The sequence below is a fragment of the Balaenoptera ricei genome, chromosome 1, assembly GCF_028023285.1.
Source record: "Balaenoptera ricei isolate mBalRic1 chromosome 1, mBalRic1.hap2, whole genome shotgun sequence".
In the NCBI taxonomy this organism is placed as follows: Eukaryota; Metazoa; Chordata; class Mammalia; order Artiodactyla; family Balaenopteridae; genus Balaenoptera; species Balaenoptera ricei.
Window position 1 is genome coordinate 157493360 of NC_082639.1, and position 144179 is coordinate 157637538.

The following is a 144179-nucleotide window of genomic DNA, read 5'->3' on the forward strand; positions in this document are numbered from 1 at the left end:
TGCAAGTGTGGCAAGAACTCTCCTGTATAGTGAAGTATGTTGATACTGAAACTTGTTTCTTGAGTGTGTATCCAAGAGAAAGCCTCAAGAAATTTTCTCTTTGTTTCTTTGTCGCTCCAGTTTTTCAATCTCCAAAGACAATTTATGTAACTCCAGGGTTGCTTTTGAGTCCTGGGGACTTGAAAGACACTGTAAGAGTTTTTGGCCTTTCAAGACTATCTCACAATCTTCAGTGCCTACCTGAAAGAAGAAACCAATAGTGTGATTTCAGAAAGTTTCCCCATCCTTGTAAAGGGTGTGCTTCTTCAGGAAGTCTTGTGGCAGAAGGAAGACTGGAAGATGAAGGATAACCCCAGGACTTATTGATGGGCAGGAAACTCCAGAAAAATACTTTGGATCCTAGCAAAATATTTCCCTGAGACGTGAATCCATATCTGTACTTAAGTAATAATCAATATCAGTGTCAAGCATAGAGAGAGTGTAAGCAGCAAGGGAATCCCAAAAAAACATCCAAAAGAACAACAAGTATGTTAGTTCAGCTGACCAACCAGAAATGGAGCAAAAGCACATCATTTATTGGAGAAAAAAACCAAAGGCTAGATATCTGGTGAATAAGACTTTCATGTTCACATACCTGGAAAGACCTGTTATAAGGTGGAAAGAGCCAGTAAACACTTTATAAATTAACCCCACAACTGAGATAGTTCTTTAGGACATATTATTTCTTTCCTATTTTATGAGCCATCCCATTTTCCTATCATTTATTTTGAAGTGTCATACAACATAAAATTCATTGAATATTATTCACCTTCTCACACTTGGGCACATCCAGACTCCAAGATTTTTTCTCTGAGCAAGAGATATTCTGGGAACCAACCATCTTATAGCCAGGGTCACACTTGATGGTGACAGTTTCAGGACTGATCCTTCTCCACAGACAGCTTTCCATTTATTATTTCTGGTTTTAGGCACAGAGCTGTAATCAAGACATATTTTCTTAGCATCTTGAGTGTCTCAGAGAGAACACATTTTAACACTGATAATATCATTAAAAAGGGATAAAAAAATATTGTTGAATTCTATCTTTTCTTTCTACACTATTGATCCACTACTACTACTACTTCTACCAACGCTGGCAACTATTTGAGCTCTGGCTGCAGTCGCCTACATGCTGAACACATTACACACATTATTTCATGTAAGCTTTCAGCAACTCTGTGAGGGAGGCACTATCTCCATCTTAGAGATGAGGCAACTGAGACACAGAGAAGCTTAATGCTTTGCCCCAAGTCGCACAGCAGCTTTTAAGTGGCAGAGCCAGAGTGAAAACCCAGGGGTTGTTCTGAGCTCTTTATTTCTGCACTAAAGGACCCCTCTTCTGGCCTCAGTTTTCCCCTTTGTAAAATGAAAACAGTGACAGCAACTCAGCTCCTAGAGTTATTATGAGTGAAATGATGTAACTAACCTTTAGGAACACTTTCCTTATTCTGCTATAATAGCTGCTCTCCCAATAAAGAGGTCAACCCCATCGGTCAACTTTCTCATGAAAGGTTCCAGGCTGTATAAGAATCTGAGGGGGCTATTTCTTGGATATTTGGAATTAAACCCCAGTGGACCTCACTCAGGCTCAAGCACATGCTCATGACAACTCTGCCTCTGCCTGGGAGGATGCTTTCTCTCAGAATCACTTCTGAACCGCTCCACAGTTGTTCTATCAGCTTAGTGCTATTCTGTCCCAGGGAACTGGGATTACCTTTACACTGAGGAGCCAGTGATGACCATTGTAAAAGAGTGCAGGAGATTTTAGCCTCTCCAACCAGAATATATCCTTTCTGACATTCATACTCGACCACAGCATTGAACAATTTTTGTTCACTAGTATATCTAAAGTGTCCATGTTTAATTCCACATGATGAACTGCAATCTTCGATGGTAAAAGAGAGAGAGAGAAGAAGAGAGAGTGTTTTTCTGACTCATTAAACAAAACAGCATTGAACTAAGGTAATCTATTGGAAGACTTTCATCCTTCCCAATCAATTTCATTGACCATAAGATAACTTGGAATAATTCACAAAGTAGGAGTGTGCCCCTCTATCACCATGTGGCTGGAAATTAAGGAAAGTGGGTATATGTATGGGTATCTGGGGGAAAGAGAATTGACTCCTCACCTTGTATAGAACTATTTTTTTTCAATAAATTTAAATATTTAATGGAATGTGTGTATAAGCATTTACTATAGTGTCAGGCAATACTTTAACTCATTTAATTCTCCTAAACAAACTTATGAGGTAGGCATTATTATTATACGCATTTTATAGATGAGGAAACACAAAGAGGTGAAGTAGCTTGACCAAGGTCACACAATGAGGGAGGGGTTGAGTCAGTGCAGTTCTACGCAGACACACACTTGCTAAAATGCAGACACACAAGTATTCATGATGCCTGTGTCCAATTATTTCTCCTGCCATTGCCTACTTCACTTCTGGATTATATGAACAATTCACTGTCTTCATTTTCCCTCCTCCAAGAATTCCTTTCTCCCTAAGGGGCACCTGGGAAACCCACTTCATTTTTCAAAACTCAGTTTACATATTATGTCTTCTGTGCAGTCTTCTTTTTAGTGTTGTGATCACACGCTCCTTTTTGCTACCCTTGCACTTCTGCATGCCTGATTGTTGCACTCGCTACACTGTATTGTAATTGTATTTTTTACATATCTCTGTCGTCTCCTGGGCAACATTCCTTGGGGCCAGGGACTACGTTTTTCATCTATTGATGTTGCCTTAGCATGTTACTTGTTGTGAAGTAGTTAGTTATAAAAATGAGATTTGATTAAATTGAAAATTGTTTTGTACATATTACTTATTATCACTTTACAGATATAACAGGAAAAAATATTAATGTTGGTGCTGAAAGTTCACTTCTAGTAAATGGTGGTGGTACTTGACTTTACTTATATTATTTTCCCCACTATTTTATATCTTTCTACCTCATATCTCTTCTTTATTTCCAATCTATGTTTCTGTATTACTAAACCAAGAAAAACAGGTATGAGGGTAGGGCTAGGCCATACTTGGCTGGAATAGTAAAGAAATTGTGTGGGGTTTTGGTGAGAAAATCCTGAAGCATACAGGTCTGCATCTTCCCTTTGAGGCATGTGGAGGGGTCTGCTTCTAAAGAGTTTTATTAGCAACTAATCAAGATGCTTTTGCACAAGGCTCCTGATTAGCTGTTGGTATACTAAGAGTGAATCAGAGTTAGCATAGTTTCTGATTTCTTTTACAGTGTCAATGTGGATGATCATTTTTTACTGCTGGGAGTGGTGGTGGTGGGGAGTGAGGGAATATTCCTTTCCTGCTCCTGATGTTTCAGTCCTGTCAAGAGAGCTCTTAGGGTCATTTCAGCCCTGCTTCTTTACTGACTCTGCCCCAGGGTGATCAAGTGACTTATATAGAAAGCTTGAAAAGAATTAAGTGAGCATGCTTGCCTTGACTAATTCTGTTCTCTCCCTTGAGAGTGTGAGTGAGTGTCTTCTGTTTCTCTCATTCTGTGTATTACTAGTTAGTAAATCTGCCCAATTCTGAGGTTCCGTTATGTGATCATTTCATTGAAACTGGATTCTCAAGCCAGGGTTCTCAACAGTAACAGGAATATTCGGCCCTCCATCTTTTCTCTTTTATCTTATTTCCTAATTTATTCCAAACCAAATGGAATTAAGGCATTGTACTTGCTGGAAGGTAATTAAAAGACCCTAACATTTAGTGCATTACCTGGGAACACTGAGAAATAAAAAGAAAGGAGCAGACATTTTGGAGAGGAAAATGTCCATGTGGAAAATATTTTGGTACTGCCAAGGAAAGTAGTCTAGTGCCTCGGTCTTTAATGTATGGTGGGATGTTGAGACCTTTGACTGTTTGAAAATATTTAGCTTTGTGCAGTAAACTGCTGAAGCCTAGAAAAGGTTTAATGCATGCTGTATAAGTGTCCCGTGCTTGCTGGGAGACTAATAAACTTGGAGGCTTAACACAATAGAAATTTACTATCTCACAGTTGTAGAGGCCAGAAGTGTGATATCAAGGTGTCAGCAAGGCTGCTCTCCCTACAGATGCTCTAGGGGAGATTCTATCCCTTGCCTCTTTCAGCTTCTGGTGGTTGCCAGCTTCCTTGGCTTGAGGCCACATCACTCAGTTTTTGTCTCTGTCTTCACATCACCCCCTTTCTGTGTCTGTATCTTCTCTTTTGTCTGTCTCAAATGTCCCTCTGCCCTTCTTGTATAAAAAGGGCAATTGTCATTCTATTTAGGACCCATCCAGATAATATAGGATGGAAATCCCATCTTAAGATCCTTAATGACATTTGCAAAACCTTTTTTTTTCAAATGAGGTAACAGTCAAGGATTAGGACATGGATATATCCTTTGGGGGGCCACCATCCAAGCCACTACACCAGCCTTAAGATGTTTTGATTTTGGCTGATGGCTGCAGCTTATGGCGTGGGAGAGTGGCTGTTTCTTTAGAGCCACTTAAGTAAAGATCTGACATAAAGAAAAGGGGCATTAGGGAGTTGCAGGTGACTGAGCAATACCTGGAGTGTAATGAATAAGGCACCTGGAGGGTCTTTAGTATACAGAGACCTTTACCTGGCACTTGACTTGAGAGTGTGCAAGAGTTTACAGGGCAAGAAAGTCTCAGGCAGCCGTCCACCTTGCCTTACTCTTCAGGTACAGTTTTTCCCAAGCAGGCTTGACTGAGACAAAGACTCAATTGTAAGGAAAACGTGTTTTGTAGAACTTGTCGGCATTGACACATATGGTCTACCGTAGGCTCAAGTGACTCCCTTTACATGTGGACCCAAGCTGACACTGGATTTGTCAATTATGTTGGAGAAAGAAATGTTCTCTTAAAGGCAACCGCCTTTGGTCTATGCAGTTCCATAGCAGGAGGCAGTGAAAATGGCCATGGCGGCATAGGACTGTCATATCTACGCATCAGAACTGGAGGTGTAATGTCACTCGACAGAAGCCATAATCAGTTCAGTACTGCAGTGTGAACCACAAGGTCATCAAGGAGGAAAGGTAACTCAAGAGTCCATGTGTGACAGATGCTCAGGGCTGTGCACTGCACATGGCAAATTCATAGTGACAAATCAACGTCAGGCTAAAAGATTCCTCCTGGTTAGAAGTTCTCAGGTCAGAAATTTCAAATAAATGGCATAGACTAATGGACATCCTAGTGAGGCTAAAATGAAAGAGACTATCTTTCTCTCAAATGCCATTGAGTTTCTGCTATGTTCTTTGGTCAAATTCTGTACTGGATTCTGGGAACAAAAATGTGCCTAGTTTCACTCTTCTAGGAGTGGGGGATTGGCTTGCTTTTGAGATTGTTTTCAAATTTTGGGGATAGTGCTGTAAAATCAAAGTGTATCTTAGTAACTCTTTAGACTCTTTAAAAGCATGGTTGATGAGAGGCTTGATAAACTGATAAAACAGCCAAGGCCCTGAGAGACCCACACCCGTGTCAGTGACAGAAGTCCAAGCTACAGATACTGAAGGAGCCCTCAGTCCCATTCAGGCAATGAAAGCCCTGTCACTGAGAATGAACCAAATGTACATTTGGGAGGATGGTTTATGGACATTTAGGACTTTGGATTTTTAACCCACAGTACCAAGGACACTTGATTTCAAAATTGGGCTTTAATACTTTGGGACCTTAATTCATAAGAGCGTTTAATGTGTGCCCTTTTAATTTCTCTGTGAAGAATTTGATACTGGCAAAGGTGTACTTTTAAATTTGCAACATTTCTATGATTTCTGAATTGTATTACTGGATGCTTTTATGTATTTAATCTTAGTTTGTCATTTAACCTCATCAAATTTTTATGGTTAGCTGTGCTGTGGATGGCTGGTAGAACAAAAAGTTGTTTCTGATCTTTGGATGTGAGTTAATTTAAATTAATGCAATTTCTCACCCATATCAGAGACTTCTGGGATGAAACTCTAAGTCATCCACCAGCAGGTCCCGGAGGCCACTCAAATGAGTAGCCCCATAAAAGTGTGAGCAGGACTGTCCTGGTAAAGGTCTATTTTTCCTGAAGGGAGAGCCATATTCCATTAATTATAGGCTTAAAGGCATAGTTGAGTGGGTTAAGAGATTGAAAAAAACAGGGGAGCATTAGTGACAATTTCCCTTCTCATTCCTAATGGTACCAGCATGTGAAGGGAATTTGATTAGTATAACTTTTAACCTCCCTGCTCTTATATTCACTGACACTGGCTGGGTGAGGTGACCTACTTGACTGGCAAAGTTAGGAAGAATAACTGGCCATGCTTTGCTAAGCTCTTCTTTTCTTCATCTTGGGAGTGAGTCTGGCGATATAGAGAGTGAAGTTCTCTGCTCCACTGTGGACATGCCCCTTTCACATGGGTTTGCCTGAAACCAACTTGCTGCAACAAAGTGGGTAAGTCTGGATAATTCTAGAATTCAGTTGACAGACTCACTTGGCTATGTCATGAAGCCCCATTTTCCAACATGGGCTCTAACAGTAAAAAGTGACATAATGTGTGGGCTCCAGTGCAAAATGAAAATATAGTGCCTCTTGTTCAAACTGCAAAGAAAAAGTGTTGTTGAAAGTATTTGTACTGGGGTGCATAGTGTCCTCCCCAAATTCATGTTCACCTGGAACCTGTGAATGTGCCCAAGTAAATTCTTTTTCCAGATAGAATTGAGATAAGATGACATCATACTAGATTAGGGTGAGCCCTAAATGGGTTCTGTGGGTTGTTTTCTCTTCTCTTTTTCATATATGTCATCTTTTTCAGGAGAACTGTTTGGCTAATATTGGGAAGTAAAACGAGTAAGAAAGGATATGATAAGATTCCTTGGACGTTCTTGTTTCTTAAAAAACAACTACTTTCTTTCTATGTTAGAAGTAAGTTCAGATTCAAATGGAAAGCGTGGCCCCCCAGAGCTGTTAACACCTTCTCTTAGTCTTGGATGTGACCAGTAGCACAGAGTTCTGGTGGAACTCAGTAAGACTCCAAATGGGTACCAAAAAAGCGTGTCATGGAAAGCACTCCATAAGCAGGGTGAAAACTAGATGTGAATGGGGCAGCAGGAATGGTGGCAGACACACATTGCACATGTCTCCTCTGCTCATGCATATATTTTATTGTCCCATAAACTTTACTTACAAAACGTAAGTTCAGGAGTAGGAGCAAGATGGCGGAAGAGTAAGACGCGGAGATCACCTTCCTTCCCACAGATACAGTAGAAATACATCTACACGTGGAACTGCTCCTACAGAACACCCACTGAACGCTGGCAGAAGACGTCAGACCTCCCAAAAGGCAAGAAAATCCCCACGCACTTGGGTAGGGTAAAAGAAAAAAGAAATAACAGAGACAAAAGAATAGGGACGGGACCTGCGCCAGTGGGAGGGAGCCGTGAAGGAGGAAAGGTTTCCAGGCACTAGGAAGCCCCTTTGCGGGCAGAGACTGCGGGTGGCAGAGGGGGGAAGCTTCGGAGCCGCGGAGGAGAGCGCAGCCACAGGGGTGCGGAGGGCAAAGCGGAGAGACTCCCGCACAGAGGCTCGGCGCCGAGCAGCACTCACCAGCCCGAGAGGCTTGTCTGCTCACCCGCTGGGGAGGGCGGGGGCTGGGAGCTGAGGCTCGGGCTTTGGTGCTAGCCGGGAGGGAGTCCGGGAAAAAGTCTGCAGCTGCCGAAGAGGCAAGAGACTTTTTCTTGCCTCTTTGTTTCGTGACGCGCAAGGAGAGGGGATTCAGAGCGCTGCCTAAATGAAATCCAGAGACGGGTGCGAGCCGCGGCTATCAGCGCGGATCCCACAGCAACAGGGGAGCAGAGGGAAAAACGGAGAGATTCCCGCACAGAGGCTCAGCGCCGAGCAGCGCTCACCAGCCCGAGAGGCTTGTCTGCTCACCCGCCAGGGCGGGCGGGGCTGGGAGCTGAGGCGTGGGCTTCGGTCGGATCGCAGGGAGAGGACTGGGGTTGGCGGCGTGAACACAGCCTGAAGGGGTTGGCGTGCTGCGGCGAGCCGGGAGGGAGCCGAAGAGGAGGTCTGCAGCCGCCGAAGAGGCAAGAGACTTTTTCTTGCCTCTTTGTTTAGTGGCGTGCAAGGAGAGGGGATTCAGAGCGCCGCCTAGAGGAACTCCAGAGGCGGGCGCGAGCTGCGGCCATCAGCGCGGACCCCAGAGACTGGTAGGAGATGCTAAGGCTGCTGCTGCCGCCACCAAGAAGCCTGTGTGCGAGCACAGGTCACTCTCCACACCGACCCTCCCGGGAGAACACACGGTGCGCCTCAGGCTGCTGCAAAGTCACGATGCCTCTGACGCCGCAGACTCGCCCCGCCTCCTCCGTACCACTCCCTCCCCCGGCCTGAGTGAGCCAGAGCCCCCGAAGCAGCTGCTCCTTTAACCCTGTTCTGTCTGGGCAGGGAACGGACGCCCTCAGGCGACGTACATGCAGAGGCGGGTCCAAATCCAAAGCTGAACGCTGGGAGCTGTACGAACAAAGAAGAGAAAGGGAAATCTCTCCCAGCAGCCTCAGAAGCAGCAGATTAAAGCTCCACAAACAACTTGATGTGCCTGCATCTGTTGAATACCTGAATAGACAACGAATCATCCCAAATTCAAAAGGTGGACTTTAGGAGCAGGATATATTAATTTCCCCTTTTCCTTTTTTTTGTGAGTGTATATGTGTATGCTTCTGGGTGAGATTTTGTCTGTATAGCTTTGCTTTCACCATTAGACCTTGGGTTAGGTCCGTCCATTTTTTTTTTTTTTTTTTTTTTTTTACTTAAAAAAATTTTTTTTTCCTAATATATGTTTTCTTAATAATTTTTTCCATATTTTCTATTTTTAGAAATTAAAAAATTTTTTAATAAGTTTTTTCATATTTTTTATTTTAAAAAATTAAAATTTTTTTTTCTTAATAAATATTTTTCTTAAAAATTTTTTCTTATTTTTTACTATAAAAATTAATAAATCTATTTTTAAAAATTAAAAAAAATTTTTTCTGAATACATTTACTCTTAATAATTTTTTTTCTTATTTTTTATTATAATAGCTTTATTTTATTTTATTTTATCCTCTTTCTTTCTTTCTATTTTTTTCTCCCTTATATTCTGAGCTGTGTGGATGAAAGGCTCTTGGTGCTCCAGCCAGGCATCAGGGCTGTGCCTCTGAGGTGGGAGAGCCAACTTCAGGACACTGGTCCACAAGAGACCTCCCAGCTCCACGTAATACCAAACGGCAAAAATCTCTCAGAGATCTCCATCTCAACATCAAGACCCAGCTTCACTCAACGACCAGCAAGCTACAGGGCTGGACACCCTATGCCAAACAACTAGCAGGACAGGAACACAGCCCCATCCATTAGCAGGGAGGCTGCCTAAAATCATAAGGCCACAGACATCCCAAAACACACCACCAGACGTGGACGTGCCCACCAGAAAGACAAGATTCAACCTCATCCACCAGAACAGAGGCAATAGTCCCCTCCACCAGGAAGCCTACACAACCCACTGAACCAACCTTACCCACTGGGGACAGATACCAAAAACAATGGGAACTACGAACCTGCAGCCTGTGAAAAGGAGACCCCAAACACAGTAAGATAAGCAAAATGAGACGACAGAAAAACACACAGCAGATGAAGGAGCAGGGTCAAAACACACCAGACCTAACAAATAGGTAGTCTACCTGAAAAAGAATTCAGAATAATGATAGTAAGGATGATCCAAAATCTTGGAAATAGAATAGACAAAATGCAAGAAACATTTAACAAGGACGTAGAAGAACTAAAGAGGAACCAAGCAACGATGAAAAACACAATAAATGAAATTAAAAATACTCTAGATGGGATCAATAGCAGAATAACTGAGGCAGAAGAAAGGATAAGTGACCTGGAAGATAAAATGGTGGAAATAACTACTGCAGAGCAGGATAAAGAAAAAAGAATGAAAAGAACTGAGGACAGTCTCAGAGACCTCTGGGACAACATTAAACGCACCAACATTCGAATTATAGGGGTCCCAGAAGAAGAAGAGAAAAAGAAAGGGACTGAGAAATTATTTGAAGAGATTATAGTTGAAAACTTCCCTAATATAGGAAAGGAAATAGTTAATCAAGTCCAGGAAGCACAGAGAGTCCCATACAGGATAAACCCAAGGAGAAACACGCCAAGACACATATTAATCAAACTGTCAAAAATTAAATATAAAGAAAACATATTAAAAGCAGCAAGGGAAAAACAACAAATAACACACAAGGGAATCCCCATAAGGTTAACATCTGATCTTTCAGCAGAAACTCTGCAAGCCAGAAGGGAGTGGCAGGATATACTTACAGTGATGAAGGAGAAAAACCTACAACCAAGATTACTCTACCCAGCAAGGATCTTATTCAGATGTGATGGAGAAATTAAAACCTTTACAGACAAGCAAAAGCTGAGAGAGTTCAGCACCACCAAACCAGCTTTACAACAAATGCTAAAGGAACTTCTCTAGGCAAGAAACACAAGAGAAGGAAAACACCTACAATAACAAACCCAAAACATTTAAGAAAATGGGAATAGGAACATACATATCGATAATTACCTTGAATGTAAATGGATTAAATGCTCCCACCAAAAGACACAGACTGGCTGAATGGATACAAAAACAAGACCCATATATATGCTGTCTACAAGAGACCCACTTCAGACCTAGAGACACATACAGACTGAAAGTGAGGGGATGGAAAAAGATATTCCATGCAAACGGAAATCAAAAGAAAGCTGGAGTAGCAATTCTCATATCAGACAAAATAGACTTTAAAATAAAGAATATTATAAGAGACAAAGAAGGACACTATATAATGATCAAGGGATCGATCCAAGAGGAAGGTATAACAATTGTAAATATTTATGCACCCAACATAGGAGCACCTCAATACATAAGGCAAATACTAACAGCCATAAAAGGGGAAATCGACAGCAACACAATCATAGTAGGGGACTTTAACACCCCACTTTCACCAATGGACAGATCATCCAAAATGAAAATAAATAAGGAAACACAAGCTTTAAATGATACATTAAACAAGATGGACTTAATTGATATTTATAGGACATTCCACCCAAAAACAACAGAATACACATTTTTCTCAAGTGCTCATGGAACATTCTCCAGGATAGATCATATCTTGGGTCACAAATCAAGCCTTGGTAAATTTAAGAAAATTGAAATCGTATCAAGTATCTTTTCCGACCACAACACTATGAGACTAGATATCAATTACGGGAAAAGATGTGTAAAAAATACAAACACATGGAGGCTACACAATACACTACCTAATAACGAAGTGATCACTGAAGAAATCAAAAAATACCTAGAAACAAATGACAATGGAGATACGACGACCCAAAACCTATGGGACGCAGCAAAAGCAGTGCTAAGAGGGAAGTTTATAGCAATACAAGCCTACCTCAAGAAACAGGAAACATCTCGAATAAACAACCTAACCTTGCACCTAAAGCAATTAGAGAAAGAAGAACCAAAAAACCCCAAAGCTAGCAGAAGGAAAGAAATCATAAAGATCAGGTCAGAAATAAATGAAAAAGAAATGAAGGAAACAATAGCAAAGATCAATAAAACTAAAAGCTGGTTCTTTGAGAAGATAAACAAAATTGATAAACCATTAGCCAGACTCATCAAGAGAAAAAGGGAGAAGACTCAAATCAATAGAATTAGAAATGAAAAAGGAGAAGTAACCACTGACACTGCAGAAATACAAAAGATCATGAGAGATTACTACAAGCAACTCTACGCCAATAAAATGGACAACCTGGAAGAAATGGACAGATTCTTAGAAATGCACAAACTGCCGAGACTGAACCAGGAAGAAATAGAAAATATGAACAGACCAATCACAAGCACTGAAATTGAAACTGTGATTAAAAACCTTCCAACAAACAAAAGCCCAGGACCAGATGGCTTCACAGGTGAATTCTATCAAACATTTAGAGAAGAGCTAACACCTATCCTTCTCAAACTCTCCCAAAATATTGCAGAGGGAGGAACACTCCCCAACTCATTCTACGAGGCCACCATCACCCTGATACCAAAACCAGACAAAGATGTCACAAAGAAAGAAAACTACAGGCCAATATCACTGATGAACATAGATGCAAAAATCCTCAACAAAATACTCGCAAACAGAATCCAACAGCACATTAAAAGGATCATACACCATGATCAAGTGGGGTTTATCCCAGGAATGCAAGGATTCTTCAATATACGCAAATCAATCAATGGGATACACCATATTAACAAATTGAAGGAGAAAAACCATATGATCATCTCAATAGATGCAGAGAAAGCTTTCGACAAAATTCAACACCCATTTATGATAAAAGCCCTGCAGAAAGTAGGCATAGAGGGAACTTTCCTCAACATAATAAAGGCCATATATGACAAACCCACAGCCAACATTGTCCTCAATGGTGAAAAACTGAAACCATTTCCACTAAGATCAGGAACAAGACAAGGTTGCCCACTCTCACCACTATTATTCAACATAGTTTTGGAAGTGTTAGCCAAAGCAATCAGAGAAGACAAAGAAATAAAAGGAATCCAAATCGGAAAAGAAGAAGTAAAGCTGTCACTGTTTGCAGATGACATCATACTATATATAGAGAATCCTAAAGATGCTACCAGAAAACTCCTAGAGCTAATCAATGAATTTGGTAAAGTAGCAGGATACAAAATTAATGCACAGAAATCTCTTGCATTTCTATACACTAATGACGAAAAATCTGAAAGTGAAATTAAGAAAACACTCCCGTTTACCATTGCAACAAAAAGAATAAAATATCTAGGAATAAACCTACCTAAGGAGACAAAAGACCTGTATGCAGAAAATTATAAGACACTGATGAAAGAAATTAAAGATGATACAAAGAGATGGAAAGATATACCATATTCCTGGATTGGAAGAATCAACATTGTGAAAATGACTCTACTACCCAAAGCAATCTACAGATTCAATGCAATCCCTATCAAACTACCACTGGCATTTTTCACAGAACTAGAACAAAAAATTTCACAATTTGTATGGAAACACAAAAGACCCCGAATAGCCAAAGCAATCTTGAGAACGAAAAATGGAGCTGGAGGAATCAGGCTCCCTGACTTCAGACTATATTACAAAGCTACAGTAATCAAGACAGTTTGGTACTGGCACAAAAACAGAAATATAGATCAATGGAACAGGATAGAAAGCTCAGAGATAAACCCACGCACATATGGTCACCTTATCTTTGATAAAGGAGGCAAGCATATACAGTGGAGAAAAGACAGCCTCTTCAATAAGTGGTGCTCGGAAAATTGGACAGGTACATGTAAAAGTATGAAATTAGAACACTCCCTGACACCATGCACAAAAATAAACTCAAAATGGATTAAAGACCTAAGTGTAAGACCAGACACTGTCAAACTCTTAGAGGAAAACATAGGCAGAACACTCTATGACATACATCACAGCAAGATTCTTTTTGACCCAGCTCCCAGAGAAATGGAAATAAGAACACAAATAAACAAATGGGACCTAATGAAACTTAAAAGCTTTTGCACAGCAAAGGAAACCATAAACAAGACCAAAAGACAACCATCAGAATGGGAGAAAATATTTGCAAATGAAGCAACTGACAAAGGATTAATCTCCAAGATTTACAAGCAGCTCATGCAGCTCAATAACAAAAAAACGAACAACCCAATCCAAAAATGGGCAGAAGACCTAAATAGACATTTCTCCAAAGAAGATATACAGATGGCCTACAGACACATGAAAGAATGCTCAACATCATTAATCATTAGAGAAATGCAAATCAAAACTACAATGAGATATCATCTCACACCAGTCAGAATGGCCATCATCAAAAAATCTAGAAACAATAAATGCTGGAGAGGGTGTGGAGGAAAGGGAACTCTCTTGCACTGTTGGTGGGAATGTAAATTGATACAGCCACTATGGAGAACAGTATGGAGGTTCCTTAAAAAACTACAAATAGAACTACCATACGATCCAGCAATCTCATTACTGGGCATATACCCTGAGAAAACCATAGTTCAAAAAGAGTCATGTACCAAAATGTTCATTGCAGCTCTATTTACAATAGCCAGGACATGGAAGCAACCTAAATGTCCATCGACAGATGAATGGATAAAGAAGATGTGGCACATATATACAATGGAATATTACTCAGCCATAAAAAGACATGAAATGGAGGTATTTGTAAGGAGGTGGATGGAGTTAGAGTCTGTCATACAGAGTGAAGTAAGTCAGAAAGAGAAAAACAAATACAGTATGCTAACACATATATACGGAATCTAAGGGGGAAAAAAAAAAAAAAAAAGGCCATGAAGAACCTAGTGGCAAGACGGGAATAAAGACACAGACCTACTAGAGAATGGACTTGAGGATATGGGGAGGGGGTGGGGTGAGATGTGACCGGGTGAGAGAGTGTCATGGACATATATACACTACCAAATGTAAAATAGATAGCTAGTGGGAAGCAGCCGCATAGCACAGGGAGATCAGCTCGGTGCTTTGTGACCACCTAGAGGGGTGGGATGGGGAGGGTGGGAGGGAGAGAGATGCAAGAGGGAAGAGATATGGGAACATATTGTATATGTATAACTGATTAACTTTGTTATAAAGCAGAAGCTAACACACCATTGTAAGGCAATTATACTTCAATAAAGATGTTTAAAAAAAAACAAAAAAACAAAAAACAAAAAACAAAAAAACAAAAAAAAAACAAAAAAAAAACCGTAAGTTCAAAGATAAAATCAGTAAGAATTTCAAGACAGCAATAGCAGAGCATGACACCAAGCAAGCGTGGGGCCCTTCTGAGCATGGTTCATGCGGGACTTGATCACCAGGTGAAACAGCCAAGGCTCTGAGATACCCACACCATGTCAGTGACAGGAGTCCAAGCTAGAGATATTGAAGGAACCCCAATGCCACTCAGGTACTGAAAGCCCTGTCACTGAGAATGAACCAAAATATCAATTTAGGAGGATAATTTATGGACACTTAGGACTTTGGATTTTTAACCCACAATAACAAGAAAACTTCATTTCAAAAGAAAGTGTGAGGTCTTCAAGTTTGCTTTGATTATTGAGGGTCCTTTGTGGTTACATATCAATTTTAGAGTAGTTTCTTCTATTTCTGCAAAAATAGGGGATTTTTGATAGGCATTGCATTAAATCTGTAGATAGCTTTGTGTAACATGGACATTTTAACAATAGTTCATGAACATGAGATGTCTTTCCATTTATTTATGTCTTCCTTAATTTCTTTCAATAATGCTATAGTTTTCAGTGTACAAGTCTTTCATGTCTTTGGTTAAGCTTATATCCTAAGTATTTTATTCTTTTTGATGGTATTGTAAATGGAATGGTTCTCCTAATTTCTTTTTCAGATTGTTCATTGTTAATGTACAGAAATGCAAGTGATGCGTGTATATTGATTTCATATTCTGCAAATAAACTTTGCTAAGTTGGTTTATTCTAATAGATTTTTTGTTCTAATAATTTTTTTGTGAAATATTTAGCATTTTCTACATCTTTTTCAATAGTTTCCCTTTTAGCCTACGTGTATACTTCAATCTAGGGGACATTTTGACCTCCATCTTAGGCTTTCATCTTATTTCTAAACTTATTGAGAGCCTTAGTTGGTTAGTGTTCTCCTTATTGTTTGCCACTTTGGAGAATACAACAAAATGTTCTACTCAAGGTGAGACCTCTTTTCTCTTCCACCTCTGAACCTGAATATCACTTATTACTTACTTCATTCTCTTAGAACTTAGCATTCGAAGTTTCAATGGTGATCTTTCTTAAAGGAAGTCAATATGCTCACCGAATTCAAGACCTCTGGTGAGTTGTGTCAAGTGTGTAGGAATCATATTAACTTGATGGCTGTTAGCACCCCTGGAAACATTTCTAAAGTGGTGTTTGAGCTTGATATTCAGGTTTATTGGACACCGCATTAAAGAGTTTAACAGAATAAGAGTAGGCTGCTCTTTCCTAAAGCAGAGTTTATCCAAGGGTGACCTTGTAGCCACCTGCATCAGGCTCATCCCCGTTGAGTCATTGAGTGCCCTCAAGCCCTCTAAACTGTAAACTCCTTATAGACAAGAATTATGTTTTATAGCTCTTGTTCCCCTTCCCTATACCTAAACATGCCTGGAATAGAAGGTGCCTCTAAGAACAGGTGTTGCTTTATTTTAAACTACGTTAAGTACATGTATATGTTCATTTCTGTGTGGGAAAGGAGGCTACATTCCACAGGATTCAAATATCAAGCCTTTAAACTTCCTTGAACCCATAGATATATAAATAGTTGCATAACTATCCTCCCTCTATACAACTCTAAGATGATCATATCAAAGTATGGTCATTAATTGTTTTTCATTGCAAACAGATAATAAGCAAAGTGAAAGGAACTTCTTCCACCAAAGTAAAGGCCAAAGTTCAAAAAGTCAAATTAATATGGGATTTGTTACTATTCTAAATAGTAAAGAACACTGACAAGAAATATCACAGTGCTGGTTGCTATTATCATCTTTTCATTTTCCATTACAGTTGTTTATATTATCTTCATGGGATTTCACTGAAGTTATCAAGGTTTTTTAATAGTCAAATTAAAAAACGAAATCCCTTGAAATGCCAATACAAAGAAAAATGAGTCAGAACATGAAAAAATGTTTTAGACAAGTTGACAACATATATTCTTTGCTCATTTCTCTTTTTCAGACAAGTTCCAGCTTACTCACACCCACATGTACAATAGACTGAATAAAATACAACCCCATCACTCGATGGTGATAAAAAAAGGAAAGACAAGCTGGTTCCAGAAAATTCCTCTATTTATTCCTAGTGTCTTGTTGCATCTGGCAAAAAAGAGCATTTTGAAATATTCTCTAAAATTTTGTATTTTATTTTATAATAATTTGCTTATTTATCTCAATGTAAATATTTAAAACGCATGAGAAATATTTTAACATTTGGCATTTGACTATTCTTATCTATTTCCTTAATGTTTCCTTTGCCTTGTATGATGATCTTTTGGGATAGACAGCACATACCACTCTCATACTCCCCAGACTCTACAGCCCCATACACATGCAAAATAGCTCGTGGGGATGTGTTAACATACACTTGGTTGAGGCAGGAAGGCTGTAGAATACATCGTTTTTACACCTCAACATTTTAAGTGTTTTTGGAAAGTAACCCTAGTTTGAGTGCAAGTTCCATCGATTTATCAAATGCATTTCAGGTATACCTAGGTATGTCCAGTCAAATGGTAAGGCCATATTACTGGGAGACTATTTACATGAGCAAGTGAAAAGAAATCAGTGAAAGAATATATTATAACCAAGAGTCAGATATAGTACGTCAGTCAAATAGAATGTAGATCCCAGAAACATATCCACACATATAAGGACAATTGATTTTTCAACAGAGGTGCAAAGCCAATTTTGAGGAGAAAGGATAGTCTTCTTGACAAATGGTGCTAGAAGCACGTAGTACATGGATATTGTGCCTAGATAGCCATATGCAAAAGTATGAACTTTGATTCCTACTTCACACCATATAAAGAATTAACTAAATGTAGATCAAAACATAAATCTCTAAAACTTGGACAAAATCTTTTTGACCTTGGGTTAAGCAAAGATTTCCTAGAGATGACACCAAAAACAAGATCCATAAAAGAAAAAAAGTGATAAATTGGGTTTCATCTTTGGAAGCCGTTATTAATAAAAGAAAAGCCACAGGTTGGAAGAAAATACTTACAAATTATATACCTGAAAAGACTTGTGTCTCTAACACGTATAGAACTCTCAAAACTCAGTAATTAGAAAAAATTTTTAAATTAACAATATGGGTAACAATATTTAAAAAGAGATCCTTCCAAGGAAGTGTACGGATGCAAATAAGCACATGAAGTTGCTCAATGTAATCAATTATTAGCTAAATGAAAATGAAAGCCCCAGGAGTTACCACTACACACCTATTGAATGGCTAAAATTAGAAAAGTCCAAGCACACCAAGTATTGGTGAGGCAGTGTAGGAACTGGAAGTCTTTTACACTGCTAGTGGGAAGGAAAATAGTAAAGTCACTTCAGTCAACAGTTTGGCTGTTTCTTTATAAGTTGAACATACACCTACCGTATGATCCAGCCTTTCTGCACCTAGATATTTATGCAAGAAAAATGAAAGCATATGTTCATACAAAGACTTGTACGTGGATCGTCATAGCATCTTTATTTTTAATAGACAGAATTGTAACAACCTCGGGCACCCATCAACAGGCGAATGAATAAATATACTGTGGTATACTCATACAGTGAAACACTATCAGCAAAGCAAAGTGATAAACTATTGATACCCACAAAAATATGAATTACTCTCAAAATAATTACATTGAGTGAAAGAAGCCAGATAAAAGAGTCCTCACTGTGTGAATCCATTTATATAAATTTCTAGAAAAATGCAAACACATCTCTAACGATAGAAAGCATATCAGTGGTCACTTGGGGATGTGGAGGGGTGGAATGTGAGGGAAAAAAAGGAGCTTTATGAATGAGACATAAAAACACTTGCAAGTGATGGATATGTTCCCTTTCTTGATTGTGTTGACAGTTCCATGGGTATATGCATATTTCAGAACTTAAATTGTGTTCTTTAAGTATGTGCAGTGTACTGTGTGTCCGTTCTATTTAACAGAGCCATTACAAAAAGGCTAAGAACAGATGTTTGTCTCAACAAATAAATGTAGCAAAGAACAGAAAAGTCAAATACAGTATGATCTCTGTCAGTTGAATTTTCCTATAGTTTATTTCCCTCAAAAAATATATCCCAGTTCTTAAAAGAGATGGGACTCTTAATAAAAGGTAAAAAAAACCCGGAAAAGCCATCAGCAGAGTGAGCTCCAGCTACTTTTCAATTGTGAGACCCTAGGTGCACGGTGCAGACATGCTAGGATGTTTGTTCTTCCTGCCCAATATTTTAGAGAGGATATTAAACACCCCCGTCAAATGCCTGCTAGTGATGGCCAGAAGGGAGTTTGGAGGATGATGGCTGTGATCTTTAATATGGTTGTGCCTTTGTAAAGAGTCTCACTCAGAATTTCCAGGGTAATTTTGGAGTCAACTTTTTTTCGTTTTTTGGATGATATATATGTCTAACTCACCTCAAGAATATATCCACGTAGACTTGAAGTTAGGGACCAGCTGGTGTAAATTTGTGTGATTATCTCCTGACATAACCTTGTAGCTTCTTTTTGTTCCTCGATTGTAGTTAAGCTTCATCTTGCCTCAGGGCCCTTGTATTTGTTGTTCCCATGTTTTAGAAATATTATTTCCAGAAAAATTTTCCATAAATGATTCCTTTCTATTCTTTGACACTCATCGCTTAAAAATATTTTTTCCTTGATTGTCCTACTAGCCTAACTTAGTCCCAGTTTATCAGATTACCTTACATCTTTCACAGAATAATAATAAAAACAAATATTATCTTTGGTGTCTCTTTGTATTTAGATGAACTTCTTCCCAAAGAACTCAAGCCCCACAGTGACAGAGGTTGTTACCTTTCTTATCCCTTATTCTGTATCTTAGAACTGTGTCTGGCATGTAGTAATCACTCGAGGTCTGTTGACTGTGTAAAGAATATGTGAGTAGATGAACAGATTTGGAGTTATTTGAGGTTGCTCTTAATGATGGCTGGTGTTGGTGATTAAATTAAAATTGTAGGTTTTAGAGTTGGAAGTGATCTTGCTGAGTCTCACAGCTATGGCAAAACTCTCCCTACTGTAGCATCCCTGACAGATGATCAAGTCTGAGCTTGAATAACTGTATATGAAAGACCCTAGCCAGGGCAACCTCCTAGCTTTCTTCAAGCAGATCACAACCTTCCATGGGAGTTTGCTCCCTATTATTCAGCCGTAATTAGGAGAAAACGGTTTGATTTACCCAGAATCATCTTCTCTCCGTCTCCTTGTTCTAGTTCCTAGAGAATAGACAGGACAGAGTTTCCTCTAAATTACATCCTTTGGGTTTGCATTCCTGCTTGTAACAAAATAAGCACCGTGCTATGGCAAAATTCCCCTTGATTGTCTGCCACTTGTTGCTACATTGCTTGTTAGTGTTTAGAAATAATTTGTCTTAATGTTCCACATTATAATTGATGTAGTACAGAAATAAAAGAGATCTCGGGGTTATGTCAGAAGCAATCAGACAGATATTTTTACTTACCCTTTTAATGTACTTAATGCTGACACTGTGAGGAATTGAGCAGTATAGTCACCGCGTATTGTCATTGCTGAAAAAATGTATTTATGGTGAAATTTATGGTAATTTTGAAAGCATTAGCTGATGGGGGAATTGTCAGCTACATCTTAGAGCTCTGAGCATTTTTCAAAAAGTTGTGATACGAAACACCTCTGCCTTTTCTTGTATTTCTGTTATGTTCAACTACTTCACAAAAAGCATTCTTCATATTCCTGAAATAATGATGGGCTTAGTTGAGATTCTTTTGGGTCCTAAAGGACCAACATGTGTGCATAATAGTGTCAAGTTAAACAGAACCTGGATGTTTGGCTCCAGACTGAAAGCCCCATGGAGTCCTTTTTTTCACATCTGTTCACCAATGTGTATGAATGGGAGAAAACCAAAGTTCTGGTTTGTTCAATCAAGGGGAGCCACACTCCTTTTACTTTTGCTGTGACAAACAAGTAAAGAGGTGTAAAATATCTGAAAAGAGCCTTTTAGGGTTTGGTAGAACGCTTAAGTGGGATGTAGAGAATATACAACAAAAAGAAAAGCAAGTGAGTACTGCTGGCAAACTTTTTCAAGGACGGCTAACAAAATAATAATAGTAGCAACAACAATAGTAAGATTGATTTTAAAGACTTAAGAGTGGCATGGATTCCTAACCACTGTACGTGTATTAACTCCACGCCACAGCTCTGTAAAATGGGTGAGGTTATTAAGCCCTTGTTTTTCAACGAGGAAGTGAAACACAAAGAAGTAACGCTCCTGAAGTCCCACCACTAATAAATGGTGGAGCTGGGGAAAAAAGATCCAGGCAAATTAATTTCAGAGTTAGTGCTCTTAACCAGTAGGTTATGTACCACAGGTAATATTTGCACATTTTGAAATCACTTTACAAATACTATTTTTACCCCTAAACTACACAGGGAATACCCAGGGAAATTGGCATTATAATTATTTTTATTTCTTTGCCAATAATCTGTTAACTTTTGGCAGTTCAGTATCCTTCCCCAACTTCTTAAAAATTCAGCCTACAATGCAAAAAAATAAGGGCTAATGAAAATAAATGTCTTGTAAATCCAGTTCAAGAGAGCAACTTAAAACTAAGGTCCCCAAGGATGTAAAAGAGAAAGCAAAAGAAAAGAAGAGAGAAGAAGCCCAAACCCTATGATTAAGCTCCACGTTGTTAGGTAAAGGGGCATTTAATTAATGCTTCTTTAACACCTTGTGCACAGAGGCATGGCTCTACAGAAGCCAAGGAGTCTCCCTTTCATCACTGATTCATGGTATGCTTCTGGCAGGGTCACTTCCTTCTTTGAGCCTCAAAGCTTTTCATCAAGACAGTGAGGGAATTGGAACAAGGTTAGCTCTCACAAGCCAGCTCTCATGTTCTCTCATGTTACCTGTGAGTCTAGGTAAGTGCCGAATGTCTTTAACATGACAGATCATATTTTTTCTTAACCATTTCTCTTCTCCTGATTTTTACGTAATTTCTAATACATAGTAGAATAGTAGAAAAGAAAAAATACCACACTGAAAAGTAACTGATACACTAACTTTCCATTCTCATTTCACTGCCAATTCAGCCAAAAGCCTTCTGTAGAATTCTGATGCAGACCATGAAAACACACTGTAAGTGTTCCAAAGTCTTTTCCATATTTGGTAGTCCTGTGATTTCCATTGGCAGAACTATCTTGGACTGTCATCTGAAAATCTATCAAAAAGAAATTAAGTAATAGGAATTCATATCAATAGTATTGGAGAAAGAAATCCTTGAATTTATCTTACTGTGTGAACCTTCATCCATGTACAAAATCAACAAGAAAGGTTAAAAGTTAAAGGCAACATATTCCCATGAATAGAAGGGAGAACATAACACAAATAATATACAATGCTAACATTATGTATATACACATATATACACGTGGTCTTGAAATATATTCCCAGATATTAATTGGATTAAAGTTTGGGGCAATAAAGCATTTTTTCTCATAGAGAACATTATTCTTTAAGACACATACAGACACACATATCTGCCCTGCTGGCCTCTCACAGTTTCAGTTGATTCCAGTCACGTCCCCAGTTCATTTCCCCATATATTTATTCTCGAATTAGTGATTTTTGAACAGGTGTTCATCTCTTTAGAAATACCTGTGCCACAACCGCAGAGTACTCAGATTTCTTTTTGGCCTTTGGTGCCATATGATGGGGAAAGTGACAAGTTGTGTGACAAGAGAGGTACAAGGTGAACCTTAGAGTAAGTAAGACTTTATGCATAGTTCTTAATCCCAAAAAGAAAAGAGAAGGATAGCAGTGAAAGTCATTGGAATAAAGGACCTGTCAGATGAATCAGCATTAGGATAATTCATTGGTTACTGACTGTCCAGTCGGTTTAGGTTATAAAGTATTCCTGAGTGACTGCATCACTTTATGAAAGGATCTACCTAACTATAGCTTTCTTTGCTGGAATTAGTTTATATGGCAATAATATGAATAGAGAATGGCAATTGTGAATTCATGTCTTCCCCAAATTGAAGACACTCGTTAAGGTACAAGTTTCCCCAAGACTGCAAATGATTTATCCATACTATACTAACTGAGACTGTCTTAGCATTCTTGTTTGTTAAAGGAGATAACAAGGCTAACTTTGAGTAGAGTAATAGCAGGCTACTTAGAAAATACTTTCAGGTTAAGTTTTGTAAACAAAGTTCAGTGTTTACCCACCAAAAGCAAATCAGCTCATTTAGTATTGCAGGAAATGCCTTCATACTTTTTCACTGCCACTAAAGGAATTTAAAACACCTGTTGGATATCTTCCCTCCTAGAATGCCATTTGTACACTTATTCCTAATAGGACTTGTTATTTTAAATGCAAAGTCATATTAGAAAGCTCAGAATTGATACTCAGTATTTTTAGTGATCACATGGTTCAGGGTTCTCAGATTTGGGCTCAGACTTGCATTTCAAGCATTGCAATCTGGGCTTGTTAAATGATTTCCTTGCAACCAGGAAAAATTGTTTATCTGAATCTAAAGTCCAATTAAAGAAATGTGATAGTGGTGATAGTGGTTGATGAAGCAGACTAGCATAGCAGCTAGGGCAATTATGGACGTTACATTTAACCTCTCTGTGCCTCAGTGTCTTCCTGTTTCTTCATCAATGGTGATAAATACTGGTACCAATCTGACAGAGTTATTGTAAGAAATGAAGGAGTTCACAAATTTCCTAAAGGCTTAATGTTTGGCTTGTCATTACTAAATGCTGGTAATTATTAGTAAAACAATATCCCTCTATTATTTATTATATCAAAATAATAATGATAAGGGCCTGTTATTTTAGTAGTTCTATTTTTTGGTCATATAGTTTAGACTAACTCATATTGTTTAAATGTGAAACCAAGAAGAAAAACAGTTTTGTTTTTGTTTTTTTAACCTGGGCATGGAACCCAAATCACCTAATTCAGAAATGTTTCTAACTTGGCATCTGCTTTGAATCTGTCCCAGCCAGAGAAAGTTTATTGTCTCAGAAAGTGACAACCTTGTATTTGTGTAGCATAAAAAAGAAGATACATGCTAGATAAGATATAGACCCCTTATCATAGTCATGCCACATAGAGTGCAAAACTATTCCTGCTGGGTTCAAGCATTGTGATCCAGAACCTGCCATTGCCTATTATCAGGAGCAGGAAAGCATAAGAACCATATGTGTTTGCCCTTAAGTTGGTCTACAACACAGATACTGTCAATCAGCCTCTGATAGTACCCTCCCCGTGGACAACCTTCTGTGCCCTTTTGAGCATGCTCAGATGGAGTCTACCATCAGGGTGGTGGGAGTTCACTTCGCTTCAAGTGTGTCCACGTTGAAGGGTGAAATGAACAAATACTAACCAAATTTCTGGCTGTCCAATCTAGGAAAATAGTTAAAGAATCAGGACATGAAGAGTCAGGCAAATACTCATTTGGCATCAACCCAATAAAAAAGCTTCTTGGTGAGAAAAAAGTTGCCAAAGATGAAAGCCCAGAATAGTGCTACTTTAGCCTAACCACAGTGTCAAAGCAAATAACACACATACACACAAACGCAAAAGGAAAGCCTCTTCACACTAATGCCCCAAAGTCCTTTATGGGTCTTCAAATTGAGCAGATTAGGTAGGTTGATGGTTGTCCTTTACGGACTGGGTCCACCTAACAAGACTGCTTACTAACGGAATATCTCTGTTTTGTCATTTAATAGACATCCCAAACTTAATATACCTTGCCATCAAATACACACTTAGTCACTCATGCTTTCCCTGTATACTTTCCAAAACAGAAAAAGGCAGCTCCATTCTTCCTGGTGCTCAGTTACAAAATGTGATTCATCTTTGAATTTTCTTTCTCTCTCCTTTCACATCCAATACAGAAGCAAAATGTGTCAACCCTATCTTTGAGATAGAACCAGAATTTGACAATTTCTTGATTTTTCCACTGTTACCACTCAGGATTAAGATTTCATTGTCTGTCATCTTAATTATTATCCCTCTGAAATGTGTCCTTAACACAGTGGCCGGAGAACCCTTTGAGAATCTAAGTCAGAAGAATTATGTGACTTCAGTGTCTTCCCCTTCATCATAGTTGAAGCTGAAGTTCTTAAAATGCTGGAAAGTTGCTACATGATTACCCTCCACATTATATATTTGATCTCATCTCCTCCACCTCTACTCCTTGCTCACTCTTTTCCAAACACCTTATACTCTTTAGTCCTTGATGTTCAACAAGTATAGTAGGCAGACATTTTCACTTGCTCTTCCCTTTACCTGAATTGCTGTTCTCTTTACTATCTACAGTACTCATCCACTCACTTTTTTAGGTCTTTTCTGAAATATCACCGTCTCCATTATGAGGCCTTGCTTGGATTCCCTGTAACAACCTGCAGCCCCACTAATACACCCTATCTCCTTAGAAGCCTCCCTTCTGCTGTAGAATCTGTTGAATGAATGAATGGAGTGAGCTATGTCTAATTTCCAAAAAAGTAAACATCAGCCATAAACACTTGTTGAGAGACGGGATCAGGGTATAAAGAATAAAAGAAGTGTAAATTCAGGCCTTACCATTCACCATCCATTCCCTCAGGGTTCTGCTATGGTGTATCTTTGAATAAAAAGCACAATTTGATAAGACTAATTAATAGCTTAAATTCGTTAGAATCCCAAACCTTTTATAGTAGAAATGTGATAAAAATTGTGTCAGAGATTCTCAACAAAATGTTAGCAAATTGAAGCCAAAAAAGTATAAAAACAATTATATTGCATGACCAAACGGGATTTGTGTCAGGTATGTAAGGCTGGTTCAACATTTGAAAATTAATTAATATAATCCATCCAAGACAAAAAAGGAAAAAAACATATAAATACATGCAGAAGAAGCATTTGACAAAATCCAGCATGTACTCATGAGAAAAACTCTTGGTAAACTAGAAATAGAGAGGGACTTTCTTAACTTGATAAATACGATCTACAAAAAAACCAACAGGTAACATCATACTTACTGGAGAGAAACTCAATGCTTTCCCAGTAAGATTAAGCACAAGGCAAGGATGTCCTCCCTTATTATAACTTTTCAGTATTGTGCTGCAAGTCCTTGCTAATGCAATAAGGCAAGAAGAGAAAAGAAAACGAGGACAGATTGAGAAGGAAGACATAAAGCTGTCTTTGTTCACAGGTGACATGATCATCTATGTAGAAAATCTTAAAGAGTTGACACAAAACTCCTGTAACTAATAAGTGATTATAGGAAGGTTGCAGGATCCAAGGTTAATATACAAAAGGCAATTGCTTTCCTATATACCAATAATGAGCAAGTGGAATAGGTTTAAAAAAACCCCACACTATTTACATTAGCATTGCCAAAAATGTAATACTTCAGTATAAATCTAATAAAATAAGTACAACCTCTATAGGAGGAAAACTACAAAACCGTGATGAATGAAGTCAAAGAATAACTAAATAAGTGGAGAGATATTGCATGTTCATGAATAGGAAGACTCGGTATTATCAAAATGTCAGTTCTTTCCGACTTAATCTATAGAAATTCAGTGCGATCCCAATCAAAATCCCAGCAAGTTATTTTATGGATATTGGCAACCTGATTCTAAAGTCCATATGAAGAGGCAAGAGACCCAGATTAGCTGTGACCTCAATGAAGAAGGACAAAGTTGAAGGAATGACACTACCCAGCTTGAAGACTTATTATGAAGGTGCAGTAATCAAGACAGGGTTGTATTGGTGAAAGAACAAATAGATCAATGGAACAGAATAAAGAGCCCCAAAATAGACCCACATAAATACAGTCAACTGATCTTTGGCAAAAGAACAAAGGCAATACAATGGAGCAGAGATAGTCTTTTCATCAAATAGTGCTGAAACAACTGGATGCCCATAGTAAAAAAAAAAAAAAACCAAAAAAAACTAGACACAGACTTTATATCCTTCATAAAAATTAAGTCAAAATGAACCACAGACCTAAATGTAAAACACAAAACTGTAAAACTCCCAGAAGATAACATAGGAGAAAACCTAGATGACCTTGGGTATGGCAATGACTTTTAAAATATAACACCAAAGGCATAATCCATGAAAGAAAGAATTGATAAGCTAGACTTCATTAAAATAGAAAATTTCTGCTCTGTGAAAATCACTAAGAAGATAATGAAAAGACAAGCCACAGAGCAGGAGAAAATATTTGTAAAAGACACATCTTGTTAGGGTAAAATGGCAATTTGCAAGCTTCTTACATGTGCAACTGGTGTAATTTATTTTGGTATGTACTGTGAGGTACAGACTTTAGTTTTCAATGGGTGTGTACTTTTCTAGGCATCAGTTTTAAAGATTATAACTTGACTTTATCACAATCAAACTTCCCAGACATACTTAGAACTATTTGTGGATATTCTTTTCTGTTTAATTTGTATATGTGTTCATTCATGTAGTAATGCTACAATGTTTGAATTGTAGTGGCTTTATACTTAAGTTATATAGCTGCCTGCTAATTAACAGATACTCAACTTCTAATAAAATTTATGACTTGTGCCTGAATGCCTCCAGATTATGTTCTTCATTCAGACTCTTTACTATTCACTCAATATAAATTCAGAGCTGATATACATTAAAAACTGAACTAAGGTGGCTAACATTTTTTAGTTTTCATCTATATTCCTAGATTTAAAATTTGAGAAAGTAATAGAATGCAACATTTTTAAAAACCTCTAATGACTCACATTTTCTATCTCTAACTAAAACAGAATACCCTGTGGAATATCTTTGCATCATTTACACGGTTTCATTAATTCTGGCTGCTGAAGTTAATTTAAATTCACTCTGGTAAAATGAGAGCTCAGTATAAGCTTTTAGCACACTCAGTGAGACTTACAAATAGTCATCTGCTAGGTGGTAAACAGTAAACAGTCTTGTTTATTGCAAATAATCTTAGCCAATAAATGTTATTTATGCTCCATTTAAGAATAAAGATGTTAATCTGAGATCACAAAACGATCTTTTTGTTAAATCTAGAAGCAATTCTGCTTTGATTAGTTGCAAATGCAAATATTACCCAACTTCTTTCTCTTTCTTTGATAGTTGTATAGAAATAAAGCTAAATATAAGAATGTAAGCCAAACCCACTACAAATAAAACTGCACTACAGGCCCAGTATCTTCAGTGATTTCTAGATGATTTCTATGCTCAAACCTTCATTCTATCCTCTCTTCCTAAACAGAATTGGTTTTTTTTTTGTTTTTGTTTTGAGTAACTTTTATTACACAAGGGATTCATATTCTTTATAGAGAAATCATGTAATCAAATAATCCAAAAATAGATTAAAAAGCAGCCAAAATTCTACCTCTCAGATATATTATCACTGTATCTATTTTATAGTATAGCTTTCATATATATATATTTTTAACATGTTTATTGGAGTATAATTGCTTTACCATGTTGTGTTAGTCTCTGCTGTATACAGTGCATCAGCTATACGTATATATATATATATATATTCCCATATCCCCTCCTTTTTGCATCTCCCTCCCACCCTCCCTATCCCACCCCTCTAGGTGGTCACAAAGCCCCGAGCTGATCTCCCTGTGCTATTTGGCTGCTTCCCACTAGCTATCTAGTTTACATTGGTACTGTATATATGTCCATGCCACTCTCTCACTTCGTCCCAGCTTACCCTTCCCCCTCCCCATGTCCCTGAACAGAATTTTAAGAAGTTAGCCAAGATAAAATGAGAAACTGATTTAGACTTAGGTCCCAAATTTACAGCTTCAATGATTTAGGAAAATTTCTTGACAGCTATACTGAGCCTCAGTTTTCACATTTGTAAAAGGGTGAGGATTAAAAAAACTGATACTTCTGGAAATGCCTGTCATTCTGATTGGATATTTTTAAAATGTTAACTGAAATTTAAATGTATAAATTATAAAAAGAAGATAACAAAAAGGCCTATTATCATTTTATTACCCAGATAAACCCTGGTGGTCCACTGATAGGAGAAGGGGCTTCTCTAAGTAGTTTTCTTCATCCTGATTTCTGGACACTCCCTTCTTTAATCTGCTTTTGGAGGCAGCGGGTGACATTTTGGCAAGTTTTATTCAATTTCTTTATGCCTTGATTTTAGGAAAGAAGAATAGTAGCTGTGCTGAGCTCTGCCAGGTCAGATAGAATTTTGGAGTACTCTTTATCTCTCTTGTAGACAGCCACTGTCATTTGGTAAGCCATAAGCCTTTCTTTGCTTTGACTGTGGTTAGTGTGTTTGCTGGATTTCTAAAATATATTTTTAGTGTTTACTTGTTTAGATTGAAAAGATTGGGCTATATTTTTAAAAGTTTATCCCTTCATTTTGGAAGGGCTTTTAAGTTGTGATATTGCACGCAAGAGAGCTAACGGAATTCTGGACTCCATATTTTTGTTTCTACCTTTTTTTTTTCTCAGACTTTGAACCAACAATGGCTAAGAATGAAAGGAACTCAGACACAAATATTTTTTTTCCTTGTAAAGCACAGAGAATATGGGAAAAAATGAAATTGGGAAATTGTTTTGCTCGCTTCCTCCTCCTTTTTGGTCAGTTACCTTAGTCGTCCACCTCACTTTGTATTTCTAGCCTGGCTTCAGAAAGACCTGAATTTGATGAACTACACACTGTTGGAGTAGTGGATTGCTAGAAGGAACTAAGATCCAGACAACCTTCAATGGTGGCTTCATGGAATTATATTCAAGAAGGATGGTCCAGCCAATTTCCTCACTTCCATTGTGAAAGGAGTTCCCTATTCCTAAGAAAATGGACCTATGTCCGACTGACACAGAAGATGGAGATTTATCCCAGTGCATTTATACATGTATATATATTAAAATTATGTATATATATGTATATATACTTATATATATATAATGCCTAATGGAAATATCTCAGATGGTCTATTTTGTGTTTTTTCTTTAATTTTACTTATAAAATTGTGACCATTTTTTAACTCAAAAGAGGAGAACCTTAAAAATTAATTAAAAAAACATTCTCAGTAGTCTAAGGTTCAGAGTGACTTGGCAGAGAAAATTGCTGAATGGTTAGATAACAGTGCTGGTATGCTTGGCTATTGTAACACTTTACATTTGAGTTTCTCTTCCTTGAAATTACAGGAACTATATGACTCAAGAGAAAGATTGATAATTAGGAATATTCTGCTTGCTTTTTGTATAGCCGATTGAAGAACATTCTGATTAATTATTTGGAGGTCATAGGAAGGAACCTTCATGATCTAACTTTTGAACAAGCAGTGTTGCAACACAAAGCTATGACTTCAAATTAAAAAGGAAATTTGAAATGACCTATTTCTTTTGGCATCTCAATCCAGATATCTGTCAGTAAAATGAGTCACTTTTCAGTCAAATGGGTGGTCAGCAATATAATTCTTTATTGGGAAGCTGAAAGACACCATTGCCAAACAGAGCATCTGCAGTGTTAACATCTATATTTGAGCATCTTTCGTTTTCCCAAGGGGTGCAGATGAGAAGAAGGAAGGCAGAGAAATGCACTTGAATAAAGCTTTTCAAGATGGATAGAACAGAGAGCATTCCCAGAGGCAGGTCAAGTTCAACCCAAGAACAACTCTCTCAGTGCTTTCACACTATTTAAAATACAAGACCAGTAGTAATTCAGCTCTCAAATCAATGCTGAAATCAAGCAGAAGGTTGTTAACATTGATACGGTTAACATACATCAAATAGGATTACTGAATTTTCTGAATCCAAAAGTTCTCCACAGTGTTGACATTTCCTTACTGAACTCCCAGGATTGTTTGGTTTCAAAGGCTGTTGGGCTCAAGACGCATTTTGTTTTAAATAATCCTTCATAAAAAGTTCAGCTTTCAGTCTAATATGATTGAAACCCAGCTTGAGTGTGTTTTATAATGCACTGAACTGAAAAGACTATGGGCATTGAATTATTCAAAATATGGTAGGCGAAGGAGTGATATGTGGGGAGGAGGTGATCAAAGAAATCAGTGAGACTTGATATGTCTTGTTATCTCATTTTATTTACCTTTTAGAACTCTTCCAAATATCAGAGGAAAGAAATCAATATCAATTTTCACCTGTCACGTTCCACACTTCAATTATTAATGAATGTCAAATTTGACCACAGTTTTCTGTACCACCTGCTCTGCAATAATATTTCTGAGCCTTTATTAAAAATGTAAAATTGTCATTGAATTTCCAAATATGATTCTGCAGTGGCTAATTCAGCTTGTTTTATTAATAAGCAAGTTCTGATGAGTAATACTTATTTAATACGCCTGCATGTAAGGTTAAAGTGTAAATTATTCCTGCCAAAGGTGATGAGATATGACTGCGATGTGGTGGTAGGGCACTCACCTTCCTGAACAAACCCTGCGAGCACACAGTTCTTGGGAGAAACCAGTACTTCATATAGTAGCAAATCTGATATTATTTTGCATGTCTCCTGTAGCAGTGGAATGCATGCACACACACACACACACACACACACACACACACAAACATGATCATGGGTGAAAAAACACACATGCGCACCTTAGATGCTTGCATTAATTTCTGAATATAGTTCCCCGGAAAGAAAAAGCTTTACTGATTATTTGTATTTTTATAGTTTATTATTTTATCCATACTAAAACACTTCATGAATCACTTACTGTTTTGTTGTCCATGGAATCCTTTCAATTTTGAGATGCTAAATAGAAATCGAAATAATGATTATAGTCCTTGGTTACAGAGAACCTGGTGACTGGAGGTCAGAGCTGCCACGGAATTATTCCCTGCTCCAGAGACCATTAGAATATCACTGTGTACCCACTTAAGGATAGAATGCTGCTATTGAGAAACTAGCTCTCTTTTATTTATGTTAAAATGAGAGAACAGTAGGGGACCTTGGCTGTGTGAGTGTATGAGACTTTCTCTGTTTTGTACAATAAGCCAAAAACTATACATGAAATAGCCTCGGGCCTTTTGTCTTTTGTCCCCAGCTCTCTCCTGTATTGCTCCTGATCAATTACACTTAAATCAACAAGAGTTGCTTGAACATTTTGACAGTTATGTTCCCCATACCCTGAAGCATTTTTAAAGGGTTACTGAGATAAAGCTATTTCAAAAAATACTCCCTCCAAATGTTTTCAGGGTGGCATCAATGAAAGTAACTTAGAGGAAGAAAACTCCACCTTGAGTTCCTGGCCTACCACTCTAAGGCCAGGCAAGCATAAACCTTCATAGCAAAACCTAAGTTTGCTCCCAGTTGAGAATTTGGTTTCCATGGTCTTATATAAAAAGTATATGGAGACTTTAATTCCCTATAAGCCCTTTCCAAAGAGTAAATACAGTTCATCATTCGTAAGAGATGATGAAAATTACAATTTTGTTGAATAGGTGGAATATATATTATATATAATATATATATTTATTTTTAATATATATATAAAATATATAAAGTTACTATTCAGAGTCCTAAAACATGGATTTTTCTTACTTACTAAGAATGAACAGTAACTTGATCTCTAAACACAATGAAGCACCTGGTCATAGCAGAATCATAACAAATATTTGATATCAGAATGAATTCACTGTTCAGGTGTAAAGAGGGAATACCTTCAGTTTTCCTCTTTCTGGTACCCCATTATTGCATCCTGGACAGAGGGGATTTTCTTGATTTTAATCTAAAGGAGAAATGTTCACTTTTGTTAAGATGGAAATTGACAACCTCAGTAGGCAGAGGCACTGTTTTTATTTGGCTGAATTCATGTTTCTAGAGATAATTCAAGGTGTAATAGGGTTTTCTCTGCCACTCCAAAATCTGAAAATGATAAGCATCTCACCAGAGTTTCAGGATGGCCCTATTCTGTGGAAAGGATATTCAAAATACCATGCTTCATCTATGTCTTCTTTGACTTATTCATCAATGGACAACCACTGAGTTAAGACAGTGTCTTATCCTTGCTTCATAAAAATAAAAAAACCCTACAAACACAAAAAAACTGTTAACGATGAAAACTTATTATGCCAGGCCTTAGTATGGCCTGACGTGAAAATTTAGTTTCAGAGGCTTTTCTGAATATACCAAGGAAAGAGGACCTAGGTGTATCTTATTCCCACAGGCCGCCAATAAATATTTGCTAAATGGAGAAAAAATTAATATATAGTATAGGAGAGAACCTGACAGATCCTTAACATTATTGAGTGATAGCAATGCCCAAACTCATCTGTGATCAAACACTATGAAGTATCCTCCTAAGGATAAACTGATTACAAATAAGAAGTGAAAATTCAATTATGGAGATACTTTCAGTTTCAGCTCTGATATGCAAAAAGCTTGGAAGTTGTCACTGTATCTTGTCCTTACAAGATAATGCTGTACAAAATGAAAATCAAGGACTTTTCTCAGACATGATTAATAAAACATGTAACTATGAAAGAATTTTAAAACTGTAATTATGTATGTGTATATATGTGTCTCTGAAAAAACTGTGTCAAAGAAAACTGAGGCTATAAGTATAAACTCATTTAACTTCTATGTCTTCTTACCTTTATTTCCTCACAAACTTACCAGTATCCATCCAACTCAAAGGATACAAGTGAGTTTTATATACTGTGCAAGGTTTTTTTCTTATTCATATGTCCATGTTTCCCCAGTTCTCTAAATTATTATCTACATCTTCAGGATCTCCTTTATCGGTTCCTTCATTTCAACATATAAAATATAAGTCCTTCTCATTCTAAAAAATTCTTTTTTGCTAATTATTTTCTCTTTTCATCCAAACTCCTTCAGAGCAGCCTATTCCCACTGTCTTCACTAGCCCCACCTGGCCCCTACAGGCAGCCCTACACCCTCAATTTATTGCAATCTGGCTTTCTTGTCCACCACTTCACTGAACTGCTCTAAGGTCACTGGGGACCTAACTGCCCAAATCCAATGGACACTTACATTCTCTGAAGGATGACACTGTCATCTACTTCCTCCTTCTTGAAACTCTATCACCTCTCTCCTTCTCAGAATTCTTTCTCTGCTTATTACTTAAACGTTGTCAGTACTCACAATTCTCTGAAATCTCATCCATTTTCATGATTTTAATGACTGCTAAGTGCTGATGACATTCAAATTTTTATCTTTCCATGTCTTCACGTGCAGTTCCAGTTATCTACCAGTTTGTCTCCTGAATTCTACAGGTGCTTTAAAATTCAACATGTCCAGAACTAAAGTCTTTTCTCCAATTCAGTTCTTTATCCCCTATTTCCAAACTCAATGATACCACCACCCAACCTTAGTCACACAGATGGGGGTTCAGCCTCTGCCTCCTACTTCTTCCTTACTTCCCAAGATCAAGTCTTGCTTGTAATTTCCTAAATAAAATTAGAACTTCTTTCCTCCCTTCATCTATACCTTATTTCAGACCCCTTTCTATTACCTGGTCTAGAAGTTACCAAATTGCTGTTTGCTGGAACCAGTTGTTACACACGTCTATTAAAAAAGGACTCTAGAGTCAAATAGCTTTGAGGATGGCTGTGTACCATACGCCTGCTGTGACGATCCAGAATGAACATTAGCCTACAGCAGCCCCGAGAAGCTGTACAGTAAAGAAACCTGATTAACTTTACTTAGGCTAGGTTCTCCCTTCGGCCGGCCTATAAACCTTTCAGTAGGGACAGGAGAGGAGGTGGCAGCATGAAAGTCCCACTCGAAAATAAAAAACTGCTCCTCAGAAGAGTGGGGCATAATTGTCTCCAGGCTTCTTCAGATTCCTCATCCATACTGACGTCAGTGGTCTAAAATGCCACCTGAACTTGTCCTTTCCATTCTTAGCTATTTTCTGAGGAAACCAGCTCCACACACATGGATGGCTAAGACCCGCTCTCCTCCTCGCTGCCTCCTTTAGGGGCGCTTGCCACTGCCTGGTGACACTGCACTGATGCTCCAGAGCCTGTGCCTGTGGCTCTGTAACACACCCCTCGCACACTCACGGCTCTGGACATCCGCTGTCTTCTCTGCCTTGAGTGTCCTTGCCCTTCACCGGCTGACTCACCAGTTATTCACGAGTCCTTTAAGACTTAGCTTAGGGACTGCCTCTTTCGATGACTTTTCTTTGCCTCACAGCTCCCCCTCTTCTTCCACAAACACTGACGAAACGCCCTGAATATGCCCGTCACAGCATGTCACGTGCAGGATGAGACATCTGCTGTGCGTCTTCCCCTCTCACTCCACTGCTAAAGGGCCAACGCTACATCTTGCTCATTGTTTCACTCCTCTAACACTCAATCCATGACTAACGAACTAACTAGTACTCTAGCAGTCCTCTTAGTAACAATCAGGCAGGACCTTTTAGAAGAAATCTGACACTCTAGCTTTTCTCTGATCTCACCTTTCAGTCTGATTGAACTAAAGACTTATCTGTGCATGTTTTACCAGGGAGACATAATTTAATCCAGAGATGTGTCATCACATGCTCTTACATACTCTGCTGTTTAAAAATTCTGCTCAGATGGGGGAAGGAGACAGGTGTGCTTTCTGACAGCCCCACTGTTTTGTACTTCTACTGCTCACTGCTCACTGGCTTCTCTCCCGGTGCCTTCCTTAAACCCTTCTTCTCTTAACAAGGAAACATGATAACAAAGTAATTAAGAGCCTGGGTTCTGCCTATCCGTGAAACAGAAACATAACCAAGGACATAGAGAATAGACTGGTGGTTGCCAAGGGGGGAGGGCGTGGGAGAGGGTTGCATTGGGAGTTTAGGATTAGCAGATGCAAACTGGTGTATATACAGGATGGATAAACAAAAAGGTCCTACATGTGACTTCCGTGGTGGTGCAGTGGTTAAGAATATGCCGGCCAATACAGGGGACACGGGTTCGAGCCCTGGTCCGGGAAGATCCCACATGCCGCAGACCAACTAAGCCCATGCACCACAACTACTGAGCCTGTGCTCTAGAGCCTGTGAGTCACAATTACTGAAGCCCGTGTGCCACAACTACTGAAGTCCATGCACCTAGAGCCCGTGCTCCGCAACAAGAGAAGCCACCACAATGAGAGGCCCACGCACTGCAAAGAAGAGTAGCCCCCGCTCACGGCAACTAGAGAAAACCCGCGTGTAGCAACGAAGACCCAATGCAGCCAAAAATAAAAAATTAAATAAATACATTTATTTTTAAAAAGTGGATGTATTTAAAGAAAACCAAAAAGGTCCTACTGTATAGCACAGGGAACTATATTCAGTATCCTGTGATAAACCGTAATGGAAAAGAATATGAAAAAGAATGTATATAAATGTATAACTGAGTCACTTTCCTGTACAGCAGTAATTAACACAGCACTGTAATTCTACTATATGTTAATAAAAAATAAAATTTAAAAAAAGTGCCATAAAAATAATCACATAAGGGGGACTTCCCTGGTGGTCCAGCGGTTAAGACTTCGCCTTCCAATGGAGGGGGTGAGGGTTCGATCCCTGGTCGGGGAGCTAAGATCCCACATGCCTTGCGGCCAAAAAACCAAAACAAAAAACAGAAGCAATACTGTAACAAATTCAATAAAGACTTTAAAAATAGTCAACATCAAAAAAAATCTTTAAAAAAAAAAATCACATAAATCAGAAACAAATGAAACATAATAAAGTCCATACATTAGGGATTCCCTGGTGGCGCAGTTGTTGAGAATCTGCCTGCCAATGCAGGGGACACAGGTTCGATCCCTGGTCTGGGAAGATCCCACATGCCGCAGAGCAACTGGGCCCGTGAGCCACAATTACTGAGCCTGCGCGTCTGGAGCCTGTGCTCCGCAACAAGAGAGGCCGCGATAGTGAGAAGCCCGCGCACCGCAATGAAGAGTGGCCCCCGCTTGCCGCAACTAGAGAAAGCCCGTGCGCAGCAACGAAGACCCAACACAGCCATAAATAAATAAATAAAAAGTCCATACATTAAAAAAAAAGAGCATGGGTTCTGGTCACATCCCAGCTTACCACTTACTTATAGCTGTGTAATTCTGGGTAACTCACATAATGTCTCCTCAGACTCCTCATCTATAAAATGGGGATGGTAATAGTTCCCTACCTCATAGTGTTGCTGTAATCCATAAACACGGTTAAGTGCCTTGGTAAATGTTTGATGCTCTCTGGTTATTGTGAATTAAAATATGTCAATGGCTTCTGGCCATATGATTCATAATAGTTTGACATTTAACCAAATGGTAAAACTATTCCATTTATTATTCCCATCTCTTTTTACCCCTTACCCTGTTTTGTTGTTTATGTTTTCTCCCACCACAGAGTGTTAGGTCCAGGAGAGTAAAGGCTTTATTTTGTTCACTGTTGAAAGCAATAACACCCAGAAAAGTATGGTACATATGAAGCCCTCAGTAAACACTAGCTGAATGAATGGTGCAAAGTGTCACAAGGAAAAATACACCAAAACTTTCAATTTAATAAAAAGTATAGATAAATCTTTCTCTAATGGCTTCCAGTCAAGTATTTTAAAACACCATATGCTATAATAAAAACATGTCATTTATTAAAATTTGAAGGCAAAAACATAATTTTAAAAGATTTTAAAAGATTTAGACCTATGTTAGGTGTGATGGAGTATGGATGCTTTCTTGAAATTCACAATCAGATCCAAGAGTATCACTTTCAGAATGTTCTAGTAGATTGAGTTTACTTTTAGTTGTCTTTGATGAAACAGTCACTATTCTACTCTCTTTCTTAACAAAAATGTGTTTTTTTGAAGACTCACTTCTAATTGGTTCATTAAGCAAAGAATTATTTTGCCCAATTCCTTTGATTTTCTGCTTTACAGGTGAGTCAGAGCAGGAATGCAGGTCCTTCCCAGGTTGTTTCTTAGCAGAGTATTTTTTGGTATATTCACCTGCTTTGCTCATTTTCTCTGAAGAAGACCTGCTATTTCTAGATAATTCCTCTTCTTTTCTTTGACTTCCAGTTCCAGAAATGACATCTGCTGAAGGAGAACATGTTCTAGCAATGAAATCTTCAAAAGACTCCTGCCGCTGCTCTGTGACTGGGACCCCCAGGTTGTCTTTGGAAGTTTCTAAGGCCTCCTGAGTAGAGACTGGGACATGGAAGGAGTCGAGAGGCAAAGGAAGCCCAGCATCACCTGTAATTTTCTGAAACTGGAGGGAAAGACAAAAGACAAGACAAAAATTCAGTGATGAACAAAGCCAACCATTAGAGTTCAAAACTTCAATGTTATTCTGTGATCTTATTATTAACACAGTAATTGATTATTCAGAAGATTTCAGAGCCAGTTTTTTTCTAATTCTATCTTGCCAAGTGATTCTCAACTTAACCTAGCTATATATCCAAGGCTATGTCCGCTACATTTTCAGACTTTGGTGATTGGGGTAGTTATTACCCATTTCCTTTCCCTCACTAAAAATGAAACCCTACTCTGTAAGAAAATTAATTTCTTTTCTATCCTCCAGGCATATGTAAACAGTATATAGTTTGTGACCAGACTGTGTTCTCAAGCTGTCAGTTCCCAAGACCAGTCTGAGATTGGCTGAGGTGGGCGAAGGGTGCTCCAAGTAAGGCTAGAGGAAAAGCTGACATGTTTCCCCTCTCATTCCCATGACCAGGTGAGTCACTATAATATCTTACGCATTAGCTATGTCAAGATTACTTATTTTAAAAATTCTGTCAATACGTGTACCTTCATTAGTGTTCCTTCATTGTAAGCTGACTGCATACAAATAGAAACCTAGATAAAATATGAATAGAATAGACATTTATTCAATTTAAAATTTGGAATAGTTTCTGTAATGTTTTCTTTCTTCATTAAGGAGAGTTTGCTTTAACTCATAAATTTTCTAAAGAACTTCCAGTTTTCTTATGTACAACAATACAGTATCATGAAATGGGCCCACATTTACTAATCTCAGATTTGGAGAGGACTCCACAGTCTTCTAGCTCCCGAGCATGTGAACTATTAGAGACTGACCATTATTATTTTCTCTCTGTCTTGGTCATTTCCTTTTTGCTAATCACTCTTAGAATCATTAAGTGCTGTCCTGTCCACTTACTTGGAGATTTTGCGTTTGTACTGGGGCACTCTGCTTTGATTCTGATTTTTCTTCTTCAAGTGCCTTCTTTTCTTCTTTAGGTGGACTACTAACAGTAGAATTCATCTGGGGACGACCTAGTAAACGAAAATCTGACTGATCTATACCAGCCATTGTGGCCAGCTGCCCAAGCCTGGACCAGAGGAGGAAAGGAGAAAAGACAAAGGTTATTATAATCACATAAGAGCAGTTTAGATTTCCCCAGACCTACAATCATGAAATACTTCTAAAATCTTAAAAGCCAACATCCTACTCCGGACTACAAGCCTCTCTCTCCCCCAAATTCTCAGGCCTTTCCAGATTCATCCTCTAGGAGACATCCCACTGTCTCACTAGCAGCTTCAACAAGTACCACGCACCTCGTCCACTGCCTGTCACACCTCCATTCCCACACTTCTTTACCACCTTTCCTCCAGTTTCCAAGAATGTGTTTGTTCCTTCCTTCCCAACACCAATTCATTCACTGACAAAACACCACTCCATCAACTAGTAATCTCTACTTCCCTCTTTCAGCAAAATTGCTCCCGGTTGAGAACCACTGACCTATATCTTCCCTGAAGATTAATAATAATTTTTATGTCTAAGACAAAAATAACTTTAATTCAAACTTATCAAACAAGCAAAATAAATGAAAGATAGGAAAATTCTTATCCATTCCCGAATATTTTCAATGAAAACTGCCTTCAATTTAGTCTTTACAAAAAACTATACCTACTAATTACTCTGTCTACAGGTTACTCTTTTATAATGGGCTCCCCACTCTACCAAAGCAGGCTCCCCTATTTGCATTTCTTAAAAAATTTAATTCCTCATTTTAAAACGTCAACTATATTACCTATAATTCCCCTAAATTTGGCTAAATATGGCCACGTAAGTGATGAAAATTGCTCCAGTTCCTCAGCAAACTACCGTTATAGTCGCAAAGAGAAGAACGCCATGAAGAGAAATGAACTAACCCAGCATCTTTAAGGAGATCCAAGAAAGCATGGAACTTCTGAAAAGAATTCTCAGTGCTGCCCAAAACACCTTCATCATCCAGGATCATGCTTGTCAATGAGTGGGCATGAAGGCCTTCAGACAAAGAGAAATTTATATTTCTTAACTGGGCATTTTCATGTTCCAGCTATAAAAGAAGACTGAAAATGCCTGACATGATTTTTCTCATTGTCATCAAAAGTAGTTTTGTCTAGTTTCAAGGAACAAAACTAAAACACTCAACATGTAATTAATCTGTAATTAACCTAACTCTCCACCAGTAAAGACAGAGACCATATCACATAATAACCAAAACCCCCAGGCACCCAACAAAGTTTCCTATATAACACTTAGGTGGTATATAAATAAACCAAAGTTACCGTTTTATTAATGATCTTTCACAAAAGATCCCATTTCTAACTGGTTAAATTCATAATGGAGCCTCATTCCACATTAGAAAATTACCTGCTTTAAGTTTCCCTTAAATTAGAAAGTGAATTATAGAATCTGATTTGAACAAAACATATTACAACTCTGATGAATGTTAAGAATTAACTTTAGTGAGCAAAATACCTAATGCTTACGTTTAAAAGTCCTAAATCATACCCAACCCAATTTATTAAATGTACGATCACCAATATTTTCTTTGGCTTCTTGAAAATATTCACTCCCGTGCACTCTTCCCCTTCCGCTCACCACCTATGCACTTAAAACCCCCTATAAGCTCAACTCTAGTATTTCTCAGAAAGGCTGTTATGTTCATGATGCCCCTTTTGCCTTAGATAAGCAGGTGCTCAACATTTATTGAATGAGTGTCCGCCAATCCAGTGGATGCACTTTGAAAAATTTCTCCCTACGCTCAACCTATGATAAAGTATATTTATATAGAACTTTCTAGATTATGCCCTGCTTTCATGCACATTACCTAATGAAATTCTTATAGTATATATTTTTATCTTTCATTGCATTCTTAGAAGTTTTCCAATATCTTAAATTTATTTAAATGATTCACTTTCCTAATTCATTGCCAGGAGAGTCTCATCATGTCTTTTATGCTACTGTATATACAGTATATGCACAAAAAGTGCTTTCTTGAATCAAAGAATCATGAACAGAAAATAAGCTAATGTAATAAGAAAGCACGCACACACACACACACACACACACACACACACACACACTCACACAAAATGAGATTTTCACATTTTTAAAAACATGCTTTCTGGAATATAGATCATATGATCACTAAATACCGGTAAATGCAAAAGTCCATATGATACAACCAATTTGCAACATATTACAGTTTTAAAGTTTACAAACTATGTGTGTATGGCTTAAAATCAAATCAAAATAAAACGAAAACACTCTCAAAAGTATAAGAAATTGTTTGCCTCATTGACTCATTTATCAGCCTTAAGTCTTATTACTCTTTCCTCCTTTAACTGCTTTAGGCACTCCTCCAGTTTTTCCTAAACAAACAGAGTAAATATTATAACTAATTCGTAGTATAATATCCAAAAGCCTTTCCAGCTATAGGACTCATCAAGATTTAGGGGGCAGAGCCAGAAGTGAACTCAGGTTTTAGTCTGCTACTGGTAATATCATACCATGCTAGTGAAATGAATTATCAAAATCTATCAAATTAGCATAATAAAGATTTATTTAAATTCCACTTTTTCCAACATAAATTTGTGGCAGCACACCATAAAAGGCATATGCATATAACATAGCAAGTCAGAAATAAATAGTTAAGACCAAGAAAGAAAACTTCTATTTGTATTTGTGAGTCTCTTTATAGTAGGAAGTCCTATTAATGAACATGCTTAATATACCTGAATTGCATAATTGCAGATTCAAAAGCATTTTTTTAAAAAGTAATCACTTCTAAAGCAATTTACAGTCAAGCACTGTTCCTGGAGTTCCCTGGGCATTAAATAATCCAATCATCAAAACCCTAAGAGGGGGGCTGCTTCCCTGGTGGCGCAGTGGTTGAGAATCCGTCTGCCAGTGCAGGGAACACGGGTTCGAGCCCTGGTCCGGGAAGATCCCACGTGCCGCAGAGCAACCAAGCCCATGCGCCACGACCACTGAGCCTACACTCTAGAGCCCCCGTGTCACAACTACTGAAGCCTGCGTGCCTAGAGCCCGTGCTCCGCAACAAGAGAAACCACCGCAATGAGAAACCCGCACGCCACCACGAAGAGTAGCCCCTGCTCGATGCAACTAGAGAAAGCCCGTGAGCAGTATCAAACACCCAGCGCAGCCAAAAATAAATAAATAAAATAATTTATTAAAAAAAAAAAACCTACGAGGAAAGAACAATCACTAACTCCATGTTATTTTACAGATGAGGGAAACGGAGGCAGAGAAGTAGAGTAAGTAGAGCAGCACAGCCAAGGTGACACCACTAAGTAGCAGAGCCACACTGTGGACTCAGGAAGCTAGGTGCCATTCCTGTTCACGGAGGTGGTAGTCTTCCCACTCACCAAGGTCAATCAAATAAAATGAACACTGATAAACTCTCTTAGGAGTTTTAGGAACTAAGACACTTCGGTCCTTGAAGTGGGGACACTGCTTGCAATAGGCTGAATTCTAACAGAGCCCCTAAGACTCCTACTTACTGAAGTACACAAACCTTCCACTTAAACAATCAAACCCTAAATCTGGGTGCTGTAGTGAAGGGATTTTGCAGACGGAATTAAGATTCAAAATCAGTTGATTTTTTAAGATAGGGAGATTATTCTAGGTGGATGTGACCTACTCGGGCACCCCATGAAAAGGACTTGAACTCTTCCTGAATTGAAGTACAAAAGGGACAAGAGGGAGACTCTCCATTGCTGGCTCTGAAGAAGTCCAATGTTGCGGCAGGGAAGGCAAGCGAGAGGCCTCTAGGAGCTGAGACCGTCCCCCGACTGACAGCCAGCAAGGAATTGGGGACCTCTGTCCTGCAACTGCAGAATCTGAATTATGCCAACAAGCCAAAGAAGCTTGGAGGCATTCTTTCCCAGAGCCTCTGGATGCTAACACAGCCAGACTGACATCTTGATTTCAGCTCTGTGACCCACACAAACTATGGTGAACATCCAACGTTTGGGGCTCAATGTTTACACTTAAATTTCACGTGCTTTAACACTCTCAGGAGGGAACCCACATGTTCCCATGTGTATCTGAGCAGGAAACCCAGTCACGCTGTGCCTGGACTTCTGACCTGCAGAACTGTGAGCTAGTCAAATAGGTATTGTTTTCAGTCAGTGAGAGTGTAGTAAAAGAATTAATATTCTACTCAACCTCCAGGTTCATGGACAAAATAAATGATTGTCATTGTTTTGGGCCACTGTTTCGGGGTGGTTTCTTATGCAGCGATAAACAATCAGAATATCTATACTTATGAAAACAGTAAGGTATATTTATACATTTTAACTGCTTTGAACAATCACTTAAAGAATGAGGAACTCTATTATATGCCATCATTGGGAGAGGAACTGGTATCACTTTCTGGAGAGTAGCTTTTGGTACCTAACAACAATCCTACATCAGGAGTTTACCCTAAGAAAATTAAAGATGTGGGCAAAGATTTATCTACCAACATGATGTCATAAGATTGTTTATAACCAAACCCTAGAAGAAAGCTAAGAGCCTCCAAATTGGGATTGGTTTCAATAAAAATAGCTCACCGTATGAAGGAATGCGCTGTGAAGCCACTAAGAAAAGAATGACAAGAGGTCTCAACCAGAGTTAATGAACGGGCTTCAGGAGTTCTACATTCAAAATATATCTGTGCGTTTCTCCTGGGAGATGATGCATAAGCTTAATCAAATTCTCTGATGTAGAAGAGTATTTAGTGACATGGCAAAATATTTTTGATACTTTTTTAAGACAAAAGAGCAGATTAGGTGTGTGTACATGCAGAGGTGGCTTTTATTTCCTTCAATAAGTTGTTCACTGTTTTCAAAGATTTGCTCAATGAACATATATTTTTATATTCAGAACATGTTTAAAAAATTGAGAGTCTAAGAACTTCAAATTCTTTAATGTTTCACTACTAAAGCCAGTCAAGTTTTCAATGGGGAAAAAGGGAAAAAAATTGCAAAATTCCTCTACTTTTAATATAATGGTTTAATCAATCTTCTAAAACTGATTTCAAAGAAATTCTAAACAAATAAGCAAACAAACAAAAAACCCTCACCACAGTCAGAGGAAAGTAGACTAAAATTCCTGACTGGTTCTAAATAGCACATCAAAGTGCAATTACATGAAATAGTTTCTCCCTCTAATGGAGGGAATTAGAACACATTGTGAAATTTTTGTGAAAAAGTGTACCCCTCTCCTACAAAGTATTAATAATTCATGTCCCTTACATGGAAATATGGAACCAAAAAAGTTAGAAAGTAAAATTGCTTGATATTCTATTACTTAAGTAAGACTAATGATAAGGCTTTGGAATAATTTTCCTTCCTGTCATCTGCTCTCCTTCCTCCCTTCTGTACACTGGCTAGGGTGATTTTTCTGGGACAAAGCTCCCATCATATTGGATATCAAATTTTATGTTCAACTTTTCTCCATTTAACATTGAAATCAATCATTTCTCATATAATCAGGGAATTCATAACCTTGATTTTTTTTTTTGTGGGCTACAAAATATTGCACTGAGTGGGTTTACTGGTTAACCATTTTACACATTTAAATTCTTGCCAACTTTTCAATATTATAAGACAAAATAACTTTTTATGCATGAAGGCTTTTTTCCATATTGAGACTAACATTCTTACAATAAATGCATAAAAATGAGTTTGAGATCAAAGCAAATGAATAATTTTAAGGCTCTGAGGTACCTATCTCCAAACCGCTTTCCAAAAGATTTCTGAGATTTTATACTGCCATCAGCGATGTATCACTTGGTATATAACCTCTACTATAACTGTTGGCTTACTTCCTCACCTAGAGTGCAAGTTATTTGAAGATAGGGGGTGTATTTTATTAAGTGTTTATCCCCAGCACCTGTGCCTAGCACAACGTAGACGGTCAATAAATAATTGCTTAATAAGGAAAATCCCTGCCAATACAAGATATACATGTGTGAAAGACAGACTGTGTGTTTTTCTCTAACTGGATAGATGAAAACTTGTCATCTTCTTTAATGTGCAACTTTTTTGCTTATAATTAGTAATTAAATTTCTCTTTTAGATTATATTGTAAAAGTTCAGATTCTCTGAGGCAAATGGGTCTGGCACTACCCATTAGCTATATAACCTTGGACAAGTTCTATAACTCTAGGCCTCAACTTCCTCATCTATAAAATGGAGATAAGCTCCCATATCACAGAGCTCTTGTGAGGATTACATGAGTTAAATCACATATAAAATTAGAAGAGTGCTTGGTACACAGCATATGTTCAATTAATGCTGAATGAATGAACATGTGAACGCAAGCAGTAGTGAAGGGCTTAAAATAAAATAGTCTCATCCCACTCCCACATCCAGCACTCAAGAAGCAACCGATTCTGTATGCAGGTTTTTAATTGTAAAATACGATATGTGTACTGAGAAGTGCACAGGACAAAACTGTCAATGTGACAAATCAAAAGAGAATACTTACATAACCACTACTCGAATCTGAAAGTACTGATACTTGTCAGCATCTCAAAAACCCCCCATATCGTTTTCTCATCACAAGCTCCTTCCCTCTTCCCGGTTAAACACCATCCTCATTTCTCGACAATCATTTCCTTTAACCTGCATGCATCCCTAACAAAAGAGTTTAGTTTTGTCAACATCTAACTTTATGTAGAGGATCATAGTATATGAAGTCTTTTCTATCTTATTTCTTTCACTCAACATTGGTTTAAAAAATTCATCCACATTGCAGCCTGTAGCTCTAGTTCATTCAATTTTATTGCTTGATAGTGTTCCCACTGTACGAATACACATAATTTATTTAATTTTTGACTCTTAATGGACATTTGGGTTGTTTTCAGTTTGTGCTAATGCAAATCATGGACAGGAATCCTGCTGTACCGGTTATTATGGTGCATTTACACAGGGCAGCAGTGAGGGCTGCTGGGTCACAGGCTATTTATATACCTTCAGTTGATGGAGAGTGCTAAATGCTTTCCAAAGTAGTTGTGTTGATTTATACTCCAGTATAAGCAGGGTAGAAGATTCCCATAGTACTCCAGGTCTACAATACCTGATACTACCAGACTTTATTTATGTATTTGTCAGTCTGATTGGCATGTAGTTTCATTGGTTTTGGCTCACTTTTCTCTTATTACTTAATGAAGTTGTACACTTTTCTGTGTTTACTGGCTGTTTGGATTTCCTTTTTTATGAGGTTTACGTCAACTATTGTTATTTTTTATTCTTATTTTTTTAATTATTATTTATTTATTTTTGGCTGTGTTGGGTCTTCGTTGCTGTGTGCAGGCTTTCTCTAGTTGCAGCGAGCGGGGGCTACTCTTCATTGCAGTGGCTTCTCTTGTCGTGGAGCACAGGATCTAGGCACGTGGGTTTCAGTAGCTGTGGCACGTGGGCTCAGTAGTTGTGGCTCGCAGGCTCTAGAGCGCAGGTTCCGTACTTGTGGCGCATGGGCTTTGTTGCTCCGCGGCATGTGGGATCTTCCTGGACCAGGGCTCGAACCCATGTCCCCTGCCTTGGCAGGCAGATTCTTAACACTGCGCCACCAGGGAGGTCCAACTATTGTTATTTTGAATTCTTCTCCATTTCCAAGTAATATTCTTACATGACTATTTTCTGACTAAATTTGAGGCATTATCTGTTCACTTTCTAATTTACTAAGTAAGGGTTTAGTTCCTTTACACTCTTTCCTATGTCCACACTGCTCAGTAAAGTTATGTCATCATTAGTTATTCCACTGCTCATGATCTCTTTGACTTGTAGTGATATACTTAAAAACCTACACTGTTGATCCAGTATAAACTCTCTCAACATCACGCTTTGTAAAATGAGGACATTCATACCATCTTCCCTTTTTTCTACCTCCTGTCTACCTTCCAAACCTAGCTTTTATGTTGTCAAAGTTGAAATTTATATTCTGTTCTATGTGCAGTTAAGTCTTCTGTTATTTGAGAGTCAGTACGGAGTAAGGTTTAAGAGAACAGGCAGAGAGCCTAAACTCAAAGCCTCGATCCAACCCTAAATTCGGTACAGCCTGGGCAAGTTCCTTCCCTGTCTTAGCATCCTTTTCTCAAAAGTGGGAATGATATTAGCACCAACCTCATAAGGCTATTCAGAGGATTAAATGAGTTAATATATGCAAAAACACTTAGAGCCTAACATATACTAAGTACATACTAGTACACAATACATTTCAGTACATACCAAGTTAATACTAATACATACTAAGTATAGTTTAGGTTAGTTATTTGTTATTACAGGCAAGTTGACAATAAAAGCTGCAAACCAAGACAGTATTGCCATTTTTACAATTAAATTAATATTGCCCACTGCAGATGTACTGTGACTCTGTGTACAGACTACACCTCATTCCATACTGTGTCAGTGTCACTGCCCTTGTGCGGGTGACCACATACCCCAAGCCACCGTGGGCTGTTCCAGTTTATACCTGTTGTCCTGATGTTACAGCATTAGAGCGCCTCCTTACACTATTGAAGTGTAAGGAGTTTGGACAAGTTCTGGTTTGGACAACAAATTAGATAGGTGGTCATTACCCCTGTGTGTCACTGAAAACGGGGGCATCTATAGTGTCAAGTTTAAGTGGATTCTTCTCTTCCTCACCAATAGTAGGTGAAAAATCAGCCATAGTTTAGTTTGCTTCATGTTTATGTCAGTATAGCTTTTCTCCTCTGGAGTTCAAGTTCCTTCTCCTCTTCCTCTCCCTCCTCCCTTCCAACAGTGCCTAATACCTAGTAAGTACAATATGCCTCAAGGTGTTTCTAAGCTCTCAATCACACAATCAATAGAAGCCTCTCCAATCTAGACTAGCTGCTCTCTGCACTGAATCCCCTATTACCTTCCTTCTTGGTTTATTGCCTTATTTTGCTGGATTATTTCTATAAATAGCTTAAGGTGTAGCACAGGAGGTAAATTTTTCAAATTTCTTTGTGTACAAAATATCTCATTCAGCCTCCACTTATGACTGATAGTTTGGCTGGATACAAAACCCTAGGGTGAAAATTATGTGCTGGAAAAGTTTGGAGGTATCTTTCTAATGCCTTCCAGCATCCATGGTGCTGATGACAACTATGATAAAGTCAGATTTTAACTTTTTTTTTTAGGTGACCAGTATTTTTCTCTCTGGAATGGATGTATCCTCTCAGTATTTTATTCTATTTTAATTTATTTTTTCAGTATTTTAAAGTTTCACAATGAAGGGTGCCTAGGTATGAGTCTATTCTTGTTCATCTTGCTCAAAACTTGAGTAACTATTTTCAATCTGAGGCCTGATGTCTACTTTCAGCTGTGGGGAATTTTGTTGCCCTTTGACAGCTTCCCTCCATTTTTTGTCTGGGTCTGGAGTTTCTAATAGTAACATGTTGGATCTCCCAGATGCAGCCTCTCTAACATATTGCTATCACATTTTCCATGTGTTGTTCTTTTTTATATACTGAGAAATTTTTAAAATTCCTACTGAATTTGTTTCTGCAACCATATTTTCATTTCCAAGACACCTCTCTTGCTTTCTGACCATTCTCTTTTTAATTAACACCCTAGTCTTATTTTATAGTTGCTAGCTCTTTTTAAACCTCTCTCAGGATACTAATTAGGGTTTTTTCTTAAATTATTTTGTTCCCTAAATTGTCCCCGGTCCTACCAGGATATGTTTTCACTCTTTTTCCCCCTCTCTCATGTTGTAAGCTTTACTCAACTATCAGGCAAATGACAGTTATTTTCTATTTAAGAATGAGTGCAGAAAGCTCCCTGAAGTCAACGATTGATTGGCTTCTTATGCAGGAAGAAGTGGGGAGTGACTGTAATAGGATCCCCCCCAAACACTCTTTTCTAGGGTGTAAAAACTCACACTAGCTGCCCTAGTTCTCCCCAGTTTCACTGTTTTCAAAATGAAATCATCTCATTTCAGGAGCGTGAGGGCGGGGCTGGGAGTCCACTCCTCCAAACACAACCCTTCAATGAGCTCCCCTATTTCAGTCACACGTTTAACTAACTCCACCCTCTCTCCTACATGCGCACCTGAGCATGGGGCTACTTCTGCAGGTGGGGTCAGAATCCTCCTCAGTTGCAGGTGGTCCCTGTGCATATTCTAGGTGATGCTTTTCCTCTGTTCTACTGCTTCAGTTTCACACTCTTCCACTTGTCTTCTGTCTTTCAAAACTATGTTGAAATCTCTTGACTGTTGTTGGCTTATGTACTTAAACACTTTGATACCATCCTTGTAGTGTCTTGTCAAAAGGGAGAAGAGCTGCAAGGGTTCTCAGTGCATTCTGAATCTGCTATTCTGTGGTCCCAGTGTTTAAAGTTCTTGGTCTTCCCCAGTCTATCACTGCTTTTAGAAATACAATCTCCTGTTCTACTCATGAAGGAAATGAATACAACACATCTAAAATAACAAGGAATGCGGCTTAGATGCTCTAGGGTCTTGTTGTACTCTGCAATTTACTAAGAAACCACTTATGTGCTACAAATTGTAGGTGCTCATTTATAAAACGAAAGGGGGTAACTCTACATGAACTATAGATTTCTCCTACTGTAACATTTCATAATTTTCTAAGTTTTCTTAAAATTTCTCTATATTATCATTAATTTTAATTAAAAACATAAAAATCTAACTTTCTCTTTTGAAAATCAAAGAGTAATTACCATAGTCCTACAGTAATGGGATAATTAGTTCTGAAAACTGTCAAGTTTCATGTTTCATATGAAAAGAGAATCATATTAAATAATTTTTAAAAATTAAACATGGACTTTGTAGCACAAAGACAAGGTCCCCCCAAATGGTATTCCCTTATTTACTAGAAATGTTCAGCTCTGCATTAAAGTTGAAATAAAACAAATATATTATTTTTGAGGTGCAAAAGTTTCTTATGAAAATCAATTTTTCTTTTCTGTCCATACAAACAAAAGTATGGAATCACATTAGATGTCAGGTTTATTAGGGAATATAATGTAGCTTCTTGATGTTTTTTATTTTAGGAAAGGAGAATATTAACATCAAAACTTTTTTCAACCTTACTTTTATTTAAAATGAGGCCATATTTTCCTCTTATAAAAAGAGAGTTCAACTAGAACTGTCAATTTTCTCATTTGTAAAACAAGAGCACTGAATCAGCTGACTATATTCATTCAGAACTCAATTTCTTTATCTTATGATCACTAAGGTTCTCCCTAAATTGAATATCCTAAGGTTCTAAGGAAAGGAAACTATATTACTAACGACATGTTTTGATTTTTATTCCTTAGAGTTCAAATGTCCACCATTCACCTTGGTCTAAGCTTAAGGAACCATTCAAGGGGATACAACGCAGATGGGAGGAGAAAACAGAACCCTCACTCAAGCTGTGCAGTGTTGCAACCAGGCTTCCATTTGAAAAATAATCTTCTCTATAGCTTTAAACTGATAACTTCGTATCTGCAATGCTTCTTGTTTCAAACTGATTTTCTCTGGCTCTTCCTGAACACTTTCTGAGGAATCTTCGACCTCTTTGATTTCTGAGGAGGAAGGACTCTCTACTGTCACAGTCACAGGAAATTCTGATGGACCTGAGTGTCACAAGAAGAAGATAGGAAACCACAAGTTGTTAAACTGAAGTGCAAAGAAAGAAGACAAGATTGTATAAAAGATAACACAAGCCAGATATCAAATATCCACATATTAGAGGATATTTAACAAAAGTGATCTGAGGTATCATTATTTATAAATGTCTCTCACTGCTCCTTAGTCTAAAACAGGCAATGACTAAGTAAAAGTACAGTAACTTATTTTTGCTATGTTACTGTACAGACCTCTGTTGTACATGGTTAGGATTAGTAATGGGAACTGCCCATGTTATTAAGTTTCTTTCACAGAAGCCAAGTGAAGAGCCAAGGTAAACATTTTTTCTCAGATCAACTTTATACTGCAAATGAAAAATGTATTCTTTACCATCAGACGAAAACAGTCTGGAAGAAAATGTAGTTTTTCGGGGGAAAATACATCAGTAAAGGGACTGATGAATAATCAGAAAGTCAACATATCTAAGCTGTGAATAACAGACGTTTGAATTTTAAAAAATAAATCACATACACATACACAACTAAAACTGACCCATCAAAAATTTCATCTTCTCATCACCCTTAAGCCAAAACTAGGGTAACAGTAATACAATTCTCCTATCAAGCGTCACTGCCACTGCAATGTTGTTCCATAGGACATTTCCAAACATTTAAAAACTGACCTGGCCACAACCCCGTAAAAGTCTACAGATCATACAGAAGTGTGCTGGGATTATATAACTACGCAGAAGACAAGTCACTAGGACATCATTTTCACAACAAGCAGCAAAACTGCAGCATGGGAAATTCCCAACAGGAGAACGAGGCGCACACCCCTCCCTCTGGGCATGCAAGGGCAGGACTGACACCCAAGGTGCTCTTCTCTCGATCTCAGCAGTGGTGCCTTTCACAGAGCAACTATGCAGTCTCCCAAGACCACTGGGAAGGAGAATCTGATACTGACAGTATTAGCTTGCCATGAGGCCATAAGCGAGGGAATGTGTGTGGCCTTGGTGAGAGAGCAGAGGTTTGGGAGATGTTGCTTTATATTGGCTTTCAGATCAGGAAGTTGTACATATAGCCTGCAAACAACATTTCTTGAAAACATATGAACATTCTTGAGTATGACAGCTCCATGTGAGGGGTCAGCAATGGCAGTCAGGTTTGTGTCACTGGGTAACAGCTGATTTGTGGACTGAAGAACACGCTTCCTTGTTTACAGACATAACCACAAGGCTGCCAGTTGTGTGCGAAATCCACACAACTACACAGTTGCATTGGGAGAGCAACCAGACAAGTTTTACATGGATTTACTTCAGAGAGGGAAATGCTTCTTGTAAGGCTCTGTCAGTTTAAAAAGCAAAAAGAATGACCACCCACCTTTCCCAATTCGACCCCTACATGTCATAAATATGATAGCTACATACCTGCACCTGATTACATACATCACGAGTTTGATGAATGGAAAGCCCCTAAAAGGATATCAACAAAACCAAGTTAGATCTTGATGTAAATACATCACCAGTTAAATCCAGTTAATACAACTATTTAGTATTATGTACAGTATCCATACAGAATTGTGTATAAAAATAAATAAGCTCAAAAGAAGGACCTGGAGGGCTCTGCTACAGAGAAAACTGAACAGAATTCAGCCGACTGGCTTGGTGATAACTCTCTGAACTGCTGAGAGGCCCCTTCAGTTCCTATGTTCAGGATGGTTGAGATTTCAGTCTCACTTCTTTAAATGGTGATATTAATCGTTCTCTAATTTACCACTCTGTGTGACGAGGATGGACCTGAGATTAAGTGTCTCACCAAGAAGATAGGAAACCACAGAGTTGTTAAACTCAAGTGCAAAGACTGGGGATTCAACACTATAGTTTATGCAACAGCAATTCACATTACCATTTGCAAAAAATTAGTTGGTTGTCCAACAGGGATTATAAACATCCATTTAACATGAGCTACTGAACAGATACTTTACACAGTAACTCCTTCAAGTACTATTTAAAATCAATTCTCTTTGTTTTCTTAAGCAATTGTTAACCTCCAATTTCATGAATACTACCAAGTAAGTCACTTGAAAATCATCCAGAGCAATCTATTTCACTTAGCAAGCCTAAAGCTATAATTCAACAATTTTATTGACTGTTCTATGACAAAAATTACTATGAACAGCTATCCCTTGGATAAGCAATCAGCTAAAGCTAGCTTGACTCACTAAATCTGATTTACTGAGTTAATAAGCCAGTTGATTTAGAATAGGTCTAATGCAGATTTCTCATCCATTCTGCATTAAACTACTTCCCATGTCTAAAATATCTTTTTCCCATTCGTACATATCCAAATTCCTACTTCTGTGCTGTAGGGCTTGGCTCAACTACACCTGCCTTTAGTGAAACTTTTCTCACCTGCACAATTGGAGATAATTTTAGTCTCCTCATGACTCCCACGGGGTTACCTCTGTTGTGACACTTGAGAAACAACTTGAAACTCCCAATTACTTTTTGTTTTTCTTCCTTAGAGGGCTCATTAGGCAGAAGCCATGTGTGAGTTATCTTTTTACCTCTGTAGAAAGCACCAGAGACCGCCCACGTAATAGAAGTTCCAAAATAAAGAAATCTGAACGACTGAAAAAGACAGGGAATGCAAACATATTACCTGTTGCTTTTTGCACGTTCTGCAGTACGCCACGGCAGGAAACCAGACACACCAGGTGGTAGAGGTTCAGGACCATAACATTCTTTACCAGCAGAGTGTTTCCTTCCATTACTTACAGGTTTCTTTGTGGCCAATCCTATGTTTGACAAAGCACGAAAGAAGGAATCAAGATGCACCAAAGGTCTACAGAGCAACTCTCAAACGTGTACAGTTTGAAAGGAATCAAACAGGCACTGTACAATGATGCCAAGGCCATTAAAAAAAGGATCGTTTTGTAAAAAGGTTTTACATAAGCCAGCATTTTTTAAAAATATAAGTTCTCTACAGTAACAAGTTATTTTAACTAAAAGTATTGAGATGTGCAGAAATGGAAAAATAAATTTTTTAAATATCCCAAAGTATGATACATTTTATGTATCATACAGAAACACTCAAGTTTATTGAATCTTAGAACACCTTTGGCATTTCTGAATCTCAAGGATAGCGAAACACAGGTATACCCATGACTTCTGCCAAACAGAATCTTCAGAATTAGACCAAAATTTCAATTTAAGATGAATTTTTCTATGTAAAAACAATAAAAGTTATAAGACTGCAAGTTGCTGGGTGGTAGGTGAGTCAATGTTACTCTCCTATAAGCCTGTCAACCTTCACTGCTCCTTTGATTTCATATAGAAAACACACAAAAAAACAAATGAAACCCACTGGATAAAAGAGTGAAATGTGGAGACTTATCCTATATTTCAGTAGTAAAGAGGTAAGTATCTTTATATGAAATATTTGGTTGCAAAAACTAGACCTATGTGTTAATATTTTATTTAGAACAAGCCATATATTAAAATTCACATTTAAATATTTAATTTGAATTTACTGAAAACAAACATCATAGGTTAAAATGGTTATATTTATCCTTCAAATCTACTATATTTCATGTTATTTAATTTATTTATTTTAATAGATCTTTATTGGAGTATAATTGCTTCACAATTCTGCGTTAGTTCTGTTGCACAACAAAGCGAATCAGCCATATGCATACACATGTCCCCATATCCCCTCCCTCTTGAACCTCCCTCCCACCCTCCCTATCCCACACCTCTATGTCATCGCAAAGCACCGAGCTGATCTCCCTGTGCTATGCTGCTGCTTTCTACTACATTTTAGCAGCATTAGGATGGAGTGTAAAATGGAGTGTATGTGGTAATATAGGATAACTATTTCATAGAGTGTAGCTTGTTGATAATCACCACATGATCCTGTGTGATTTAACATGCCTCTTAAAAAATATATAGGAGCTCAGTTCATTTTGTGCTATTTTATTTTGTTTTTTAACTTAATTACCCTCCCAAAAAAATGTCTGTATGCATGTGGTTTGTATGTGTATACCCTTCCTTTACTTTCAGAAACTAATGCAAATACATTTGTATTAAAAATTTTTTTAATTACACTTTTCGTGTTAGGAGATAAAAAAAATTTCTAATAAAAGTTCCCATCTTTTTTAGGCATACATAATTACAATATAAATGTGACACAATTCACACCATTATGTTACCCCTATACTCACCTGGATCTAAGTATATACCCAGCTATTGATTTGGCTTACCTCTATGTCTCCAAATAACTGAGGCAAATACAAAAAATAGCCCAAGAAATAAAATTACTCTTAAAATAGCTCAATCAGCTTGTATACTTCACTTACATTTCCACTTTGTTTAATCACACTAAATAAAAAAAAAATTTTAATTGTTTTATTCTCATTCCATGATGCCGTATTATATACCACCAGGTACTAATATTACAGAATTCCTAATATGTTTTACATATACATGTTTTATTTATACATATTTCCATTTCTAATATTATAGCAAAAGGCAACTTAGCTATTGTAAGAATGCTTTACATATCATATAAATTTTTAATGATAATATGTAATTAGTGTAATACCACAAATCTTAACTTCTTTGTATGTACTATTTGATTATTAAAATATCACTGTCTTGAAATAACAATTGGCAGACAAATCATAAGCTTTTTTTTGACTTCATAAACACTCTTAACAACTTCTATTTAATACACTATTGTCCAAGCAAGTTGATTAATGGAGAATCAAAAACATACATCTTTAAGAAGAAAAAGAAAAGTTGTATTTATGAAGATGTTTACAATAGTTTATTTTAGGTTATTTCCAATGTTTCACCAATTTAAAAACTGGACCAACTCAATGAAACCTTCTGAATCCAATGTTAAAAAGTATAACAATGAATCATAAAATTTAAATTTAGTATGAAAAGATAAGAATGGCAAATTATATTGAAGCTATATGGAATTATGTTTATAGACAACAGGAAGAGAAAATAAAAATGTAAACAATGCTTGATAGGATAATGAGATTAGAGATGGTCTTTTAAATTTTTCATTGTTATGCTAATACAATACCTTTATAAAACCTAAAAATCTTGAAACAACACATTTTTAAAAAATTGTGGTAAAATACACAAAACAGAAAATTTATCATTTCAAACATTTTAAAGTGGACAGTTCAGTGATATTATGTCAACAAACTTTTAAAACTTTCAGATGGCACCTGAGTAAAATATGTGCTGTCCATTGGTAATTTTAATATATCTGGTATATAACTAAAGTCACCACAAAACTTTTTCTGGGAAATTGGCAGATCATAAACATAAAAAATTTATTTTGCTTTATATTAAACCTTCTTGTTTTACTATTTCAAAATTCAAATTTACTCACAAGAAAGAGTCAGTTTCATATTAGATTTGGTTTAACAAATGCTGCTCCTGCTATTCATTCTTATCACCAAAAAAAAAAAAAAAAAGGACTATTTGTGACTTAACGATAATATATTCCAGAAAATTAAAAGTTAAGGTCTCTTAGAAACAATACAAACGTTATCAGGAGAAGTGAAGTATACCAAATTTATATATTCAGGAGAATGTGAAACTTATACCATTGATTGTTAGAGGGTTTTAAAAGCTTTTTATTACATTTGGTAACAAAATTCTAGGCTTAGTTGTAAAATTCTGGGTTAACTATCATTTGGAAATTTAAATATACATTACAGTAAACATTTAGAAAATGTTTTTCCAAAATGTACCATCTAGGTCAATAAACTTGTCTGTAGAAGTCTTTTATAAGGGTAATACATATTTCAAGTTTTTTTTATCATTGAGAGAAACAAGATATTATCTGATTCAAAAATTTAGGTAAGAATTCCTAAGAAAGAAGCAGGGAACAATGGGAAGTTTGGAACTGGGAAGAAATTTTGTTTCATACAGCACAAAAGGTAATTCTTCATATAAAAAAAAAAAATCATCCCTCAAAAGCACCACTACTAAAATTATCATCAAAGTGCACCCCAAGTTTCAATTGCAAAGTATTAGAAGTAATCATCAACCAGGAAATATTTTCAAAATAACGAACTTTTTATGAAATTCAAACAATAATGTTGGTTAATATGGTTAATATTAACATCTCTTTAAATTCATTTATTATATCTATATTCTATAAATTCTCATAAGTATCAAAATAATTCTAGGCCTCCTAATATGCATGCGGTTAATATTGGCTGTTTTAATTTTAGCACACCGGAAAACATAAGGGGTATAAGTTCTAGTAGCATTAAAAACAAGAGTTACCAATTCTAATAGTAACTTTTCCTTTTCAACCACTTCCCAAAATTATAGTTTTCTTTTTCTGTCTAGCAGCTTTGGATGGTTCCTTCACGATGGAGAAGTTATCCACTAGTACTGAGACAGAAATGATAAATATGCCATTTCAGTTACAGGTAACTTATGAGGGTTTGATCTTAATTGGAAATTAAGATACTTTAAGTTAATAAAAGGTTTTCAATCTGCATTTCTGGGAACCTAAATTAAAGCATCACACAATATTTTCAAAAACAGAAAAGCCATTTGATTTGACTAAAAACTTAGTTTTAAGATGGCAGAAATTACCTTGATAATTTTCTTTTAAGAAAGAAAGAAAAACAACAAGCCATTAAAGAGAAATTCTTCTGAGAGAACTAAAACACGTTATATACCTCTGACTTGGCACTCCTTCCATTCTGGAGACCTTTTTTGATAACTGCTTTCATCACAGAATGATCTAAAGTAAAATAAATTGAAATTAGAGTAATTATTTCCCAATGAGTGGCTATTTCCGTTTAAAACCAAAAGCCAACTAATTATTGCTTTTCCCATAAAATTAAACATGAAATCTTCATTATGTAATTATACACTTATTTCCCCCTTTGTGTATTCTAATTTCTTCCTCAGAAACCTACGATGCCATCTTGCAGACTGCCCCCAGTGGCTACTATTTTGGCAGCAGCAAAGGTCAACTTTAAACATTTTGCATCTAAAGTGGCTTTGGATACCTCTGGATAGAAAGTACAGTCTGAGCACTGTCCAGACACTTAGATGCCTAAAGGGCATCTAAGATATCAAACCAAAGTCCTGATATTCCCTCAAAAGCTGCTCCTCCCATCAGCCCCCTTCTTCTAAGTGATACCACCCAGTTGCACACATAATCATCAATGACTTGTCTCCTTGTTACTATTTCCTTCATACCTCACATCTAATCTATCCACAATTCTTGTTAGCTACACTCTCAAAACACAACCTGAATTCAACCACTTTTCACTTGCTCCAAACTTCCAACCTAAGCTAAGCCATAAACATCTCTTATTTGGGCCACTGTGACAGTCTACTAACTGGTCTCCCTGTTTCTCTTCTTTAACCCTCCCCCCCACCCCGAGTCTATTCTCTATAACAGGTCATCTTATTCAGATACTATTTGGATCATGCCTTTTTCCAGTTCAAAACCCTCTACTCATTTAGAATAATCCACATCTTTACTCTGGCCTTCAAGACTTTACAAGATCAGACCCCTGGCTAGCTCCTTGAACTCATGTCATACCACACTCTTCTTCACTCAGTACTCTGGCCACGTTGGCCTCCTTGCTTTTCCTTAAATACTCCACCCGCTTACATGCCTGCATACGCATTGCCTCCTTGTCCTGAAATGTGCTTACCCCAGATCTTCCATGGCTTGCTCCTCTCTTCATTCAGGTCTCTGTTCAACTGCCACTTCTCCAGTGAAGCTGTCCCCTAACAAACCTATCCAATGGAGTCCTACCTGCTCCCCCCCCACTCTCCTTACATTAAGATATCTTTGCACTTCCTACTATCTAAAATTATATTACTTATCTGTTTACTCATTTCTATCTGAACTCCTTCACTAGAATGTAAGCTCCATGAGGGCAAGACTTTTGCCTGTCTGGGTCACTGCTTTATCCCTAGTGCCTGAGCTGTATCTGGCACACAGAAGGTATTAAAAAAATTACTTGTGAAACTGACAAATGAATAAAGTACTCCTTGCAAGAAGTCACAGGTTGCACGAGAAGGAAATAATGCTCTTGGTGGAAGCAGGCTTAGTATCTAGGCTCACCTCTATTCAGAGTAGAGATAAGAACAATTTAAAGGTATAACTCCCTTTAATTAGTACATTATCTGCTAAAAACATAAGGGAAGTGCAACATTAGAAAAGTACAGTTGACGCTTGAACAACATGGGTTTGAACCTCGCGGGTCCATTGACACACGGATATTTTTCAATAACTATGTACTATCGTCCTACACGATCCAAGGTTGGTTGAATCCACAGATGCAGAACCACTGACTATAAACTTATATCCAGATTTTCAACTGCGTAGGGGTTGGCACCCCTGACCCCCACGTTGTTCAAGGGACAACTGTATATGATGAGGAAAGTTAAACACATTAAGTTTTAAAAACTGTCAATACGTGGACAAACTCTTTTTGTTTTGCTATGTGTTCATCAATTAAAAAAAAAAAAAAGTGACCACATACCAACAAGTGGATTTTTTCTTATATCCAGAATGACCAGAGTTCTGTTGGTTTCAAGGGCCTTTAGTAAAGCCTTTACTCCTTCACTGCTGAGGCCACACTGCTGCAGGTCAAGTGCTTTCGATGAAAGACAAAAGGTCACTTGCGAAGTCTATACAGATTTCACATATAGACAACACTCATTTTCTCACGTGTGGAAGAGCCCTGCACAAGACCAGCCATGGCAGGTTTGTAATTTTGGGTATGGAAAAAAACAGAAACGTATATGCACACACACAATGCATAATCCAATCTAAAACCTCTTTTTGGATGTGCAGTGATAACCCTGCCTTTAGTACCATTAAATCATCCAACATATTTTACAATTATAGAACTGAAAAATAACTGTATATAACCTATGAGCAAAAAACATCACAAAATGAATCTCAGTTCATAATTAGGAAGGGCGGCAGTGGCATGTAAACCTCACAAGCAAAAACTGGTGGAGCTCAGAAATGCACTGCATTCTTTTGATCATGATCATGAGCTTCAAATCACACTTGAAACTAGTTAAAAGGGGAAAACGAAAGAGAAGAAATGTAATAACTGTTAGTTTAGTACAAAAAAGACAAGTCTAAGGGGATACAAATAATAACAAATTCTAACAATGTGTGAATACACAATACATACTAAAAACCTATCATGAAAGTATGATGGTCAAGAACTCTCTCAGTAAAAGGTCAGACAAAAACTAGAACAAATGATCATGAATTCTAGTAGTTCTGAGGCGGAACAACCTACTCATTTAAACAAAAGGGATCATCACAAAAGCACAGGTATTAAAACATATTACATGAAAGGCAACTATCATGAGTCATTTTTTAAAGTGTTGTGTGGACCATCACATTAAAATAACTGGAGACTTTCAACACCCCACGATACACAGAAATCGAAAGTCAGAAATATGGATCTGACAGGATAGGATACAACCGTTACAAACTCTCACTACAGAAGAATGGACACAGGGTATAATTAACCAAGTAGCCAAATTAATACAAACAGCCAGTAAACCCACCAGTAAATCAAACGAATACAAAATAAAACAAAATGTGGTTATTCTCCTATCAGATTAAGCCAAGCCTTTAAAATGTGTACACCCTTTTGATCCAACAACTCTCTTTCTAAGTATTTAACCAAAAGAAATAGTCAGAGATATAGGCAAGGATACATATCAGAGTACTATTTGGAACTGAAAAACTGGACATAGCTTATATACAAGAATGGATAAGCTATGTGTACTGTGGCATATTCATATAATGGAACACTGAACAGTCACAAAAAATCATGCAGTAGATGCAAATTTACTGACTTGCTAAGGTGCTCACACTAAATTAACTGAAAAAAGTTATGACATTTGGAGTAATCCCACTTGCATGAAAAAGGGAGAGGTACTCACTTTTGTAGTTTTACACTTTTTTTAAAGTGCTACAAGCCAGTGTTTGTGTGAGGCAGGCTTCACATCCACTGTTGGGGTGGACTACAAATTGGCATAGCATTTCTGGATGGTAATTTGGCAATGTGTATCAAAAGTCTTAAAAAGGCAGAAGCAAGAAGAACTACAATCCTGCAGCCTGTGGAACAAAAACCACATTCACAGAAAGATAGAAAAGATGAAAAGGCAGAGGGCTAGGTACCAGATGAAGGAACAAGCTAAAACCCCAGAAAAACAACACAATGAAATGGAGATAGGCAACTTTCCAGAAAAAGAATTCAGAATAATGATAGTGAAGATGATCCAGGACCTCAGAAAAACAATAGAGGCAAAGATCGAGAAGATGCAAGAAATGTTTAACAAAGACCTAGAAGAATTAAAGAACAAACAAACAGAGCTGAACAACACAATAACTGAAATGAAAACAATACTAGAAGGAATCAATAGCAGAATAACTGAGGCAGAAGAACGGATAACTGACCTGGAAGACAGAATGGTGGAATTCACTGCTGCAGAACAGACTAAAGAAAAAAGAATGAAAAGAAATGAAGACAGCCTAAGAGACCTCTGGGACAACATTAAATGCAACAACATTCGCATTAGGGGTCCCAGAAGGAGAAGAGAGAGAGAAAGGACCAGAGAAAATATTTGAAGAGATTATAGTCGAAAACTTCCCTAGCATGGGAAAGGAAATAGCCACCCAAGTCCAGGAAGCGCAGCAAGTCCCATACAGGATAAACCCAAGGATTAACACGGTGAGACACATAGTAATCAAATTGGCAAAAATTAAAGACAAAGAAAAATTACTGAAAGCAGTGAGGGAAAAACGACAAAAAACATACAAGAGAACTCCCTTAAGGTTAACAGCTGATTTCTCAGCAGAAACTCTACAAGCCAGAAGGCAGTGGCATGATATACTTAAAGTGATGAAAGGGAAGAACCTACAACCAAGATTACTCTACCCAGCAAGGATCTCATTCAGATTCGATGCAGAAATCAAAAGCTTTACAGACAAGCAAAAGCTAAGAGAATTCAGCACCACCAAACCAGCTCTACAACAAATGCTAAAGGAACTTCTCTAAGTGAGAAACACAAGAGAAGAAAAGGATCTACAAAAACAAACCCAAAACAATTAAGAAAATGGTCATAGGAACATACATATCGATAATTACCTTAAACGTGAATGGATTAAATGCTCCAACCAAAAGACACAGGCTTGCTGAATGGATACAAAAACAAGACACAAAAATATGCTGTTTACAAGAGACCCACTTCAGACCTAGGGACACATAGAGACTGAAAGTGAGGGGATGGAAAAAGATAGTCCATGCAAATGGAAATCAAAAGAAAGCTGGAGTAGCTATACCCATATCACATAAAATAGACTTTAAAATAAAGAATGTTACAAGAGACAAGGAAGGACACTACATAATGATCAAGGGATCAATCCAAGAAGAAGATATAACAATTATAAATATATATGCACCCAACATAGGAGCACCTCAATACATAAGGCAACTGCTAACAGCTATAACAGAGGAAATCGACAGTAACACAATAATAGTGGGGGACTTTAACACCTCACTTACACGAATGGACAGATCATCCAAAATGAAAATAAATAAGGAAACAGAAGCTCTAAATGACACAATAGACCAGATAGATTTAACTGATATTTATAGGAGATTCCATCCAAAAACTGCAGATTAAACTTTCTTCTTAAGTGCGCACGGAACACTCTCCAGGATAGATCACATCTTGGGTCACAAATCAAGCCTCAGTAAAGTTAAGAAAATTGAAATCATATCAAGCATCTTTTCTGACCACAGCACTATGAGATTAGAAATCAATTACAGGGGAAAAAAAACGTAAAAAACACAAACACATGGAGGCTAAACAATACGTTACTAAATAACCAAGAGATCACTGAAGAAATCAAAGAGGAAATCAAAAAATACCTAGAGACAAATGACAATGAAAACACGATGATCCAAAACCTGTGGGATGCAGCAAAAGCAGTTCTAAGAGGGAAGTTTATAACTATACAAGCCTACCTCAAGAAACAAGAAAAGTCTCAAGTAAACAATCTAACCTTACACCTAAAGGAACTAGAGAAAGAAGAACAAACAAAACCCAAAGTTAGCAGGAGGAAAGAAATCATAAAGATCAGAGCAGAAATAAGTGAAATAGAAACAAAGAAAACAATAGCAAAGATCAATAAAACTAAAAGCTGGTTCTTTGAGAAGATAAACAAAATTGATAAACCATTAGCCAGACTCATCAAGAAAAAGAGGGAGAGGACTCAAATCAATAAAATTAGAAATGAAAAAGGAGAACTTACAACAGACACTGCAGAAATACAGAGCATCCTAAGAGACTACTACAAGCAACTTTATGCCAATAAAATGAACAACCTGGAAGAAATGGACAAATTCTTAGAAAGGTATAACCTTCCAAGACTGAACCAGGAAGAAATAGAAAATATGAACAGACCAATCACAAGTAATGAAATTGAAACTGTGATTAAAAATCTTCCAACAAACAAAAGTGCAGGACCAGATGACTTCACAGGTGAATTCTATCAAACATTTAGAGAAGGGCTAACACCCATCCTTCTCAAACTCTTCCAAAAAATTGCAGAGGAAGGAACACTCCCAAACTCATTCTATGAAGCCACCATCACCCTGATACCAAAACCAGACAAAGATACTACAAAAAAAGAAAATTACAGACCAATATCACTGATGAATATAGATGCAAAAATCCTCAACAAAATACTAGCAAACAGAATCCAACAACACATTAAAAGGATCATACACCATGATCAAGTGGGATTTATGCCAGGGATGCAAGGATTCTTCAATATACACAAATCAATCAATGGGATACACCATATTAACAAATTGAAGAATAAAAACCATATGATCATCTCAATAGATTCAGAAAAAGCTTTTGACAAAATTCAACACCCATTTATGATAAAAACTCTCCAGAAAGTGGGTATAGAGGGAACCTACCTCAACATAATAAAGGCCATATACGACAAACCCACAGCAAACATCATTCTCAATGGTGAAAAACTGAAAGCATTTCCTCTAAGATCAGGAACGAGACAAGGATGTCCATTCTCACCACTATTATTCAACATAGTTTTGGAAGTCCTAGCCACGGCAATCAGAGAAGAAAAAGAAATAAAAGGAATACAAATTGGAAAAGAAGAAGTAAAACTGTCACTGTTTGCAGATGACATGATACTATACATAGAGAATCCTAAAGATGCCACCAGAAAACTACTAGAGCTAATCAATGAATTTGGTAAAGTTGCAGGATACAAAATTAATGCACAGAAATCTCTTGCATTCCTATACACTAATGATGAAAAATCTGAAAGAGCAATTATGGAAACACTCCCATTTACCACTACAACCAAAAGAATAAAATACCTAGGAATAAACCTACCTAAGGAGACAAAAGACCTGTATGCAGAAAACTATAAGACACTGATGAAACAAATTAAAGATGATACCAACAGATGGAGAGATACACCATGTTCTTGGATTGGAAGAATCAAGATCGTGAAAATGACTATACTACCCAAAGCAATCTACAGATTCAATGCAATCCCTATCAAATGACCAATGGCATTTTTTACAGAACTAAAACAAATAATCTTAAGATTTGTATGGAGACACAAAAGACCCCGAATAGCCAAAGCAGTCTTGAGGGAAAAAAACAGAGCTGGAGGAATCAGACTCCCTGACTTCAGACTATACTACAAAGCTACAGTAATCAAGACAATATGGTACTGGCACAAAAACAGAAACATAGATCAATGAAACAAGATAGAAAGCCCAGAGATAAACCCACACACCTATGGTCAACTAATCTATGACAAAGGAGGCAAAGATAGACAATGGAGAAAAGACAGTCTCTTCAATAAGTGGTGTTGGGAAAACTGGACAGCTATATGTAAAAGAATGAAATTAGAACACTCCCTAACACCATACACAAAAATAAACTCAAAATGGATTCGAGACCTAAATGTAAGACCGGACACTATAAAACTCTTAGAGCAAAACATAGGAAGAACACTCTTTGACATAAATCACAGCAAGATCTTTTTTGATCCACCTCCTAGAGTAATGGAAGTAAAAACAAAAATAAACAAACGGGACCTAATGAAACTTCAAAGCTTTTGCACAGCAAAGGAAACCATAAACAAGACGAAAAGACGACCCTCAGAATGGGAGAAAATATTCGCAAATGAATCAACGGACAAAGGATTTATCTCCAAAATAGATAAACAGCTTATGCAGCTCAATATTAAAGAAACAAACAACCCAATCCAAAAATGGGCAGAAGACCTAAATAGACATTTCTCCAAAGAAGACATACAGATGGCCAAGAAGCACATGAAAAGCGGCTCAACATCACTAATTATTAGAGAAATGCAAATCAAAACTACAATGAGGTATCACCTCACACCAGTTAGAATGGGCATCATCAGAAAATCTACAAACAACAAATGCTGGAGAGGGTGTGGAGGAAAGGGAACCCTCTTGCACTGTTGGTGGGGATGTAAATTGATACAGCCACTATGGAGAACAGTATGGAGGTTCCTTAAAAAACTAAATATAGAATTACCATATGATCCAGCAATCCCACTACTGCGCATATACCCAGAGAAAACCATAATTCAAAAAGACACATGCACCACAGTGTTCATTGCAGTGCTATTTACAATAGCCAGGGCATGGAAGCAACCTAAATGCCCATCAAGAGACGAATGGATAAAGAAGTTGTGGTACATATATTCAATGGAATATTACTCAGCCATACAATGGAACGAAATCGAGTCATTTGTTGAGACGTGGATGGATCTACAGACTGTCATACAGAGTGAAGTAAGTCAGAAAGAGAAAAACAAATATTGTATATTAACACATGTATGTGGAACCTAGAAAAATGGTACAGATGAACCAGTTTGCAGGGCAGAAGTTGAGACACAGATGTAGAGAACAAACGTATGGACACCAAGGGGGGATAACCGTGGTGGGGTGGGGATGGTGCTGTGCTGAATTGGGTGATTGGGATTGACATGTATACACTGATGTGTATAAAATTGATGACTAATAAGAACTTGCAGTATTAAAAAAAAAAAGTCTTAAAAATATGTCACACTTAGTCATTCCACTTCTAGGACCTTATTCTACAGAAGTAATCCCAATGGACACAGAGACGTATATAAAACGTATTCACATTGTTTCTGACAGGGAAAAGCAAACTGTCTAAATCTAATTGCGAAGAATTGATTAAACTATGGGACATCAATATGATGGAATACTACATGATACAACATTAAGTGAAAAAAGCAGGAATATGAAATAGCAAGTATACTACAATTCTATTTTTGTAATCCCTAAGTGTACAAATATATTTATAGAAAAATAAAAGACTGAAAGTGTATGCACCAAAATGAACAGTGATTATGTCTGGGTATTACGATTATAGGTAATTGTTCTCTTGTTACTCTGTATTTTCTGTAAAGAATATATGCAACTCTTAGAGAAAGTTTAAAAGCAAAATAAAAGCTATCAGTAAAATGAGGCTTTAAAAAAATCCTATCACAATAGTATCATGCCAAAAGCTAAGCATATATCATATTAAAAATTCAATATTTTCAATTTTAGAATTTACCTCTAAGCCATAAATCCTCACTAAGAGATTCTGCCAAAGCACTTGCACCCAGGTCACCAATGAGCGTGCTGCAGTTCAGAGTGATGCGCCTCAAACCAGCCATACAGTCAAGATCAGGTCTCCTGGAATGAAGACTCTCAGCCCAGGTTTCTTCATGCCTTCTGGTAGTCTGATACTTCAAAGATTTAATGGGATGAAATTACGATGCTTGAATAAGGAAACAGGGTGTGCCTACTGAGTATGGCTTATTATGTCAGAGATTTACACACACACATAACAAGCATATATGCCAGGAGAATCAACCTGAGAAATTAAACAGTCAGTTCTGGTTTATGAGTCCAGTGACCCAGATTCTAGTCGGTCAGTGATTAGATTCCAGCCACTGGATGACCTGCTTCTGAACAGTTATGTAAAGTTGGACAACTCAATTACAGTCTATGAATTATTTTCCTTATCTTCTAAGTCAGGGAACTGGTTCTAAATTCTATCATTGCTGAGGCTCTAAATTTCATCATTCTGTCCTCCAGTGGTCTCCAAACACCTGACTGGGCAACCCCTAAGAAAACTTTTTAATATGCATCTTAGCTTTTAGCAAATTATATACATGAAGTTCTATACATATAATGTATGTACATTATAAACTACACAGATATTTTTTAAATGATACAAAGCTAAATAGGTTCTAATATTTTCTTTTCCTAACTCCTAAGGCATTATTTTATTTATTTTTAAAAAAAAATTATTTATTTGTTTGTTTGTTTGGCTGTGCCGGGTCTTTAGTTGCAGCATATTTAGTTGCAGCCGGATCTTTTAGTTGTGGCATGTGGGCTCTTAGTTACGGCAGGCACGTGGGATCTAGTTCCTTGAGCAGGGATCGAACCCAGGCCCCCTTCATTGGGAGCGCAGAGTCTTAACTGCTGGACCGCCAGGGAAGTCCCAAGCGTTATTTTAAAAACTATATTTACAAAATGGATCTCACATGCTACCTAGGGTATGCACACAAACTTTAGAGGCCTGGACTATGCAGAGCCAGTTTGATGTGCCTTGGGAAAATAATGGTTTGACATTTAACCACAAGTCTTGTCTTAAAGACATTCAATTCTTTATATTCATAAAATAAATTTGGGTAACAGGGAACACTGACTTTAAATGGAAAAAGTCTTATTACATTCTTGAAAAAATAAAAGACTCAAAGTGCCTTTGATACTCTAAAAGGAAAATCATTAGTGTCATATTTCTATTAACAATAACTTATAAAAGCTCCAAGCAGAAATAACACCAATCACTTACACAGTGCTTAGTATGTGCCAGGCACTATTTACACAAATGAGTTCATTTAAACCTCATAATGAGGCATAGACCTTAAGTGATTTGCCCATGGTCAAATGCTATGAAAAGGGAGAAAGGGAATTTGAACCTAGGCCATTTGGCTTTGGCACCTAAGTTCTTGACTGTTTTCTACCCCAGGGGTTAATGGACTTGCCTGTATAGGCTCAAAGAATTTTTCAATTTTTCAAATCTAAATCTAAACATTTCCAGCTTTCTGGGCTTTACAGTTTCTGGTGTAACTACTCTGCCCCACTGGTGTAGGGTGGAAGTACCCACAACTACCATGTAAACAATGGGTGCGACTATGTTCCAAAAACACTTTCTTTACAAAACCAGGCGACGGGCTGGATCTGGCCCACCAGCCATAGTTTACCTATCCCTGATCTGCACCATCAAACTATTAAAAAGGCTTCATGTCAAATTATTAAATAACTTTAGGCCTAAATACAGTCATTATAACCACTGTAAAGTTGTTAAGGCATTATTTTAAAAACTGTATTTACAAATTGCTGATGTAGTGATTTTTATGACTTTATAAACTACAGCAGCTAATAAACACTTGATTCATTTAAGTCTTGAAGACTATAATGGCATACTTTCTTCACAGTATCACAATCAAAGTTTTCAGTAACTAAAAATACATAAAAGTATTATTATGTATTATATATTAAATCTCTTATTTCTAAAATTAAGTGGACTATCTTTACTAAATGGTAGAATCCCAAACTGAAAACTGGTCATATTCTTTCAACAAAATGAAAGCTGCACTCACATGTATTAAAAGAGAAAAATTAACTGCCATTTGTATCAATATGTTAATGTGCTTCAATCACATATGTTTTCATGGAAGTTTAAACATAAAATCACCTTTAAGATCTTGACCTTGTGATCTGCTCCCTGCCATTTCAGATTATAGCCCGTGAAGTCTACTGTCTTAAGAGTGATAGAGTTCCTTATACCTTGACAAATAACTGAAAGGAAAAAAAAAAAAACCACACACACAATAAGATGAAGAGCCTATACATTTGTCAGTCTTAACTTATTTGCTTTTCTTAGGTCAATTGGAAGTTTATAGCCACGTTCTTAAAATCATTAACTACAATCTTCCCAAACAGGTAATTGATGAACAGATGCATTCTAAAACTTGTCAGTAACAAAGTGTTATTCCACTTTACAGAAACAGTTTAATTCTTTTTAGATACTAAAAGTGAATACACTGAATACTGGAAACTTTATTCCCAACCACTCAGTAAAGTACTAGGTACCTTTTGAGACATAGGAAAAAAAGGAAAAACCTAAAAAGCATAAGACTCTTCCTATTTTCATTTCCAATGATACATCCCAACCTTGATGATCAATCAGTGATTTAAATGTCAACTATAAACCCAGTATGTTATGAAGTGCTATGCAGTATATTAGAGCAATATGAGAGAGAGGACCTCAAACCCTCTCTTCCCTCAAATTGAAAGGCAGGCTTCCTGACCCCTCCAGGCCACTACTGGACACAGGGAACACACACTAATGTTCCAGGACCCCAACCAACAGTCACCTGCTTTGTGATTACTTCCATGACACACCCCCACTAACACCACTGACTTTGCTGCTCCTACGGGACATTACATATATTTCCTATTTTAACACATACCACAGTGCATTATAATTATGATTGCAGATAGATGTTCTAACAATTTAAAGAGAATGATGACTTTTTTGCTCTTTACATCTTGCTATTTCCCTTCTCATAATATTTCTTGAAGAGAAACCATAAAAATATAAACAAACACAAAAAACAGAAAATATACAAAATGTGCGCTTTGCAGCTTAACACAAACTTAAGTAAAATTAATTCTGACAGTATCCAGCATGACAAACTTCCATGGTACAAATGAGAATGGACCAAGGTTTGAGCAGGTACAGGAGACAATCCAGGCATGAACACCACCAAGAAAAGGTAGACACCAAGTAACATGGTGTGTAGGAAATCACGAGACCAGTCTGATGGGAAGAGGCTTAAACAAGACTGAAACTCACTTTCTAAACCTCCATCTCCAATTGGACAATTCGCAAGACACAGGTGCCCCAAAGTGGCCGATTTATTCAATCCCTTTAATGCGGAGGAAGAGTTTAAAATTTTAACCGTTTAGTTTGACACAAACGCAACTATCAAATGTTGGCAGGAGACAATGAAGGCTTACCTTTGTTAACGTAGTTTAGTCTCTCTCACAACTAGCCCATTTAGCTCCAGGTTCCTTAGCACACCTGACACACTTACACAGCATTTAAGAGCTTTACACAACTGGAAGGTCACATCTTTATTTCTTATTGCAGGAACACAACTTCTGGAGACTTTATTTCTGTCAGAACCTAAAGCAAAATTATTGTAAAATGAGTGATTTAAACCATACATTTTATCACCGTTAAAAAGCATCTAAAAAGAAAAAACAGCATCTGCTGTGTGCTAAGGATTAGAAACGACCACTGCCCTTAAAGCCTCATTAAGGAGGGACATGTATAAACTCAAATTTTCAATCACATGAGATAAAGAACCATAACCTTTATGCACAGAGGTTCCTATGGAGGCAAAAAGTTATATCTAAGTGACGGCTTCATGATAACCCTGAAGCACAATCCAGAAAGATGAGGCTATGCAGAGTTGGAGGAGGAGGTGCAAAGACACTCAAGCCTGACACCTGCTGCGCACTGTAAATACTGCAGGTGGGGATAACTAAACGCCAGGGGTCCAAGTGTGAGAAGGGACAGAAAATAGAGATGTTGATCGAATCAAGCCTGGGAGACAGCATGGCTTGTATCCCACAGGTGATGAGCCCTGGGGCTACCACTGGCTGAGTAAGGGTGCCTCCGCTGATTAGAAAAAGGTGCCCCGCTGCTGAAGGACCAATTAGATAAAGGGAGTGATCACAAAAAGCTCTCCTTCCTCAGGGCCAAAGAGCCCCAGGAGGCTTGGCAGAGCACAGTTCAGACTACACGTCTCTGTGCAGAGCACACGCTGGGGGGCTAGTATGCACTAACTCTGTGTGGGCAAGTCATTAGCAGCATTATTTTAGGCGTATCTTTTCATGATAGAAGATCACTCAACCTGAGTAGGCAGATGAACTTAGAGGAACTGAGTCCAGGGGCCACGAAACCACCCAGGAGCTTCTGCCATAGTCCAGGCAAAATGTAATGTGGATGAAGAAGCAAATTAAGGAGGAGGCCAAAATCTACAAGCTAGATCCACTGGATGAAAGACATAAAGAAAGTTCAGTGAAGGAACTCTGAAGAGAATGGGCTCTGCAATAAATTTTTCTTACAATCAAGGTTAAATATTAGGCAAAATTAAGTACAGTGGCCTTTAAGGTCCCTTCCAGCTCTAATTTCTTTTGATTTCTAACTTATTACCCTGGTTAAGTAAAGTCCCTTCAGAGGTACAGAACAGTTCTTACACCTGAATGGGATGCAAAGAATAATCTGACTTCTCTTCATCCGGGGATGAGTTGAACTGTCCTTGCAGAAGAGATAACTCATGGCGAGAACCCCAGATCCTAGAAAAGGGCCAGCCACACGATAAGTATTCAGCTTTTTGAAAACAAATAACAATCATTTCCTCTCCTAGATCTTCACACCCTTTCTCTGCTGGCTACTTTCTTTCAGCTTATAAACATCCTCAATATACCCATTTAAAAAGCCCTCAGACCTATGATTCTTTGGATCTTCTTGTGGGTAACCTAAGTCTCTCCCATGCCTTCAAACATCTGTCCTCCCAAAAAGCCCAGATCTGTACCTTGGGCCCAGACCTGTCTACCAGGCCCCTCTAAAGCACTGAAGATGAAGTAAGATCCTCTCCCCCCCGCCAATCCCTTCGTACTGTGCTCTGTATCTCACAAAAAGATGCAGCTGTAAACTGTCACCCACACTTGCTGCCCTCCCTTTTCTAACTGGTCACCAGGCCCCACCCATTCTCTCTCGGATCTGCAAAATCCAGTCCAACATTTTATAACTTAAGTGGGACCCTTAGATTACAATTCACCCTGTACCCAATCAAGTGCTTTCCACATGGAGGTCCGAGTGAGTCTCTAAACCAGAAGTCCATCTCACTGTTCTTTAGGGTTTCCCACAGCCTTCAGGATAAACATCTAAACTTCTGACAGGATAAACAAGGCCCCTTTCTGTTGGACCCCACTAGGTTTCCAGTATCAACTCTCATTTCTTTCCCAAACCCGGAGTTCCAGTCCTGTACCTTAGTATTGCCATATTTTCTTATATTTCTCAAACTTTGACACACACTGCTCCCTCCTGCCACCCCAGGAGCTTCTACATATCCTTAGAAAGGATGGCACCTCCTCCAAGAAGCCTACCCTGAACTTTCCCTTCTAAGATTCTGTGCTCTGCAAAGGGGAAAGGTGGGGGGAGGGATACATTAGGAGTTTGGGATTAACATATACACACGACTCTATATAAAATAGATAATCAACAAGGACCTACTGCATAGCACAAGGAACTCTACTCCATATCCTGTAACAACCTGTATGGGAAAAGAATCTGAAAAAGAATGGATATATGTATAACGGAATCACTTTGAATCACTTTGTGTACACCTGAAACTAACACAATATTGTAAATCAACTATACTCCAATATAAAATAAAAATTAAATTAAAAAAAAAGATTCTGTGCTCTGTAGCACCAGATCTCACTTCTTCCAGAGCACTGACTACTGTGCTTGTGTTTACCTGCCGCCCAGTAGAAGGGGAGATTACCTAGGGCAGAAGCATCGTCTCCAGCAGCCCTTGGTTCTGACAACTCATTCAAGTGCCAGGATACTATACACACATAACCTGCTTAATTAATTCTAAGAACCCACAGAAAGAGTGGTTTTTCATGTCATTTTACAAGTGTGGGGATTGTAGTTCAAAAGTAACCTGCCCAGGCCACAGAGAGCATAAGCCCTGGAATTCAAACCCTAAGCTGCCTTCACACCAGTGCTCTTTCCACTATATGATACGACTATTGAAAAAAAGATTTTTTTTTTTCCTGAGCCCTGTTTTAATGGAAAGGAAATGAAGCTGGGATATATCCATTTCCTAAACGCTTTGGCGTATACCAGGCAAAGTCGTTCAACAGACCAGGTAACATCTGTCAAACAATTAACGATGCTCCAAACTGCGCTAAGTGTTCTACATTGTAGAGTCTACAAGCATTAACAGAATGCGACCTTGTAACCACCACAGAGAGTGAGTCCTGTTCAGCCCATGCTACAGATGAGAACACTGAGACCTAGAAGACTTAAAGCACTCGGCCGGGGTCACCGAGCTGGCAGGAGTCCTAGGCCGCACGCCCCGTCTAGTGCACGCACACCCGGGCACTGGGCACCGGTTCTAGTGCCCACCTCCACCTTGCACCATCTAAAACCCCGCTTCGCAGCGCCCACACGAGAACCCCTGGAAGCGGGAACTACAAACCTGTCTCGCCAAGTCGTGGCTGGAAGAAGCTCTGGATACAGATCGGGGACAGAGGGTGCTCAGGGGCGGCGCCCAGTCCACCCCGCGGAGGTGGTCGGCGTTGAAGTCCAGCAGGCCCTCCCGCAGGGAGGCGCGCAAGGCGGGCAGAGGCACAGAATCCTGCAATGCGCACAGGTCCTCACAGTGCCAGAAAAAGTCGGCCGCGCTGTCGTGGCGCAGCTTCACTGAGTGATTATGGGCCGAGCGTGGCCTCGGGGACGCTGGCTGCAGACACGATGCCCACACACGCCTGGAGATCCCAGCTGGCGTCCCCGCCCCTCGGGCGGCCACCGCAGTCCAGGGAGTCACAATAAGGAGCAAAGTGGTAAAAGTCCTGCATTCTTCTTCTTCTTGCATTATTTCAAAACCGGCATCGCTGGCGTCAGGCAGTCCGGTAATTGGGTACGGCGGACCGGTAACTGGGTTCATTTGCCTCGGCGTTATCTGCCTGCCATCTGCTTCCTGAAATGCAAACAGCTACACAGGGTGATTGGCTACAAGAGAGGGCAGGGAGCTTAAGCACCAGATGCAGGATGTCACTTACATAGACAGCTAGGGAGTGATAGGAACAGAATGTAATTTAGCTTTGTGAAAGATAAACCTAGTTACAGACACTACAGATTAGTAACAGTTTAAATAAAACTAGGATCGATTAACCCTTTCAGGCCAGTTTATGTGTCTTCTCTAGCCTGTTCACTGTCCCCTTTACTTTCCTTATTTTCAGGAGAGGAAAAACTTCATTTCTATTTTTGCTGCAACACTATTATGCTTACTGAAATAAGTCAAACACAGAAAGACAAATACGGTATGTTATCACTCCTATGTGGAACCTAAAAAATAAAGAATAAATGTAACAGAAAGGAAATGAACTCACAGATATAGACGTCAAAGCAGTGGTTACCAGTGGGTAGAGGAAAGGGGGGAGGGGCAAGATAGGGGTAAGGGAGGGGATTAAGAGGCACAAACTACTATGCATAAAATAAATAAGCTATAAGGATAACCAATGTTTTATAATAACTTTAAATGGAGTACAATCTATAAAAATATTGAATCACTGTGTTCTAATATATTGCTATTACAGTATAATACTGTAAATCCACTATACTTCAATTTAAAAAATGATCACCACAGTATGTCTAGTTAACATCCATTACCATACATGGTAGAAATCTTTTTTTCTTGTGATGAGGACTTTTAAGATCTTTCTTAGCAACTTTTAAATATGCAATACGATATTATTAACTATAGCCACATCCCCAGGACTTATTTTATAACTGCTAGTTTGTACATATTGACCACCTTTACCCATTTCACCCACCCTCCACCCCCTGCCTCTGGTAACCACCAGTCTATGTATCTATGAGCTTTTTTAAAATTCCATATAAAGTGAGATCATACAGGATTTTTCTTTCTCTGTCTGACATATTTTACCTAGCATAACGCCCTCACGGTCCATTCATGTCACAAATGGCAGGATTTGTTTCTTTCTCATGGCTGAATTTTATATATATATATATATATATAAATAATTTGGAATATATATATATGCCTAATGTCATTTATCCATTTATCCATCGATGAACACAAGGGTTTCCAAGTCTTGGCTATTGTAAATAATGCTGCAACGAATATGGGGGTACAGATTTCATTTTGAATTAGTGTTTCTGTTTCCTTCATACAAATACCAAGTAGTGGAATTGCCGGATCGTATGATAGTTTTATTTTTAAGTTTTTGAGGACCTCCATACTGTTTTCCATAGTGGCTGCAACAATTTACATTCCTACCAACAGTGCACAAGGCTTCCCTGTTCTCCACACCCTTGCCAACACTTGTTAGTTCCTGTCTTTTTGATATTAGCCATTCTAACAGGTATGAGGTGACATCTCTTTGTGGTTTGATTTGCATTTCTCTGCTGATTAGTGATTTTAGGTGTCTTCTTAATTATCTGCTGGCCATCTCTGTATCTTCTTGGTAAAAAAGTCTATTCAGACTCTCTGCCCATTTCTTAGTTGGATATTTTTTCTATTTTTTTGGTATGAGTTCTTCATATAATTTGAATACTAACCCCTTATAGGATATATGATATGTAAAAATTTTCTCCCATTCGGTAGGTTGCCTTTTCATTTTGTTGTTGGTTTCCTTTGTTGTGCTTTTTAGTTGGATATAGCCCCACTTGTTTATTTTTGCTTTTGTTGCCTTTACTTGGATCAACGTCTTTGCATAAGTTCTGGAAACAACTCTTTCATAGTTTCCATGGATCGTTTTTAGGGGAGAGGGTGAGTGAGATGAACTACCAGTGAAAGGAGTGTCAATGGGTCGAACTCTAGCCTCTGTTACTGTAGGTGGCCTCAAGGCCACAACTGATAGTCATTGTCTCCCTCCTGTGCTATCCATTCTCAAGTCCCCTCATCCTTGGATATTATCTCTGCTAAAATGGATGGCTTACTTGGTGGGGTGACCCTCATCCTCGTCCCTGAGTGAGTGTTCTGAGCCCTGGTCATCATTTCTTTCTCAAACCATGGCTGCTGCACTCCACAGACTTCTGTTTTTAATCAATCATTTTCCAATTAAAAACTTTTTTCTTCCCACAGACATTTTTATCACCCCAAACAGAAACTCTGTACCCATTAAGAAGATACTACTTCGCTCTCTCTGCCAGGCCCTGAAGACCACCAGTCTGCTTTCTTTCTCTATCGATTTACTTATTCTGGATATTTCAGATAAATGGAATCATACAATGTGTGACCTTTGTGGCTGGCATCTTTCACTTAGCATGATGTTTGCGAGAGTCATCCACACTGTAAAATGTATTAGTATTTCATTTCTTTAAAGAATGTTTTTGGCCGTGTAATTGTTTGATATTTAATTGCTCCATTCCTTTTTATGACTGAATTACTATTCCACTGTAGGTATATACCACAATTTGTTTATTCGTTCATCCATTGATGGACATTTGGGTTATTTCCATGATTTTTCTATTGTGAATAGTGTTGCTATAAACATGTGTGTATGCAGATTTGTTTGAGTGTTTGTTTTTAATGATTTAGGAGTGGAATTGCTGAGTCATATGGTAATTCTATGTTTATCCCAAAATACACACCCCAAGAAACTTCCTGAAAGTCTGTCCTTGTCTCAGAATCAGCTTTTCAGGAAACATGCCATGCAACAGTATGGACAGTGTCCCATGAGAGCTTATTTGTGATGCCTGGGGGTCTGGAGTTGGAAAGGGCTTCCCTTAGGAAGTGGCAGCTAAACTGAGGGCAAATTCAATGTTTTTTCCTTCCTTCCTTCCTTTCCTCCCTCCTTCTTTCCTTCAGAGGGGTGACATAGATGTTTTACACTGTATATCCTTTTAAAACTTTTGCATTTGAACCCTGAACTTATTCATAAGACAAATAAATGATTATTTTAAGCAGGGTATTAGGGCTCAAATTATTAATATCATAGAACCATTATAGTGACAACATGGATTGGAAACAATTTATTAGGAAAAAATATGGAAACTTCTTTTATAACAATTTTGATAAATAAAAAAGTTGACAAATCAGAGTGTATAGACACAATATTGGTTATTTCGGAAATTGTGTCATAAAATGGATGGGCTCCACAAATTCTTTCATTTACTTGAAGAAAAGAGTGCTAAGTCAGTTTGGGCTGCTGTCACAAAGTACCATAAACGGGGCGGGGTGGGGGCTTGTAAACAACAAAAATGTATTTCTCAATCCTGGAGGCTGGAAGTCTGAGATCTAGATCTAGGTGCCGGGATCATCACCTTCTGGTGAGGATTCTTTTCTGGGTTGCAGACTGTCCACTTCTCATTGTGTCCTCACAGGGCAGAGAGCAGAGAGAAAAAGCCAGCTCTCTCATGACTCTCACAAGGGTAAGAATCTCATCCTGAGAGCTCCATCCCGATGACCTCATCAAATCCCAAAAGACCCACCTTCTAATACCATCACATTGGAGGTAGGGTGTCAACATGTGAATGCTGGGGGGACCCAAATATTCCATCTATAACAAGTACTAATGGGGAAATGAGAGCTTCTCTTGAGGATGTTAAGGGCTGCTACAAAGATCAACGGTACATGTGTTTCCAGACAGAACTACAATATAGAATAAGTTCTATAAGGCGTTCACAGAATAGATTCGTCTTTCTTCCCCAAAACAGTCCTTGGTATCCAGGGACCCATTCCTGGAAATTCACTCTTGCTCAAGGAAATCCATCCTCTCATTAAAAAAAAAAATCTTATGAAGCTACATGAATGACACAAAGGATTTTCCCAGCTCTAAGATTCTGTGTGTAAAACCTGTTACTCTAAATTTACTTCCAAAAGATAGACTCTCCGCGGGGTCTGCTCCTGCGGGGATGGTGGGACCCGCGCTTGTGCCGCGGCCCCCAGGTGTGGCTTCCTCAAGTTTGGGGTGAAGCCCCTAGCCCCCCTGGGCTCTGCAGCGCTGCAGTGGGCTCGGGGGATGGAGCACGGTCTCTGGGGTTTCTCAGCAGGAGATGCCGGGCTGCCGCGCAGGAACCCAGCGGCCCTGGGTGGGGCGCAGACTCGCCAGGCCTGGGTGTCCCTGCTGCGCACGGCTGCGGAGAACAGGGTCCACGATGAAGCTCTGCCTGGCAAACGGGGACTGTGGGCGGCTCCATCCTCCCCTTCTGTCGGCACAGCCCCATCGCAGCCCTCCTTTCCGACAGCCAAAGCCTGTGACCTGCGGCCAGACGGCTCCACACCCTCAGGCCCCGGTGCTCGCCCCATGCCGGGAACAGGCACAACCCCTGGGCCGGCCTTTCCGGACGGCTCGAGCGGTACGGCTTCTTCGGTGCACCCGTCACCCACCCCGAGCCCAGGGGCCGGCAGGGAGGTCTGAGGGCCGCTCGGGCCTAGGCTGGGTGGAAGCACGGGCTTCGCGGCTGGGCCGGGCCCCTAGCTGCCTCCTGCCTCTGCGCCCTGGCCCGGCGTGGGCTTCCCGTGGCCCCGTCTCCTTCCCACCCCTGTCGCGCCTCTTGCCACCCGGGCCGTGGGCTCCACCGGGAGCAGCACCACGTCGTGAGGGTGCGGGAGGGTGCCCGCCCTCAGGGCTTCCCTGACACCTACAGGCTGTTTGGCCATATCCCAGACAGGCACCGGGCACCGGCAGGTCAGTGGAGCTGAGTCGGCCCGGGTCTCCTCACCCCTGAGGAGGGGCGACCGGCACCGCGCACAAAGCGGCCCTGGCGGGAGGGAGACCAGGGCAGAGGGGGTCGGTGGGGAGCTTGACTCGCAGTCACTTCCAAGGGGACCCTGAGCCCCCAGAGCTGGGGGCTGACTGGCCTCAGCACTCCCACGAGGGGGTGGTCAGGAAGGAGGGACCCTGTCCCTGGGGCCCAGGGCACTCCCGGGTCAGGCGGAGTCGCCAAGTGTGTCGGGTGCCTGGGACAGCTGAGGCACATTTAGTCCAAAGGAAAGTTCCAGCGCATTGCAGAGAGCAGACGAAATACACGGTGGTGAAAACTCACTGTTGCTAAGGGTTGAAACGAACCAATAATTCCTCCTGTTTCTCAGGGTGTTCCCTTTGGCTGTTAATGAAATGTATTTCCAAGGAAGGCAGGCATGTGGCTGAAAAGGCCAGCAGTGCCTGGGGTTCACAGCGAGACCCTCCCATCTCGCCCCCCTCGGCCATCCTGTGCTCTGGGAGCAGAGCTCTCAGCTACAAGTGAGACACAGTAGCTGCCATATCCGGATTCTAAGATTTTCTAAAGCCCTTTAAAGGCCCCCTTCTCTGAGTGGTGCTTGACCTGCTGGTGTTTGGGGCGGGAAGGTGGGCTGGGTGGAGGGTCTGAGCATCATCCTGAGGGAAGGGCTTTGGAGGCCTGTGTGAGCCTGAGACCGGGGGCCCAGTGCACGTGTCCGAGGGGAGGCTAGCGCTGACTCCAGCCGTGCCAAACCAGACATCGCCCTCCTTCTGGACAACCCAGCAAAGCCTGTTGCTCCCATTCCTGGCTGTGCTGCTTACACTTGCCCTCTGGGAAGGCCAGCCTGGCAGAGCTCAGTTCTTGTCCTTTGGGGTGCTGGTAACTGAGTACCTAGCCTGGGTGCTGGAGGAGAGGATCCATAGATGGTGGAGGCCCAGTGCCTGCCCAGGGTGCTGCCCCTCTGCTGAGCTGAAACTTCTAATCAACGTCTTAATAAAACCAAAAGGGGGCTTCCCAGGTGGCGCAGTGGTGGAGAATCTGTCTGCCAATGCAGGGGACACGGGTTCGAGCCCTGGTCTGGGAAGATCCCACATGCCGCGGAACAACTAGGCCCGTGAGCCACAACTTCTGAGCCTGCGCATCTGGAGCTTGTGCTCTGCAACAAGAGAGGCCGCGATAATGAGAGGCCCGCACACTGCGATGAAGAGTGGCCCCCGCTTGCCGCAACTAGAGAAAGCCCTCGCACAGAAACGAAGACCCAACACAGCCGAAAATAAAGAAATAAATTAATAAAAAAAACAAAAACAAAAACAATGATTTAAAAAAAAAAAAAAAACCAAAAGGGACGTGATATTGTTCTACCACCTGTGCCCGACCAATGTCAGCCCTTTGTCATACAGGGCAGTGCTGTCTAATGGTAAAGCTTGCAGTATCAGATCCCTAATCCCTTCTCCTACCCCCTCCCATGGGGGTTCAGTGGGTACATCTGTATTTCATAGAACCTGAAACTCTGATTTTACAAAGGAGCTGGAGGTCTGGGGAAAGAACTGGTCTGATCTCAGTTAAGAATGCAACTTTATACCTGGACGATACTAGATCACTTTAGCACCTCATGTGTTTGAAAATGAGACCTTCACAAAGACCTCATGGGCAGGAGACGCAGGCAGGAGAGGGGACAGACTGAAGCTTTGTGACTGACTGATCAAGTAGCAGAGGTCCAGCTGACTTCCAGGCCTACCACTGATTTACTATCACCAGAGCCACATAACACACCTTCCACATAGGGAACCAGCAGAAAAATGAGTTTGAAGAGCATTTTAGTTAAATCCAAGGTCATTTTGATCATTAGTGGAAGTCATTCTGTTTCTACACGCTCCCCACACCCTGACCCCCCTTCCTAGAACCAAATGGGTTCTGAGATTAAGGTGGAAGTGACAAACCTGGAGGTGACCAGGCTTTACTTTATCATCTCTTTCTTCTTCTTCCATGTCTGTTCCTGGTCTTACTCTTCCTGGTTCTTCTGCAGGGAGTGGTCCAGCAACTCTGCCAAGCAAAATCACACACCCTAAGGATGACCTTCACAGACTCCTCCCGTGGAGGCAGTTTTCAAAAGGTCTTCCTTCCTACCCCCGCCCCCCACCAAATCAATCTTCATCTCAGGAGCCCTGAAAGGCACATATTACCTCAACATTTAATATTTAATACATCCTTTAGATCTAGTTCTGATAACTTCCAGTTGCCCCCAATTCACTCTTTGTAAGACAGTTCTACCTGAATCACAAGGTTAATAACCTGACTGCAAACCCAGCATCCTTAAGCTATCTATGGTCACCCTGGCAACTCACTATAAAGGTCTTCTTTTTAAAAGATATCAGAAAAGTAATTTCAGTCATCAAGATTACATATTGCACAGAACAAAAAGCTTTATTATTCTTACCGTTCTCTGGATGTAACTCTACGTCTCTTTTCCTCCTATGTGAAGAGAAGGGAAAAAGAGAAAAACAATCTTTCAAAAGAAGATCAAAACCAAAAGCATGAGTCAAAGTATTAAATAAACACATTTCATGTGGTTAAAAACAGGCGTTGGGGGGTAATCTGGGTTTGGGGGAGATCTGGGCAACCTTCAGTCTGGTGTTGATGTCCCACCACCCTCAAAACAAAGAGAGGCCCAGAAGCTGGCCTGGCGCATGTCTGTGCACTAGAGGTCATCTAGTGATGCTACGTAAGTCAAAGATCCACCTCATGTCAGGAATTTGTTAATACTAGAAAAAAACCAAAGTAGTAATTTGGGATTCACATCAGGAAGTGATGATGACAACCTAAACTGGACACCAGCTCTTCTCTGATGAACATCTTAGTACACTACTTCCCTAAGTTCACAACACTTGCCAACTCCAGGATATCTGTATTTATGTATTTAAGAGGGATAAAAATATTGTGGTGATGAAACCGATCTACGTCTTGTTTGAGGTGGAGGTTACAAGAATGCATGCGTGCATACACGTGACCATACATGCACAGTGAATAAAGTCTGTAGATTATGCCGATGTCCATTTTCCGGTTTTGCTATTACAGTTATGTGAGACGTCACCATTGGAGAAAGTTGGGTAAACTACACAGAACCCCTCTGTACTATATTATACGGAATTCATCTGTATGTGTATACATAAAATTCTGCCTCCAGACTGCCTTTAGACTTGAGCTACAACATCAACTCTTCCCTGGGTCTGCCTCTCTTGGCCTGTCCTGCATATTTCAGACTCGCCAGCCTGAAGTCCTGTGACTCAGTTGCTTAAATTAATCTCATATACACAGACGTCACTGGGTCTGTTTCTCTGGAGAACCCTAAGATAGATTTTATACTAATATACTACAGTAATATATACATACATATAACCTGAAACAATGCAAAAGAAACTGATAAATGCTCGCCTCCCGAAGGAAGGACAGGACGGAGAGGGGGGAGTACCACCCCTATGTACCAAACAGCCTTTTGTACTGCTGCCAGCCCAGTCGCCCCAGATTCAAGCAGATGTAATGGCATGTGGCCCAGGCAGTGGCTACACAGCTAAGGATTTTAAGGCACAATGCAGCGAGATGCCAGGGCCACAGTCACACACGTGGAACATTATAAAGCCAAGAGTGGTTGGTTGCAGGATTCCACGCATGGGCCCCCGAGGGCACTCTGGAGGCCGTCGCAGACCCTCAGGTCCCACGTGAGGAGACAGCCCACTAGAACACAGCAGGCGGCCCTCCTCCCAGATCTCACCCGGGTCAGCCTCCCGGGACCCGGCCTCCTCTGCACAGCACGGGGCAGGCTCACAGAGGGAAGAGCGGCCCAAACCCAAAGGTCACACCAAACCCCATGGGAGAAGAGTAAAGCAAGGTGATGAGGGGAGAGGGGAGGGGTCCCTCGGGAAGCTGGCCACTCAGGATTTCCAGCCTCTTCCACAGGAAGCCAGCTCACGAAGCACCAATACCTGTCCTGGGTCACACTCAGAGGACTTGACCCCCTGACCCCACAGCCCCGCTTCCCAAGCCTCCTCGATTCTGACGATGCTGACACAGACCAGCACTGAGGAATGGGGGAGCGCACGGCTTGGGGGCTGCTGGGAACTCAGGACTGGCCCACCCCGAGGCCCCGCCCCAGCAGGCACCACACTCACCGGATGGTCTCACTGATTTCGTGAGCAGCATCGTGGGGTTTGTCCTGAAAGACAACAGGACAGGGTTCAGAGCCGTCCCTCCCCGCTCCAGTGATTAGAGCTACCAGAGGAGGCGGGTGCTGCAGCCCCCGGGACTCCCCGCCTCATTTCCCGACCCGCGGGACCCACCAGAGAGCTCCACCCCCAGCGCTGGGGCCATGTCCTGCCACGTGGGACACGCTGGCTCCGGGAGCGCCTGTTCCTGCAGCGCCCTGCCGCCCAGCGGGCTGCGGGGAAGGGACCGGGACGGACTCAAAGCCCCTGACTCTCCTTCCCCAGGACTTCCCCGGGCACTCCTGCAGCCTGGAAGCCACAGGCCTGCCTCTGAGTCCCTGAACCACCGCAGGCCTCGGTTTCCATCTATAAAATGGAGAAACACCACTCCTGCAACCATCGGGAGCGGGTGAGCAGCTATCCTCCCTCCCGGCCACAGCGGCACTCTCCTGGCCTCACTGCACCCGGCGGGCTGGCCTCGCCGCTTTCCCAGAGGAGCACATCGGAGGTCGCTCCGGCCTTTCGCCGGGGTCTTGGTGGCCAGCTAACCCAAGACCCCGCAGTAACCAAGTGAGGACGACGCATCGTGTGGACGGTCTGTAACTCCAGACTGCACCTCCGCCCCGCCGGTGAAGGTTCCTATCGCGGTGAGGAGGGGCCTCGAAGAGGACGCACAGCGAGAGGAGGGGCCACGAAGAGCAAGGGCTGAAGCCGGAGGTGAGATGGTCAGGCCCAGAGCTGCCAGCCCTGCCACGGGACAGCGACTGCCCCTCTCAGACCAGGCCACCATTTCCACGCTTCACAGTGGAGGACGGCAATGCGGGCAGAGCCCCTACGGGCCAGGACACGGATGCCCGGAGGGTCCCAGGACAGGGTTCCCCCGCCCTGGCGCAGCGGTCCTAACAGGTCAAACAACTCCGGAAACACCCTTTGTGTCCTAAGCCTCATCTTTGCAACAGCAGCCCTACTGAGATATAATTCACACAGAATGGGCCCCTGCTTCAAGTATACAGTTCAGTGGGTTTTAATACATTCAGAGCTGGGCAACCATCACCTCTATCTAGTTCCAGAACATCCCATCACCCCATTATCAGACGCGCCCCAATCCCCTCCCCAGCCCCTGACAACACTAATCCACTCTCTGTTTCTGTGGATTTGCCCGTTCTGGACGTTTGTAAATAGAATTACGATATGTGACCTTTTGCCCAGAATCTTATTTTTTAAGGCAAAGGAAGAAAACAATCTTCTATCGTTCTTAATAATATCCTCCAACTTACCAAGGACGGAGTAGTAAATATCCATTGAACTCATATTGCTTAGACAAGGCCGGGGGCGGGAGATGGAGCACGCGCGGTCCAGCACAGGACAGCCCTGCAGACCAGTGGTTCCTGACACGGGGGAACCGACCCACAACATCAGCACCACTGCTGACCCAGAAACCCTGGGGAAGAACCTCTGATGGGAACAATCGGCCCCAAGGCCTCCTGGCAAACGGCAGAAAACAGTGAGGACAGCTGGGTTTGGAAAACACTCTGGCAGCTCCTCAAAGGTTAAACAGTTAGCAAATGACCCAGTAATTCCTCTTCTGGGTGTCTGCCCAAGAGAAATGAGACTATTCGTCCACACAAAACCCTGAATATTGGGCTTCTCTGGTGGCGCAGTGGTTAAGAATCCGCCTGCCAATGTAGGGGACACAGGTTCGAGCCCTAGTCTGGGAAGATCCCACATGCCGCGGAGCAACGAAGCCCATGTGCCACAACTACAGAGCCCACGTGCTGCAACTACTGAAGCCCGCGTGCCTAGAGCCTGTGCTCCGCAACAAGAGAAGCCACCGCAATGAGAAACCCGTGCACTGCAACAAAAACTAGACCCCACTCACCACAACTAGAGAAAGCCCGCGTGTAGCAACAAAGACCCAACGCAGCCAAAAAAAACCCACACCAAAGACCCGAACATTAACGTTCACAGAGGCGTGATTCACAACCGCCAAAAGGTGGAAACCACCCAAATGTCCATCAACAGAGGAACGAATAAACAAATGTGTCCCTCCACACACTGAAATATTATCCATCCATGAAAAAGAGTGAAGCACTGACCCTCGCTACAACGTGGATGGACCCTGAGAACACGATGCTCAGTGAGAGAAGCCAGACGGACAAGGACACACAGGGTGTGATTCCACTGATGGGAAACGTCCAGAACAGGCAAGTGCACAGAGAGGAGTGGGCTCCTGGTTGTCAGGGGCTGGGGAGGGGGATAGGAGGGATGCTAATGGGGATGGGGTTTCCTCTCGGGGTGATGGAATGTTCTAAAATTGGTAGTAGTGACGACTGCACTCAACAAATACACTACAAAGCAAGGAACGGCATGCTTTAGGTGGATTATGTGAAGAGTATGGGAATTACACCTCAAAACAGCTATCAACAACAACAACAACAACAACAGGGACTTCCCTGGCGGTCCAGTGGTTAGGACTCTGAGCTTTCACTGCCGAGGGCCCAGGTTCACTCCCTGGTTGGGGAACTAAGAACCCACGAGCTGCACGACGTGGCGAAAACAAACAAACAAAAAACAACAACAAAATCTACAGGAGGAAATGCAAGGTATTGTTAAAAGCACCTCCACCTCAGCAGGAAAATACTGAGCATCTAAGACACTCACGTGGCCGACAGACTCTGTTCCTGGTCCACAACATTCAGTGATTTCAGACAGACAGTCCTGGCAGCCCAGAATTCCCTGGGTTCCTGTACCCACTGAAAGCAGAGAAGACACCACGCTGTCCCGCAGGGTCTGATCAGAGACGAATGCACACAGCACAGTGTACAAGGTGCTGAGGTAGTCACAGGATGAGGAGGAGGGTCTAGAACTTTCCACCAACGCTCTCCCCCGTCACACTCCTCCTGAGGGGAGCCGGCCCCCGTGCACTGAGGAGCCTCAGCAGCCCTGCGGGGGCCCACGTGCAGAGGAGCCACGGGAGGGGCCTCCTGGAAGCCAGGCATCCCACCCGGTCCGGCCTTCAGATGGGGCAGCCCCGGCTGAAGCCCCTACTGCAGCCTCCTGAGGGACCCTCGGCCGGAATCCCCTAGCCTGCCTACTCTTAATCCCTGCCCTCAGAAACCATGGGAGGTCATCAGTGTGCGTCATCTCAAGCTGCTAAATTCATGTCTGCGTTTAGGCCAATACACTATCCTGCAAGCACGGCCCGTAAGAACAAGTCCTAGAGCCACAGGAGGACGTGATAGTACCCAGGAGTGTCTCATTCCGGTCACCACTGTGGAGTTACAAAACAGCGTGCGCGCTCTGAAAGGACCCCGTGAGCACGCGCGTGTGCCTGAGCGTGCACCGCGTGGCAGGCCCGTGCCGGCTCAGGCTGCGCTCCCTCCCTCGGCGCCCCCAGGAGGCTGGACGCGCCCCAGAGACGCTCCTCCTGCAGGGGCAGCAGGGGCCCTCACGGCACGCGGGCCGCAGCCCTGGCTGAGCCACCGCGTCTCAGGCCGCATCACGCTGACCTGGGAAGACAGGGGCCTGGAATGTGGTCTCATCTGTGATGAGATGAACTCAAGCTTTCCCAAGCTTTACAACCAGAACGAAAGAAAGGAAACAGTTTACGACGTGCCTCCTACGATCTGAGGATGCTGCTTTAGGGACTGGCCAGCTTCCAGCGACCGTCCTGAGTCGTATGATTTAAGATGCCCTGATCACCATCGATGATTCAGAAGCTCTCACAGCTTTTCGGCTGTGGCCTCTTCTTCTGCTTCACAGGCCTTCAGAACAGAGCGACGCCAGAAGCCGACGCAGAAAGGTCCGACTGACAACAGCCCTGAGGAAGCCCGCGCTTAGGAGCACCCGCACCTCCTCCCCCGGGGGAGCCCTGGAACTCCGGGGTTTGAGGCCAGCCCTGGGCTCGCTGCACAGGACGCCTGGCCTCCCCGTCCCAGCCACAGCCCCGGCCCGCTGCTGGCTGCTTGCTGAGTCAGTGACTCACCCAGGCTCTTTTCACTAACGGTGTCAGAGCCTCCGCAGGAAGCCGCGCAGAGGCTTAGCGGAATGCTGCTCACCACAGAGCCGGCGGCCTCACTCCGGGATCCTGGGAAAACAACCGCAATAAGCACAACCGTTCCCACCTGAAAAAGCACCGTGTGCAGAAGCCGGAGGCTGTCATCAGGCCTGAGCCGCCACCAAGCCCGTTCTGTCCACCCCCTCCCCTCCCCGCGGGGCGGGGGAGTCTGGCTGTCCCACTCGGCAGACCCCTGCCTCCTCCTTGACCGTGAGGACAGGTGTGGGAACAGGAACTCCACCCGGACGCCCGCAGGTCTGGCTCTGCCCCCGCTCATCCCCGCAGGCCCTGCGCCCGGCGTGAGGAGCCTGGACAGGAGGCCTCCTGGGTGCTCACTGCCAGGGCACGGCCAACCCCTGAGCACGCAGGCTGGTTCACGGTGACAGGGGCACGACATCTGGAGACATCGTCCCTGGAGGACCCGGCGAGAGGCAGGGGGCAGAGACTAGGGAGGAGATAAGACGTGGACTACGTCCTCCTCTTCCCGCTTGCAGCAGGAAGACGCTGGGACCCAGGGGGCCTCCGAGGCAGGGGCATCACACCGGGACAAGCATCAGAATCCCTGGTCACAGTGGAGTTCTGGGGCCCACCCGCAAACTTTCAGAGTCAGCAGGTCTGGGTCCCAGGAACCCGCATTCCTAACAAGTTCCAGCTGGTGGGGAAGCTGCTGGCCCAGGGGCCCCGCTCAGAGAACCACCGGCCTGAAGCAAGCAGGGACCACACTCTCTATCACCATCTGCTGAGGGCACGAGTGCCCAGGAGGTGCCGAGGGGGAGCACCCTGGGCCTCTGTCCACGGTCCTCACTCCCCAGCAGGCTGCAGGGGACACGGCCTGCGGGCTGGGGGTCGCTGTCTTCTTCCCCGCTGCTCTGCACACCTCCGGAGCCCTGGGGTGGGGACCAAGGCAAGTGGGACAGAGCGGCCAGGGTGGGATGCACGCACTGTTTCCCAAAGTGGAGAAGCACAGCGGGAAGGGTCAAAGGCAGGGGAGATGGAACACGGCAGGAGGTCTGCCGGCTGTCTCTCTGCCTCTCCCAGTGGCAGGGCTTTGAGAGCAGAGATCTGGCTGGAAGAGTGGAAAATCCACAGAAGGCTCTCCGTCTGGGAGGAAAGCCAGGCGGGTGAGCAGAGGGCCCCGAGGCCCAGCGAAGGCGCTCAGCCTCACCTCTCAGCCTGCGGCCCCGCTGCGGAGCACCCACTCACCAGGGAGAGGGAGCAGGGGGTGAAGGGGGAGGGGGAGGGCCAGCGCCTGCGGTGGGCCTGAGTATTCAAGAAGCGAACAGGTTTTCACTTGAAAATGAGTGCATCTCACACAGGGGCGGGGGTGGCAGAGAGACTGGCTGTGGAGCATCACACGGGTCCCGTCCACAGTCCGCCCCGGACGTCCGCAGGCCCTCAGCAAGGGGGTGCTGCCTGGCTCCAGGACCGTACTGGAGGACAAGCCAGGCCAAGGATGGGAACCGCCTGGTAAAGCGATGCAAAGGAGAGAGCCAGGAAGGAGGCTCTCCTCCCACCACGGACCCGGCCCTCTCCCCGCAGGGCCAGGCGACAAACCAGGCTGGTCTCGGGACCGAGCCGCGTCGCAAAACACTGCCCGCGAGACCGGCACTGCAAGGAACCGTCAACATGGGAAAACAGGAAGGGGCTGATGGGACTCCATGAGGCCAAAGTCCAGCTGGAGGAGGAAGAGAGAAGAGGGAGCGGGCCCGTGGCTCCCAGGGCATGGACACAGTGCAGGACACGGTGGGCCCGTGGCCCTGACCCGGGCGGGTGGGACCCGCTGTGCACACAGGGGCCCCGATGACCAGGGTCCAAGGAAGGAGCCCCCACGAGGGAGAGGGGTCTAGAGCCTCACTGTGCCCACAGCGGCCCCTGGCCACCTGGACGAGGGGCAATGGTATGCGCTGGCCCACTCCAGTGACATGTGCTGTGAGCACAAGATGCACGCAGATTTCTAAGACAGAGCGTGCGCGCACACACACACAAAGTAAAAGTGCCCTTCAGTAATTCTTTAAATGGCACATTGAAAACTCGTTTACATACAATGCTATGAAAACGTACCTCGCCCCCTCCTTTTGACTCATCACGTGGCTCCCAGGAGGGCACGCACGTGGCTCGTGTGCCACCTCACCTAGCGCCACACCTGCGGGAGCGTTTCCAGACCTGCCCCTGACCCTGAGCTCCACGCCTGGGTCCGCAGCTCACGGAAGCCAGTCTGCTCAGAGCCAGGACCGGCCGGGACGTCCTGCTGTCCGGGCAGCCGTCCTTCTGCAGGATGGGCAGGGGTGTGTCCACAGGAGGACGGGGCGCCACGGGGGCTCCAGGGGTGACAAGACCATTTCAGTTGCTTCAATCCAAACAAGCCCACCTGTAAGAGCCCAGGCCGCCCAGCCACCCAAGGAGCCGCTGCAAGTGCTGAGCGCCTGACGCCGGGGTCCGCGTGGAGGGGCCGTCGTGGAGTGACCCCAGTGGGACGGGGTAACACGACGACCAAAAGTTCACCACCAGAACTTTTCTCGCCCTCACCAAAGAAAATATTTTACTGCCACAGAGCAGTCCGGCCTGAGGCCGAGTCCGAGGCCGGGAAGGGAAGGGAGGGAAAGCCCAGGGACGGAGGAGGCCCTTCCGAGGGGGCACAGCTGGAGAAGGACTCTCCCGGTGCTCCCCGAGCGACAAGCGGCAGCACGGCCTCCACCCCGCGGTCTCAAAGGCCAAGGCGAGCCGCACCCTCAGCCTTCCAGCTGTCTCCCACTCCAGCAAGGGGTCCTGTTAGCACCGTATCAGTGCAACTGGCATCACCCCACCCCAGGACCAAGCCAAACGAATGCCTCTCCAGGGGCCTCGAGACCCCACGACCTGGGCCACACACACGGGAGCATCACTCAGCCATGCAAAGGGGTGAAGCCCTGCCACGCACAACAACGTGGACGGACCCTGAGAACACGATGCTCAGTGAGAGAAGCCAGACACAGAAGGACACACAGTGTGTGATTCCATTGATGGGAAACGTCCAGAACAGGCAGATCCACAGACACAGAGAGGGGGTTCCTAGTGTCAGGGACTGGGGCAGGGCACTGCGGGCCCTTTGCGCTGATAGAATGTTCTGGAATTAGACAGAGGTGATGGCTGCACAGCTCTGTGAATATAGTAAAGGCCATTAAATTGTACACTTCATATGGGTGAGTTCTGTGGTGTGTCAATGCGATCTCAACAAAGCTGTTATTTAAAAAGACACAAAACCCACAAGACCCAGTGCGGCTCCTCCTCCCCTTGTCCCGCCCCTTCACCTGGTGTCTGTCCCAGACCAGGTGTGGGCCCAGCGTGTCCTGCGGCCCCAGCACCTCCTCCCCGGTGGGAGCCTCACTCAGCGCGCAGGGTGAGCACAGAGCAGACGCCAGGGAGCCACCTGCACACCAGAGGAAACGTGAGCCACCACCACCACGCGACGTGGAAATCCTTCCCGAGAGCTCCCCGCCCCGAGCTCCACGACTCCCACCGTCCCCATGGGCACCACCCCATGGCGGCCCCCCACCCCCCAGCACACAGCCTGCAAAACCCCTTCCCCACCCGGGAAAAGACGCGTCAGGTTTTCAAAAGACCAGCGTTCTCAGAGGTAACCTCTCTCACACACCGGCTGCCCATGCACCTGGTGTGAGTCTGACGCGCTTTCCGGGCATCGGCCACGCACCCCATGACTAACTGAGGGGATTCAAACGGAAGCCCCTCAGAGATGAGGAGGCATCGTCATCCAAGGTCAATACTCAGTGAAGCACACAGCCTCCGACCTCCCAACTGCAGCTCACGGGAACCTGTGACTCGGCAGCCCTGCCAGGCGCCATGGACAGGAAGAGGGCCCGGTCCCACACGGGGGCGCCGAGGAACAGAGCCCCGGGCTAGGCACCGCGACAGCGGCCGTGGGTGGGGAGAGAGAGTCCGGGAAGGAAGAGAAAGGCGGGCGGTGAGGGAGGCACTACAGAGCCACGCATGAGCTGCGGAGGACCGCGGACAGACACGCGGCACGTCCTCTGTGAACAGCCTCGGCAGGAGACCCGGCTGGTGGGAATGGCAGGGGCAGCTTGAAGGGACAGAGAAGATGCCAAACAGGCCTCCAGGCAGCACCCTGAGTGGGAGGAAGGAAACAGGACTGTCATCCCACAGCCAGGGAGACAAGGCGCACGCACTGGGGAAGAGCGCCAGGACCACGAGACGAGGACACGGCAGAAAGAAAGAGGGAGGAGAGGGGTTTCCTGGGAGACGTGCGCCGGGCCCCGGACCCAGGGATGCACAGACACAGCCAGTCGCACCCTACAGGTCCCCGAATTCAAAAGGGACACCAAACACTCTGTATCTTGATTGTACCAATACCAATGGAATCATTACATCGGTGCGTAGCTTTGTAAGATGCCACCATGGGGAGAAACTGAGTAAAGAGAACGTGGGATGTGTCCGACTTATTTCTGACGGCTGTGCAAGAATCTATGATCATCTCAAAATAAAAAGTTTAATTTAATTAAGGAAAAAAGGACGCAGCTCCTAGAGGTAGACTGGGGGCGGGTCCCCTGCAGCTCTGCCGCCTCCTGCCTAGTGAATATCCAAAGGGCAGGCTGCCTCTGGCTCCTCCCACCAGGAACAAAGCATACAGGCGGCATTTGGATGTTAGAGACCAAAGTACGAAAGCTAACAGCCACGTACGTAAGGAATACCAGGCTTTTCTGGTGATCCCTTCCTCTTTAAAGAGGCTACTTCACCCACGGAACGTCATCAAAGGGTTAACCTGCCTTCCACCTGAGCTCAGATTAGGCAGGACTCACACCAGCAGAGGTCAGATCAGAAAATATTTTCTGAGTCACAGGGAGGGATGACTCACTTGGCCGCCCACTTCAGCTACTACTCACAGTCGAGTGAAGGACGTGACTGCTCAGTGGGCATTCATCAGAGACTCGTGGGCTCTCAGGAGGAAGCCAGAAGCAGGAGGGGACAGTCACGCTGGGGCCACTCCACGCCCACAGCCTCAGTGAGTCACGGAGGGGAAGGACCGCTGCACACCCTCGCTGGCTCCTGCCCTGCCATCAGGCAGCCGAAGATACCACCTGCTTCCTCCTGAGCTGAGACCCGGTTTTCCCACCAAAAGAAGGGCCATCCTGCTTTAGAAATGCCACCGTGAGCTATAAGTGGATATCTGGGAACTCTCAGTCACAGAAGGAACAAAACTCGCCCTGCACCCCGCCCTCCTATTTGTCAATTGCGCAAAAGCCCATCTTGGAGGCTGGACATTTCCGCGTACAGGCGGTTGTGGCTGTTTGCACTTCCTCCTGCGGGTGTCCCCTCCTCAGAGAAGCCACCCACACCTCCCCCAGGGCAAATCTGGCAGCCCCACCCTCTGGGACCTCAGCTGATCCCATATACGGGGCACTACACCTCAGCTGAACTTCTGTGTTTATAGATCACCTACCGTCCTTAGTTCATAAGTTTCTTGAGAATAAGAATACTGTCACCCTAAGAATGGGAGAAAATATTTGCAAACCAATCAACGGACAAAGGATTAATCTCCAAAATAGATAAACAGCTCATGCAGCTCAATATTAAAGAAACAAACAACCCAATCCAAAAATGGGCAGAAGACCTAAATACACATTTCTCCAAAGAAGACATACAGATGGCCAAGAAGCACGTGAAAAGCTGCTCAACATCACTAATTATTAGAGAAATGCAAATCAAAACTACAATGAGGTATCACCTCACACCAGTTAGAATGGGCATCATCAGAAAATCTACAAACAACAAATGCTGGAGAGGGTGTGGAGAAAAGGGAACCCTCTTGCACTGTTGGTGGGAATGTAAATTGATACAGCCACTATGGAGAACAGTATGGAGGTTCCTTAAAAAACTAAAAATAGAATTAACATATGATCCAGCAATCCCACTACTGGGCATATACCCAGAGAAAACCGTAATTCAAAAAGACACATGCACCCCAATGTTCACTGCAGCACTATTTACAATAGCCAGGTCATGGAAGCAACCTAAATGCCCATCGAGAGACGAATAGACAAAGAAGTTGTGGTACATATATACAATGGAATATTACTCAGCCATACAACGGAACGAAATTGAGTCATTTGTCGAGACGTGGATGGATCTAGAGACTGTCATACAGAGTGAAGTAAGTCAGAAAGAGAAAAACAAATATCGTATATTAATGCATGTATGTGGAACCTAGAAAAATGGTACAGATGAACCCGTATGCCGGGCAGAAGTAGAGACACAGATGTAGAGAACAAACGTATGGACACCAAGGGAGGAAAGCCACGGGGGAGTGGGGATGGTGGTGTGCTGAATTGGGCGATTGGGATTGACATGTATACACTGATGTGTATAAAATTGATGACTAATAAGAACGTGCTGTATAAAAAAATAAATAAAGTAAAATTCAAAAATGAAAAAAAAAAAAAAAAAAGAATACTGTCTACTGTCCTCAGCGCCCCCTGGAACACTCACTGTAAATATCCAGGAGGTGCTTGCAGAATGAATGAATCAATGAACAAACAAGCTCACTCATTTCAAACGTGCGGTCACATGAGTAATCTGACCTTCTCAGAAGTTAAACTTCTGGAAGGAGCCCATTTTCTTAGTGTATTCAGCATCGAGTCATCACAAAATATGAACTCTTATAAAGTACTGCCCCCTCACTTCCCATGAGAAAGCAAAATTCCTCAGCAGGGAAATGGGAGGGTAACAGACGTTACCCACAAAACTTTAGGAAGGCTGCGGCTCGCTGAGCACTTCACTAGGGCCCCTGACCGCCTGCCTGGTAGTAGGACAGACACACCAGGAACGGCTGCTGACCGGCAGAAAGAGCGCCCGGCCAGGCAGGCAGCACACCCCGCACCCTGCCAAGCGAGGTCCGGCCAGCAAGGGAAAGACGCTCTCCACTTCAGAACCACCCACCACTAGAAAGCCAGGTCCTGCCAGGGCCTGGGCACACGAGGCCTCCCTTACAAGGGTTACAAATCTGTGGCCTTGCTCTGCCTCGAATAAAAGACAGTGATGGGGACAACGTGACCATCTCCAGATGAACTTTCAACTTCGTTTCAAGTGCCTGGGTGCTGGGTCACAGTGGATTTCTAAACTCTTCCAATACTCAAAAATACCAATTTCTAAGATGCAGAAGGGTTGTTAAACATACACTTAGCACAGACCCTAGTCCCACTCCTGGGTATTTTCTCAAGTCAGGTAAAAACCCAAGTTCACATGGAAACCTGCCCTGGGATGTTTACTGCAGGTTTATTCCTGATCCCCTCAAAACTGGAAACATCCCACAAGTCCTGCCACCTGCAGGTGAATGGACAAACGGAAAATGGAATACAACATAGCAAGAAAAAGGAGTGACTTCTCATACCTGCAACAACAGGGATGACGGACTTCCCTGGTGGTCCAGTGGCTAAGACTCTGCGCTCCAAATGCAGGGGGCCCGGGGTCCAACCCTGCTCAGGGAACTAGATCCCGCACGCCACAACTAAAACATACTGCACGCGGCAATGAAGATCCCATGTGCCGCAACTAAGACACAGCACAGCCAAGTAAATAACTAAATAAATAAATATTTAAAACAACAACAACAACAACAAAAACAAACAAACCAGGGATGAACCTCGCATAGGTTTTGCTGAGCCAAAGCAGCCAGAATCTAAAAGCTACATGCTGTTGTTCCGTTTATCTGACTTTCTGGAAAAGCCAAAACCTTAGGGACAGAGAGGAGATTAGTGGCCAAGAGGCTAGAGGCGCGCTGGCGCCAAAGGGCAGCAAATGGGATGATGCGATTGCTCTGCCACCTGACGGCAATCATCTGTCAAAACTCCTACAACTGTGCACTACAAGTGAACTATGCTTCACGGCTACTAAGGATAAACAAATTATTACATTTTGAAAAATGCGCCGGCCAGACAACCCGTACATGACAAGTGCAGTAAGAGGGCCGGGGAGGCGAGGCAAGTGGATCAGCTGGAGTTCTGAAGGTTGTCCCCACTTTCAGTTTCCCACCCCTGGGATGTCTCCCCGCCCTGCCCAATGCTCAGGCCGCCCACCCGGGCCACCCAGAGTTACCCAACCGGAAAAGCCAGAGCCCAGGCTCAGCCGCGCCTCCGGGCACAGGAAGAGCAAAAATAGAAAGCGCCAGTGCGCAGTGGCGGGCTGGAAACCCTCCGACCTCGGAGAACTGCGGAGAACCGGGACCAGAGTCAACAACGGCTCCCAGGTGGTCCCAGCGTCCCGACCCCGCTCCCGGCCGCGACACGGTTTCCACAAACTGACACACACGGAGCCCGCGCGAGGGGTGGGTCGCGCGGGCTTCCCCGCCGGGGCCCCTGGAGGCCAGTCCCCCGCAAGCCGAGCGCACGAAAGGGCGCCCCAAAGGCGCCGGCCCAAGGCACCCGCTGCGCTTTCCCTCCTGAAGGTGGGCTGCGGGGCCCAAACGTAAACCCTGAGACAAGAACACGCGCACCACGCCGCCACAGGGGACGAGAGGCCAGGCGCCCACCTGCCCGGACACCCTGCATTTCTGGAATCACCAGACGCCTGTGTAAATTTCCGTTTGGCGTGTCATTTTCCAAAGGCCACTCAAGATCAGGGGACAGGATGCCTCCTCTCCAAGGGTCCAGCCAGCCCACCCACTCAAATTACGGGACACAATGCCTCCGTTCCAAGGGGCCTGCCAGCCCACCCACTCAAATTAGGGGAGACAACGCCTCCTCTCCAAGGGTCCAGCCAGCCCACCCACTCAAGATCAGAGGGACAAAATGCCTAACTAAAACAAAACAAAACGAAAACACAAAAGACTGGAGAGAGGGAGGAAAGGGTGTCCTCAAAAATAAAAAAGCTAAGCACGTTGACAGCGCTAAGAATAAACTACCAGGAAAAAGAAACCCTACATGTCAGATCATAAAGTACGGAAGGGCAAGCCCGCCGGCAGTCCAGGCCCAGGGGGACCGGGGTCCCCAGCCCTACAGAGCCAACGGCAGCCCGGCTCAGGCGCCCCTCGGAAGCACGGGGTCCCCGCGGCCGAGTCTGCGCCCCCGGCCGGCCCCGGCTCCCTTCTGCCCACTATGCGCGCGGGGGCTGGAAACGGCCGCGGAGAACTACGGCGGGGCGGAAAGGGGGACTCCAAAGAGGGTCTGGCGACGCGAGTCGCTCCGTTTCTCGGTGGGCTCAGCGCGCGCCGTGGGGGAAGAGGGGCGGGGTCCGGGAAGAGGGGACGGGCGGCACTCACGTAGACCGGCAGTGGCCACGGGTAGACGGCGGGCTCGGCCCCCACAGGTGACCCCAGCCTCAGCCCCAACTTCTCCCCCATGTTTTCGCGCGCGGCCCCCGCACCAGGCTAGTCTGGCGGTTTGGGGAGGGGCAGGGCGCCGCCGGCGGGGGCGGGGCAGGCGGGCGGGTGGGAGGCTGAGGGGAGGGGGCCTGGCCTGGGCCTCAGCCGCCGCCGCCGCCGCGCTCCCGTCCAGCCTCCGGCTCCCTCTTTGTGCTCACAGGCCCGGGACCTCCAGCGCTGCCACCAACTCGGGCCAGCGTGAGGCGAGCACAATGAGCCAAGGCCCGGCTGAACCACTCACTCGCGGCGCGCGCGCCACCCGCCCCGTGGACTCGCCCGCTCTCACGCACGCACGCAAGCACGCACGCATGTCTTCGGCTGCCCCCTGCCACCCCCACCGGCCCGAAGTGGGGACCCGGGAAGACCCCTGGGGTGGCAGGTTTGGCTCCCACCCTTGACGTACCGTGACACCTCCCCCCCCCCCAATAATAAGAGTATAATTCCTCATTAAATATGACAGCCAGAATCCCGGCTTCTGTTCACAAAAATGCCGTGTATTTATTTAGCCTATGCTAGGCACCAGACCCTGGACGCTCAGTACTGGAAAAAAAGGAAATGCCCTGCCCTCATGGCACTGCCATTTTAATTGGAATAGTAGTGACAATGGTCAAGGGAGAAAATAAAGTGTCATCATCGCCACGGGGGTGGTTAATCTCATGTGCGCACTGCGTGGGGCCCCGGCAACCACAAACATTATTCCAGACGTGGCCAGGAAGGTATTTTTCAGAAGAGATGAACACTGAAATTGGTCCACTTTGCGTAAAGGAGATTGTCAATGCCGTGGCGTGGGTGGGCATCGTCCATCAGTTGAAGGACTGGAGAGAAAAATGAGGTTCCCTAGAAAGAGGGAACTGTCCCTCCAATGGCCTTGGGACATCAGCTCTTCCCTGTGTCTCCAGCCCAGAGTCCTGCCCTGACTTGCCTGCCTCACGGTCACATGAGTCAACCCCTTAAAACAAAACTATATATGTAAAAATACTGAATATATACAAGCCTATTAATTTGTATATGTGTGTATACATATTATATATATGTATACACATATGTTTATATGTGCGTGCGTTTGTAGTATATGTGTAAATACTATATACAGTATACATACAAGCTTATATATTTGTGTGTATATATTGTATATATACATGTATGTATGTGTATATATATAGTATACATATTATAAATGTGAACATGCTGTATATATACACACACCCATATATTGATATATGGGTGTGTGTATATATACAGTATATGTGCACTGTATGTATGTATGTATACAGTGTATATTTATATATAGGTGTGTATATATGTTGTATACCTGTATGTGTATATATTTCTAGGTATTATATGTATATATGTATATACTATTATATACACACTTGCGTATGTATTTATATGTGTATGTACATGCGCATATTTACATATAGGTGTGTATGTGTGTGTATACATTGTCTATATGTATGTGTATATATCTTATATATATGATATATGTATGTATATATACGATGAATTTATATATACAGTACATATATATTTTTATGTTATATGCTTTTATATGTAGGTGTATATGTGTGTCTATATGTATGTACGTGTATGTATTGCATATATTATATGTGTATGTATGTATACTGTCTGTATACACACCTAAATATCTTTGTATGTGTGTATGTATGTATGATATATATGTACCTAGGTGTGTATATTGCATATGTTATACGTATGTGTACATACTGTATATACAAACTATGCATTTTATATGTGTGTATGTATAGTGTATATGTATGTGTGTATTGTATATATTATGTGTATATGTGTGTATGCATACTGTATATATACAAACTATGCATTTTATATGTGTGTATATATGTATGTGTGTATTGTATATACTATATGTGTATATGTGTGTATGCATACTGCATATATACACAGCTGTATATTTTTGTATGCGTGTACATATGTACGTGTGTGTGTATATACACACACACACCCTATGGATTCTGTTTGTCTGGAGAACCCTCACTGATACGGACACATATGACAATTGAGCACCTGCTCTTTGCCAGCCAGGGAGCCAAAGGCTTGTCCTTTCGGTGTCTCCCTTAAGTGTCACAAGTCCCAGGAGGGAAGGGGATGCGGCTCCTACCAGTTGAGGTGCCTCAGGGTCAGTTAGGTGCACAGGGCGGGGGGCTGGAGCCTGGTGGAGCCCAGGTGGAATTCTAGCAGCAGTACAGCCTAGCAGTCCCACTTCCCCGGGTGCTTCTCACAAAGACACCGAGGCAGAGACGGGATCTGAAGGAGGGGATGAGGAAGCTTCCGTGGGTCCGCAAGCCCAGGCCAAGGCTGACTCGTCAAGGGTGTTAGAGGTCAGGACTGTGGTTACCCTGGGGGTGGGCTTACACAGAGCCATTCACATTCTGAAAAAGTATCCATTCTGCTCTTGTTTGTATGTTTACCCCCCTCCCCCAAATCTTTTAAAAACAGATTCTCTTGGTTGCTGGGAACACACACGGGGAAGCTGTGTGTGAGGGGCTGTGATCCAGGGGACAGGGAGGATAAGCCCCCCACTCGTAGGGCCAGGAGTGGCTCAGCTTTGTGAGCTGAGGATGGCCCACGAGGTCCCAAAAAGAAGGGTCCCTGCTCCGTCCCTGCTCTGTGCACCCCATTCCCAGCCTGAGAAGCCCAGAGCCACCCCCCAACACACACACACACCAGGGAGGAGAGCCAGTCACCCTGGCTTCCAGGCTCCGGCTCCAAGACTCCCGGCACTAGGAGCTATTTTCAGCTTTCATGCTCTGTCTGTGTCTCGCCCGCTCCCTCCCTCCCTCCCTCCTCCGCTTCTTCCCCTCCCGCTCCATCTGTCCTCCCCTCCACCCTGCATTTCTACACAGGATGGCTCACAGACAGCTGCTCCCCGTGCCCACCTGCCACCATTCGATGGATGTCAAAGCAAGCCCTGGGGACTTCCCTGGAGGTCCAGTGATTAGACTCCGAGCTTCCACTGCAGGGGGCGCGGGTTCGATCCCTGATCAGGGAAATAAGATCCCACATGCCGCACGGCACGGCCAAAAAAAATAAATGAATAAAAAATAAAGTTATAGTGATGAAACAGCCATAGTGGTGCAAGGATGGGACGTATAGCTCTATGGTATAGAATAAAGGTCCAGAAACACATATATGAGAACTTGATATGACAGAAAGTGGGGAAATTAAGGAGTTTTCAATAAATGGCATTAGGACAATTGCATATCCATGTGGGAAAAAGTAAATTAGAAAAAAAAAAAAAGCAAGCCCTGGTCAGGTGTGACCTTGGGCCCAGGGCCATTGGCACACGTTGTCATGTGGGACGTTCTTCCTTAGACTCCTCCCTCCCTCCTGTGTCACTGTCACTTCCTCCAGAACCTTCCTGGACTCCCCTCCACAAGCCCGGGGTGTGCCCTCACCCGCCCTGGATCACCAGAATTCCAATCCCGGCCCACCCTTCCCCGCCAGGTAAAGAACTGTGCATGGTCAATAAGACCGTAGAGGTCATTGGCCATTGCTATTGCAGCTGGAATTGTTACTGTGTTTAGATAGGGTGACCAACACCCGCCCCCAGTTTGCCCAGGACCGCTCAGGTTTGAGCGCTGGAACTCTGGGGAAACCCTTAGTCCCGGGGAACCCCAGAAGGCTGGTCAGCCTATTTAGGATGGATCTTTCACTTGATTTCCCAACCCCCGAGAGCCAGAAAGGGAATCTCCCCCCTCCTTCCATTGTAACCTTCATTCATTCATCCACTCATCCCTTTATTCAATTCCTTTATTCAGCAAGTATTCAGAAGAGTGTCTACACAGCAGACACTCTTCTAGGTGCTGGGGACATAACAGCATCCCTGTCCTCAAAGAGCTCACGTTCTAGCGAGGGCAGCAAACAGTAAACTGAGAAGGTGTGATTTATTACATGGGGATGATGTCTCGGAGACAACTGCAGGGCAGGGGAGGTGGGAGACGAAAGGGGCAGTTCTAAATGCAGGCGCTGACGGGATTGGGGCAGACCTTGCCCTGGGCCAGGCTGGTTGCTTCAACACAGCTGTCCTTGCCCAGGGCCATCCCGCCCCCGCCTCACCCAGTTCTTCCGTGATGTGTGGGGAAAATCTGTGGTTGTCTCAACTGGGGGGGAGGGGCCCCTGGAATCAAATGGGTGCGGCCAGGGATGCTGCTAAACCCCACACAGTGCCCCGGAGGGGCCCTCAGCAGAGGATGACCCGCCCCGAATAACCCCAGTGCCGCGGGGGAGACCCTGCACTAATATTATTCAGACCCGCTGACGCCCCCAGATTCCTGCACAGGCAGGGACTCTAACCGGGTCACCTCTGTATCCCGAGGTGACCTAGAGTGGGGCAGCCAGGAGGGCTGAGATGAGTATCGGGGGTGAAATGACAAATCTCTGTGCCCACTCTACCCGCCGCACCCCAGGGGCAATGGCCTCTATCTCCTCCCTGTGCAGGTAGCTTTTCCCTGAGCCATTTGTTCTTGTCAAGGTCCCTGTCGCAGGTTGGGTTCCCCGAAGATGACATTGAGAGCAAGGGTTGGAGTGCAGGTGGTTGATGTGAGACGTGCAGGAACAGATACAGCTGCCATAGGGTCCCGCAATTCCACTCCTGGGCATAGATCCGGAGAAAACTCTAATTCAAAACTACACATACACCCCTGGGATTTTCCTGGTGGTCCAGTGGATAAGACTCTGCGCTTCCAGTGCAGGGGGCATGGGTTCCATCTCTGCTCAGGGAACTAAGATCTCACATGCTGTGTGACAAAAAAGGAAGAAAGAAAGAAAGAAAGGGGGGGGGGAAGAAAGAAAGAAAGGAAAGAAAGAAAGAAAGAAAGAAAGAAAGGAAGGAAGGAAGGAAGAAAAAGAAAGAAAGAAAGAAAGGAAGAAAGAAAGAAAGAAAGAAAGAAAGAAAGAAAGAAAGAAAGAAAGAAGAAAGAAAGAAAAAAAAGAAAGAAAAGATACATGCACCCCAATGTTCATTGCAGCACTATTTACAATAGCCAAGACATGGAAGCTACCTAAATGCCCACTGATGGATGAATGGATAAAGAAGATGTGGTACATATATACAATGGAATATTATTTAGCCATAAAAAGAATGAAATAATGCTATTTGCAGCAATGTGGATCAACCTAGAGATTATCATACTAAGTGAAGTAAGTCAGAAGAGAAAGACAAATATCATATGATCTCACTTATATGTGAAATCTAAAATACGACACAAATGAACTTGTCTACGAAACAAAAACAGACTCACAGACATAGAGAACAGACTTGTGGTTGCCAAAGGGGAGAAAGAGTGAGGGAGGGTTGGATTGGGAGTTTGGGGTTAGCAGATGCAAACTATTAAATATAGGATGGATAAACTACAACGTCCTACTGTCTAGCACAGGGAACTATATTCAATATCCTGTGATAAGCCATAATGGAAAAGAAAAAAGTTTTATTTATAGGTTCCATCCCTAACTGAGCTGGCCCATCCCCTCCCATGGTTCTAAGTGCAGCCTGAGGCTGCAGACTTCCCACCGTGGTCTTCAGCTCCAGAGCAAGCCACCTGCAAACCACCCACATCTTCCCAGGGGCTGGCAACTCTCCTTTGTTACTGATTCCAAGACACATCCAGATAGCAAAAATGTGACCATGAAAAGAAACTCAGGCATGTTCAAATCAGGGAAATAACATTCTTATCTCTGTTGAGTACTCGCTTAATTTTAGAATAGCTTAGAGTTACAAAAAATTTGCAAAGATCTGTACAGAGTGTACAGAGTGCTGTGGACCCTGACCCAGTACCCCTATTTCCAACACGTTAGTACGACATGTTTATCCAACTAAGGAACCAAGATGGATACATTGTTATTAACGAAAGTCCACACTTTATTAGAATTTCCCTAGTATTCCCCTAACATCCTTTTTCTGTCCCAGTCTCCTCTGGGCTGTGACATTTCTCAGACGTCCCTGGGTTTTGATACCTTGAAAGTTTTGAGGAGGACTGGTCAGGTATTCTGTCCCTCAATTTGTTTGTCTGTTTGTTTTCTGATGTTTTCTTAGGGTTGGTCTGGAGTTATGGGGTTTAGGGCGGAAGATCCAGACAGAGATAAAAATGCCATTCTCCTCAGGTCACATCAAGAATACACACCATCAACGGGACTTATGACAAATGATTTTCCCCTTGATCACCTGGCCAGTATCGTCTCTTTTTTTTTTTTGCTGCATTGGGTCTTCGTTGCGTGAGGGCTTCTGCAGTTGTGGCAAGGGGGCTCAGTAGTTCTGGCTCCCAGGATCTAGAGCGCAGGCTCAGTAGTTGTGGCCCATGGGCTTAGTTGATCTGCGGTACCTGGGATCTTCCCAGACCAGGGCTTGAACCTGTGTCCCCTGCATTGGCAGGCGGATTCTTTTCTTTTCTTTTTTTCTTTTGCAACCAAAACTTTAATCCCAAGGATTCTCACAAAACATATTACAAATGACAGCATGAAAAAAAAATTGCACAGTAACTCAAAGTTCAGCTCTACAATATACTCTTAATCTGGCAGGACATTGGTATCTTGATAATCTTAAATTTCCAAAAAATATTACAAAGAGCTATGTATTCATGTACAGCAATCACAGAGGGGACTTATGACCTAACTCAAAGGTAAACTAACTTCCTTGAAACTTCTTAGATTCTAAACTCCCTGGACAACCTCTTGTACGGTGTGAGGACTAGTGGAATTTTTAAACCTCTAATCTAGGGTAAGGGTGAGGCTTTCATTTTTACCTGCTGGCTTGTGTTCACAGCACCTTTTAAAGACTGCTTGCTTAATTACAGCTGCATACCATATCCCAGCTACAGAAAGTCTTTTCAGTGTTTGCCAGTGTTGTTTCCATAATAGTAAACATCACACTTTAGCTGGGCAGGAGTTAGAGTTTTATTATCAGTCTAGGCAAGACCAAAAATTCAAAGCAAATTCAATTTTGCTTAAGGGAACATTGTAAGGTAACAATTCTTCATATTACATGCCTCATATGACCCATTTCAAACCATAGAGAATGACACCTTTATGTGTCACTGTCCCAAGAAACAAACAAATGTGAACAACTAAAACATTTAAAAAGTGCACCAAGCTTCGGAAGTCTCAAACAAAACTTGAATTTTCTGTACATACTCCTGTCAAATGAAGTTATTGCCTGTACACCACTCCTCTTGCAAAGTGGTCTTCTATTTCCTTTCATTTGACCTAGATCAGCTAGAAGACCTAGAGAAAGATCGGGACGGCTTGTGATTTCTCTCCTGGGACAATGATCTCTCTCTTCTCCTATATCTAGAAAGGGACCTGCTCTGGCTGACGGAGAAGGCTCTCCATCTTGGAGATGTGTGGGAGGTGGAGGACTCCTCCTCCGATAATCAGCTCGAGGGCGAAGACCCCAAGAAGGAGGCGGTCACGATTTCGACTTCTCTTTTCCCCATTCGACAGGTCCACTCTTACTCAGCAGCCACATAGTGTTCTCCCATCTAGTTCTCGGACAGCATCGGCTGCATCTCGGGGATCTTCACATTCAACAAGAGCGAAGCCGGGAGGGATTTTAGCAACCCACACACTTCAGAGTGGTCCATAATAGCCTAAAGCTCGTTCCAATTCAGCCTTGTTACCACTGTTTCCAAGATTCCCTACATAAACTTTACAGTCCAACGGACAGGAATCACGATGCAAGACCCTCGTGGCTCCTGGGTTTCACGGGCCACAGGGTGGTCCCGGGCCTCTAGAATCTGGCAGCTGAATCTGCTCGCACAAGCTGTCCTGTGGGAATGCTTTTCCCCCTATGTGTCCAGCAAGGGGCCCTGCTGTCTTGACCCGGCCTCCCAGGTGAGAGGGTGAACCCCAGCTCCCTGGAGCAGACACTCAGAGCCCTGGTGACCGGACTCACGGCTGACGGGGCTGGAGCGGCGGCTGGACATGTGTGGCCAGCCTGGTGGTGTTAGGCCCCGTCTGCAGTTCCAGTTCCAGCTGAGAAAGAGCCTCCCTGTGTTATTTTCTCCTGGTTGTGTAAGGATCCCCGGTGTCATTTGACAGAAATGTAGATGGTGTGTTCTTTCTCTCTTTTCTCCCTGCTTCCTCTCCTCCCTCTCTCCCTCCCTCTCTCCCTGTCCCTCTTTCCCTGTTCCGCTCTCCCTCTACCTCTTGCCCTTTCCCTCTCTCTCTCTCCCTCTCTCTCTCTCCGTCTGTCTCTCCCTCTCTCCCTCCCTCTCCCTCTCCCTCTTCCCTCTCCCTCTCTCCCTCTGCCTCTTTCCTCTCCCTCTTTCCTCTCCCTCTTCCCTCTCCTCTCTCCCTCTCCCTCTCTCCCTCCCTCTATCCCTGTGCCTGTTTCTCTGTCCTTGTTGCCCTGTTCCGCTCTCCCTCTACCTGTTTCCCTCTCCCTCTCTCCCCTCCTCTCCCTCTCCCTCCACCTCCTTCCCTCTCTGGAGAGGGAAGGAGGTGGAAGGAGAGGGAGAGAGAGCAGGAGAGGGAGGGAGGGAGAGAGGGATAGAGGGAGAGAGGGAGAGACGTCTCTCCCTCTCTCCCTCTATCCCTCTCTCCCTCCCTCCCTCTCTCTCCCTTCCTCCCTCCCTCTCCCTCCCTCCCTCTCCTCCCTCTCCCTCTAACACTCCCTCTCCCTCCGTCTCTCCATCTCCCTCAATCCCTCCCAGAGAGGGAGAGATGGAGGGAGAGGTAGAGACAAGGGAGAGGGAGAGAGGGAGAGGGAGGGGGGAGAGAGGGAGAGAGAGAGATGTCTCTTCCTCTCTCCCTCTCCCTCTCTCCTCCTTCTCTCCCTCTCTCCCTCACCGTCTCTCCCTCTCCCTCCCTCCATCACTTTCCCTCCTTCTCACTCTCCCTCCCTCTCCCTCTCCCTCTCCCTCTCCCTCTCTCCCTCCCAGAGAGGGAGAGACAGAGGGAGAGGGGGGAGAGAGGGGCACGGAGAGGGAGGGAGGGAGACAGAGAGGGAAGCAGGCACCCTCTCTCCTTCTCCCTCTCCCTACCTCCTTCTCCGACTCCCCCTCTCCTTCGCTCCCTCCCTCTCCTCTCCCTCTGTCTCTCCCTCTCCCTCCCTCCCTCTAGGAGAGGGAGAGGAAGGGAGGGAGAGGGAGAGAGGGAGGTGGAGGGAGATGGAGTGGGAGAGACGTCTCGCCCTCCCTCCCTCTCCGTCCCTCGCCCTTTCCCTTCCTCTCTCCCTCTCCCTCCCTCCCTCTCCCTCTCCCTCCCTCTGTCTCTCCCTCTCCCTCCGTCTCTCCCTCTCCCTCACTCCCTCCCAGAGAGGGAGAGATGGAGGGAGAGGCAGAGACGAGGGAGAGGGGGAGAGGGAGGGGGGAGAGAGGGAGAGGGAGAGGGAAGAGGGAGAGAGGGAGAGAAGGAGGAGAGAGGGAAAGGGAGGAAGAGACCTCTCTCTCTCTCCCTCTCTCCATCTCTCCCCCCTCTCTCTCCGCTCTCTCTCCCTTTCCCTCTCTCCCTCTCCTTTGTCTCTGCCTCTTCCTCCGTCTGTCTCTCCATCTCTGGGAGGGAGTGAGGGAGATGGAGAGACGGAGGGAGAGGGAGAGCTGGAGGGAGAGGGAGAGGGAGGAGAGGGAGCGAGGGAGAGGGAGAGAGGGAGGGAGAGAGAGGGATAGAGGGAGGGAGAGAGAGACGTCTTTGTCTTTCCCTCCCTCCCTCTATCCCTCTCTCCCTCTCCCCCCTCTCTCTCCCTCTCCGCCTCTCCCTCTCCTGCTCTCTGTCCCTCTCCCTCCACCTCCTTCCCTCTCTTGAGAGGGAAGGAGGTGGAGGGAGAGGGAGAGGGAGCAGGAGAGGGAGAGAGGGAGAGGGAAAGAGGTAGAGGAAGAGCGGAACAGGGAAACAGGGACAGGGAAAGGGGACAGGGAGAGAGGGAGAGGGAAAGAGGGAGAGGGAGAGCGGAGCAGGGAAACAGGGACAGGGAAACAGGGACAGGGAGAGAGGGTGGCAGAGAGGGAGAGGGAAAGTGGGAGAGGGAGAGGGGGAGGGATAGAGGGAGAGGGAAAGAGGGACAGGGAGAGAGGGACAGGGATGGAGGGAGGGAGAGAAGGACAGGGCAAGAGGGACAGGGAGAGAGGGAGGGAGAGAGGCAGAGGGAGAGATGGAGGGAGAGGGAGAGTGAGAGGCAGGGAGGGAGGGATGGAGGGAGAGATGGAGGCAGAGAGGGAGAGAGGGAGAAGGGCTGATGGGGGCTCCCTCCCCGTCCCATCCTCTCCCCACTGCTTTCTCTTTTTTCTGCTTCAACAAACACCAGCCGCCATTTAGATCAGCCCTGAAGTCAACGTTGATGCTTGGACGGCCTGACCTCCCCGCTGCCTTCCAGCCCGGGACCACAGCTGGGAGATGAAGTCTGCGGGGCCCTGGGCGGCGGCGGCGGGCTGCACAGGCACCTCCTCTGACGCCCAATCTCTCCTCGTTTACGAGGCAGCCACCAGCTCCCCTCCCTGACTCCCCAAGATTTGGGGCCTTTTTAATACGTGTCGATAATGCCATGAGCTACTATTTAACTTTTCCACGAGGACCCATCTCCCGAAATGCAGTGGTTTTCAGCCTTGGCTGCACTAGAGAACCCCCAGGGAAGGGAGAGAAGTCTGTACCTCCCTCTCTCTCCCTCTCCCTCCGTATCTCCTTCTGGCTCTCTCCCTCTCCCTCTCCCTCTCCCTCTGGTGTGATGCCCGATGAGCTCAGATTCGCAGATGTTCCCCCCATCCCCTCTCTGTGCCTTGCGTGGGGTCTGGGCCTTCTCACTGTGGCCCGGGTACAGCCTTGACATTCAGACATCGGTTCCTGCAAGGACACTTGCGTTTGGTCCATACCGCGTGTGGCTGCAGCCTGTGCTTCTCCCGTTTAGCATCTTCAGTAGATGGGGGCTGTGCATGAGCCCTTCATCTTCCCCGCAGACACCACTGGTGCTTGCTCGGCCTCGCGGGTGATGCGGGGGGCACGAGGGACAGTCCTGTGTCCCCACCTTCTTGGGCTGCAGACAGGCCACGTTGGTCCTGTGGTGACTGGGGGCTTCCAGGAGAACCCCACCGCAGACCCGGAGAGGTGGCCCCAGAGAAGGTGGCGTACGCCTGGGGCCGGGCCTCACCAGCCAGCCACGGGCCACCTGCAGCAACAGGCGTCTCACCGTCCAGGGGCTGGGTGTTCGGGCGCCGTGGGGATGAGTAGCTGTCTGCACGGCAGCCGAGCTTGTATTGTTGAGCCGGGGAGGCCCTGGGTGGCTCCTGGAGAGCCTGGTCGCATTTCTTCCTGCCCTTGGCCTTAGAGCTCATCACAGTTCATGCCGTTTCTGGTTCCAAAAGGACCTGTGTTCATAAAGACCACGTGTTAGGACAGCACCAAAGTGTCTACAAATCCGGGCCAGGAGGAGGAGGGAGGGTGATTGGCTGTGCCCACCAGTGGCCTGAGAGCCCTGCCCGTCCACAGAGACCTGGCCTGGGGCCCGTGGGGAGGGCGTGGCCCACGGTCCCCAGCGCTGGCCGTCTCTGGGTTCCAGGAGAACTGCGCGATCCTCGGGGAGCTGGTAAGGCTGCAGGCTCAGAACTCCCGCCTGCTGGGGTTCAGCACACGTGCCGACTCCGTGCTGGAGATGAACATGGCCAAGACCAGCCAGGTGGTGACCACTTTCCTAGGTAACCCCGCCTCCCCGAGTCTCAGTGGGGACGGGGGTCAGGCGGACATTGACTGGACGTGGTGCTGCCTGAGACCCCACTGTGTCAGCCCTTGGGGGTCGCCTTCCCCAACCCTTCATTCTGCCTCGAGGGGTGTGGGGTGTGGGGTGGCTGGGGGGCTGCAACAGGGACATAGCCGAGCCTCTCCCCTCCGGCCGCAGATGAGCTGGCCCAGAAGCTGAAGCCCCTCGGGGAGCAAGAGCGGCCGTGATCTTGGAGCTAAAGAAGGCCGAGTGCCAGAGGCGGGGCCTGCACTTTGACGGGCCCATCAACGTCTAGGACCTGTGCTACTACATGAACCAGGGGGAGGAGACGCGCTACCACGTGGACCAGTACCTGCTCAATGAGTCCTTCCCCATGCAGGTGGTCACGCGCGGGCGGCTGGGCATCTCCCAGGAGCTGCTGGGGCTGACCTTCGACCTGGAGGAGGGCGCCAACATGTGTCACGAAGATGTGAGGCTCTACACGGTCCGGGACGCGGCCGCGGGCAAGGTCATCCATCGGCAAGTTCTACCTGGACCTCTACCCTCGGTGCATGCGTGGGGGAACCTGTCGGCCGTGGGCCAGGGCTCCTCTGTGGAAGCGGGGCCTCACCCGTGTCCCTCCCCAGGGAAGGGAAGTCCGGGCACATGGCCTGCTTTGGCCTGCAGCCGGGCTACCTGCAGCAGGATGGGAGGCGCCAGATCGCCATCGTGCCCATGGTGGCCAACTTCACCAAGCCTATGCCCAACCCGCCCTCCCTGTTGCAGCATGATGAGCTGGAGACCTACTTCTATGAGTTCTGGCAAGCGATGCACCAGCTCCCCTCCCAGGTGAGTGCGGGCGCGGGGCTGCAGGCAGGTGGCAGGGAGGGCCCGGGCTCTCCCGTGGTCCTCAGGCAGGCCCTCGCCACGGGATTCTTCTGCTGATCTCACGCCGCACGTGGCGACGCCCTCAGTGTCAGTTTCCATCATCAAACCCCACGCACTGGGCGCGTAAACAATGGAAGTGGATGTCCTCGAGACTCTGGAGGCTGGAAGCCCCAGATCAAGGAGTCAGGACTGGTTCCCTGCATGTTAAATACATGTATTCAAGAGTTGCCTTTAAAAAAGACAAAAGAAAAGAAAGGAACATTGCATGCAAGTCTGGTGACAAGCGGTGATGAGAACCAGAGGGTAGGCTCTGGGGCCTGGAGCGCCGCGCCCTGTGAGGCCCTGGGGCTGCTGGCAGTCTCGGTGGAGGCTCAGCAAGTCCCAGTGACTTCCCCACGGTGGGGGGGGGGGGGGTCCCTAGCTGAGCGTCTGGGCCCAGGACCCAGTGCTCGTTCAGTCTTCCTGCGGTCAGCCCTTCGTCCTGAGAGCGACGCTCTCACAGGCTGCACTGGAGCGCGTGGGGACACTTTACTGAGCTGTGCAGCCGTCACTACTGCCCTGTTTTGGAACATTTCCCTCACCCCAAAAATGTCCCTCACGCCTTTAGTTATGATTCCCTCCCCTCCCCTGCCCCTGACAACCAGGAACCCACTCTGACTCTGTGGATCTACCTGTTCTGGACGTTTCCCCTCAGTGGGGTCACACCCTGTGTGTCCTTCTGTGTCTGACTTCTCTCGCTGAGCATCGTGTTCTCAGGGTGCATCCACGAGGCAGCGAGTGTCAGGGCTCCACAGCTTTGCATGGCTGAGGGCCGGAAAAAGACAAACGAAAAGAAAGGCACGTTGCCTGCAAATCTGGTGACAGCCGGTGATGAGAACCAGAGGGTAGGCTCTGGGGCCGGGAGCGCCGCGCCCTGTGAGGCCCTGGCGCCGCTGCCAGTCTCGGTGGGGCACGGGCAGCGCCGTCCCCCAGGAGCTGCTGGACAAGCTCATCAAGTCCCGGCTGGCCAACCCCAGTGCGGCCGGGCCAAGGGAATGCAAAGGGGCTTCTGGACCGCCCGGCTGCAAAGCGCGCCCTGAAATCAGTGCCAGCCCCCCGTCTCCTTCCTCCTGTCCTCCAGGCCTCTTCAACCTGCGCCAGATCGTCCTGGCCAAGGTGGACCAGGCCCTGAACACGCAGACGCCCGCCGACCCGGCCCAGGAGAATGCCCGCCTCTGCCAGGAGATCCTCGGGGTCCCAGCCACGCCAGGTAGCCAAGTGCGCGCCGGGCCCACCTTAGCGGTCGGTTGGCAGCTACTGCCCAGGTCAAGAGGATCCTCTGGTCGTGTGTGAAGGGGGACCGACTGACGGGCTCTGGCCAAGGCCCACTGACCTCTGGCCTCTTCCTGCCTCGGTTCCTGGGCTGGTCCCTCCAGCTGTGGCCCACGGAGTCCGAGGGTGGGGTGGGCGTATCTGCATGTGCTTTCTGGAAAGCCTGGAAGAGACAGGAGAGGGCTTCATACCCTGGACGGAACACGACGAGGTTTGCCCGTGCATATCAGTGCGGAGACGCAGTTCACTCCCTCGTGAGCGCTTTAACCCGCGCTCTCCCCATGCTGGAGTGCGAGCCCTGACTCATCCCTCGGAGCCTCGGGCAGCTGACCTTGTAAGAGGCTTAGGGGTGAACCCTCGTGAGCTTCAGCAGAAAGTCGGCAAAAATTTATTTGTGTCCCTCCACTGAGTTGCCACCAAGGTCCCCGTTTCCTAGAAGTGTTGGGCCAATACTCCCTCTAGTGGCAGGGGACGCAGACAGGGCTGTTTTGAGGCCCCAAGCTCTGGGCTCTGGGGAAGGGGCACGGAGTGGCCAGGGGGCCGGGCAGGAGCCTCTCCGCGTGTGTCCCAGGGACCCACCTGCCTGCGACCTTCGGCCACCTGGCAGGAAGCTACGACGCCCAGTCCTGTGGCTACCTGTGCAGCGAGGTGTACTCCGCGGACACGTTCCACACACGTTTCAAGCAGGAGGGTGTCCTGAGTGGCAAGGTGAGAGGCCGGCCTGCCGTGCAGACCAACACGGAGGTCCTTGGCCTGGGCCTAGATGCTTGTGCCGCCCACCTGGGCCTGCCAGGCTCTGAGGGCCCTGCCCTGGACCCCCTGCTCCCCTGCCCTTTGTTCAGTCACAGCAGAGGTGGCCACACCCACACCCTCAGTGAAGGCGGAGCTCCACCCTCCTGCAGCCCCGCCCCCTCTAGGCAGGTTGCCATGGACTACAGAAGCTGCATTCTGAGGCCAGGGGGCTCCGAGGATGCCAAGGGCATGGTGAAGCTCTTCCTGGGTTGTGACCCCATGCAGGATGCCTTCCTCCTGAGCAAAGGGCTGCAGGTTGAGGGCTGCAAGCTGCCGTCCTGCTGATGGCACGGGGTTTTGCCCCCCCGAGGCGGGCCGGGTGCCTTAGCGCCCCATCGGGGCGGGGGAGGGGCCGCGTGTCCTCCCAGCCCCTGAGTCCCCATCGGCCAACCTAGGCCAAAAGTCTCCACCTGGAAGTGTCTGGAGAGCCTGGCATCAAGGCTCCCCCTTGTTGCACTAATGCAATCCCTTCCTGGGGAGCTTTCCTGGTAACAAAACGGTTCTTTGAAAACGCAGCCATTAATAAAAAGACTCTACTCCTGGTCTCTGCCTGCCGTCCCTTCCACCACAGGAGTGGCATGGGGGCCGTCACACTGGGGGGAGTTCTGACCTTGGTCGGGGATCAGCCCTGGGGCCATGGTGACACGTCTGGGTCACTGGGAGATGGCTGAGCTGTGGGGTGAGTTCAGACGGGGATGGTGCCCCGCACCCCGGCCGGGCAGGCTCTCCAGTGAGGGGGTGTCAGTTTCCTGCCGGCCTCTCGCCCGTCACTGTTTGGCATCTCGGGGGCTGTGATTGGCTGGAGCTGGTGCTGGCGGTGGGCACAGCTGCGGGAAGCCCGGCTGTGGCTGTCCCTGTCCCCGTGTCCTGTCCTCCTGCTCACGGCCGGCCGGCTGGCTCCCTCTGGTCATCGGCAGCTGCTGAAGTCTGGACCACAGCAAAGGGGCCGCCTTCCTGGGTCCTAGCGATTCTTCCCAAAGGCCTTAGGGATGTGTTTTGGTGGCAGTAGGAATTCAGAGAGGGTGCTGCACAACTGGAGCGGTAGGGTGGCTCTGGACCATCCCGTGTGTCCTTCCCTGGCCTTTGAGCTCCTCGGGAGCCCTGCCTCCGGCCCTTCGCCCCCACAAAGGACGCCAGGCAGCGGAGCGAGGGCGCGGGCGGCGCCCCGACCTTCTCCCCGTGGCCCAGGCGGGCAGGCCGTGCCACGCTCTGTCCTCCCCTCAGCCTGCCCGCCCGTTCTCACCCGCCCTAGGCCAGTCGGTTGTGGACCAGGCTGTGGTGTCTGCCCTTCTGCAGACCCGGCTCAGCTCCCTGCACCCACTTCTGTGCCTTCTGTGTTCTGGGCTGGTCGCAGGCCCAGAGCCGGTGGGCAGGCACCCCGTGGCCGGGAGGGCTGTTCGTGTGAATTCCCTGGGGCTTGAAAAGGAGCACAGCTGGCCTTCCATCAGGCACCTCTTGATGGATATGGAAGGGGCGTGTCAGGGACTGGGGTCTGCTTGTCTTCCTGTGCACCGAGCCCCCAGATGGCCCCCGTGCAAAATCCAGGTGTGGCGTTGGCACCCCAGCCGTGTGCCGGGCAGTCCGTGGCGGGCGCCACAGGCCTCGGGCTGGTGGGCCACAGGGTTCCCGAGCGGCAGGTCAGGACTGAGAGGGTGAGGCCTTTCCCCGGGTCCAGGGCCCAGGCTGACGCCGGCTGGAGGCCCCTCCGCTCACTGCCCGCACCCCCTAGCCCCTGTCCTCACGTGAGCCCCCAGGGCTGAGCTCAGGTGCTGCATGCCCAGGCTCTCCGGCAGCCCAGCCCGTTCCCACTCCTCCGTGGTCACTGAAGGACTTGGAAGCAGGTTGCCCCACAGAGACTGCTGTTTTCCGAGCCCTGGGCAGGGGGCAGGGAGGACGGGCACAGGGCCCTGCAGGGGTGTGGGCGCCGGGGCAGCCGGAGCAGCTCCACACAGTAAGTAAGAGCATCTCACCAAAAACAGTGCGTTTCTCCAGCCGCCCCGGGACCTGGGCTCAGGTTCTGGGGCAGGAAGGGGCAGCAGTGCAGCTGTTAGCTGTCACTGGGGGTCGACTGTGGCCCGGTGCCACCTCTTAGATCCTCCCCCGTCCCCTTCCAGGGTTGCGACCGGACCCCTGCCAATCGGGTTCTCACTCCTCCCCATCCCCTATGCCTGCTCCATGAAGGTGGAAGGAACACATTTTTAAAAAGGTTGGAGCCTGGGCTTCCCTGGTGGCGCAGTGGTTAAGAATCTGCCTGCCAATGCAGGGGACAAGGGTTCAAGCCCTGGTCCGGGAAGTTCCCACACGCCGCGGAGCAATGAAGCCCGTGCGCCACAACTACTGAGCCTGCGCTCTAGAGCCCAAAAGCCACAACTACTGAGTCCTCGTGCCCCAACTACTGAAGCCCGCGCGCCTAGAGCCCGTGCTCCGCAACAAGAGAAGCCACCGCAATGAGAAGCCCACGCACCGCAACGAAGAGTAGCTCCCGCTCACCGCAACTGGAGAAAGCACGCACGCAGCAAGGAAGACCCAATGCAGCCAAAAATAAATAAATAAAACAAATAAATAAATTTTTAAAAATCATATTAAATACCTATTAATGAGATTTTTAAAAATAGTCAGTTAGTTAGTTAGTTAATTGTGCCCGGTCTTAGTTGCCACAGGCCAGCTCCTTAGTTGTGGTAATGAGATATTTTATATTCTTTTTTGTTCCTGAACAAAGGCCTCAGAATCCAGTATCTATTTGATAATGCTCACAGCATAGCTCAGCACGGAATAACCACATTGTTTTTCTTTGGCTGCTATGTACCAAACAGCCTTTTGTACTCTTTTACCAAATGCATGTATTTAATACCTGTTTTAAAAAACATAGGGAGATCTCAAAACTTTAAATTGACTAAAGTAAGATTCTCTCCGTAGTACTACTTATTTGACCAACACCACCTGATAACACTGGTGTGGTGCACTGAGCCTTACTCTAGCATATCGGGATAAACCCTGTTTCGACAAGTGTTCATCCTCCAAGTCTCCAAGGCCTCTCACACACTGCCAGTGAAACTGCTTCTTGCTTGGGAAAGAGTGCCCCAGTTCGTTTCTTTAGAAGCTTGAAGGCTATGTAAGCCCTCCAAAAGGTTAGAGGGCAAAGAACAACTCTAAAATCGGCACATTTGTTTAAAAAAAAAAGACTTGTCAATATTACAAGAGCCAGCTTGCTTTCACTTGTGACACGTTTTCTTAGGAGGCAAGGGGTGTGGCCATGTGACTTGGACAAGCTGCTTCCCTCTGTCTCAGTGTCCCACCTGTGAGTGGGTAGTCTGACTAAACTTAATTACAGACATCTGAATAAGGATCATGAACAGTGGCATCTAATTTCCAAAATAAAAACAGGAGAATGAGTATGTCTTTTACAACAGGACGTCAAGTCTACCTCAAAGATATGGGTAGCCTTGAGTCCATTGCTTCTCACTGAGTGCAATTGTGCCCCCCAGGGGACATCTGGGAAAGTCTGAAGGTGATTTTGGTTGTCACAACTGGGAGGAGAGAGAGGGAATGTTACGGGCACCTAGTGAATAGAGGTCGGGACCTTGCTAAACACTCTACGATGCACAGGACTCACACACCACAGCAAAGGTTTATCTGGCCCCAAAAGTCAATGCCTTGGTTGAGAAACCCTGCCTCAGAGCAAACCACAGATACTCATCTTTAGCAGGTAACAGGGCATTTACTACCCACCTGTAAACCTACAGACTTCCTGACTTACACAGCTAATCCTGTGGCAGGAATGAAATAGATAGCGTGTGACCATCTGGTATTATCTAGGTTTGCCCCTCAAGTCACATGGGACAGTGCTAGAGACTGACATTTTCTATATTGGAGGTCTTTGGCAAGCCACCAGTTTTCTAACCTAAAAAGCCTAAGCAGCATTATTACAATACACATAATAACACGACAATTCTGCTGTTATAGAGAAATTAGATGTGGGAAGGGAGCTTATCTGACATCAGAAGCAAATGCTTTGAACACATCACATCTGCTGGTTCGACTGTCAAATCTTGACAGCTGGAGACGTAGGAAGGTAGACAGGAGAGAACAGACCAAAGTTACGGGCCTGCTGAGTCCTCGGGTCTAACCATAATACACTTCGTACTATCCTGGGTCCAGGGATGTGTTCTAACACCATCTCAGTCACTTACGGTCCATAGATAGACCAAGTATAAATTCACAATTACCAGCAAGTGTAACAAGAAAAAAGCAGAGTTAAGAAACTTAAATGTGAGCCCTACCTGGTCTTTTTCTTCTTCATCGACAGAATCATCTGATTTTGCTTTTTCAGAGTCTTCCTCAGGTTTCCGTTTGGCAGGGCTGTCACACACAGTAAAGCCAACTGTTAGCTCACCAGACCCTAGACCTCCAGTGGGCACGAAACAACTCATATTCCTCCCTACCAAGAGTACCCTCTCTTTGGAAAGATTCAGGGCATGGTCCCCTCTTCCCTCTGAGAAGCCCTTTTTGCCAGGACATTAAAAGAAGCTTCAAGTTTAATGTTTCTTTGGATGACAGGTTTAGAATACCACCATTTTGCAAACCTTAAGAAATAATGGATCTAGACTTTGATCAATGGCTGCTAGAATCACCGAAGAGACATTACATGCCTCTGAAGGACAGCCCCATACCATCAATGAAGTCTCACAAAATAAAGTTGGAATCTGATCAAGACTCTAGACCTAACTACCAGTTTACAGAAAACTGGAGGCAAGGGAACACATTAACCACCAAAACGATGCAGTCAGCCAGACCTAGAAGCTATTAGAAAAAAGACCTATTTTCTTTAAATAAATGGCAAGAAAATAAGGAATCTATCACTTAAAAGGCTTAAGGAGCAAATCAACCAAACTCTGTTACACAAGGGGAAGAATGAACACTGCTATATATTTGTTAGTAAGGAACTGTTACACTTTATAAGGCATGTTTTGTCTTCTTCAAAAGACTGTTTGCTAGATGTTAGCAATTATAGCAAAATATGAATAAAAAACTTGTCAGAGAAAGAGACCTTGTCATCTAGAAATATAGTATGTGTGGATAAGATGACATGTCCGATTTGTTTCAAAGTAATCCAACTGGGAGGATATGGGTGTGTATGGAGTTGTAATCCATTTGGATTAATTTTCACTTGGAGCATATGGGGGTATAGATGAAACAACAGCCAGGAGATGTTAACTGTTGACACTGGGTGATAGGTACACAGGGGTTCATTTTACTATCCTTGGTAATTCTGTGTATGTACATTTGAAGTTTCCTTTGTGAAGAGTAAAAATGGATGCGATCTTCAGAAATGCTGTTCATGAATGTCTAATAACAGAATATCAAAAGGAAAACCTAAGCAATGTGGAAGTCAGAATTACTAAGTTACATCCTACTAATTTATATGTGTTTTACCAAAAACAGTTGGCCCCTAAAATGGGGGCTGTCCATTCATTATATACTGACCCTCTTGTGAAATGAGATGTGATGGTGGTCTGCCTGGTAGTTTGCCTTCTAATTCTGGGGGTAGATGAGACTTCAGCTGCTTAAAGAAAAAGAAACAAAAAAGCCACTATGAATAAAGAGTTCACAGCCAAGGTACAGTTCTTCAGCATTACCAAGCTGGTGCAGAGACCAGGTTCTGAGGATTAAGTAACCTTCTCTTCTTATTCTAAGCAACCACCATCTTGATAAACTCATCAAATTAGCACCTGCCAGTTTGCTGGGCCATTTTAACACAAGCTCTTGTATGAGGGGCCCAACCCTGAGACGCACAAGGAAACAGAGCCTCCGTTTATTTCGTCAAAAGATGAAGTGGCCAAGCACCTGAACTGAGCTCAAGTCCCATGCTCTTTTTTTAAAAATTCCAGAAGAGTTACTCTGACTACAAGTGAGGAAGGGGTCTAATAATAAATGTTTAGCTTAAACAGGCATGTAACTTAGAAGTCATAAATATCAGCAGCTCCTGTTATCTTATACCTCATAAATTCAACCGCATTTGGGGATCTAATGCTCTATAACTTGGTTGAAGACAAAAATTTAAAGTATATATCTAAGCTAGTTAGAAGTATACACAAGAGGGAATTCCACAGCGGTCCAGTGGTTAAGACTCGGCACTCTCACTGCCGAGGGCCGGGGTTCGATCCCTGGTTGGAGATCGTACAAGCCGAGCAACACAGCCACCGCCCCCCCCCCCGCAAAAAAAAAGATACACAAAAAACAAGTACTGCCGGTGGAGGGGTTGTGTGGGGGGGAAACAGACAGACCCTATGGCGCCAAGTCTGTCCTCCCCTTAGGTGGTGCCAGATTCCAACGAGGTCAAACGAGTCAAGCGCTCTTACAGTTTGTTTCTCCGTCGGACTTGCTTCTCCTGGGCATGCAAAGTTTGGAAACAGGTTTGGGGGACTTCTTTTTCTCTGCTATTTCCACTCTGCGCTCCTCACCACTTGTCTGGCTCCCGTTTTCTAGACAGCCATTCACTTCCCGACTGAAAGCATGAGCTCCGTTCTCCAAGGACAAATCTTTATTTAAAAGGGATCTGACTTTAGCCAGGTAGCCCTCCTACAGCAGGAAAGGATAATTTAAGTAGCAGTGAATGTAAACAAGGGGCCATGAGAGAATAAGGAAACACATGCGCTTCCTTTATAACTATCAGGTAACAGGGAGAGGTGGGATTATTCTGCATCCCTGGTCACAGACAAGTTACATGGGAGGAAACGTTTTCTAGCCGCTGGGATGCTGACGACTTACCTCTGATAATTCTTCTTTATGTAATTTGGTTTCCAAGTCACATAACTGATTCTTTATTTCTGTCTGCAGAAATTCATGCAAGAGATTCCATTTCTTCTTCATGCATTCCTAAAGGAAGGATATAGGTTTACAAGTCTCCACATTCCCAAGGTAGGAACCAATGGACTAATACACAAATAGTTACACTGCCTGGTCACATAACAATGACTGAATGGCAGGCAATGCTGAGTCGGCCAAAAACAAAACGAAATATTCACAAGACATGTTCGTGATGTTTCCGTTAAGATCATATCACACCATCTCCAGAGTGGTGAAAAATGGAAAGATTAGAGGTGAAACAGGCACATAATAGAGTACTAGAACAAAACTGATTTTGAAAACCAGTGTGACCTGGACAAGTTATAATCCAGACTTGATGGTACGGAACCCAGACTGGGAAACTCGATGAGTTACCAAAAGCTAACACATAATAGCCTATTAGTACAGCACATTAGACAGAAACATCCATGTTATCCTCAACTTTAGGGAACAGAGAGCCAATTCCACTTAAATTTGTTTTTATGAACTACACAGTATCTGTCAAATGGTCACATTTGATCATATATTTTGTTAAGGTGGAGATTACCTTACCTTTTCTGTTAACTATCTCCTTCCAAATCTTTGAGTCTGGGGGAAGAAAAGGGAAGAAACAAACGCTTGTTCAGCAACATTGTCTACCTGTAAGAATACCACAGTTTAAAGAACTTTGGAAATAAGTTTAACATGAATGTTAGAAAGCAATACAATGGTTTTCCCCTCTCCCAGTGTCTAGAATGCCCTACTGTAATGCCTGCACGTTAAGAAGTTATTTTCAATATGAATGAGGTCCCCCTTTTGGGGGGTGGTTTTCTGATGGTGGTAAGAGATGATATAGGAGCTCTAGAACAACATTCTTTCTTTCTTTCTTTTTTTTTTAACGTTATTTTAAAGACACTGGGAAAGGGGAAGCAGGTCACACAGTTGGGTTCCTTCCCAAGCTAACTGACCTATAGGTGGTCTTCCTCCAGTTGGACCTGACAAGATTTCATAGAAGGGCATACAGAGGTTAGAAAGAGTGGACCAGGGTGACAGGATGCTGTGGGGAACAGCCAGCTAACATTCCCAAAGGCCAGGATGGGGTGGTGGCAGCATTCTGAGGAGGAATATAGGAAAATGGAGGAGTCAAGGCATCTGGGGCAGCAGGGGGTGCCCACACACAAGAGAGATGAAGCTAGAAAAGTTGGCTGGCGCCTCACCCAAGAGCTCACCCTTGCAAATGTTTGCACCTAGTCATTCAGAAGTGCAGAACTGTCATGAGTTTAGCTGGAAAATCATGGTCTGATTTGGTTCTTGAAGATGAGTATCTTGCCTCTTTGGGGAGGAAGGCAGCGAAAAGAAGAAAGGAACAAAACTAGAAGACACCGAGGAAATGGGGAGGCTGCTGTTCCTAGCCTGGGTGCTGACTGTGGGCAGTTGGGTGCGAACAGGTCTAACCAGCTGGGCAAGCGTCCCTCAGTAGAGGGGCAGCACCCTGGGCAGGCACTGGGCCTCCACCATCTACGGATCCTCCCCTCCAGCACCCAGGCTAGGTACTCAGTTACCAGCAGCCCAGAGGGCAGGAACAGAGCTCTGCCAGGCTGGCCTTCCCAGAGGGCAAGTGTAAGCAGCACAGCCAGGAATGGGAGCAACAGGCTTTGCTGGGTTGTCCAGAAGGAGGGCGATGTCTGGTTTGGCACGGCTGGAGTCAGCGCTAGCCTCCCCTCGGACACGAGCACTGGGCCCCCTGGTCTCAGGCTCACACAGGCCTCCAAAGCCCTTCCCTCAGGATGGCGCTCAGACCCTCCACCCAGCCCACCCTCCTGCCCCAAACACCAGCAGGTCAAGCACCACTCAGAGAAGGGGGCCTTTAAAGGGCTTTAGAAAATCTTAGAATCCGGATATGGAAGCTACTACGTTTCACTTCTGGCTGAGAGCTCTGCTCCCAGAGCACAGGATGGCCGAGGGGGGCGAGATGGGAGGGTCTCGCTGTGACCCCCAGGCACTGCTGGCCTTTTCAGCCACATGCCTGCCTTCCTTGGAAATACATTTCATTAACAGCCAAAGGGAACACCCTGAGAAACAGGAGGAATTATTGGTTCGTTTCAACCCTTAGCAACAGTGAGTTTTCACCACCGGGTATTTTGTCTGCTCTCTGCAATGCACTGGAACTTTCCTTTGGGCTAAACGTGCCTCAGCTGTCCCAGGCACCCGACACACTTGGCGACTCCGCCTGACCCGGGAGCGCCCTGGGCCCTATGCACAGGGTCCCTCCTTCCTGACCACCCCCTCGTGGGAGTGCTGAGGCCAGTCAGCCCCCAGCTCTGGGGGCTCAGGGTCCCCTTGGAAGTGACTGCGAGTCAAGCTCCCCACCGACCCCCTCCCCCCAGGTCTCCCTCCAGCCAGGGACGCTTCGTGTGCGGTGCCGGTCGCCCCTCCTCAGGGGTGAGGAGACCCGGGCCGACTCAGCTCCACTGACCTGCCGCTGCCCATCCGGGACGTGGCCGAACAGCCGGTAGGTGTCGGGGAAGCCCCGAGGGTGAGCGCTCTCCCACACCCTCACGACTCGGTGCTGCTCCGGGTGGAGCCCGCGGCCCAGGGAGCAAGAGGTGCGATGGGGGTGGAAAGGAGACGGGGCCATGGGAAGCCCATGCCGGGCCAGGGCGCAGAGGCAGGAGGCAGCGAGGGGGCCCGGCCCAGCTGCGAAGCCCGTGCCTCCACCCCGCCCAGGCCTGAGTGGCCCTCAGACCTTCCTGCCGGCCCCTGGGCTCGGGGTGGGTGACGGGTGCACCGAAGAAGCCGTACCGCTCGAGCCGTCCAGAGAGGCTGGCCCAGGGGTTGTGCCTGTTCCCGGCATGGGGCGAGCACCGGGGCCTGAGGGTGTGGAGCCATCTGGCTGCAGGTTACAGGCTTTGCCTGTCGGAAAGGAGGGCTGCGATGGGGTTGTGCCGACAGAAGGGGAGGATGGAGCCGCCCACAGTCCCCGTTTGCCAGGCAGAGCTTCATCGTGGACCCTGTTCTCCGCAGCCGTGCGCAGCAGGGACACCCAGGCCTGGCGAGTCTGCGCCCCACCCAGGGCCGCTGGGTTCCTGCGCGGCAGCCCCGCATCTCCTGCTGAGAAACCCCAGAGACCGTGCTCTGTCCCCCGAGCCCACCGCAGCGCTGCAGAGCCCAAGGGGACTGGGGCTTCACCCCAAACTTGAGGAAGCCACACCTGGGGGCCGCGGCACAAGCGCGGGTCCCACCATCCCCGCAGGAGCAGACCCCGCGGAGGGTCTATGTTTTGGAAGTAAATTTAGAGTAACAGGTTTTAAACACAGAATCTTAGATCTGGGAAAATCCTTTGTGTCATTCATGTAGCTTCATAAGATTTTTTTTTAATGAGAGGATGGATTTCCTTGAGCAAGAGTGAATTTCCAGGAATGGATCCCTGGATACCAAGGACTGTTTTGGGGAAGAAAGACGAATCTATTCTGTGAACGCCTTATAGAACTTATTCTATATTGTAGTTCTGTCTGGAAACACATGTACCGTTGATCTTTGTAGCAGCCCTTAACATCCTCAAGAGAAGCTCTCATTTCCCCATTAGTACTTGTTATAGACGGAATATTTGGGTCCCCCCAGCATTCACATGTTGACACCCTACCTCCAATGTGATGGTATTAGAAGGTGGGTCTTTGGGGATTTGATGAGGTCATCGGGATGGAGCCCTCATGATGAGATTCTTACCCTTGTGAGAGTCATGAGAGAGCTGGCTTTTTCTCTCTGCTCTCTGCCCTGTGAGGACACAATGAGAAGTGGACAGCCTGCAACCCAGAAGAGAGTCCTCACCAGAAGGCGATGATCCCGGCACCTAGATCTAGATCTCAGACTTCCAGCCTCCATGACTGAGAACACATTTTTGTTGTTTACAAGCCCCCACCCCGTCCCGTTTGTGATACTTTGTGACAGCAGCCCAAACTGACTTAGCACTCTTTTCTTTAAGTAAATGGAAGAATTTGTGGAGCCCATCCATTTTATGACACAATTTCCGAAATAACCAATATTGTGTCTATACACTCTGATTTGTCAACTTTTTTATTTATCAAAATTGTTATTAAAAAAAGCTTCCATATTTTTTCCTAATAAATTGTTTCCAATCCATGTCATTATAATGGTTCTATGATATTAATAATTTGAGCCCTAATACCCTGCTTAAAATAATCATTTATTTGTCTTATGAATAAGTTCAGGGTTCAAATGCAAAAGTTTTAAAAGGATATACTGTGTAAAACATCTATGTCACCCCTCTGAAGGAAAGAAGGAGGGAAGAAAGGAAGGAAAAAACATTAAATTTGCCCTCAGTTTAGCTGCCACTTCCTAAGGGAAGCCCTTTCCAACTCCAGACCCCCAGGCATCACAAATCAGCTCTCATGGGACACTGTCCATACTGTTGCACGTCATGTTCCATGAAAAGCTGATTCTGAGACAAGGACAGACTTTCAGGAAGTTTCTTGGGGTGTGTATTTTGGGATAAACATAGAATTACCGTATGACTCAGCAATTCCACTCCTAAATCATTAAAAACAAACACTCAAACAAATCTGCATACACACGTTTATAGCAGCGTTATTCACAATAGAAAAATCATGGAAGTAACCCAAATGTCCATCAATGGATGAATGAATAAACAAATTGTGGTATATACCTACAGTGGAATAGTAATTCAGTCATAAAAAGGAATGGAGCAATTAAATATCAAACAATTACACGGCCAAAAACATTTTTTAAAAGAATGAAATACTAATACATATTACAGTCTGGATGACTCTCACAAACATCATGCTAAGTGAAAGATGCCAGACACGAAGGTCTTACATTGTATGATTCCATTTATCTGAAATATCCAGAATAAGTAAATCGATAGAGAAAGAAAGCAGATTGGTGGTCTTCAGGGCCTGGCAGAGAGAGCGAAGTAGTATCTTCTCAATGGGTACAGAGTTTCCTTTTGGGGTGATAAAAATGTCTGTGGGAAAAAAAATTTTTTTAATTGGAAAATGATTGACTAAAAACTAAAGTCTGTGGGGTATTTCTTGGTACTGCCTTTCTCAATTTCGACAGTAAATGGTCAAGTACACAGTAAATGGTCAAGTGCAGCAGCCATGGTTTGAGAAAGAAATGATGACCAGGGCTCAGAACACTCACTCAGGGACGAGGATGAGGGTCACCCCACCAAGTAAGCCATCCATTTTAGCAGAGATAATATCCAAGGATGAGGGGACTTGAGAATGGATAGCACAGGAGGGAGACAATGACTATCAGTTGTGGCCTTGAGGCCACCTACAGTAACAGAGGCTAGAGTTCGACCCATTGACGCTCCTTTCACTGGTAGTTCATCTCACTCACCCTCTCCCCTAAAAACGATCCATGGAAACTATGAAAGAGTTGTTTCCAGAACTTATGCAAAGACGTTGATCCAAGTAAAGGCAACAAAAGCAAAAATAAACAAGTGGGGCTATATCCAACTAAAAAGCACAACAAAGGAAACCAACAACAAAATGAAAAGGCAACCTACCGAATGGGAGAAAATTTTTACATATCATATATCCTATAAGGGGTTAGTATTCAAATTATATGAAGAACTCATACAAAAAAAAAATCGAAAAAATATCCAACTAAGAAATGGGCAGAGGATCTGAATAGACATTTTTACCAAGAAGATACAGAGATGGCCAGCAGATAATTAAAAAGACCTAAAATCACTAATCAGCAGAGAAATGTAAATGAAACCACAAAGAGATGTCACCTCATACCTGTTAGAATGGCTAATATCAAAAAGACAGGAACTAACAAGTGTTGGCAAGGGTGTGGAGAAAAGGGAAGCCTTGTGCACTGTTGGTAGGAATGTAAATTGTTGCAGCCACTATGGAAAACAGTATGGAGGTCCTCAAAAACTTAAAAATAGAACTATCATATGATCCAGCAATTCCACTACTTGGTATTTGTATGAAGGAAACAGAAACTCTACTTCAAAATGAAATCTGCCATATGACCCAGCAATCCCACTACTGGTCATATACCCTGAGAAAACCGTAATTCAAAAAGAGTCATGTACCAAAATGTTCATTGCAGCTCTATTTACAATAGCCGGGACATGGAAGCAACCTAAGTATCCATCATCAGATGACTGGATAAAGAAGATGTGGCACATATATACAATGGAATATTACTCAGCCATAAAAAGAAATGAAATGGAGTTATTTGTAGTGAGGTGAATGGAGTTAGAGTCTGTCATACAGAGTGAAGTAAGTCAGAAAGAGAAAAACAAATACAGTAGGCTAACACATATATATGGAATCTAAGGGGAAAAAAAAAAAACAACAAAATGAAATCTGTACCCCCATATTCATTGCAGCATTACTTACAATAGCCAAGACTTGGAAATCCCTATGTTCATCGATGGATAAATGGATAAAGGACACTAGGCATAATATGCCAAATTATATATATATATATACATATATATATATATGTATATATATATGTGTGTGTATATATATATATATATATATATATATATATATATATATATATATATAATTCAGCCATGAGAAGGAAGCAAATTCTGCCATTTGTGACAACATGAACGGACCGTGAGGGTGTTATGCTAGGTAAAATATGTCAGACAGAGAAAGAAATACCCTGTATGATCTCACTTGATATGGAATTTTAAAAAATACTCATAGACTGGTGGTTACCAGAGGCAGGGGGTGGAGGGTGGGTGAAACGGGTAAAGGTGGTCAATATGTACAAACTGGCAGTTATAAAATAAACAAGTCCTGGGGATGTGGCTATAGTTAATAATACCATATTGCATATTTAAAAGTTGCTAAGAGAGTAGATCTTAAAAGTCCTCATCACAAGAAAAAAAGATTTCTACCATGTATGGTAATGGATGTTAACTAGACATACTGTGGTGATCATTTTTTAAATTGAAGTATAGTGGATTTACAGTATTATACTGTAATAACAATATATTAGAACACAGTGATTCAATATTTTTATAGATTGTACTCCATTTAAAGTTATTATAAAACATTGGTTATCCTTATAGCTTATTTATTTTATGCATAGTAGTTTGTGCCTCTTAATCCCCTCCCCTACCCCTATCTTGCCCCTCCCCCCTTTCCTCTACCCACTGGTAACCACTGCTTTGACGTCTATATCTGTGAGTTCATTTCCTTTCTGTTACATTTATTCTTTATTTTTTAGGTTCCACATAGGAGTGATAACATACCGTATTTGTCTTTCTGTGTTTGACTTATTTCAGTAAGCATAATAGTGTTGCAGCAAAAATAGAAATGAAGTTTTTCCTCTCCTGAAAATAAGGAAAGTAAAGGGGACAGTGAACAGGCTAGAGAAGACACATAAACTGGCCTGAAAGGGTTAATCGATCCTAGTTTTATTTAAACTGTTACTAATCTGTAGTGTCTGTAACTAGGTTTATCTTTCACAAAGCTAAATTACATTCTGTTCCTATCACTCCCTAGTTGTCTATGTAAGTGACATCCTGCATCTGGTGCTTAAGCTCCCTGCACTCTTTTGTAGCAAATCACCCTGTGTAGCTGTTTGCATTTCAGGAAGAAGATGGCAGGCAGATAACGCAGAGAATGAACCCAATTACAGGTCTGCCTGACACCAGCGATGAAGGTTTTGAAATAATGCAAGAAGAAGAATGCAGGAGCTTTACCACTTTGATCCTTATCACCAACCCCTGGACTGAGGTGGGCGCCCGAGGGCCCGGCAGGCGAGCCGGGGCCCCCAGGCGTCTGTGGACATCGTGTCCGTGGCCAGCGACCCCGAGGCCACGCTCAGGCACGCCGACTTCTTCTCGCGCTGTGAGGATCTCTGTGCCTTGCAGGACTTGGTGCCTCTGCACGCCGTTTGCACCTCCCTGCGGGAGGGCCTGCTGGACTTAACGCCGACTGCCTCTGCGAGGTGGACTGGGAGCCGCCCCTGAGCACCCTCTGCTCCTGATCTGTATCCAGAGTTTCTTCCAGCCAGGGCTTGGCGAGACAGGTTTTTGCTTCCTGCTTCCAGGGGCTCTCTTGTGGGCGCTGCGAAGCGGGGTTTTGTATGGTGCAAGGTGGAGGTTGGGCACTAGAACCGGGGCCCATTGCCCGGGTGTGCGTGCACCAGATGGGGCGTGTGGCCTAGGACTCCTGCCAGCTCGGTGACCCCGGCCGAGTGCCTTAAGGCTTCTAGGTCTCAGTGTTCTCATCTGTAGCATGGGCTGAACAGGACTCACTCTCTGTGGTGGTTACAAGGTCACATTCTGTTAATGCTTGTAGACTCTACAATGTAGAACACTTAGCGCAGTTTGGAGCATCGTTAATTGTTTGACAGATGTTACCTGGTCTGTTGAACGACTTTGCCTGGTACACGCCAAAGCGTTTAGGAAATGGATATATCCCAGCTTCATTTCCTTTCCATTAAAACAGGGCTCAGGAAAAAAAAATCTTTTTTTCAATAGTCTTATATAGTGGAAAGAGCACCGGTGTGAAGGCAGCTTAGGGTTTGAATTCCAGGGCTTATGCTCTCTGGCCCTGGGCAGGTTACATTTTTTTTTTTTTTATTTCAGGTGTCGCAATATATTTTATTTTTTTTTATTTTTGGCTGTGTTGGGTCTTCGTTTCTGTGCGAGGGCTTTCTCTAGTTGTGGCAAGTGGGGGCCACTCTTCATCGCGGTGCATGGGCCTCTCACTATCGCGGCCTCTATTATTGCGGAGCACAGGCTCCAGACACGCAGGCTCAGTAGTTGTGGCTCATGGGTCTAGTTGCTCCACGGCATGTGGGATCTTCCCAGACCGGGGCTCGAACCCATATTCCCTGCCTTAGCAGGCAGACTCTCAACCACTGCACTACCAGGGAAGCCCAGGTTACTTTTGAACTGCAATCCCCACACTTGTAAAATGACATTAAAAGCCACTCTTTCTGTGGGTTCTTAGAATTAATTCAGCAGGTTATGTGTGTAAAGTATCCTGGCACGTGAATGAGTTGTCAGAACCAAGGGCTGCTGGAGACGATGCTTCTGCCCTAGGTAATCTCCCCTTCTACTGGGCGGCAAGTAAACACAAGCACAGTAGTCAGTGCTCTGGAAGGAGTGAGTTCTGGTGCTGCAGAGCACAGAATCCTTTTTTTTTTAACTTAATTTTTATTTTATATTGGAGTATAGTTGATTTACAATATTGTGTTACTTTTAGGTGTACAGCAAAGTTATTCAGTTATACATATATCCATTCTTTTTCAGATTCTTTTCCCGTGCAGGTTATTGCAGGATATGGAGTAGAGTTCCCTGTGCTATGCAGTAGGTCCTTGTTGATTACCTATTTTATATATAATCATGTGTATATGTTAATCCCAAACTCCTAATTTATCCCTCCCCCCCTTCCCCTTTGCAGAGCACAGAATCTTGGAAGGGAGAGTTCAGGCTTCTTGGAGGAGGTGCCATCCTTTCTAAGGATATGTAGAAGCTCCTGGGGTAGCAAGAGGGAGCAGTGTGTGTCAAACTTTGAGAAATATAAGAAAATATGGCAAAACTAAGGTACAGGAATGGAACTCAGATTTTGGGAAAGAAATGAGAGTTGATACTGGAAACCTACTGGGGCTAAACAGAAAAGGGCCTTGTTTGTCCTGTCAGAAGTTTGGATGTTTATCCTGAAGGCTGTGGGAAACCCTAAAGAACAGTGAGATGGACTTCTGGTTTAGAGACTCACTCGGACCTCCATTTGGAAGGCACTTGATTGGGTGCAGGGTGAATTGTAATCTAAGGGTCCCACTTAAGTTATAAAAGGTTGGACTGGATTTTGGAGATCAGAGACAGAATGGGTGTGGCCTGGTGACCAGTTAGGAAAGGGAGGGCAGCAAGCGTGGGTGACAGTTTACAGCTGCATCTTTTTGTGAGATACAGAGCACAGTAGGAAGGGACTGGGGGTGGGGAGAGGATCATACTTCATCTTCAGTGCTTTAGAGGGACCTGGTAGACAGGTCTGGGCCCAAGGTACAGATCTGGGCTTTTTGGGAGGACAGATGTTTGAAGGCATGGGAGAGACTTAGGTTACCCACAAGAAGATCCAAAGAATCATAGGTCTGAGGGCTTTTTAAATGGGTATATTGAGGATGTTTATAAGCTGAAAGAAAGTAGCCAGCAGAGAAAGGGTGTGAAGATCTAGGAGAGGAAATGATTGTTATTTGTTTTCAAAAAGCTGAATACTTATCGTGTGGCTGGCCCTTTTCTAGGATCTGGGGTTCTCGCCATGAGTTATCTCTTCTGCAAGGACAGTTCAACTCATCCCCGGATGAAGAGAAGTCAGATTATTCTTTGCATCCCATTCAGGTGTAAGAACTGTTCTGTACCTCTGAAGGGACTTTACTTAACCAGGGTAATAAGTTAGAAATCAAAAGAAATTAGAGCTGGAAGGGACCTTAAAGGCCACTGTACTTAATTTTGCCTAATATTTAACCTTGATTGTAAGAAAAATTTATTGCAGAGCCCATTCTCTTCAGAGTTCCTTCACTGAACTTTCTTTATGTCTTTCATCCAGTGGATCTAGCTTGTAGATTTTGGCCTCCTCCTTAATTTGCTTCTTCATCCACATTACATTTTGCCTGGACTATGGCAGAAGCTCCTGGGTGGTTTCGTGGCCCCTGGACTCAGTTCCTCTAAGTTCATCTGCCTACTCAGGTTGAGTGATCTTCTATCATGAAAAGATACGCCTAAAATAATGCTGCTAATGACTTGCCCACACAGAGTTAGTGCATACTAGCCCCCCAGCGTGTGCTCTGCACAGAGACGTGTAGTCTGAACTGTGCTCTGCCAAGCCTCCTGGGGCTCTTTGGCCCTGAGGAAGGAGAGCTTTTTGTGATCACTCCCTTTATCTAATTGGTCCTTCAGCAGCGGGGCACCTTTTTCTAATCAGCGGAGGCACCCTTACTCAGCCAGTGGTAGCCCCAGGGCTCATCACCTGTGGGATACAAGCCATGCTGTCTCCCAGGCTTGATTCGATCAACATCTCTATTTTCTGTCCCTTCTCACACTTGGACCCCTGGCGTTTAGTTATCCCCACCTGCAGTATTTACAGTGCGCAGCAGGTGTCAGGCTTGAGTGTCTTTGCACCTCCTCCTCCAACTCTGCATAGCCTCATCTTTCTGGATTGTGCTTCAGGGTTATCATGAAGCCGTCACTTAGATATAACTTTTTGCCTCCATAGGAACCTCTGTGCATAAAGGTTATGGTTCTTTATCTCATGTGATTGAAATTTTGAGTTTATACATGTCCCTCCTTAATGAGGCTTTAAGAGCAGGAGTCATTTCTAATCCTTAGCACACAGCAGGTGCTTTTTTTCTTTTTAGATGTTTTTTAATGATGACAAAATGTACGGTTTAAATCACTCATTTTACAATAATTTTGCTTTAGGTTCTGACAGAAATAAAGTTTCTGGAAGTTGTGTTCCTGCAATAAGAAATAAAGATGTGACCTTCCAGTTGTGTAAAGCTCATGAATGCTGTGTCAGTGCGTCGGGGGCGCTAAGGAACCTGGAGCTAACTGGGCTAGTTCTGAGAGAGAGAGACTTAACTATGTTAACAAAGGTAAGCCTTCATTGTGTCCTGCCAACCTTTGATAGTTGCTTTTGGGGCAAACCAAACGGTTAAAATTTTAAACTGTTCCTCCCCATTAAAGGGATTGAATAAATCGGCCACTTTGGGGCACCTGTGTCTTGCGAATTGTCCAATTGGAGATGGAGGTTTAGAAAGTGAGTTTCAGTCTTGTTTAAGCCTCTTCCCATCAGACTGGTCTCGTGATTTCCTACACACCATGTTAATTCCTGTCTACCTTTTCTTGGTAGTGTTCATGCCTGGATTGTCTCCTGTACCTGCTCAAACCTTAGTCCGTTCTCATTTGTACCATGGAAGTTTGTCATGATGGATACTGTCAGAACTAATTTTACTTAAGTTTGTGTTAAGCCGCAAAGCACACATTTTGTATATTTTCTGTTTTTTGTGTTTGTTTATATTTTTATGGTTTCTCTTCAAGAAATATTATGGGAAGGGAAATAGCAAGATGTAAAGAGCAAAAAAGTCATCATTCTCTTTAAATTGTTAGAACATCTATCTGCAATCATAATTATAATGCACTGTGGTATGTGTTAAAATAGGAAATATATGTAACGTCCCGTAGGAGCAGCAAAGTCAGTGGTGTTGGTGAGGGTGTGTCATGGAAGTAATCACAAAGCAGGTGACTGTTGGTTGGGGTCCTGAAACATTAGTGTGTGTTCCCTGTGTCCATTAGTGGTCTGGAGGGGTTAGGAAGCCTGCCTTTCAATTTGAGGGAACAGAGGGTTTGAAGTCCTCTCTCTTCTATTGCTCTAGTATACTGCATGGCAGCTAATAAAATACTGGGTTTATAGTTGACATTTAAATCGCTGTTGGATCATCAAGATTGGGATGTATCATTGGAAATGAAAATAGGAAGAGTCTTATGCTTTTTAGATTTTTCTTTTTTTTCCTATGTCTCAGAAGGCTCTTTGACGGGGGACTTTTTATTCTCCCATACAATTCCATGAATACTTTTACCCTGGCACTTATTTTAATGGCATTTTCAATTTATAAATGTCTTTGGAACACATATTGTAAACTATTTGAGGGTAATGACCCTGGCCATTGGTGGCACATCTTAAATGTGCATTGTGTTAATTTTTGAGTGTCATGTGGTCTACCATCAGTGCTTCCCTCTTTCACCCAGTTTTCTTCCTCATTTCCTTCTCCAAATTTGTCTCATTTTTCTACTTTCCTTTTTGCTTCTCTATTCTTGCTTTCTCTTTCCATTGCATCTGTCATTTTTCTTCTTCTTCTCCTTCTGACTTCATTATTATGGCCAATTGAAGCCTTTTCTAGTATGTTCTCTATCTTCCTTGCCTCTTTATTACCATCCACAAACTCTTACAGAATATTCTTGGTTGACTCCCTTACTTCCTAGCATACCCTTGTACTTCATGATCACTTTAGAACATTGAAAAGGGTTGGAATTTTTAAAAATAGGTAATTATAATCAGTCTTCTTTCACCTCTGGCGTAAGACTCTTCTTCCTCAATCTGACCATTCTCAAATCTAGAAGTACTCCAGCTCATTGGTCCTCCTTACCCCCATGTTTAGGCCAAAGAACTTGTGAAACCTTAGCCCTGTTTAATACTTGAATTTATCAAAACATAAGAGAGCTAATTCTGCCTAAGGGCACCAAAGAAGAATAAAGATGCCACAGATACACGTTTAGTCCAGATTTATAATGGACTCTAAGTGCCTAGTTGAGTGCTAACCATTAACTCACTTGAGCAACAGGGAGCTCATGACAGAAACTAACATGTTAATTGTATAGACACTTCACTTCACCATTCCTCAATGTAGTTGATAAACTGCATCCAGTTAGCTTAAATAACATGAATGATTAATTTCCCTGTGTATATAAATTGGGAGTTTGTAAAGTTATCTTTTTCCCTTTGTACAACTACTGACTACAACCTCGCTTGGTCATGGCAATAGAAAATGATGACTAAGAAACACATTGTCTCAATATCAGTGGACATAATGTCCTAGTATTCTACAAAAATCTCTAAATTCTTAATCTAAAAGATATATCTGCCAATATCTTATATCCTTATCCTTTGTTAATATAAATATCCAATCTATGAACATCTCAGTTTCCTTACTTGGAATATGAGGTGGATAGATTTGTTAATATCTAGGGACCTTTCCAATTTTAATATTCCCTGGTTATAAGGGCTGAGCCAAATACAGTGGCTCCTTAATCATTAACCTCGCTCATAATGAAAGTTATCAGCAAGATCTACATGTAAGAGATCAAATATTCATATCCATATATATTGTAGCACATTGACTTTTACAGAACTCAAAGTAACACAACATAGTTACATTCATAGACTTAAGGTCACTGTGGTATACTTTACAATTTTTCTTTTCCCTAGGAAGGAAATGTAGATCCCTGGGAAGGGATTTCTTTCTCTGCCTTTTAGTAATATAAGCCTTTTATTATCTCTTGGACCCTAAAAATGGGTAGGGTTTTGGCAGATGGAGCTTAGGAGAGACCTTCCAGGTCGCAGGGACAACATGAGAAAGGGCAGAAGGAAGAATGGATTTTGAGAAGAACTTGATATCTTACATGATGAGAGCAGCGTTTCACAATCTCTATCCTGCAGAACACTGGTTTTAGATGATGTTGATGTAGTTATAAGACAGAAGCATTTGGGAAGAGCCGTACTCTACATCCCGACATGAAATTCAAGTTTCACCTTGTTACGTTACATACTCTGAAAAGTTTTGGAGGAAGGAATTGATTTCATTTTTTTAATTCAGTCTTACTCATACTTACTTGACAAACCTATATTCAGCTGATGAGACTGTATTTTGTGAAAGACCAATCGGAGAAATGCTGAGATGGAGCTTAGGATATTTCTGTGTTGGGACAGGCATGTGATTATTTTTCTTATAATTCTTTACTGTTTGTCCTAACAATTGTTACTTTGCAGGATTTTTTTTTTTTTACATCTTTATTGGAGTATAATTGCTTTGCAGTGTTGTGTTAGTTTCTGCTGTATAACAAAGTGAATCAGCTATATGTATACATATATCCCCAGGTTTCAGTTTTAAGCCTTCTGTTTTTACCTGAGTCATTGGGCCTCTTAGAAAGCTCAACAATTCTGGGGTCTTCATCTCTTTTGTAGTTTCCAGGAGCTCCTGGCACGTACCACTATTTCCTCTTGATTCTTTTCCTCCGACTTCAAACTTCTTCTTTTTTTTTTTTTTTTTTTATAAATTTATTTATTTATTTATTTTTGGCTGCGTTGGGTCTTCATTGCTGCATGCGGGCTTTCTCTAGTTGCGGCTAGCAGGGGCTACTCTTTGTTGCAGTGCGCGGGCTTCTCATAGTCGTGGCTTCTCTTGTTGCAGAGCAGGGGCTCTGGGAACACAGGCTTCAGTAGTTGTGGCACATGGGCTCAGTAGTTGTGGCTTGCAGGCTCTAGAGCTCAGGCTCGGTAGCTGTGGCACATGGGCTTAGTTACTCTGTGGCATGTGGGAGCTTCCCAGACCAGGGCTCGAACCCGTGTCTCTTGCATTGGCAGGCGGATTCTTAACCACTGCGCCACCAGGGAAGCCCGACTTCAAACTTCTTACGATTATGAGCTGATTGTTTTCTCAGCCTCTAGTGTCAAAACCAGCTACCTCGCTCATCTTCATTGTCTCAGTTACAAGGTGCAATATTTCCCACGTTTATATGTGTCAAAATATAAGTCAGGGATTGATACATAGCATATGCTTAATAACAATTGTATTTCCTTTTTTTCTTTGTTCAAAGGTATCCAAACACTTGCCAAGTTCTTAAATTGAAAATAGAGTGATCTAATTTATTCAGTTCATCCAACCATCAATATTGAATATTTGTCTTTTTTTTTACACATATTTCTTGTATTCCAATCGTGACAGTCTAGAGCACAGTGAGCACATGTATAACTTATTACTGCATTACTACCTTGGCTATTCCTTGACCAAAATTTACTTCTTACAACTGACAGCCTAATTAACCTACTAGAGTTTTTTTTTAATGTATGCATACAAACACCAGTTGCATTGCTAATAACTGAATTTTTACATCTCTATGTACCCATGTATCCAACACCAGGTCAAGATATTATGAAATATTTCTAACACCCTACAAGTTTCTCTGTTACTTCTTTCTGTTCCATACTCCCTGAGGGCAACACCTAAACTGACCTCTATCACCATATATGACATACATGGAAACACACAGTGTGTATCCTTTGGTATCTGGCCTTTGGTTACATATCATTATATCAGTAGTTTATTCTTTTATTGTGTTTTCCTGAGTTTTTAAACCTAGACATTCATACAGTGTCAAAGTACCACTGATTTCTTAATATTATTATGCTGACCTCCATCTTCAGCGGCTTTCCACAGTCTTCCATCTGTCTTTCCACCTACTTTCTCTTCCGTCTAATTATGTTTCATTTAACCAACCTCAGTCAGCCTTTTCCCCATATTCCCCAACACGTAGCACTCCTGTGTTCAGCCAGTTTTGTTCCCTATTCCATAAGCCCTCTGTGCCATTCCTGACACTGTGCCTGTTCCCTGTCCAGAAGGCCTGTTCCCTACCCTCTATATACTTGTTCAAGTCTCAGTTTAAATGCTACCTGTTCTAAGAAGTCTTCTCAGAAGAAGCCAGTGCTTTTTGGAATCCTTCTTTAATGAAATCCCATAGCAAGTGTAATCTGTCCTCCCTGATCTGGTAATTAATTATCCATTGTTCCTATCATATAGTGTTTGTTTTTCTTATGTGCTCTTATTATTTATTGAAGTAGATTATAGTGACTTGAACCAGGAACTGGGTTATTTTCCTCTTCATTTTAGTGCAAGTTTCTGTGATATGAAGTTAAACTCCTTTTCCCTCACTTCCCATTCACCCTCAGCACTTGTTAAACATAAAGTACAAATGAAACTTGTTGGTGAATGGGTTTTTGTGGTCCTTGGTTCTGGTCCCTAGGTCTAAGCTGCACTTCTCTAGTGCTAATTTGACTGATTTCTTATTGTCACATAACTCAGGAATTAACTAAATCATTACAAATTTAGATACATATAAGATATTATAAGAAAACCAGTGGATGTCACAAGTTTAGGCCTTGGGGAGAGTGTTGTAGGAGTCCTAGTTTGGTGGGGCTCACACTGCATGATCGCGCCTTCCAGTATTCCATTGTAAGTAAGAAAGAGGTATGCAAATATATGCTTAATATTTAACAGTGTTGATAAAAAAGAGAGGAGAGAAAGGGACGACAGGTACTTTGAGGGCCTTTTGGAATTCATGAACAATTATGATTGGATGGGGAAAAAGAAAAACCGAGGGCTAACCTCCCACAAGTGAGCTCAGGAAAGAGAGAAGGGCTCATCCGGTATGCAGGTAGAGAGGTTTGACCTACAGAATCTTAGAAAACCTCAACAATCTGAGCAGTGATGGCAAGATGCAAACTAAAGGGATAACAAAAGTCTGCAAAAGTCTCACACAAAGAGCTTTGGCATGGTGTTCATCATGTAGCTAATCCTAACATGCAGACATTTATGAGAGTAAAGTCAGGTCTTTGCCAGAGTGGGTTCCTTATTTGGGCAACTGGGTCAAATGAAGAAAGGCAAATGTAGGCTGCCAGAGTAAATAAGGAGAGGAAAAACAAAATGAACGAGACCTATCATTCATCAGTGGTTTCCCCCCAATATTCTTAGCCTCCACCTTATCTCCATCTTACTGGTAACACAGGAACTAGACTGAACAATCAGGTAAAAGGTCTCTACAGAAACTGAGGTAATATAGAAAATAAGAAAATAAAACATAAAATTGTAAATTTTCTTCCTAGAGGTAATTGAGATGATAGTTGAATAATAACATAAGATCAGGTGAAGTCTAAAGACATTTTAGAAAAGCTGAATAAAGTAAGAAAACATCTGTTCACTGGCATCTGAATGTTAGAGAGACACCAAGACATGTGGGCCAAGTTCTGGAGAGAAGGGAAACACAGACGCAAGCTTGACATTTGGTGCAGCTTTTCTCCTTGGGGCATTTGCTGATTCAAATCTTACAGCCTAGGAGCTGAAAAGCCAAGGAGTTCAAAAGACTCTGACCACAGAAGCCAAACGGCAAGAGCTCAAGCTAAAGGCAACAACTAATGGAATGACAAGCTAAGTGTATCTTTAGTCTCACAGGGCTGCAGGAACCATTACATTTAAAGCCTAACAAATACATGGGTAGTTGGGAACAGGGAGAATCCAAACATTCACATGGTAATCCCAAAGGGCAACACCCGTAGAGGAAGGACAAGACAGAAATAGATCAACCTTCACACAGACTGAAAAACAGCTTTGAAAGAGCTCAAACTGAGAATGGACTAAGGTTACCAGTCGCTATAGTGACTGTCTGCCATGGGCAAAAGAAAATCTTTTCAAGAGAAAGATAACATCCAGAATGTGGAGGTATCTTTATAGTTTCCTAAAATAAGTTAAACCCAATTTTAATATAAAAAATAATTTGATATACCAGGAAAAAGACTAAATGATCAAAAGCTCAAAAAAAAAAAAAAGAAAAAAAAAGAACAAGAAAGAAAGAAGACAATATAAATAGACACAGAAGGAAAAGAGTTACCAGACGTTGGTTAAAAAAAAAACAAAACAACTATGATTAAACAAAGAAAATAGACACATGGCAAATAAGCGTATGAAAAGATGCTACACATTCCATGTCATCAGGGAATTTTAAATTAGAACAATAATGAGATACCACTACACACCTATTCAAATGGCTAAAATCAAAAAACTGAAATACCGAAGTTGGTGATGATGCAGAACAATTGGAATTCTCATTTGTTGCTAGCGGGATACTTGGCACTTTCTTACAAAACTAAACGTACTTTTACCATACAGTGATCTAGTAATCATGCTCTTTGGTATTTACCCATAGGAACTGAAAAGTTATGTCTGCATAAAAACCTGCACATGGATGTTTACAACAGTTTCTTTCATAATTGCCAAAATTTGAAATCAACCAAGATATTTTTCAATAGGTGAATGGATAAACAAACTATGGTATATCCGTACAAAGGAATAGCATTCAGCAATAAAAAGAAAAGGCTATGAAGCCATGAAAAGACATGGAAGAAGCTTAAATGCCTATTGCTATGTGAAAAGAAGCCAATCTGCAAAGGCTACATGCATATTATATGATTGCAGCTATATGAAATTTAGGAAAAGGCAAAACTGTGGAGACAATCAAAAGATCAGTGGTTGCCAGAGGTTGTGGGGAGGGAGAAAAGGATGGGTGAAGCCCGGAATTTTAAAGGCAGAGAAACTCCTGTGTATGGTTCTGTAATGGTGGATACAGGTTATTGCACATTTGTCAAAAATCATATAATGTACAAAACAAAGAGTGAAGTCTAAAGTAAATCATGGACATTAGTTAGTAATAATGTATCAATATTGGTTCATTAACTATAACAAATATATTATGCTAATGTAAGATGTTAATAATAGGGGAAACTGGGTTGAGAGGTAAGGAAGTATGAGAACTCTGTCCTTTCTGCTTAATTTTTCTGTAAACCAGAAACAGCTCCAAAATAGTCTATTAATTTAAAAAACAAATCTAGACATGCATACAAAACTTGCATGTAAATCCAACCACAGCAGCATTATTCATAAGAACCCCAAAGTGGAAATAACCCAAATGGCCATTTACTGTGAATGATCAATGAAACACAGTAATATCCACACCATGGAATATTATTCAGCCATAAAAAGAAATCAAGTACTGATACATGCTACAACATAGATGAACCTTGAAAACATGCTAAGTAATTGTATGATTCCATTTGTATGCAATGTCCAGACTAGGCAAATATGTAGAGACAAAGTATATTAGTGGCTGCCTAGGGTTTGGAGAAGTGGGGGAGTGAGTGACTTATAGTAGATTATTTTGGGGGGGGGTGGATGAAAGTTTTACAATTGATTGTGGTGGTAGATGCATAACACATTAAATTGTACACTTTAAATAATATGGAAAGTAAATTATATCTCAATGAAACTATTATTTAAAATTATGATTTTACAGAAATTCAGTCCTTTATTATGTATCTATCTATCTATCTATCTATCATCTCTCTATCTGTCTATCTATCCATCTATCTATCTATCCCTCTATCTATCTATCTATCTGTCTATCTCTTTATCTATCTCTCTATCTGTCTGTCTATCTATCTATCTGTGTATCTATCTGTCTGTCTATCTCTCTGTCTATCTCTCTATCTATCTCTCTGTCTATATCTGTCTATCTATCTCTCTGTCTATCTATCTATTTCTCTATCTGCCTATCTATCTATCTATCTCTCTATCTGTCTATCTATCTCTCTATCTCTCTCTATCTATCTGTCTATCTCTCTGTTTATGTGTCTCTCTATCTATGTATCTATCTGTCTGTCTATATATTTATCTATCTCTGTGTTTATCTATCTCTCTACGTATCTATCTGTCTGTCTATCTAGCTATCTATCTCTCTCTCTGTCTATCTATCATCTCTCTATGTATCTATCTATCTATGTATCTATCTATCTATATCTACCTGTCTACCCATCTATCCTTATGTATAGAAGAGTAACAATGGCTTATAAGTCACTTTCCTACATTATTTTATCCTTCCAAAACTCTTGAGAGGTCAATAGGCCATAGGAAAAGCATTGAGTTTACTGAAACACTTGAAGGTTGAATTAACTGTTTGTGATCACTCAATCAATAAATGGTGATGCAGGGAATTCCACACACATCTTCTCTGTCCTCCTTTCCTCCTTCCCTCCCTCCTACTTGCTGACTCTATTCCAGCCACATTATTTACTAATTCTTCCCTGAGGACACTGGCATCCTTCCTCTGGGCCTTGCAGAGGTTATTCCCATGATCTGGAATGCTTTTCCCTCAGATGTCTGACTCATCTGCCTCCCTCTAGACTGTTCAAATTCCACTTTCCCAGTAAGACTTATCCTGTCTACCGTTTAAGTTGAAAGCCTTGCTTCTCTCTGCCCACAACCTCACCTCACCATATAATGCTTAACCTCCATAGTATTTATTACTGGCGAACCTACCAGATAATGTACATGGGTTTCTGTTCTCCCCTCCAACTGGAAGATAGGCTGCACAGACTCAGGAATTTTGCCATTATGAAACCTAGTGGAGGCCCAGCAGAACTCTAGGGTCAGCCAGAACTGGGCACAATTATAACTCTTGTCATTTGATATTTTAGTGGGTTAGCTCAGAGCCAAGCCAATTATTAAAGAGGATCTTTTCTGCTATTTTAAGCAACATGGTACATTTGAGGTCAACTTAAATTTTCAATAATTACAGAGCAGGTATGAACTCTTCCTTTGTTTCTCCAGACACATGAACCTGGATGCCAAATCCATCCTCTCTGGGTGTAGTGGGAATGTATGAAGATGACTGGCCTAAGTCTCAATTGAATAAAAAGATACCCCAAAAGACATTTCAACATTTTCGAAAAGTTCAATCATAAAGTGTGGTTCCTTATCACACATCAGGGATTATCTAGCCTCCAGTGTAGTTTTTTTTTTTTTTTTTTTTGCAGTAAAAATATGTCATTTTATATTTTAAATTTGCATTATGAAAATAAGTCTGTACACGAAGTAATACATATTTAATGAATATGAATCATGTAAATTTGGTCATGGTATTTAAAGTTGGCTTTGGCTTTGAAGTATTTTTAAATTCATAGAAAATATTGAACTTCTAATAAAATAAATAAAACATTTTAATAGTTGATATTAATAATCAACTTCAAAATCTCTTTGCATTTTCTGTTCAATTTTAAAAGAGAAGTCACTTTCAGTAGTGTTCCAAAGTGAGTGATTGATTGCACCTTCTATGATGTGAAAAAAGATCCGACTGCCATTAGCTGTTCTTAAGTGCTGAACATAACTGAGAGAAATTGTAACAAGACACTCTCTGTCACTGGCAGGAAATCCATCTCTCTCCTTTGCGGGGGCAGTCCCGTGCTCATGTTTTAACGGACGCGAATGCAAACCGTGGTTCTCACGTGACTTTCTGAAGAGCCCCCGCAGCAGGCCCAGGTACCTTGAGTGGACTAAGTCTCACTTTATGGCAATGGCATCAGATGGTGGCTACAGAAGGTTGCCGACGTCCCTGTGTGCACTTACAGGCTCTGCAGACCGGGGGACGAAAGGACCAAGGAATTCTGACTGCCCTCAGGAATCCCAAGTGACTGGAGGGACACAGCGTCAGGGCCCCAGGCAGTGTCGCCCACTATTCAGGAGGTAGGCGGAGGCTCCGCAGCTTCATTTCGTCCAGTCCCTTCCAGTATTTAAAATTGTTGTCAAGATGCTGCATTAACTCAGGCAGGTCTACAAAGGCATCCCAAGCAGCAAACATGTCTGTGATGAAATAGTCAATGAAAGAGATTTGGGATTTGGGGATGCTGCAGGTATTTCTGTCAAAAACTGGCATCACCACAGGCAAGTCCTGTCGCTTCTCTTCATCAGTCTGAGAAAAACATTCTTCTGAGATACATGCGGCCCACTCAATGCACTGCTCCAGGGGTCAGCAGGGATTGGACACATCAGCACACTTAATCAGTCAGGGTGAGTCACCCCAACTCTCCCTCCTCTAGACCTTAGTTCCTCCTGATTGTCACTCGTTACACTGAAAAAAGATTTCAGGAGTCAGCACATGCAGCCATAATGTGTGCCTAATTCCACATCCCAGTCACTGGGACACAAAATTTTGGTGTCTTAAGTCTGGCTCACACATCACCACTCACATACGTCAGTTCTTCCTCTACAGCTGAGTCAGTGAGTAAAGACACATAAACAGAAGCAGATTACTATGAACAAGGTTTTATTGACATATATGTATGTACATAGAACTGGGAAAGAGAAGGGCCCATTGAGGCAAATGCATAGGGGCAGAAGAAGCATCTGAAAACAACAGTGGGCATCTTGCCAGTTCCAAGTCTAGGGAAAACTGGCCAGGAGCTTGGGTCCGCCAAGTTAACAGTCAAGCCAGGGATGGCACAGTGGATGATACAGCCAGCTCTCTTCCATTCTCCTAACTGGAGCTTCTCAAATCTGGTGTAGTTCTGAAGTGGGCTCATATGCTCCTCACCCTCCAGCACACACACACACACACACACACACTCTTGCACACCCCTGAGGTGTGGCCCTCCGGCTTGCTGTAGGAAGAGAGTAGGTTAAGTTTCACTTCAAGGGGCTGAGCCGCTTTCCAGTGAGGCAAAGTCCATTCATGGTGACACACAGTTTGCAGAATAAGATCTGCTCTTCATTTGTTGAGTTTCTTCATAGAAGAAAGGAATTCGCTGGTGGCTCCTATGAAGCCCTGGGCAGGTTATGAGGCTGCCAGACTCCTATGAGCACAGGCACAGCTGCCCTGACCAGGAGCCTCCAAACACAATGCTGGCTCGTCTAAGTCAGAGGGGTGTCCTGACTTGGGGACCCCAGTGTTCTTTCTGAGAGTAGAGGTTCCTCTCTAAATATGGATGGTGCTATCTCCCATGGCACCACCTGGGATTTGACCGGGGGGGGGGGGGGCCCAGGTGCTTTGTATGAATGTGGCACCAGAAGTGTATCCAGTCACAGCAGGTGTGGTGCTGTCCCCCATGCCCCACCCCCCGTTCTCTGCACAGATGGGTTCCAAGTCTGATGGTAGTTATTGACACAGGGCCTCCCAGCACCAGTGATGCTGTGCCCTCCATCCGCACCACCTGTGTATTGACCAGGTGGGTCTCAGTTGTAAGCGGGAATACCAGGTCCTCCAGTCATGGGCATGATGTTGTTCCCTCCTAGACGACCACCACCTGGATTGTGGGCAGGTGGGCCCCTTGTGCTTGGAAATAAGGTAGAACTAGAAGTGTGTTGAAACCCACGGGTGGTAAGCACACTTGCAACTCCAACAGATGTGGTGTGCTCTGTTAGAAGGTGGAAACTGACATGTCCCTTGACACAGATTTCTTCTCCTTGGTGATGGAACTTTTTTTTTTTTAATTTATTATTATTATTTTAAATTAATTTATTTAATTATTTTTGGCTGTGTTGGGTCTTCGTTTCTGTGTGAGGGCTTTCTCCAGTTGCGGCAAGCAGGGGCCACTCTTCATCGTGGTGCGCGGGCCTCTCATTATCGCGGCCTCTCTTGTTGCGGAGCACAGGCTCCAGATGCGCAGGCTCAGTAGTTGTGGCTCACGGGCCTAGTTGCTCCGCGGCATGTGGGATCTTCCCAGACCAGGGCTCGAACCCGTGTCCCCTGCATTAGCAGGCAGATTCTCAACCACTGCGCCACCAAGGGAGCTCCGGTGATGGAACTTTTAAAAGTAGATTTTCTACGTCCAGATGGGCCCTGTGTGCAGTGACGGCAAGTGGAAACACTAGGGCCTCCCATCGTGGGGATGGTGTTGTCCCCTGCCATCACCGTACCACCTGTATTCAGCCCAGGTAGGCCCCAGGTATTTGGATTTAAGGTGGAATCAGGTATGTTCCCAAATGCTGGGATGGTGCCTGCCTCTCCTACTGCAGCAGCCTTGCCGTGGTCAGGTAGATGGCAGGTTGTCTGGCCCAAAGTAGGAACAGAAGCGGTGCTGAGTGCCCCAAAGTTAAGTGGTCTGGATGCCTCTGAATGAGTGAGGCCTGGTGCTGACACACCGACTCCAAGGCTCCCACCGGCCATAGGGGCTGCAGGTCCCATGAACAGTGGGCCCGGTGTGGTGTCGGCAAAGAGCGAGCTACTGTCCCCAGTACTGGGCATCCTGGTGGCAAGTCCAAAGCCAGTAGCAATGGACACAGCCCTGGGGAGAATGCCTGGGTTGTCGCCAAAGGCCGGCTGCGTGTTGCTGGTGGTGGCGAATAGGGAAGCTGGCAAAGCTGACTGCATGATGCTGACTCGCGGTGGCTAGGCTGCAGGAGCGACTAGGACTTTATCTTGTGCTGAGGCTGCTGGGTTTCCCAATAGAAAATAATTGTTAGGCCTCTGCCCATCGTTGGCCCCCAGTTTGGCCTGAGACGGGAGACCTGGGTCCAAGGAAGCTTGAAGTGTCGGTCTTATCTGTTGACCACGTTGCAGGTAAATGTGTCGAGGCATGGGCTGAGGCATTGCTACTACTGGGTGGCGTGTTCCCAGAACTAGGAACAGCCCTGTGAAATGGCTATTAGTTCTGCCTGGAGACAGGGGCAGACTGGAAAATGACAGCGTGGGAAGGAGGTGTAGTGTCCATAGGTACAGTGTCAGAGCTGCTGCCTGCTGAAGCACCGGTGACGGAATGGGGGGCTGGGGAAAGCAGGAGCCGAATGGAAAATGACAGCCTGGGAAGGAGGTGTGGTGTCCATAGGTACAGTGTCAGAGCTGCTGCCTGCTGAAGCACCGATGATGGCTGAAGCCGTAAATGGGGGTCTGGGGAAAACAGGAGCCAAATGGAAAATGACAGCCTGGGAAGGAGGTGTGGTGTCCATAGGTTCAGTGTCAGAGGTGCTGCCTGCTGAAGCACCGATGACAGCCGAAGCCATAAATGGGGGACTGGGGAAAACAGGAGCCGAAGCTGTAAATGGGGGGCTGGGGAAAACAGGACCTGAAGCCATAAATGGGGGGCTGGGGAAAACAGGAGCTGAAGCCGTAAATGGGCGGCTGGAGAAAACAGGAGCACCAGGGAGAGAGGCCCTCTGCTGCCCATCAGAGGTCCCAAATATGGGCTGAGGGTTGGTTTGGGGGCCAAAGGGATGGTTAAAAATTGGGGTGGCACAGGGGACCATCAGCACAGGTGGGGTGATGGACACTGGTACCCCTGCAGGGTGCCTCTGCTCCACCCTGAAACCTGGGGGAGACCTAAAAATGATAGCTTGGGAAGGAGCAGTAGTGTCCGTGTAGACACTAGGCTGCAAGGTCAAACTTCCAAATGCCGTGACCATGCTGGTGGAAGGGATTGCCATAGAAGTCATGGGCTGCCCAGTTAAAATAGGGGGATTGATGGTAGGGACTGGAAGAGGGGTAGGTAAGTATAAAGGAGGGGCAGAATCTACACAGATGGGTGTTGGGGGTTCCTTTTTGTGGGATGGTGGCTGGAAGGAGAAAGCTGGGATGCTAGGAGGTGTGGGGAGGTCAGAAATAAGAGGTGTTGTGGCTATGACTGAATTTGGAATTCCCAAAATGGGATCAGAAGCTGAAGGAGGAAGAGAATCAGCAGGACTGGCAAGAGGAGGGGACTCAGGGACTGTGTATCTTGTTTCCTGATCAATATTAGGTGTCAGGGAAGGTGGAGGGACAGACAGGATGGGGGACGTGGAATATAGGTCGGCCAAGTCGGTGGTAGTAGCAGGGACCTGCAAAGTGTGAGTGGCCGGGGGCAGGGAGTCTGCAGTCTGTGAGGCAGGTGGGGAGAGAGAAGGGGCAGGCTGAGGGGCACTGCAGCCTTCCTTGACCTTCCTTATATTATTCAGGATCTTGTTCCACTGACACTCAGTGTTCTTCTCCAAGGTGCCTGGGTTTTTGGCAGCAGCTAAGCGTGGAAGCTTAGGAGGAGGGGGCAGCTCACCTCGATCCCATGTCAGTGCCTCGGTCCCCGATGGGGGCGACCTCAGCCCTGGCAGCGGCAGAAAAAGCGGCAGGGGAATCTTCCGCTTGCAGGGCCTACTGCTGGTAGATAGAAGGGAAGAGGAGTTTCTTGTTGGGATGCGTGAAGACTCTTCACGCTGCAGCTCCTTCCCAGACATCAGTGAGCCTGGTGATTTGGGCCGGTGGTCTTCACCCAGCACTTTTTTTGTTGGCCTCTCCAGCAGCAGGGAGCAGCATGCGGTTGGGGCAGAGGACACCATGGCATGGGATGGGACCTTCACCTCCCTCTTCTCACCTCCTTCCCAGGCTGTCATTTTCCATTCTGCCCCTGTTTTCCCCAGCCCCCCTCTCCTCAGTGGGAGGTGACTAGATGGTACCGGCTTCCTGACATTGACTCCCTGCTCAGGGCAGATGGCAGGCCCTGGAGCAGCAGGGTGGTCCCGGTCAGATGTGGCAGCCTCCCAGGAGGGCAAAACCAGCGGGTGACAGCCCACCTAGGCCCCACGGCGGGGCGGGCGACGGGGCGGCGGGGCCGGCGGCAGTGGCGGA

General features: G+C 43.7%; 3 pseudogenes; 1 reads left to right on the forward strand and 2 right to left on the reverse strand.

Annotated features, from left to right (window-relative positions):
• Positions 1–84: 84 nt before the first annotated feature.
• Positions 85–6519, reverse strand: LOC132371663 (C4b-binding protein alpha chain-like; annotated as a pseudogene).
• A 30828-nt stretch (positions 6520–37347) lies between these two features.
• Positions 37348–96190, reverse strand: LOC132374864 (centrosomal protein of 78 kDa-like; annotated as a pseudogene).
• A 10626-nt stretch (positions 96191–106816) lies between these two features.
• LOC132371708 (thimet oligopeptidase-like) lies at positions 106817–110866 on the forward strand (annotated as a pseudogene).
• Positions 110867–144179: the final 33313 nt, after the last annotated feature.